The 116,932-nt window shown below is 64.9% G+C and overlaps 12 protein-coding genes across 27 annotated transcripts; 5 read left to right on the top strand and 7 right to left on the bottom strand.

Annotated features, from left to right (window-relative positions):
• Positions 1–1,739: 1,739 nt before the first annotated feature.
• SDF4 (stromal cell derived factor 4) lies at positions 1,740–14,535 on the bottom strand. Its single transcript, XM_081226118.1, has 7 exons — positions 14,410–14,535; positions 10,969–11,321; positions 8,015–8,151; positions 7,425–7,538; positions 3,304–3,462; positions 2,926–3,101; positions 1,740–2,279 (listed from the first exon to the last, which is right to left on the bottom strand). Exons 2-7 carry the CDS (start codon positions 11,271–11,273, stop codon positions 2,103–2,105), a joined length of 1,068 nt encoding a protein of 355 aa, XP_081082244.1. The 5' UTR covers positions 11,274–11,321; positions 14,410–14,535; the 3' UTR covers positions 1,740–2,102.
• A 97-nt stretch (positions 14,536–14,632) lies between these two features.
• On the top strand, positions 14,633–16,926 carry B3GALT6 (beta-1,3-galactosyltransferase 6). Its single transcript, XM_081224914.1, has one exon. The coding sequence runs from the start codon at positions 14,670–14,672 to the stop codon at positions 15,642–15,644; it is 975 nt and encodes a 324-aa protein (XP_081081040.1). The 5' UTR covers positions 14,633–14,669; the 3' UTR covers positions 15,645–16,926.
• A 10,754-nt stretch (positions 16,927–27,680) lies between these two features.
• Positions 27,681–31,997, bottom strand: C1QTNF12 (C1q and TNF related 12). The gene is made up of 8 exons (XM_081224573.1): positions 31,618–31,997; positions 29,573–29,689; positions 29,381–29,492; positions 29,131–29,282; positions 28,632–28,740; positions 28,289–28,379; positions 28,018–28,096; positions 27,681–27,872 (listed from the first exon to the last, which is right to left on the bottom strand). Exons 1-8 carry the CDS (start codon positions 31,783–31,785, stop codon positions 27,774–27,776), a joined length of 927 nt encoding a protein of 308 aa, XP_081080699.1. The 5' UTR covers positions 31,786–31,997; the 3' UTR covers positions 27,681–27,773.
• A 2,784-nt stretch (positions 31,998–34,781) lies between these two features.
• On the bottom strand, positions 34,782–53,719 carry UBE2J2 (ubiquitin conjugating enzyme E2 J2). 2 transcript variants are annotated; one of them, XM_081226117.1, is made up of 8 exons: positions 53,716–53,719; positions 47,034–47,184; positions 43,309–43,439; positions 40,630–40,670; positions 36,647–36,749; positions 36,428–36,566; positions 36,029–36,109; positions 34,782–35,432 (listed from the first exon to the last, which is right to left on the bottom strand). In XM_081226117.1, exons 3-8 carry the CDS (start codon positions 43,437–43,439, stop codon positions 35,148–35,150), a joined length of 780 nt encoding a protein of 259 aa, XP_081082243.1. In that variant the 5' UTR covers positions 47,034–47,184; positions 53,716–53,719; the 3' UTR covers positions 34,782–35,147. The 2 variants fall into 2 exon arrangements, with proteins under 2 accessions (XP_081082243.1, XP_081082242.1); XM_081226116.1 differs by lacking the exon at positions 53,716–53,719 and having other exon boundaries at positions 47,034–47,211.
• Positions 52,497–56,439, top strand: SCNN1D (sodium channel epithelial 1 subunit delta; the record flags this gene model as incomplete). The annotated part of the gene is given in 19 exon segments (XM_081215998.1): positions 52,497–52,875; positions 52,878–52,957; positions 52,960–53,343; positions 53,469–53,643; positions 53,702–53,752; positions 53,755–53,768; positions 53,844–53,865; positions 53,868–54,033; positions 54,209–54,276; positions 54,279–54,349; positions 54,353–54,472; positions 54,474–54,521; positions 54,610–54,708; positions 54,916–55,076; positions 55,118–55,285; positions 55,439–55,733; positions 55,814–56,054; positions 56,057–56,070; positions 56,074–56,439. Coding segments are annotated over 19 exon segments (2,913 nt in total). The 5' UTR covers positions 52,497–52,505.
• A 1,147-nt stretch (positions 56,440–57,586) lies between these two features.
• On the bottom strand, positions 57,587–71,521 carry ACAP3 (ArfGAP with coiled-coil, ankyrin repeat and PH domains 3). The gene is given in 26 exon segments (XM_081256072.1): positions 57,587–58,516; positions 58,605–58,715; positions 58,827–58,936; positions 59,140–59,360; positions 59,444–59,542; positions 60,561–60,665; positions 60,838–61,043; positions 61,122–61,216; positions 61,336–61,405; positions 61,483–61,691; positions 61,926–62,037; positions 62,111–62,211; positions 62,436–62,487; positions 62,573–62,949; positions 62,951–63,148; positions 63,151–63,236; positions 63,239–63,278; positions 63,711–63,785; positions 63,866–63,961; positions 64,100–64,144; positions 64,583–64,766; positions 65,180–65,238; positions 66,417–66,470; positions 66,679–66,798; positions 67,501–67,558; positions 71,393–71,521. Coding segments are annotated over 26 exon segments (3,078 nt in total). The 5' UTR covers positions 71,440–71,521; the 3' UTR covers positions 57,587–58,368.
• Positions 71,522–72,073: 552 nt separating this feature from the next.
• Positions 72,074–75,252, top strand: PUSL1 (pseudouridine synthase like 1; the record flags this gene model as incomplete). Of its 5 annotated transcripts, none has more annotated exons than XM_081226106.1 (8): positions 72,074–72,265; positions 72,528–72,585; positions 72,750–72,884; positions 73,044–73,193; positions 73,282–73,455; positions 74,249–74,303; positions 74,383–74,545; positions 74,912–75,252. In XM_081226106.1, the coding sequence occupies exons 1-8, from the start codon at positions 72,181–72,183 to the stop codon at positions 75,250–75,252; spliced, it is 1,161 nt and encodes a 386-aa protein (XP_081082232.1). In that variant the 5' UTR covers positions 72,074–72,180. The 5 variants fall into 5 exon arrangements, with proteins under 5 accessions (XP_081082232.1, XP_081082231.1, XP_081082234.1 ...); XM_081226105.1 differs by having other exon boundaries at positions 72,697–72,884; XM_081226108.1 differs by having other exon boundaries at positions 72,697–72,884; positions 74,889–75,051.
• Positions 75,157–88,383, bottom strand: INTS11 (integrator complex subunit 11). 2 transcript variants are annotated; one of them, XM_081226104.1, is made up of 18 exons: positions 88,247–88,383; positions 85,338–85,435; positions 84,910–84,983; positions 84,438–84,622; positions 83,435–83,628; positions 78,789–78,887; positions 78,668–78,702; positions 78,257–78,395; positions 77,742–77,806; positions 77,385–77,574; positions 77,139–77,222; positions 76,634–76,723; positions 76,366–76,528; positions 76,145–76,252; positions 75,994–76,055; positions 75,781–75,923; positions 75,565–75,694; positions 75,157–75,483 (listed from the first exon to the last, which is right to left on the bottom strand). In XM_081226104.1, the coding sequence occupies exons 1-18, from the start codon at positions 88,272–88,274 to the stop codon at positions 75,421–75,423; spliced, it is 1,950 nt and encodes a 649-aa protein (XP_081082230.1). In that variant the 5' UTR covers positions 88,275–88,383; the 3' UTR covers positions 75,157–75,420. The 2 variants fall into 2 exon arrangements, with proteins under 2 accessions (XP_081082230.1, XP_081082229.1); XM_081226103.1 differs by lacking the exon at positions 83,435–83,628 and having other exon boundaries at positions 84,394–84,622; positions 88,247–88,382.
• A 104-nt stretch (positions 88,384–88,487) lies between these two features.
• Positions 88,488–92,371, top strand: CPTP (ceramide-1-phosphate transfer protein). 6 transcript variants are annotated; one of them, XM_081226112.1, is made up of 4 exons: positions 88,488–88,541; positions 89,435–89,586; positions 90,530–90,662; positions 90,835–92,371. In XM_081226112.1, exons 3-4 carry the CDS (start codon positions 90,541–90,543, stop codon positions 91,355–91,357), a joined length of 645 nt encoding a protein of 214 aa, XP_081082238.1. In that variant the 5' UTR covers positions 88,488–88,541; positions 89,435–89,586; positions 90,530–90,540; the 3' UTR covers positions 91,358–92,371. The 6 variants fall into 6 exon arrangements, with proteins under 6 accessions (XP_081082238.1, XP_081082239.1, XP_081082240.1 ...); XM_081226113.1 differs by having other exon boundaries at positions 88,488–88,560; XM_081226111.1 differs by having other exon boundaries at positions 88,541–88,579.
• A 1,663-nt stretch (positions 92,372–94,034) lies between these two features.
• Positions 94,035–96,774, top strand: TAS1R3 (taste 1 receptor member 3; the record flags this gene model as incomplete). Its single annotated transcript, XM_081215988.1, is given in 13 exon segments — positions 94,035–94,174; positions 94,176–94,473; positions 94,550–94,620; positions 94,622–94,793; positions 94,795–95,253; positions 95,346–95,484; positions 95,487–95,527; positions 95,624–95,816; positions 95,922–96,298; positions 96,303–96,501; positions 96,504–96,534; positions 96,536–96,731; positions 96,733–96,774. Coding segments are annotated over 13 exon segments (2,358 nt in total).
• An 880-nt stretch (positions 96,775–97,654) lies between these two features.
• DVL1 (dishevelled segment polarity protein 1) lies at positions 97,655–109,569 on the bottom strand. Of its 3 annotated transcripts, none has more exons than XM_081215422.1 (15): positions 109,305–109,569; positions 103,915–103,984; positions 103,666–103,787; positions 103,280–103,383; positions 102,900–103,038; positions 102,584–102,677; positions 102,434–102,503; positions 102,212–102,351; positions 102,054–102,130; positions 101,904–101,971; positions 101,603–101,755; positions 100,840–100,971; positions 100,589–100,756; positions 100,234–100,440; positions 97,655–98,997 (listed from the first exon to the last, which is right to left on the bottom strand). In XM_081215422.1, exons 1-15 carry the CDS (start codon positions 109,472–109,474, stop codon positions 98,609–98,611), a joined length of 2,103 nt encoding a protein of 700 aa, XP_081071548.1. In that variant the 5' UTR covers positions 109,475–109,569; the 3' UTR covers positions 97,655–98,608. The 3 variants fall into 3 exon arrangements, with proteins under 3 accessions (XP_081071548.1, XP_081071549.1, XP_081071550.1); XM_081215423.1 differs by having other exon boundaries at positions 101,678–101,755; positions 109,305–109,568; XM_081215424.1 differs by lacking the exon at positions 101,603–101,755 and having other exon boundaries at positions 109,305–109,568.
• Positions 109,570–112,241: 2,672 nt separating this feature from the next.
• Positions 112,242–116,505, bottom strand: MXRA8 (matrix remodeling associated 8). Of its 3 annotated transcripts, none has more exons than XM_081223776.1 (10): positions 116,387–116,505; positions 115,336–115,359; positions 114,905–115,210; positions 114,712–114,813; positions 114,134–114,604; positions 113,835–113,993; positions 113,583–113,619; positions 113,426–113,502; positions 113,252–113,332; positions 112,242–113,075 (listed from the first exon to the last, which is right to left on the bottom strand). In XM_081223776.1, exons 1-10 carry the CDS (start codon positions 116,433–116,435, stop codon positions 113,005–113,007), a joined length of 1,377 nt encoding a protein of 458 aa, XP_081079902.1. In that variant the 5' UTR covers positions 116,436–116,505; the 3' UTR covers positions 112,242–113,004. The 3 variants fall into 3 exon arrangements, with proteins under 3 accessions (XP_081079902.1, XP_081079903.1, XP_081079904.1); XM_081223777.1 differs by having other exon boundaries at positions 112,242–113,072; XM_081223778.1 differs by having other exon boundaries at positions 112,242–113,030.
• Positions 116,506–116,932: the final 427 nt, after the last annotated feature.

Genomic DNA, 116,932 nt, shown 5'->3' with positions numbered 1-116,932 from the left:
CCTCTGCCCTGGTCCCCCTAAAAACTCTGGAGGCCATGCCAGGCTCTCCCTGCGCCACATCCACCCGAGGTTTGGGGTGTTCCTGCAGCACCACTGGGACAGGAAAGCGAGCTCCCGTGTCCTCAGGGCAGGTGGGGAGGGCCTTCGTGCCGGCCCCCCGTGGGGCACGAGGGAGGAGCACAGGTGCCCACGCACACACATGCACACGTGCACGCACACACGTGTGCACATGCTCCCTCTCATGCAAAGCTCTGATCCTGGTGGCCCAAGGCACGGAGGCCGTAGTGTATCTTTGGTGCTTTTAAATCTGAACCATGAGACAGGATTATCTGCTTAATGGTTAACCTGAAGTTTCAGGCGGCGGGGCGGGGGGGCGGGGGGCTCCCGCAGTGGCTGGAAACCCCCCTCCTCCTGGGGGCACAGGTAGGATGTGGGGCTCCCTGCCCACCTGCGGGAAATTCCGCCAGCCAGCTCCGCCTGTGGGCAGGGGCCACCGCAGGGTCACAGCCCTCAGCCTCCAAAGAGAGGGAGGGTCCATGGGGGAGGGGCAGAGTGCCAGGCAGCCTGCCGTGCACACTTGTGCGTGCGCGGGTTGTGCCCCGTCTCCCACTGACGGTGAGAAAAATTATTTTAAGACAAACCATGGCTGCTGAGGTGAACGTAACTCGGGGTCTGGCGGGCAGCACCCCACGCCTTACGGGGGCCATGGCGGGGGAAGCCGCCCGCCCCCTGCCCAAGGCCCCGACTCCGGGCCGTGCACGGGGCCAGCCGGCACCTCTGTCCCAGCGTCCCACCTGCTGGTGGCCACCCGACCACACGCCAGAGCCACGGGCCCCGCCCTCCCACCTCGCCTTCTGGTCTCAGTTCTGAAAACAGTCTTTCCTCTTGTTTGTCTGGAAACCGGCCCAGATTCTGCGGCGGCCCCTCCCCACACTGCTCGGAAGCAGGTCACGTGGGCAGCTCAGGGCAGCCTCTCTGCCCACCCGACCCAAGCCTCCAACCCCAGCAGGGCCTTCAAAGGCCCGTGTGGACCCCCTGGCCAGGTGAGCCGTCCACTGAGGCACCATGGGCCACGGCTCAGGGCTCTGAGGGGGGCCTGGCAGGGGGCCAGGTTCGTGGGTACGTAGAGTGGAGACCCTCCCTTGTCATTTAACCCTCACTGCCCACACCCCCCCAGCCCGCACCCCAGCCAAGCCAGCGGGCATGGCAACCCCGGCGGAAGGGCCCGGTGTGGTGGTGGGACCGCGGCAGGGGGGACTAGGTTTCGCCCCTCCCACCAGAGGCTCCTGACCCCCCAGGCCGCCCCTCCCCGTCCCCCCACCACGCCCCAGGCCAGGACTCTGGGCGGGTCTTGGGGACTCCCCCAATTCTCTGCCCCCAGCCCCGCACCCTGGGGGCCCAGGGCTCGTCCTCAGAGCCCCACCCCACCCCAAACTCCCATTTCCTCCCAGCCCCTCCCAGGTGGCCTCACCCAAGCCTGGACTCCAGCTCCTGACTTTAAATCTGCAGCCCAGACCCCCAACTCCCGCCCTGCAGGCAGCCCCTCCCTGTCCCCCATCAGGACGCCGTCCCACCTGGCGGCCCCGTGTCATCCTCCCCCGTGTCGCAGGTGACCACCAGCGCTAGCAAGCCCCTGCTCTAACCAAACCGCCCACCACAAAGCTTCAAGTGGAAGCCACCTGGCCACAAACATCCGAAGTATCGTCTACGTGTTTTTTTTCCCACCAAAAAAATGAAGCTGGGAGAAAAAGGCAACTATATTTTAAAGTAAATTAATGTGATTCCTGTCACCAGTATTAGCGTTTCCTCGGAGACTGAACGCCACGGTCTCACGGCCCCTTCCCGACCCCCCAGCCGCCGGCTGCTGGTTTCCAGCAAAGCCTTCATCTTTCAGTTTTCAAGGAAACAGGCAGGAGCTGCGTTATTTCCCACAGTGTGGCGAGCCCGCAGGCCCTGATGTGGTCAGTGCCTTCGGCAGAAGGGCTCCCAGCTCTCAGAAGCAGGATGCGGCGAGTGCGCGGGAATCGAAGCACAGCCAGCCTGCGAGGCGCCGCAGGAGGGACCGGGGCGGGGCTGGGGGACCGGGCGGGCACGGCCGCGGCTCAGAACTCCTCGTGCACGCTGCGGGCGTAGTCCACCAGCTTGCTGCCCGTGAAGAACTCGCTGTACTTGAGCACCTCCTCGGGCTCCAGGCAGTGGTTCTGGTTCTCGTCGGCAATGGCGATCATCTGCTTGGCCTCATTGAGGGCGCTGAACTCGTTCATGGGGTCCATGTAGTCCTGCAAGGGCCCCGGCTCAGCCCCGTCACACCCCATACCGCCCTGGGCCGGAGGCATCTCCTCATGTTCAGCCCGCACCCGGCCATGCGGCCGAGACCCCCTGCCCGGAGGATGCCCCATGCGGGCTGGCACCCCTGCCTCAGTGGGGCTGTGACACCACAACCAGCTACAAGAGGTGAGGCCTTGTTGGAAATACCCCGTGAGCTGGTAGGACAAAAGCTGTGGGGCAGGGAGGTGGGAGTGTTCTAGAATGTTCTGGAAGGTGGGCGCCAGGCCGGAAGTGGCTCAGGGCCAGGCAGCCTTCACCGGCAGGGGTAGCTCCCTGCCCACGGAAGGGCAGGACAGAGAGAAGGCTGGCCCTGGAGCGGGGCACACGCACACGGACCGGCTCGGCCGCCGGGATGGCAGTACTGAGGGGAAGGAGCTCCCGAACCAGGGGTCGCCAGCTATCAGCAGGGATCAGAGAACTCCGGCTAAAATGAAATGACTCATCCAGCAATGGGGAAAAACAAGCCCCACGCAGCACCTACACACATCAGTGAAGACACTCCTGAGGCAGGAGGCGGGTCCAGCGGTGTGCGGCCTTCCCACCCCAGCGTCCGGCCAGGCCGACCCCGCTTCCCAGAGCAGCGGGCCCCACACCCACCTCCAGCTCCGCCGCGGTCACGATCCCGTCGCGGTTGGCATCGATCAGCTCCTCGAACTCTCTCTTCCTGTCTCGCACCCAGCCGTCGTCCACGTCCTGGCCCTGCTGGTTCTCCACGGTGCCCACGGGCAGAGAGATGAACTCGGACAGCGAGAGCTTCTTGTCACCGTCCTGGTCTGCGGGACACGGGGGCAGACGTCAGACTCCAGCGGGCGCGGGACCGCCGAGGCCCCTCAGGAGAAAACTCAACTGACGGGGCTTTGCTGCCAGGTCTGCAGCTTGTGCGGTTTCGGCCTGATCCCAAACAGCGGCCATACAGCCCCCGCGGGCCACCCAGCCCAGGACCGGCCCGTGCTGAGCTCCGCGGCCGGGCCTCACCCAGGTCCCGGATGATCTCCTTGACCATGAACTGCAGCATGCCGCGGCTGTGCTCGGGGTGCAGGAACGACAGGAACTCGCTCTCCGTCAGCAGCAGGTCCGGGGGCGGGTTGTCCGCCTGATACCAGCGGTCTTTCAGGTTCTCCAGGACTTCCTGTGCTGAGAGAGGCACATCCGTGAGGACCCGCGCACACGGGACCCCTGCACGCATCCAGAAAGTTCCGAGACACGCAGCCCGAGTGCAGCGGGGGCCGGCCCGGGATGTGGTGGCACCCGGGGCCAAGGGCCTGGCCCTCGGAGGGGTCCTCAGCCCCGGGGGGCAGATACACAGACGCCCCAAGATGCAGACACAGACCCTCAACCGAAACAGACCCCCCCAGCCCGGACACAGACCCCCTCGGACACAGACCCCCTCAGTCACAGCCCCGGCCCCGCTCGTTCCCGGGAAGCAGGCCACCGGCTCTGTGGGAACAAAGGCTCGACCTGCTTCCCTTCCGTCTCCACCCGTGCACTGTCCACCGGGCAGGGCTCTGAAGGAAAACTCAGTTTCCAGATATGACTCACGCATCCCCTGCGCGATCCCTGCTACCCCTGCCACTGTGGGAAGGCCCGGCGTGGGGCCCCTGGGGCCGGTGGTCGGTGACGAGCTGGGTGTCCAGCCAGGGAGCGGGGAGAAGCCGGCGCAGCACTCCGCACCCTCACCCGGGGCCCAACTCCAGCTTCCGGCTGGGAACAGGGACGCCTGGGCCCGGCCCAGTCGCGACAGGGAGAACCCCACACGCCTGTGGCCTCACACCTCATGCCCTCTGACAGAAGAGCCGTGGCAACTACAGGTTCGCCCACTGCCTACCTGCCCGGCCACGGGGACAGGAGTGGCGGGACGGGCACAGGCTTGCCTTGCCGTGTCTACCCAGAGCCTGCGAACACGACCTGATCTGGAAAAAAGGTCTTGGCAGGTGAAATTAGTAAAGGATCTTGAGACGAGACCACCTGGGATTCAGGTAGGCCCTAAGCCCAGGTGTCCTGTGTAAGAGGAGATGAAATTGGAGAGCAGTGGCCACCAGCAGGGACGCCGGCAGCACCAGAAGCTGGAGGCGGCCTGGAGGGACCCTGTCTGCGGCGCTGGGGATGGCAGCCCCGGGGGGCTCACACGAGCTCAGCCCTCCCCCCATGCTCTCCCCCTCTGGGGCCCTCGAAAGCTGCTTTTCATTTCTGATCCCCCAGAGCTGCTCACCCCCCACCCCAGACTCATGAACACACGGGAGTGAGGTGAGGGCCGGGCGGACAGAGACGCTATGAACTCTAGATCCAGGAAGAGCACGTCCCGACCCCACACCCCCCCAAGGGGAAGGGCGCTGAGGACAGACGAGCAGGCACAGACGGCCGGCAGCCACCCCAAGAGCCAGTGCTCAACCTCCAATGCTGGCAGGAGGAGGGCAGGGCCCGCCCCCAGACACCCCTAAAGGACACGTTCAGGGGGCAGTCTGAACCCAGGACAAACAGTGGAAACACAAAATGGAGACAAAACAAAAATGGCCAACAACCATTTCAGGAAGAAAATAACATCTTATTTACAGGCTTTAAAGAACAGCAGAGGGACTTCCCTGATGGAGCAGTGGTTAAGAATCCACCTGCCAATGCAGGGGACGTGGGTTCGAGCCCTGGTCCGGGGAGAGCCCAAGTGTCGTGGAGCAACTAAGCCCGTGCGCCACAACTACTGAGCCTGTGCTCTAGAGCCCGTGCGTGAGCCACAGCTACTGAGCGCACATGCCACAACTACTGAAGCCGCGCGCCTAGAGCCCGCGCTCTGCAACAAGAGAAGCCACCGCAATGGGAAGCCCGCGCACCACAACGAAGAGTAGCCACCGCTCGTGGCAACTAGAGAAAGCCCATGCGCAGCAATGAAGACCCAACGCAGCCAAAAATAATACATTAAATAAATAAGTAAAATCCAGCAGAACCAAAATCCTGGGTGACACCACACGAACTAGGAAGGAGGCCTCTATACCACCCAGAACAGAATAAAATGGTCTTGACTTAGACGGTCAACGATAGACTGAGAAGAAAAAAGTAAAGCTGTAAGATACAAAACCCCTGCCCACAATGGGCAGCCCCCATGGGCACACCTGGAAAGCTGGGTACCCCATTCACACCTGTCAGGCCACCAGACAGGGTCATGTGACTGCTGAGAAAAGGAAAGTGGGGTCTCTAAATCCCACACTAGCAGAGGGAAAGATGAAAGGAAAAAAAAGAAATATCAGTAGAAACAGAAATGAGCTTAACTCATCTATTACCAAGAAATTCAGACTGGCTCACAATATAAAGTTAACGTCTACGTAGTCCATAAAAAAACAAAATGCTTTGGAAAAACCAAGTCTCAAGGGCGGTTCACAGGTGAATTCTACCAAACATGTGAGGTGGAGGCCATACCAATCTCCACAATCCCTTCCAGAGGAGAGAAACAGAGTGAACGCTTCCTAACTCATCCTGTGACGTCCTAACACTAAAAGCAGGAAGGTCACAAGGAAACTACAGACCAACGTCTCGCGCGAATATAAACGCAAAAACGTTCAACAAGATGCTAACAGATCAAACCCAACGACGTACAAAAACAATTACACGTTACAACCAAGTGGGATTTATCCCACGGAGGCAAGGTTGGTTCAACATCTGAAATTCAACTGATATTTACACCAACAGGCTAATGAAAAGAAATCACGTGGTCGTATCAATAGATGCAAAAAAGCATCTGACAAAATCCAACACCCATTCATGGCGAAAACTCTCAGCACACTAGGAACAGAGGGCACCCGTCACCTTGATAAAGAACATCCACAAAAAACCTACAGCTAAGATCATAATGGTGAGAAAGTGGAAGCTTTTCCACTAAATTCAGGTTTAAAGCACAGATGGCCCTTCTCGCCACTGCTCTTCAACGTCGCACCGGGAAGTCCCAGCTGATGCACTAAGACAAGAAAAGGAATAAAAAAGACACTGATTGCGAAGGAGAAAATAAACCGTTTTTGTTCAACGACGTCACGATCGCCTACGTAGAAAACCCAGAAGAGTTGACAAGAAACTCCTGGAACCACTGAGCAAGCACAGCAAGGCTACAGGATGGAAGGCTGACATACACAAGCCAATCGCTTCCCTGCACAACAGCAGGGAACAAGCGAAACTTGGAATTAAAAACTAAAGAGCAAGTACACACAGAAAGAAGGCACAGATTGCAACCTTGATGGCAGACAAGAGAGTCCAGTGCTAAAAACACCAACCCTGACAGAGAACAGTGGCGCCCACAGCACATCTACAGACATAACAGTAACGAACACCCCTGGACCAAAGAACACAGCGGCAGCGGTCACAAAGCAGAGGCGGGAAGGGCCACAGACACCAACAGGAGGCCACGACACAACCCTGACGGCCAGGGGGACGTGAGACAAACAGGGGAGCGTCACAGGTACAGAGACGTCCCAGTAAAAATCCGGCACACACGTGTCCATCAAGAGAAAACGACACGCTGGATGACAATGGCAGGGACGACTCGCCGAGTAAAGACCGAACAGGAGAACCCAGGAAGCGCACGGCGCTCCGACAAAGCCCCCAACGAGCCGAACTCGACACCCGGCTGCGAACGCACCCCCGGGAGGGACGGGGTGGCACGGAGCTGGAGACAGTAACCAGTGAAGGTCACAAGAACGCTTCAGTGGTGCTTCAGAACTTCGCTAAAAGGCATCAAATTTTGTGCCAGGGAGACGGGTTTTTAAAGGAACATGTGTGAAAAGCTAAGGGGAGAGCCGGCCGGGACTGCGGCCTCCAGGCACCTCAGGCAGGAGCTCCCACCGGCCTCACCGACTCCCGGGGTCGGACCTCGTCTGGCGCGGAGGACCCGTCCCAGCCGAGACCTGCTTCTGGTGCTTCCGCCACCTCCTCCCTGGAGCTCAAGCCCACCTGAGGCCGCCGGCTGCACCTAACCACCCACGGCACCTGGAGGGTCCTGGGGGCTCTGCCTAGCGGCCCCGCAGGAGCACCCAGCCGTGGCCACAGCCGCCTCGCCAATTCCCTCCCGGCACCTGTGCTGTGACGCGCGCCACGCTGGCCACGGGAGGCCGAGCCCTTACTCTCTTCGTCGACGTTCAGGTCCCACTTATTCTTTATCTTATCAGCAACCTCTCTCTCATCGTGGCCTTTGCTCGCCAAAAACTTCACCTTGTACTCGTCCCACGACACACGGCCTGAAAGAGCAAGACAACGCGTTAGGAGGTTTAACAACGAACGCTTTTTCTTTTTTTGGCCGCGCCGTGGGGCACGTGGGATCTTAGTTACCCCGACCAGGGATCAAACCCGAGCCCCTTGCGTTGGAAGTGAGGAGTCTTAACCACTGGACCGCCAGGGGACAACATCGGACATTTTAAAAAAGACGTATCTAGTTACTTTAAGCCATCAATCCAAAATCCCTGTGCTAAGGGCATCTGTAGAGGCAGGAGCAGCAAAACACGGCTCCGAGCTTCACGCCAGAGCCTAGCGCCGGGGTCCCCGCCCGCATGGCAAGCTGGCGTCTGTCTCCCTGGCGGCACCTGCAGGCCCCTCCTGCCTCTCACCTCCTCGTTCCTGGGGCCTCGGCCCCACACACACACCTCCAGGCACCGCCCTCTGCCAGCAGCCTCAGGCCATCAGGGTCAGGGCAGGGTCAGGGCAAGGTTGGCTGTACCGTCACCATCGGGGTCCACGGCGCGGAAGTGCGCCCTGCTCTCCGCGATGGCCTCCTGGAAGTGCTCGGCCGTCTTCTCCATGATCCAGTGCTGCATCTCCTGGGCACTGATCCTTCTGTCGGTGTTCAAATCCACCCTGCGGGCCCACGAGACGTGTCAGGCGAGGCCTCCAGGACCCCGACAGATGGGTGGACGGACGGAAGGCTGGCCAGAGGGGTTCTGCAGGCAGCCACAAAACCACCACGAACAGCAACACGTCCCACCCAACGGTGATGCAGGAGAAGTCGGGGGATGTGGGGGACACAGTAGGGGAATCAGGGAGGATGCTGGGCAGGGTCACTACCCCATCAGTCTCGGGACCACTGGGAGGGGAACAAGTCTCCCCCCTGCTGCAGGACGGGGAGAACCGTCAACCGAGCTCCACAGACCCACACACTTGGGACTCATGAGGAGCCCCTGGTAACGGGACTGGAGCTCAGACACTGCAGCACAGTCGTGTCTACTCGCACAGACACAGCCAGCAAGACAAAGAAACAGCTACAGGTGCAAGTGTGCCGGCAGCTGTACACTCTGCACACACTCACGTGCATATGTGGGTGTGTGCATGGCTAGTGCACACCTGTGGACGTGGGTCAGAACACACGTGTATGCATGGGTTGGCGCACACACACACACACACACACACAGGAGAGGACGACAGGCAATGGCACCCCAGCAACGCCCACACCCGCTGCCGGGCCCTGGTTTCTAAATCCCACTCTCCCATGAAACGCACCAGTGCTGCCCGGAGAACTGGGTGACTCTAGGGCTGAGGCAGGAACACAACAAGAAGAAGTGAAGCTGGACTGGCTGGCAGCGCAAGAAGGGAAGGAAGCGCTCACAACCAGGGGCGGGGTGTGGGAGGGGAAGGCAACGACGAGGTCCTGGCGGCCAAGGCTGGAACGAGGTGAGCAGCCAGACCAACAGCGCGGAGCTGCGTCCCCGCCAAAGTGCAGACAACACCCACGAGTCCAGCCTCCTTATGGGACTCCAGACCACACGGTGGTCTTCCCCTGAGCTTCGCTCCCACCCCCGGGAGGGAGGGCTGCCCCTCTGAGTGGCTGCCAAAGAGACGGGAGGACAGGACAAGGAGCGACACTCCTGGGCAGATACCCCCGAGCCAGGTGACCAGGCCCACAGCCCCCGTGATGTCGTGCGGACGTCAGGTGCCCTGAGGTGATGTGACGAGAGCGCCACCTCACCTCTGGGGTCTTCTTTCCAAAAACCACAACCCCTGTCTAACCAGGAGAAAACCCAGCAGACAAACCCCAAATCAGGGACATGCTACAAAACACCTGAGCAGTCCTCCTCAAAACCGTCAAGGTCACGAAAAACTAGGCTCCCGGATGGGACCCCGGGCAGAAAGAGGACCCTGAGGCAGCGCGTGACCTGCAGCCTGGAGCGCGGGGAACAGTAACGGAACACCGTCGCGTCTGTTTCCACAAGTGTGCCTCGGTCTGCATCTTTCTGTAAACCTAAACCAGTCCAGAATAAAAACCTCACTTAAGAAGTGCTGTGCAACATTACTTCTATTTGTTCTAAACTAGGTCTTGAGGCTACATGTTTGATCTGCCCCGGGCGGGGTGCAGGGGAGGCAACAGCAGCTGCCAGGGGGCCCCACAGGGCCCATGGTGGCACCTCCAGGTGGGACGGCTCTGGGGGGGTTTGACTGAGAAGGTGAACACGGGCTAGACGCTCCCCGATGACAACCCCGCGAGACACGGGACGTAGAAGGAAGACACACGACATGGGCGGATGCAGCCAGCGCAGCTGCAACGGCCCCAGGACGCCCTGCCCCTCAGGGCCCGGTTTTCTGCATTTCCCGGTGAACCCCCCTCCCACCCCCAGAGTGGCTGTGAGGGAGGCCCTATCACCACCCCTCCCCACTCCAGGGGACCCCTCGGCCCGGTGCACGCGGCTGCCCTCCTGATCCCTGGAAGAAGCCACGTGCCCTGTGGCCCCGCTCACAGCTTCCTTCCTGGCTTCACGAGACAGTGAGGTCTGGGCGCCGGACGAGGTTTCGGTGACTTCAGTCGCTGACAACGATCAGTGCCTCAAACTGAAGAGGGAGCATCCAGGGGGCCAGGCCGCCGGCTAGGCGCATCGGGGGACCACTGCCCCCGCCCCTGGTCCCCCACTTCACAGACGGGGATGCTGCCTGAGCTGGTTCCCCGACCGCGCGACCCCTGTATGCACGCACAGTCCCCCATGAGAGTCAGTCTCCCTTCTGGAACCAAGAGCCACCCACCGTGGGTCCTGGCACGTGACCCTGGCAGCCACCGTATCGCCAGTACCGAGCCTGGGACCTGCCAGGCCAGCGCTGAGGCAGCGCCCTGGACCACCCCACGGCCTGCGGGCGCCTAACCCACAGCGCGTGCAGAGAGCGGACCCATCCACCTGGTGCCCCAGGCCAAACCCCTCAACCTCCCCACCACCTGCCCCGTGCGCCCTGTCCCCCCATCACCTCAACCTGTCGTGGCTCGAGGCCAGCAAAACAGTACAGCCCCGTCTGCACACGCTCACTGGAGCGCTGATGGCGGTGTGGAGCCAATGGCTGACCGTGCCCAGCAGCAGCTCCACAAGCGTGAGGCCAGTTGGCTCCGCGCCCACGGGCTCTGCCTCTAACTGGCACTGCGGCCAGTCCCACGGGCAACAGGGTGCTGGCGCCTGCGCCCCACGCAGCCCTCCCCACGCCCTCTGAGCCCCCGCCGGACACAGGGCGCAGCTCAGGGCTGCACGCCCCGCGGCTCAAACGCTACCAGCTTCCCAGGAGCATGTGTCACAGCACCCCCTCCACAGCACGTCACCGAGGGGGGCCTCGTCACCTCTGCGCCGCGCAAAGCCAGGACTGGACCAAGAGGGAGGCCGAGGCCAGCCCCACCCCCGCCCCCGCGCAGGCCCCGGCGGCACCTACTTGGAGAAGATGACCATCAGCTTCCTCCGGCTCCGCCGGGGCTCCGCATCCTCCTCAAAGCCGTCCGTGTCCTTGCCCAGGAAGACCTCCTGGTGGAAATCCTTGTTGAGGTGCCCGTCCATCTCCAGCTTCACCCCGTTCAGGTGGTCCGGAGGCAGGATCTCGTTTTCCTCCTTGTTACCCGCTCTCTCCCGAGCGGACGAGTGGTTGGCGGGCCGGGCGGACGCGTCCATCAGAAGGACAGCCCCCAGGAGCCAGAGGCAGCGAGGGGCCAGGCCGCAGAGGGGAGCCTGCCTGGAGGTCATGGCTGCCGGGGTCTGCGCTGCAGGATGGCCTGCGAGTGTGGCCAGGAGCTGGGGAAGGGGGGTGGCAGGTGAGGAGGCGGTGACCACAGCCCGCCTACCACCCAGGGCAACGCAGGAGGCCCTGCAGCCGGCACAGCTGCCTGCGGCCAGCAGCCTGAGGCGGCCAGGTCCCAGCCAGCACTTAACGGTCCACGAAGAGGCTCCAGAGCCATCGGCTGACGGAGCCCCAGCGCACACTTCGCTAAAGAGACGTTGACTTTGTAACACGAAATAGAAGTCCTTGGTTTCCAGGACCGACGCCGGGCACCCTGTTTTCTCCTGTTTCCACTCCCCCGTCCAAGCACGATGAGGTGGGCCTGCCTCGAGGTACGCCCGCACCGCTAAGCCCGCCCCCCACCGCAGCTGCCCCCAGCACGGCTGTCCTTGGAGGCTGGCCCGAGAGTCACCGTAACTCACTCTCCAGGTGCCAGCTCAGCACTCACGAGCTCCGGGACCTTGACGAAGGCACCTGCCCGCCTCAGCTTCAGCCTCCCCACCCCAAGGCTTTGTGAGGGCCTGGTGCCAGCAAAGCCCAAACCCACCAGGCAGGGCACCACCCCTCCCACTCCCCACCTCCACGACCCTTGTGCATACACATGTACACACGTAAACACAGCGTGTCCACGCACATACACACACAGGCGCACATACACAAGTGCACTCATGCACATATACACGAATGCACACACACACACAGGCACGCATCCACACGTACACACATATACACACATACGCCCACGTGTGCTCACACGCACACAGACACAGGCGTCCTTGCTCACGTTCACACACAAACACCGAGAAGGCCAGAGCGCCCAGGAAGTCTGTCACCCTGGCCGTGCCCGGGCTTGGCGGTAAAGGAACAAGGCCACCCTCTGTCCACGTCAGGGACCCCAGGGCCACAGGCGCTCACACCCAGCACTCGGCCACCTGGTCTCTCCCACATCTGCTCCCCCAACCCCGGGCCGCCTGCCTTCCTCCCCCCCCCACGGCTCCTCCTCCAGGTCCCCGCCCCACTTCCCCACCGCGCTCCTCAGGACCTTCTTGCCCCTTAACGTGTTCCTCTTGGAGCTTGTCCACCCAGCAAACACCTGCCGGCCCTCCCAGGTGCCGCGGAGGCCCCCCCTCCAGCAGGCCTGACAGGGAGCAGCAGAGGGAAGCCCCCCAAGCCAGGGTGGTGTCCAAGGTGAGGCACGAGGGGTTCGAACCACGGTGCCCTCCATCAGGCCAAGCAGGCACCTGTGCTGGCTAGCACCGCAGCCCAAGGCCAGGGCCACAGGTTCTCCCCGGCTGGCAGACGCCACCACTTGCTTCTCTGGTGCCTCTTCTCTACCCTGCATGCTCCTGACTAACACCTCCCCTGGCAGGGGGACACCTCAGTCAGTCTGACAAGGACAGAGTAAAGGGACACAGCAGGTGACTAAACAGTTAATCCCACTAAGGGATCATAAATAAAGGAAAACGTATGGGAGACCCCTGCAGGTTAACGATCACTCTAGAAAGCAGGTTTGCTTAACCACAAAACCAAGCAGGCTTGCTTAGCAACAAACCAGGCAACATAAGCACAAGTCATGCCCCAGGACAATAAACTGGTGGAATGAGACCCTCATCCTGACCAGTAAGGTCAGTAAGTTAACGGTTCCTAAGACACGCTCCTCTGGGCAAGCTAAAAACAAAAATATAAGGAAAAGGTGATGCTGTACTGAAACCTGAGATGATTTACCATATTTTAGTGTGTGTTACCGCCTTTTTGCTCATTTCCACTGCGCCATGACAGTCCCAGTTTGACCATGCAGGGACAAGAAAACCCCCCCGCCCGACAAGGAGGAGGAACTGGTGATGGAAGGGTGACATCTACTCAAGAATGAGGAAGAAGGTGGCCTTCTCCCCTGCCCACTTTCCTTTGGCTATAAAAATGGAGCTTAGTTCTCAGGGCAGAGCTCCCCGCCTGCCCGCTTGCATCTCTCACAAGCGTCCTACAGCAAGAAACTCTTTCCTTGCCTGTCACTCTGCTGCTCCGTGAATCCTTCTGCACCCAGACAGAAGACCCTTCGCTCTACTATCACCCGAGACGCGTTCCGTCGGTTTCGGGTCCTCTGGGCCCAGGTGCTCTCTGGACCCCTGGACGAGATCCTGCTCTCCCAGCTCAGCTGGCTCATTCGTTGGAGGGGCAACTCTCACGGAAGGGCGGCCTTCGTCCCTCTTTCCGTGTCTGTGAGGGCCTGCACCCTCCCCACACCAATGAGAACCCACCAGCTGTGCTCTCTGCGTGGTCACCGTCCCCTGAACCACGTTTACTGGAACTCCCACTTGTCCCTCTCTGAGGGCACCGCCCCAGCACCCATCACACTGTCCACACAGCAGGCCTTTCTTCTCTGCCACGATGCGTATATTCCCCAAGCCCACGAGCAAACCAAGACAACTTCCTCTTGGCCTTAACGCCACTCTGCTGACTGGTGGCCATAAACACCGAACAGACTGGACTTTTCTTCTGGGAAGACAGTCAATCCCACATTCTGCTTATCTTGATGGGCAGTACAGGGAATGTTATTTACATGGTGTTTCGCACAAAGAATAACCCCCAAATAACCGTGTAGGCATCAGAAGGTCGGGCACTTCCTCCCCTCCATTCACGACGTTTCTGTACCGTGGTGAGCACAGGAGTCAGCCGCTCACTTCCCGCCCCAGGGGAAGAGATTTCAGAGCAGGGTCTGCCCCGCTGACTGGGGGACCCATCCCGGACTCCTGGACAGCCCTGGTGCCCGCTCTGGTGAAACTAGTAAGAACACTGTCTTTAAAACGCAAACGCTTTTTCTAAAAGCTCCGTCCTCGGCTTCAGGAGTCGCACACGGCGTTGGCAACGACTGCCCCGGGCCGAGCCGGGTGTCCCGGGCCTCACCCGGACTTCGGACCCTCCCCACTCCCCGAACAGCGGGGCCGCGGCCGCCGACCCGGCTCCACCGACCCCCGACCCCGGCATCCGAGGGGCCCGGCCGGCAGCAGATGCCGGCCGCCCGAGGCCCCGTCGGCCTGCGGCGCGCCCCCTTCCCGCCGCCCCAGGGCCGGGAAGGGGCTGTCACGTCCTGGGACCCTCACTCACCGGCCTCCCTCGCCGCACCCAGGATCCGCCGAGCGCGACCCGAGCGCCCGCGACGCCTCCCACGGGCCACCGCTTAGGCCGCGGCCATCATTCTTCCGGGAAGAGGCGGGTCCCAGAGCGGTGCGACCTCCCCGCACCGATGCCGGCGCCGCCATCTTTCCCCCGGGCGGAAGCGGCCTCACCACCCTCCCGGGCGGCCAATGAGGAGCGTACGCGGGTCCACGTAGCCCGACGGCGCGGTCCGCGGCGCTCCCCGCGCCATGAAGCTGCTGCGGCGCGCGTGGCGGCACCGAACGGCGCTGGGCCTGAGCGCCTTGGCTCTGGGCGGCGCCGCGCTGCTCTACCTGGTGCGCTGCAAGGCGCCCGTCGACCCCGCCGCGCCCGCGGCCTTCGGCCCCGCGCGCGCCGCCGCTTTTCTGGCCGTACTGGTGGCCAGCGCGCCGCGGGCGGCCGAGCGGCGCAGCGTGGTCCGCAGCACATGGCTGGCGGCGCGGCGCGGCGGCCCCGGGGACGTGTGGGCGCGCTTCGCCGTGGGCACCGGCGGGTTGGGCGCCGACGAGCGGCGCGCCCTGGAGCGCGAACAGGCACGGCACGGCGACCTGCTGCTGCTGCCCGCGCTGCGTGACGCGTACGAGAACCTCACGGCCAAGGTGTTGGCCATGCTGGCCTGGCTGGACGAGCACGTGGCCTTCGAGTTCGTGCTCAAGGCAGACGACGACTCGTTCGCGCGCCTGGACGCGCTGCTGGCCGAGCTGCGCGCCCGCGACCCCGCGCGCCGCCGCCGCCTCTACTGGGGCTTCTTCTCGGGCCGCGGCCGCGTCCGGCCCGGGGGCCGCTGGCGCGAGGCCGCCTGGCAGCTCTGCGACTACTACCTGCCCTACGCGCTGGGCGGCGGCTACGTGCTCTCGGCCGACCTCGTGCGCTACCTGCGCCTCAGCCGCGAGTACCTGCGTGCCTGGCACAGCGAGGACGTGTCGTTGGGCGCCTGGCTGGCGCCGGTGGACGTGCAGCGCGAGCACGACCCGCGCTTCGACACCGAGTACAAGTCCCGCGGCTGCAACAACCAGTACCTGGTGACGCACAAGCAGAGCCTGGAGGACATGCTAGAGAAGCACCGGACGCTGGCACGCGAGGGCCGCCTGTGCAAGAGGGAGGTGCAGCTGCGCCTGTCCTACGTCTACGACTGGTCGGCGCCACCCTCGCAGTGCTGCCAGCGGAAGGAGGGCATCCCCTGACCGCCCCAAGCAGGGCCGGGACGCCCGGTTCCCGACACTGCGCAGCCGTTCTGCTGCTCGTGGTGGTGCGTGGAGGCCGGACCGAGTCACTGGGGGCCGCCCACCGGCCTTCCACTGGTGAAGATGACAGCTTCTGGCTGGTCGTTAGCATGAGGCCGGCCCTCGAGAAGACCCAATTTACCTGGTGACCACGGGCCAGATGCCAGGCAGCAGTGGACAACTCCTAAGCCCCGGCTCCGCTAAGCGCCCATACGTGACAGCGTACCGGAGAGCATCTTGTTCTGCGTCTGGGGCCAGCATCCTGTCAGACAGAAATGTCCTGTCCCTGGATTTCAGCATTTTGCCTGGACGTGGGCGAGTCAGCAGGCAGCCCCGCGGGGCCTGACCACTCACTGTCCTCTCCCAGGCCGGCGCCGAGGAGCCAGAGGATGGAGCTGACAGGACTTGCAGGACATGACCCCAAAGAAAAATGCCCCACCCCTCAGGGCTGGGGACAATGTCGTGTCCTGCCTCCACTGTACTGACCATCCACCTGCATCTGCTGAGGGCTGTGACCACTGTTAACTGGGCCCTGGCACTTGGAGACTCGCCATGTGATGCAACCCAACAGCTTTTATAGAAGTTACTGTTGCTTTATGCGGTTAGGCCACCTCTTGCGTCTCCTGCTGGTAACCCTTGTCACATGTACGCCTAGGATTTAACTTCGTTTTATGTGAGTCAGCTTTCATGGTATTTTGGTCTGTATGTTTGTCTGGAGTGAATTCGTGGTATGTGTAATTCAGAACTTGCCTGCTATTTATTTATAAATTTTGTGAATTTGCGAAGATAAGCGTTTGAGTTGAGAGTGAAGAGGTCTCATATACTTTGGTATTTAAGAGAGGACTTTTCTACGAGAACTTGGAATTTGTGGGTTAATCAGTTTTTCCAACTTGAGTTGTGGACCCATTGCTGCTTAAGAGTTGAGACATGGAAGAGCTCATCCACCTCCCTTCTGTTCACATGGAAGGCGATCCCACTGTCTCTCTCTAAAAACACTGTTCTTTAAGGCTTCCTCTCGGCCGCCCAGGGCAAGTGTTTCTGGAAGCATTGACGAGGTTTCCCCAAGTCTGTCTTGAGACAGCCTTGCTGTGGCATGTCCCCTTGGGGACAGCAGGAGTTCGTGGCACCCTCGCACATCCCCAGAAGGTTGGGGCTTCCTCTTTTCCCCGTTAAATGTGAAAAGTGAGCACTGTGGTCATTGCAGAAGTCAAATAAAGTGGCTCCCGGGAAATGGGGAGCCCTTCTCAGGCTGGGGGTGTGAGAATTCTGCGTTTTCTGTCTGGGTCCGGGCTGTGCTGCCACCTGCCTGCAGCCCAGGCTCTGGGGCACTAGGAACAGGAGGGCACAAGTCTCTGACTCACCTGTTAACTGCCATTCCCGAGCCCTCTCAGGCTGTGGATTTTAGGAGCGGTATCTTGGCCCAGTTGGCTTACACATCAGACGGCTCTTTCTTGTGGCTTCTAGAGGCTGGGGGCCTGCGATCGGGGAGCCGGTGTGGTCAGGTTCTGTCAAGGCCCTCGTTCTGGTGTGCGGGGGGCCACCTTCCTGCCGTGCTGTGGTGGGGGAGCCAGGGCGAGCGCTCTGCTGTCCCTTCTTAGCAGGGCACTAATCCCCTCATGGGCCCCCTCACCCTGATCCAGACGCCACTGCGTCAGGGCATTGGGGCCTCCGTCTGATTTGGGGGGCACAGTCAGTCCATAGTGACAGGTTTGGTTATTTTTGTCTAAAGGTAGAAGACTATCAAGAACTCTCAGGGGCCTCCCTGGTGGTGCAGTGGTTTAGAATCCGCCTGCCAATGCAGAGGACATGGGTTCGAGCCCCGGTCCGGGAAGATCCCACATGCCGCAGAGCAGCTAAGCCCGTGCGCCACAACTACTGAGCCTGCGCTCTAGAGCCCGCAAGCCACAACTACTGAGACTGCGTGCCACAACTACTGAAGCCCGCGTGCCTAGAGCCCGTGCTCTGCAGCAAGAGAAGCCACCGCAATGAGAAGCCCGCGCACCACAGCAAAGAGTAGCCCACGCTCGCTGCAACTAGGAAAAAGCCCGCGCACAGCAACGAAGACCCAAGGTGGCCAAAAATACATACATACATACATACATACATACATAAAAACTCTGGGTCTCAGGCCAGAAAGAAGGGGGCGGTCTTGTGGTTGGTGGCCTGACCACAATTCTCCTGCCTTGAGAATGCAGGGGCTGGACAGCAGAGGCCCCAACCTCTGACCCGGCTCTGATTATGAGGTGTGGGCCTTGCGCCAGGACTGACTGCATGGCTGAAGGTTTGTGGACACCAGGTTGAGCAGGATGGGGTCCTGCCCTCCACTGGGTGAGTGCTGAGGGATGCTGACCACGGCAGGACCCAGTTCCTGCTGACCGTCTGGGATGATGGTCCTGGGATGTCTTGTCTGAACCCCGGCATTATCGGAGGAATTGGTGGGCACACATGTCCGTTTCTCAGAACAGGATAAGGTGCCTCGAGTGATGGGAAGACGTGCAGAGGCTCACATGGCCAGGGCAGAGCCGCTGGATCCTCAGATCCCTGCCGGGCACCGACGTCCAAGACCCCCTGGTAAAAAGTCTAAAATTCCAGGCACCTGTCTTGGGGGTGGGGCACTTGTGAGCTTTAGCGTTTAGTTGAACCATGTGAAAGTGCCAATATGCAACCAGTTTTGACCTACGAAAGTGGAAATTTCATACCGTTCAAACTAAAACGTTAAATTTCAGAACATCTCACACACCCTGGGCTGACGGTGCCTGTCCACTCTGTGGTTGATGAGATGTCAGACAGCGTGTTGGAGCTGAAGGCCAGGATCCCTTCCTAGAGGGACCCACAGCCACCCCATCTGTGGTCCTGGAGCCCGTGCACGGGCCACATGGGCGTCACGAAGCCCAGCCTGCCACCGGCCTGGAGGAGTCTGCCCTCCTCCAGCCTCTGCCTCTCTGCTCCTGCCCTGTCTGCTTCGGCAGGTTCTTCTGGCCGGGGGGGGCCAAGCCTTCACCCTCCCTGCCCGCTGGCACCATCCCCTGCATGTGGACCGGCCACGGCGCCCCCTCCCAGGCAGCCCTCCTGGTCTGCACCTCCCACCCGCTGAGGCACTTGCCATGAAGTCCACGCCGTCTGGGCATGGGTGCCCTGTGGACCCGGGGCCGAGCCCAGGCCGTCCCGGGTTCAGGAGGCAACAGGTCCTTAGGAGATGGGAAGTCGGACCACCAAACTGGGTTTTCTGGGGGAATTTAGGCTACAGGACACCTCAAGTGGTGAACAGCCCATGGGGACCCAAAACTCAAAGTTTAATTTAAAAATTCGATACGATATCACTAATTAATAAAATAGAGAAACGTGGGACCCAAGAACCTAGAGGACACAGTGCCTGCCAGGATGCCCAGGCATGGGGGGTGGTCTGTGGCACTGCACTGCTGGGGTTGCCGCACGGCCACAGGTGGGCCCTCTCCAGACCCCCCAAATCCTGGGTCCACCTGGTGTGGCTGAGTTAGCAGGACCAGTGACGCAGTGGAGGCCAGGGGTTCACCCAGGACACACGGCTGCCGGAAGAGACCCTAGGACGGAAAGGGGCCCTCGGCTCCCCTCAAGTGAGCCTAGAGGTGCACCTGCCCTCAGTGCTGGGGCTTCCCGGCCTCCGGACCCCACAGTGCAGGCTGGTGTGCAATTTGGAGCTAGGAAGAGCCAGCGGCCCAGCTGTCCCCTTGTCCCGACGCGCTCAGCCAGCCCCTGACATCCCAGGGGGTGGCGGCGTCTTCCCTTCCCTGCCCACCCCCCAGTGTCGCTGTATATACCAGGTTTAGCCAGTAAGTTCTGGCCTTGGGAATGTCCCCCAGCCTCATGTGCACATGATAAAAATAGAAACATTCAGGGCTTCCCTGGTGGCGCAGTGGTTGAGAGTCTGCCTGCCGATGCAGGGGACACGGGTTCGTGCCCCGATCTGGGAAGATCCCACATGCTGCAGGGCGGCTGGGCCCGTGAGCCATGGCCGCTGAGCCTGCGCGTCTGGAGCCTGTGCTCCGCAACGGGAGAGGCCACGGCAGTGAGAGGCCCGCGTACCAAAAAAAAAAACATTCAGATTCAAAGACCTCTGGTGTTTGAAGAGCCATAACCCTGGGTGGGGGTCTGTGCCCAAAGCCCCTTGCTGAGTCTGGGAGGGAGACATGGGGACGGGGCGATGCAGGAGCCCCTAAGATGCTGGCTCCACTTCACCACCTCCAAACCAGCCACTGAGCAGTGGGGCTGCTGGGGGCCCACAGGGAACCCAGGAAATGCCCAGCCTGGCAGTTGGGGCAGGAGGAGCCAGCAACAGGGCTTCCCGGGTGGGGCCCAGCGGTTCGGACTCCGCACTGCCACTGCAGGGGCACGGGTTCCAACCCCGGTCAGGGAACTAAGACCCCACAAAACGTGTGGCACAGCCAAAAAGTAAACTAAATAGATGATAGAGAGAGAGAGATAGAAGCCAGCAGGGCACCGGGGGACCTGCAGCCGCTGCCCCGGAGCCTGAGCCATCACGTCGTGGGCTGTGCTTGGCCCTGCTGCCTGTCCCCCCGTCACCTCCCCACACTCAGGCTACTCTCCTGGGCTCCTGGCTGCAGTCTCCTCTGCCCTCCAAGCCAGGCTCACTCCTGCCCTGAGCCTCCGCCAGCCCTTGCTCACTCCAACATCCCTTCCTCGTCCTCGGGGAGGCCCGTCCAGATCACCCACCGACCGCTCCCCCGGCCTCGCACCTTCCCCGGCCTCCACCTGTGTACCTGGCTGTGTCGGGGTCTGTGCTGCCCCAGGGGTGAGACTGACCCGGGAAACAGGAGCCCCTTGCCTGCCGCCTGCTGGGCCCAACTGCTTGGAAGACGCCTCCCGGGAGGCAGACCTGGCGCTGCTGGGTGCCCGGAAGCCACGGCTCATGCCCAGCCAGCCCCGGCTCCTCTGGATGGGCCTGGGCGGCTGCCCAGGCCTCCCTGGTGGCAGCCTCAGGATACGAAGTGCTGCTGCGTGTGGGTCCTGCTAGGACGTGTCCCCATCCCCTCAGACCTTCTCCATCCACCCACCTGCCTGGGTGGGGCCCGTATTTAGCTGTGGTCAAGGTTCTCAGGGGCCGGCTACGGGCTGTGCTGTGTCCCCCAGAAGACGTGTCAGGTCCCAGGCCCCAGGACCTCAAGTGTGGCCTGATTGGGTAGTAGGGTCTTTGCAGGTGTAACTAAGATGAGGACAGCAGGTGCAGCCCTACTGTAGTATGACTGTGTCCTCGTAGGAAGAGGAAGCAGAGACCCAGGGAGGGGGAGGCCCTGTGCCGACCGGCAGAGTCCGGAGCGACGCAGCTGCCAGCCCAGAAGTGCCCCGGTGGCCAGCCCCAGCAGAGGCCCAGAGGAGGCCAGCAGGGGTTCCACCCAGAGTCGCAGAGTCTGCTGAGCCCTGGATTTCAGCTGCGGGCTCCAGACTGTGGGAGACCCCATTTCCCTGTGGACAAGCACAGCTCCGACACATCCTGCCCGGTCCTCCCAACTCTGGGCGCTGGGCGGGGCGCTGCCGGGGCATTCCAGAGCCCTCAGCCACTGGCTGAGCCCAGCCTCCGCCACCTCCCAGGGCTCAGCACAGACCCTGCCATCTGGGGGCAGGCCCTAGGTGGCTGTGCCAGGATCCCCGCAGCCTGTGCCTCATCTGCCTGGCCCCACGTTCCCTCCATCCATCGGGCCCCCCGAGCCCCTGTGGACTGGGTCGCAGCCCCGTATCCGCAGGGTCTCACGGGGGCGGCCAGCCCTCTTCTCGGGCCCCCTGCCCCAGGCACCCTGTCCACATCATGAGACCACTGACCCTTGCCATCCAGGGCCCCACGGAGCCCACAGCAGCTGCTGCAGACAGGCCTAAAGCAGGCCAGCTGCCCGGCCCCCAGCGGGGCCCCCCTCCAGAGCAACTTCAGAGAACCCCAAGGTCAAGGTCACATCCAGTCGTTCCTTGGTGCTTGCGCTCTGGTTCCTGGGGCTTGAGGAAGGGCGTGGGCTGTTTTTCCTTCTTATGAACACGCTCTGGGCTGAGCCGACATCTCTCTCCCACCATGAGTCCAGGGAGGCGGTGAAAGGCTGCCCCGCCCACCTGTCCAGGCCCCCAGGCCTGGGTCTCCCCTGCGGTCACCGTCCCCACAGCCATGGAAGCTGGAAGAAGACCTCTCACCTGTCACCTGGCCTCTGCGGGCGCCCCCCAGGCCCCCCACCTCGGTTCCGCCCCCCACCCCCTCCTCCAACCCCGCCCCACCTGTGGATGGTGTTACCGGCTCCCCAGCCCTCCCCAGCAACCCCCTTCGGACCTCACGGCCTCACACAGAGGCAGCACTGCCCACCACGGCCACACTGCGGCCAGGCGACCCCTCCGACGGCGCTGACCGCTTCAGGGATCTCCCAGAGTAAACAGCAACCGGCCGCCCCACGCGTCCCCAGGGTCCATCCTCGGCTGGGGGTCCCGGGAACCCACCCCACCCTTCCTCCCCAAGGACCCTGAGCCTCCCTTGCCGTGGGGCCCTGGATGGGTGATGAGAGGAGAGCAGGAGGGGAGGGGAAGACAGCCAGCCTCAGTCCTCTGCTCGGGCCACAGTGACCAGCAAGACACTCAGTGTGACCTTGACATCCCGCAGACCGTGGCTGCAGCACCGGCTCGGCCCAGGGCCCGGCTCTGGTGGGAGTCCCAGGGGAGGCCGGTGGCCAACAGCCGAGTCTCCACTGATACCCCTCCCGGCTCCTGGAGCCCCAGAACAGGACGCGAGGAAAGAGTCACATCAGGAAAGGTGAGCAGTTCCTGTGTCGGGGCCAGACCCCACTCTGGATGTCAGCCTCAGTCGGCCAGGTCAGAAGACCGGGCAGAGGTACAGCCCCCGGCCCAAGCCCCAGCAGGCACCCCCGGTCCAGCCAACGCCACCCGACTGATGAGGTGTGCCCAGGAGACGGAAGTGGGGGCCTGGGGGGAACCCAGGAGGTGGTAGGGTCACGGGTCTCTACAGAGGGGTCTCCACTGGACCCTAGAGATGGCAGCTACCCGAGAGCACACCCCCCCGCCCTGGGAAGGGGGCCCTGGTGCCAGGTGGGCAGCTGGACCCTGGACCTTAGGAGGCCTGGGCAGTGGGGACAGGGGTGTTAGCAGGGGGCCGTCTCTGACCTGGCCACTCGGCAGGACATCAGGGACCCTCCCACCACACGATGCCCTGGGCTCACAGCTGGTGCCCCATTGCCGCTGGCCCCGGGTCATGCCTGCTGGCCGGCCAGCAGTGTCCACCGGGCAGGGCTCAGCTGGCCACGGTGCTGGGTGACGCTCAGGGCTGGGGAGGAGCCAGGAGCCAGGGTGGCCGTGGGGACCGGACAGCGGTTGACTCTGTCCTCTAAACGCCGAACCTCCACGGCCCTGCCGGCGGGACAGGCGCCCAGGGAGGGCCCTCGTCCAGCTCCCATTTCCCACTAACCCAGGGCCTGACCCGGCCCGGTGACCCGAGAAGGAAAACCCCCAGCCCCGGCCCCTCCCTCCAGTGGCGTCTGAGGGTCTCGGCGGCCCAGCCCCCAAGGGGGCCCGTCACCCCCGGCTACAGCCGCCCGCCCCGTCCCGCGCAGAGTGCCGGGCGGATGGCCAGAGCCAGGCTCGAGCCCGGCCAGCAGTGCCGGGTCACCGTGTTCGGCCCTCTGACTGTGTTCCCAGACGGACCCCAGCCTGCGCCTCCGGCCCCAGAGGCGAGAGTGGGCAGCCTCCACAGTGAAGGCCAGGCCGATCCCGCTGCAGGGCCTGGCGCTGGCGGCAGGGCAGCAGCAGGGGCTGCTTCTGGAGACACTTCGCTTCAGAGGCGGAGCTCTGCCCGTGACGCCCCTTCCTGTTCAGTCCCGTTCTCACACGCCCGGGTCCCACCAGCCGCCCGGAGGGGCTGCGGGCACAGGTGGCCATCTCTCCTGGCCTGGCCACTGCCCCACTGCCCCAGGTGTGCGTGTGATGCCAGCTGTTGCAACACCAATGTCATCGCACCAGAGGAGCCCATGAGTCACTGCCCAACAGCAGGGCTGCACCCAAATCCTCCCGAACAAAGGCCCTTGGTCCCCACGCCCCGGCCCCCGCCAGGCCTGCCCGCGTGCACCACAAGACACGCCGGCAGATGCACCGAGGGGCAGGCGCGCTGATGGCGGCATGCACAGGCCCAGGTGTGGGAGTTGCCAATACCCAGGCGGGCTCCCCAGCCTGTGTCCACCCAGCTCCAGGGCTGGGCCGGGGGAGGCCCCAGGCTGCTGGAGGCGTCAGCTCCTGGGTGAGCTCAGGCACCCTGGGCCGGAGACCCAGCACCTCGATGACCTGGGTCAGGGCCCCGAGGTCATGCAGGGCTTGGAGTGGCCTGAACACGGAGCCCAGAGGGCACGCTGGCCGAGCCCAGTCAGCGAGCGAGGGCCCCCCGGGTGCAGCCAGGTCCCAGGTCAGAGCGCTGAGTGCAGGCTGGAGGCCTCGGATGAGATAAGGCTCCCTGCTGCCCGCAAGGAGCTTCTGCCCCAGGACAGGGGCCGGGAGCCCCTCTCCCCTCCCCCATCACCCAGAGTCCCTGGCCGTCCCAGTGAGTCCAGCTCCAGTCCCTGGGCAGTGGCCCTTCCCCACCCGGCGTCCATGGCTGTGCGGCCACCAGCCCGACTGTCCAGCACGACAGCCTCCCCAGCTGGACCAATGCCAGCGGGTCTCCCCAGTGCCAAGGACCCTGACCGTGGCTGTTCCTGAGCTCAGGGACTGGTCAGCCAGGGTCTCCAGCCACCGAGGCCTGGACACCTGCTCTGTATTTGCTCCCGAGGGTCCTGGTGATTCAGCTCTGCCAAGAAAGCCCAGGCAGGCCGCAGGGTGGAGAGAGAGGACACACAGAGACCCCCACACGTGTCACCCAGACACCAGGGACCACGGGCAGCTCCACTTGGACCACAGGTCAGGGCGGAGCTCCCAGAGTCACCACTGCAGCCACCACTGGGACACGCGGGGTCAGCACGGCGGGCCCAGGTACATGCAGACCCAGGGAGAGGTGCACAGCCACACAGAGGACACGTCCACCCAGGTCCCAACGGGCCCCCTGCACTCCCCACACCCACACACCCTCAGGCCGTTTTGGGTCCTGGTCCAGGTCACAGGAGTCAGAGGGTCTGGGCTGGCTAAGGACAGGGGCCCCGGTGGGGAGAGGCAGCCCAAGGGGCCCTTGGAGCAGATCCCTGTGCCCAGCCCAGGCCCAACCTGAGAGGACGGAGTCACACCCAAAGCTGGGCACTGGCCACAGACAGCCACAAAAGGCTGCAGAGGGCCGGCGTGTCCTGGCCGCACCCTGAGGGCCTCACCCTCCCCGGAGCCCCAGCCCAGGCCAGGTGGGCAGCCTGTCCTGCTGGCCTCACCCCTCCCCTGTCCCATCCGCAGCCCGCAGAGGGGACCAGGGGCCATCCCTGCCCCTGCCAGCTCCTGCGGGGCGGAGTGGGGGGAAAGGGGGGGCCGGCAGCTGCTCCCGGACCTGAGAGAACTTCGAACTGCCCTGAGCCAGAGACCCACATTCTCGTCTGCACTGAAACTGGACAGCAGGCCGAGGGTGCTGACCTGGCTCTGGCCCAACTTGGACACACCTGCTCCCAGCACCCCAGGGCTGCCTCAGCCTCAGGGCCGGGAGGGGCAGTCAGCAGCAGCCCGGCTATGGCCGGGGACCAGGGCTTGGGAAGCCAGGGCTGGAGTGCTCCCCGGAGGAAGCGTCCTCCCTCCCGGGAGCCCCCAGCACAGCAAGTCCCCAGGCCCGGCCGCAGGCAGAAGGGTCAGCCAGAGGTTCTGGGAAGTGAGCCTAGAAGGGCCAACGGGGTCAGCCCAGCACCTGCCGCTGCTTCAGAGCAGGGCTCGGGGTCAGGGCTCAAGCTGAGGTCTCCCAGCGCTGTGCTGGCCACCCCAAAGCCCAGCTCCAAACCCAGAGTCCAGGACGGGGAAAAGAGCCCCATCCCCAGGCCCCCAACCCGGAACCCCCGGTGAGCCTGAGGGGCAAGAGCTGCTACAACCCACCCCAGGAGCCCCTGCTCAGACTGGGTGGGTGTGACTGTAAGGGCCCAGGGCCCAGGGAGCTTAGCAAACACCCCAGTTTGGGTCTGGCTCCAGGAGATGACGGGGCTGAGAGAAAATGATGCTGCTGGGTCCAGGGCGGGGCCTTTGGGGGCTTCACCCTGCACTGGCCGCTTGTCCGCATTGGCAGCACAGCCTGCGTCTTTGAGGGCCACCCCAGCTCGTGCCCCTGGACCTGCCTATAGCAGCCGCTGCCGCCCACCCCAGCCCCCCATGTCTTTGCTCCTGCTCTCCCAGCGCCAGGGCCCAGCTGGACCCGGCACATTCCAAGGGAATTAGAGCTAAGTGGTTAATGACCTCCCATTAGGGGCGGAAACCTGGAGGAAGAAGAGCCAGACGGGCAGCGCGGAGTCGGGCGCCGGGCGTGGGCCCTCCGGCCCTGGCCACCTGCCCGCAGAAGCCCTGGGCGGCCGGCCTGTCCGTCCTCTCCGTCTCTCTTCTCCTCATCTCCTGTCTCCCGTCTGTCGCCCCAGCAGGGCCTGGCCCCGACCTCTGTCATCACAGTCCCTGGCAGGTCTGGGTGAGGAGGCGAGACCTGCCCCCTCCCGGGCCGGGCAGGGTAGGGGGACCGGCCGGTGTTGAAGGACAGTCAGGAGAGCCCCGGGGGCAGGGGGGGGGTCTGGTCCCACCAGTCACCACCTCAGTGAGCCCTGTACATGGGTGGGAACACAGACTGGTGCCTGCGGCCAAGCTGGGCTCCATACAGCAGAGTCCCAGGAAGCCTGGGCTCCACGGCCCCCACAGGACCTCGGTGCCGGGGTGGGGGGGGGCGGCCCGCAGCCGCCCCCGACCTCTCAACAGAGACCCCAGCGCGCCACTCACACCTCCCCCTTGCAGGCGGCGGGAACATCCCTCTCAGACCAGGCTGGTGGCGCCATGAAGCCGAGAACCGCCCCCAGACCCGGGGCCCCTGATGCCACCCAGGGGGACCGGGGAGAGAGGTGGGGATGGGTCAGCGGCCAAGCCCGCCGCTGCATGGACTGGTGCCCTCCCGGCACCAGAGCTTTCCTGCCTCATTACCCAGCGGGCTGCAGGGAGGGTCTGGGGGAGCGGCTGGTAACCCGCCCCACTCCCCCCGCCAACCCGAGCCCCTGCCCTTCCCTGCTCAGCCTGGGAGACGGGTCTCCGGGCCTCCCTGCGGCGGAGCTGATCCCCCACCCACAAGCCCCAGTCATGGGCAGAGGGGCCAGGTGCGGCCGCCCACCCAGGACCCAGGTGCCAACCAGTGATGGTATCTCGGCAGCTCTGCAGAGACCCGGACGTCCACGACCAATTTACATTCTTCCGTCTGAGCTTGAGTGGTGCAGGCAGGGGCCGAATCCACAGGACCCACAGGCAGGGCCTCAGCCGCCTGTCCAGGCCTCTCTGACCCTGTCGCCGGGGGGGCAGCCGCCAAGGAGAAGGTGGAGAGAAGTGAGGTCCCTGGGGGAATGAGGGACGCTGAGGATGCCCGGGCCGTGGGGACACCGTCCGCATCTGGAGGGCGTGAGGCTGGCAGCCAGCACACCTGTCTGCTCCCCAGCAGCCCCGCGGGGGCCCCGCCTCGCCCTCTGCTCCCCGGCACGCACTGTGCCACTCAGCCTCGAGGTCTCCCAGGCCCTGTGAGTGTCCACAGGCTGCTGCCCTCTGAGGCTGGACCGGCGCTGGGTAGGCGGAGGGGCGGTCCCAGGCCATGGGCAGGGCCAAGCGGTGGCCTGAACAGACACCTGTCCTCGTCCTCAAGGTAAACGTGGCCCCCGGCAGGCACAGGGGCCGTGAGGGACGCACCCCGGCTGCCAGGGTGCTTGGCCGGAAGCTCCACCTCCAGGGCCAAGCCCGTGCCGCACCCATGGGTGTCCTGAGGCCACTCCACGGCTGCTTCTGCCCCCGCCCTCCCCCACCCCGGCCCCTACAACGCCGCAGCGACCAGGCAACAGGAAGGGCTGGGGGCTCTTTATTGCTATGACCCCAGGTTTACAGGAGGGCAGCGGGATGAGGGTTGCGGCAGCTCCCCCGCGGCCTGTTGGTCCCTCACGTGCCCAGGAGCAGGCCGGAGAAGCTGGAGCTGCTCTGGACGGTGAGGGCCGCGCTGGAGCCATTGTCCACGAAGACGGAGGTGTACTGTCCCGCCTGCAGACACCCACAGTGGATGTTACCACCCATGGGGCCCGGCTGCCGGCCAGGCGACACCCAGCCCATGCAGTGCCCGGGCTGAAGCTTGGAGGCCCAGGACTGCCCCCCGCCCCCACACTGCCCCACTGGCCCCCGGCCTCACCTGCAGCTGCAGCAGCCCCTGCACATGCACCGTGAAGACCCTGCCGCCGCTCTCCAGGCCGGAGATGGCCTCCAGGGACCTGGACGCAGGGCCGCAGGGGTGAGGGCACAGTGGCCGTGGGTGGGCCCCCCCAGCCGGCACCCGGAGACTCGCGTGCTCCCACCCCGGTGTTCACCGCGGTCCTCTGTGTTCAGGGCAGCCCCCCTCCGTGGGCAAGATGGTCCACGTGCCCCTCAGGGCGCCCCCACGACCCCCAGGAGGGCCCACTCACGTGTGGCGATGGCAAAGGGACTCGATGCAGACCAGCAAACGCACTGTGTCCCGGGCCCGCAGCCGGGCCCTGCCCTGCAGCTCCCTGGGGTCTGCGGAGACAGGCCAGGTCTGCAGCGCCTTCAGGGAGGACGGGGCAGGGGGGGCAGGGGCTGGGGAGCTCCGGGGCACACACTGCGGGCGGGGGAGGGTGGGCGCGAGGACCCGTCCAGCCCCCAGGGGAGTCAGGGTGCGAGCAGGAGGTGCCTCTGCAATAGGACCCGGGCCTGGGGCCTGTAACGTCGGGGGCCACCCGGAAGGCCAGCCCCCACCCCCCACACGCACCCTGGCCTGGCCCCGCTCACCCACGTGCAGGCTGGCGAAGAATTGGAAGATGGCGGTCACCGGGGCCGTGAACCGACCGGAGGCCAGGCTCAGGCCAGACCCCCGCAGGAAGGCGCCCTGGGCAGCGGGCTGAAGGGACAGCAGGGGGATGCGGGCTAGAGTCCGGACCCTCCCCTCCCACACCCAGCCTGGGGGAGGCGCCTGAGACCAACAGCCCCCAACCCAAAGAGGCCCCGGGTGGGCAGGACAGAGGGCTGACCCGTGCGTCTGCACCCACCCAGGCCTCTGGGCACAGATCGGGGCCCCAAGGACCTCCAGAGGGCAGGGTGTGCCTGCCCCTGGCCACCTCAGACCCCACCGTGAGCCTTGGCGGGGTGTGCGTGGGCCGAGGGTCGCCCGACGGTAGCTGTGGGCCTGCTTGCTTGTGGGGCCCACCCAGCCCGCTGTCCCCCAGCTGGCCCTGCTGGGGCCGGAGCACCTGCAGTGGGAGCCCCCGGGCTGCCCCCCACGCCCACTCACGGCCTGGAAGCCCTGCAGCTCCACCAGCGTCCTCTTGTCCACCAGCACCGGGCCCTTCAGCCGACAGTGGAAGGCCTCAGACACCAGCCACCTCTCCGTGCCCTCGGGCAGCTGGGGGCCCAGCAGCGCCAAGGACCGACGCTCGGTAGCCTCTGTGGGGACAGGGTGGAGGGGCGGCTCGGCTCAGCTTGGTGTACCCCCAGGGTGACCTCCTGAGCCTCGGGAGAGGGGTGGGCGGAGGGGGACCTACCCTTCAGCATCCCCTGAAACTCCCGAAGCGCAGCCTCATGGGTGACTTCCGCACCAGGGGGTCCTGGGGGTCCTGGGGGTCCGGGAGGCCCCGGGGGGCCAGAGAGGCCTCGCTGGGGGGAAGCAGGAGAAAATGAGGATCGTGGTGGGACCCACAGCCATCCCCATCCTGGGCTTAGACCCCGGGGCTCACCAACTTCTTGTCCTGGCCTCGGCACCGTTTCTTTGAGGCCCCGTCATCGGGGCGCCGGACAAAGTTCAGCCATGTCACGTGGGCATCTGTGAACTCAGGCCCTGAGGCCTCAGGCAGCTGAAGGGTCAGAGGACAGGGCTAGAGTGCTGACCACCAGGCCCCGCTGGGCCCTGCCCCGCTGCCCCCGGGGGAGAACAGGGAACTGTGGGACCCTGGGCAGACAAGAGGAAGATGGCAACGGGGCACCGCAGGCCACCCCGGGACTCAGGCCAGCGCCCAACGTCCAGGAGCCTCGGGTCTGCGGCTGTGTTGCAGCAACCGTTTCCAAGCAGACAGGCACACCCGTGTGCACACAGGGCCGGGCCCCACGTGTCCTGACAGGGGCCCAGCCCCAGCTGAGGCAGGCAGTGGTGGGCAGGAGTGAGTTCTCCAGAGCTGTGTCAGGCTGGGGGCAGTGGGCAAGGTCCCACTCTGTGCTGGGCATAGGGTGTGCCAGCTGGCAGCCCAGGATCGGACCCTGCAAGCCCCCCTCCTACGCCCAGTTTCTGCAGCAGGGCAGCGGGAGAGGCAGGGGCACGCCCAGCCCCAAGGTCAGAGAAGAAGACAGCGTGCCAGGGGAGGGGCGTGTGCCGGGGGATCGGTCCCTCTCTGCGTCTGGGTCTGTGTGCCAGCCTCACACAGAGGTCCCTGAAGTGGCCAGGAGCGCAACAGACTCTGGTCTGGCAGGAGAGATCCACTGCCACGAGGCCAGTGGAGCCCTGCTACTCCCGGAGAGCCGTCCAGGCAGGCAAGAAGAGGGGTCCTGGCCAAGGCCCGGTCCAGCGGTCAGCCCCCAGCGCCAAACACGACGAAGGCCCAGGCTCCCAGGGCAGGCCTTTACCCTGGGGAGCTGGGAGGGGCCCGCCAGGAAAGGGAGAGGAGCCAGGTACTTCCGAACGTTCCGGGTCCTCACTTCTGCTGTCCGCCTGTTCCTCTGGCCGCCTCAGACCCGAGCCATGTTGGAGGACCCGGTGGGGGGCAGGTGGGGGAGGAGCCCAGCCCCAGCAGGAAGAGTAGGGCTCCTGACGCCTGGGGAGGGCCGTCTTGTCGCAGGGGTGGCATGGCCAGGGGCACCCCCCTATCTGCCCCCAGACTGCCCTGCCCTGGCTCTGGAGGGGCAGGCCGGGCAGGGTGGGCCAGGCAGGGCAGGAACTGTCCCCAAGGACCCCCCCCCAGGAGCCTGGCTCAAGAGCTTGCGTGCCTGCCCCAGAACCTGCTGGCAGCCCACTCCCCTGGCAGCAGGGCCCAAGGAGGACTCACTCTCCTCAGCCTACCCAGCTGGAAAACGGCGCCTCCGGCTCCAGTGGGGCCGCGTGGGCCGAGAGCAGCCGGGATGGCCGCCACAGAGACGCCCTCGGGAGGCGGGAGGCGGGAGGCCAGGATCAAAGGCTCGAGGGCTGGCAGGGGGCCTGGCCCAGCAACTGCCGCTTCACTCCAGCGGCCACCAGGCCTGCGCTGCTGGGGTCAGCTCTAAGATCCCCTCGGGGAGCCCCAGCCCAAGAGGGTGGAACCCTAGGGCTGAGGCAGGTACAAGAAGCTCCTCTCAGAGGGCCGGGGGCAGGCTGGGCCGGGGGCCTCCCAGGCCTGGAGCACATCCCATGCCAGAGGCCGTAGGGGGTGCTGGCTGCCCAGCAGCGGGTCAGGCAGGGGCTAGCCTTGGCCTCACGGGCGGTGGGAGTTGGGGCACCCAGGTTGCAGCAGGGGCTCTGAACTGGCTGCCCGAAGCACCTCCCCAGTTCGCAGTCACACCGAATGGCAGCAGGTTGCTCAGGGCGTGATGGTCCCTGGGGCTTCAAAGGGTTCAACATAGCCCACTGGGAAGCCCCTCCACGCCCCCACCCCTCCCCAGGCCCAGAGAGGGTCCTCGAGGCCGGCCCCATCCACACTGCCGTGGCTCCTGCCCAAAGCCCCACCCCACCCAGACGGGGAGGGGAGGCCTGGAGAGTCCAGCGGGCAGAGCCTGCAGGTGGGAGGATGGCGCCCACGTGCGCCCAGACCCTGCATACCTTGGGGAAGCCCAGTAGCCCCTCGCTGCTGGACGTGGTGGCGTTGGGGGCTGCGGGGTGCTGGCCGGGCTTCCGTGGCCTCTTGGGCTCCCGCCGGGCCCTCACGCCCCCAAGGAGCATGAGCTGCGGCCAGAGGAGGGCCGCGGCGGCCGCCCAGACCCAGCGCATGTTGGCTGCCGGGTCCGGAGCCGGCGGCGGCTCAGTGATGTGAGTCCAGGCGCCCGAAGGCACTCAGGGCCCAGGCACGGGAGCACAGCCCTGAGGGCTGCCCGGCCACCACTGGTGCATGTCTGTGCAGGATGAGCCGGGCCAGCGAGGGAAGCGGGAGGATGCACCCCTGTCCCCGCAGGTTCCCTCGTGAGCAGTGCCCTTGCCGCCCGCGCTGCTGCCAAATAAACCCCTCCTCCCCAGAGCTGGCGGGCTCCAAGGGGGAGGGCTCACGGGCGGCCCGGGGCGTGGATGGGGGCGGAACCCACACTGCTACTGCCCGAGGGGCGAGGCTGCGCCTCCATCCCAGCCCCTTCAGGGTGGGGCCCCGAAGCCGCGGGCGGGATGCACTCCAACACAGCCCCTCAGCCGCTTCCTACGACCCCTCTCCTCACCACCTCTCCCGGATCCTGATCCCTCTGGCCCCGCTGCAGGGCCCCCACCCTAGGGTCCTGGTGCTGCCGCAGGCACTGGCCCCGCTCCCGGGAAGGGCAGTGTCTGGAAGCAGGACGGCCGACCCACCGGGCTCCCAGCCTGTCCCAGCCTTGGTGACCTGGGCTGAGCGGGGCCAGCAGGGGAGACGGGTTGACCTGGGAGGGAAGGTGTGGCCCACGGCTGCCCCCGAGCCCTTCTGCTCCCTTCTCTTCCTGGGGCACAGGGCCCACCCTTACTGAGGGGCTGCCCTCACCCAGCCGGGCCCCTTGGGCTCTCCAGTCCCCAAGCCTGTCCCCCCAGTAGCTGTGCGCAGCCAGATGAGCCAGCCGAGGAGAGCAAGTGACAGTGGGCGGGTCCCCAGGGGGAGCTGGGGCCCTTCCTCACCTCTGGGCTGCAGGCAGCAAGACGGCTATAGCCAGGTGGCACCCACAGGCTCCAGTGGGGGCCCGGGTGGAGGCTCGATGCCTAAGGCAGGACCCCCCAGGGCCAGCCACCCCTCGGCTGGTGCAGCCCGGGACTACGGGCCGTCAGAGCTGTGGCTGGCCCTCAAGGACCCGCTGCCTGCAGCCCAGCCTTGAGGAAGGTGGCACGGCTCACTACCCTGGAGGGCAGCACAGCAGACCCTCCAGACGCAACCCCCTCCACCAGCAGATGTCCAGCAGGAACAACGGGGAAGGAGACCCCGGCCCCAGGCCACGTCCACAGTCGGCAGCTACAGGCAGAGCCGCCCCAGACACAAGCTGGGGGGGACGACGTGACTCCTGAACTCACTGTGGGGGGTCGAGTGTCCGGCTGCTGAGCCCAGGTCTCGAGGAGGTCATGCTACAGAAGCCCCCACTGCGCCATCCCCGCTGGGACCCTCCACGTGACCTGCGGCCAACAGCCGGCCAAGGGGCTACCAGACAGACCCCTCCTCTTCCAGGCTGGGCACCTGTGTCCTGCTGGCCTGGGCCATGTGGACACGGCAGCCGCACCAGGCTCCGGCACCAGCCCGTGGGTCCCAGCTCCCCCAGTGAGGCTGGACCAAAGGGAGCCTGCTCGAGGCATCCACGCCTCCCAGCCACAGCCACCGAGTGCCCGCGGGGAGGCTCAGGCCAGCTGCCCGCGACCCGACCATGGACACACTGCCTCCGCAGGGGAGGACGGGACCTCGGAGCCCCGGCACAGCCCTCAGCAGGCCGCCTGCCCGCCGCCGGTGGGGAGCCGCACCAGCCTCTCAGACCGAGACCTCCGAGCTGCGTCTGCCAGGTGACACCCCAAACCTGGGCCTGGGAGAACCTTCTGAGGGAGAGACACAGGCCCGACAGGACAAGGTCATCTTTTATTTGGGGGTCACATCAGACAGCAAGCCGCACGGGCGCCCGGGGAGGCTCCATGCAGCACAGATCTGCTCCCACCGCTGACTGAAGCTTTTAAAAGTTGAGATTTCACACAGAAAAGAAAAAACACGTGTCAAGTAACTTCTATTTCCCAAACGTTACACCTCCGAAGCAGCTCAGGAAACGCGGCGCGTCCGGAAGGGGCACCAACCTCCACAGGCGCACCCTCGGGCCGGCAGTGGGCGGAGGGAGGCCTGGCAAAGCCGCACCCGTCGGGGTCCGGGCCCAGCAGCACCGCACCACCCCGCCACTGGGATCCACCGTGGGTCACAGGACACCCAGCTGCCCACAGGCTACCCAGTGCTGGGCGGAGAGGGACTTGTGGTATGCAGACCCCAAGAACACAAAATTTAGGAACAAAGACAAAATGAAAGACTCTTTTTCACAAGAGCGGGTTGAATACACACAAGCGGTAAATCAAAGAGCAATTTTAAATAAATTGATCAAAAAACAAAGAACGTCAAAGGTGCACCAACGCCGGGCTGCACGCAGCTTCCCTGCCGGCCTCTGGAGTGAGGTCACAGGGTGTCGCGCGGTGGCGCCCTGACACGGCGCCTTCCAAACACCGTGCAGGGACGTCATTAGCAGAGACGAGAACAGGGAGACGTCGGCGATCCAGGAGGCGCGGGCCCCGGGTCTAAGACGGCGCCCACCGGCACTGCCCCTGAACCCGGGTGTCCTTCCCGGGCGGCCAGCCTCTAAGAACCGGCCACGGATCCGCTGTGAAAGGGAATGTGTGAGCCTGTCTCCAGGGCAAACAAAGAGCTGGACCACGTGTGCGGGACGCCCCACGTGTGCAGAGCCCGTCTGGCAGGTGGGACCCAGGGGCCCGCTGGGGTGTCTCCTCCATCCATTAGCACAGCCAGCGGGAGCCCGCAGGAAGCCATGGGGGTGAGAGAAAGCCAGCAGCGCGACCGCACAGGACGCACAGCTCAGCCCCGGTGACAGCCTATGGTCAGAAAGGAAGCAGATTCTCAACTTCAGCAAAACAGAGCACACGTGCTTTTTCCCAGGAGGAGCCTGCTTCATTCTAAGTGAACACAAAGGCCAAAGCCCAGTCCCCTGACCCACCCATGGCCGCCCTGCCGGGCCCCCGGCACTGCCTGCCGAGTCAGAGCTCCACATAAGAACGCACGCAGAGTGTTGGATAGGCATCGAGTTTTATATTTTTAAGTGACCAAATCTAATAAAATGAAAAACAGGTTACTAAAATAGGTCCAAAAGACAATACAGGAGATAAGCTATAAAACCAAAGCGTGAGGCCCTCTCGTGGACATGGAGCCTCACAGCCCCCGACGGACGCCAGGGCAGAACGGGGGCTGGGAGTCTCGCGTCTCCAAATCCAACTACACACTTTGGTTTTTGTTTTCCTCTTGAAGGTTTTTAAAAAGCTAACCCCAGGAGTCAGGCAGGCCCGCCCCGTGCTCGGCGGCACGTCCAGCCAGCCCACATCGAGCTCGGGCCCAGCGTCCCTCGTTTCTGACCACCTCTGCTGGTCGCGGCGGCGGCTCACTCCTGCGCTATGCTTCTCAGCACGTACTTGACCGTGTAGGCGAAGGCTGCAAACCCAACTATAACAAACAAGTTCGCCAGGGCACCGCCCAGGAGTCCGTGGTGCCGGTTGGCCTGCTGGAGCCCCGCGAGGTGCGGCCCAGCCCCTGGCGCGTGCCCGTTGAGGAGCGGAAGCCCGTTCTGGCCGTGGTGCGTCTCCCCGTCTGGAACCACGTCTGGTAAGGGGAGAGCCTGGGGTCTGCTACTGAGTTCGTCTTGTGCTCTCTGTTTTTGCTTAATTTCCTAAGACAAAAACAGCAAGAAACAAGAGTTGGTTGAAACAAGCCAGCTCCTTCAGGGCTAGGGAGGGGACTGCGGGCTACCACAGAGACGCTGCGGGGTCGGCAGGCAATGGCTGCAAGTTTCGCCCTGACAACTACCCTCGGAGGCAGTGCCGCTGCTAATCCTGTTTAACAGATGTGGAGGCCACATGACCCGCCAAAACCGCCAAGCCTACGCCTCATGAGCTAGGACTGAGCCAGGTCCGAGCTACTCTGAACCACCAGGGCCCCGACTTCCGTGTGGCTCAGCCTCCCGTTCATGGCCAGGTTCTCTGCTCCGGCACCAAGACCAGCAAGCATCCCCGCCCCTCACCCCAGGCCCGCCCAGGACCTCGACAGGCCCAGCGGCCTTCCCCTGACCTCTCCCCGTCTCCAACCCACCATCCAACCCCCAGGTCCCGGAGGAGAGGGTCAGGTCTTTGCGCCTAAACACACCCCCCCACTCCCGGTCTGCAGCACAGGGACACACAGGAGCACACGTTCCCTGTGGAAAGTATTGAATCAAAGTGTCCCTGACACGGGGAAAGCAAAACTAACGGCCAACTTTCACTTTCTTACCTCCACAACTTCAGGAAACAATTCACAAAACACTTTGTCTTTTAAATTAAACACTAAACTTTGTGCAGCCAGTTGTCTTTTCTAGGGGAAAAAAAAAGAGAAATATCAGCCCGAAGGCTAATTTCAATTCTTTCACATTCTAAAAACAGACCAACTGACAGTCGAGGGCCGCTGTCTTCACGGTGTGGAAAGGACCCCACAAGCACGCTCCTCATGACAAGCTGTCGTGAGGTCTCCTAAGGCTGTTTACCTTCCTGCGTCATCCACTGATGATGCTAGACCTGACCCCTACTTAAAACGGGAGAGAAATGAAAGCCCGATAACAAGGAGTCGCTGTCCTGATGGGGTGCAGCAGCTGTGGAGACCAACCGCACTGCCCTCCTCCCGCCCCCAGCTCACTGTGAAGTCCGAAGTCTCAATGCTGCCCAGGGTGGGGCCCTTCTCCACCATGAAGCTCAGGAGCCCCGTCAGGATGGTGGAGACGGACCAGGCCGGGTTCCACGTGTCTGGGTGGAAATCCGTGATGGAGAGACACAGCCTGAAGAAAGGGACCCAGTCAACGGGGTGCACACTCCTCAGGACCCCAGTCCCACTTCAGAAGCACCCCGGACGCCTTACCTTGTGTTGCACTTAAATCTTCCATTGGGAGTTATCATATAAATACTAGGAGGTTTAAAAGGAAATTCTCTGGGAAAAATTAGTTTTCCATGATAATAGCCACCTGTATGAGAACAGAGAAGGAGCCTTTGTTGAGTCATTGTTCAGAGTGCGACAGGCCCTCACTGCCCTCAGGGGCCCGGCCCGGCCGCCCCCGCCCAGCTAGGTCTCCCCACCCCCTACCCACCAGCCGACCATCCCTGGAACACACACATCTCACTGGGGCTCACAACCACCAACCTGGGGGGGCCCTTACCCCCACTGCCGACTACACGTCCCTCCCCCACCCTCGCATGCCCCCCTCCCCGAGAGCAGAGTATCGGGACAGAACCTGCACAGGCTCCTCACTGGCCCCACGTCCACCCCCGAGAGCGAGAGCGGCAGCTCTTCCGGTCCCCTCACTCCTGCACCACCTGCCTCTCCTCCACCAGACCACACCCAGCAGCAGGCGAACACGTCACTTCCCCCCCTTAAAAACAAGTAAACAACAAAGCTCTGACACCCCCCCCCAGATGCTCCCTCTCCTTTATGTAAAATTCCTGACCTTGAAGTCACCAGACATCCCCGCTGGGCCACGTGACCCCATCTTAGGCCTCACGACCGTTCCTCAAGGCCCCACCCGAGCCCGGCTCCTTCTGGCGTCCTCCCGCACTCCGGACCCGCATACTGACTGTCCCAGCAACACTGCCCCAGATGGGTCCAAGATGGAATTCCTGCTTCTTCCCTCAAGCAGCAGCTCCATCCTCTTAGCTATTCCAACTAAACTCTGGGGGCCCCTGCTCCCGTATCACACCTACTCCATCAGCAAATCCCAGCAGCCCCCAAAGCTTGGAGTGACCTCACCGGGCCCCCTGCTTCCATCCCTGCCCACCCAGCTCCATCCAGGTCCCACCATCCTGTCCCCACTGGAGGCCTCACCCCCTTGCTCTCAGGGTGGCACCTGGGAGCCTGTTGGAAATGCAGAGCCTTGGGCCCACCCACACCGGCGGGGCAGAACGTGCGTTTCACAGGATTCCCAGAGACGTGTGCGTGTCTGTGCGTGTGTGCACGTACAGCGAGGCCTGGGCTCGCTGCCCTGTCCTCCCACTGGAGCTCCCAGCTGTCCCCCCAGCCCCGCAGGTCTCCGCTCCGGCGCCCCGCCCCCCGCCGCCTGTAGCGGCCGCAGCATTGCAGCCGCCTGGCGCATCCTCGCTTCCACTCTCCCTGTCGGAGGTGGAGGGGTGACTGGGGCCAGTGTCACCTGCGAGGACAGCTCGGCACACAGACAAGCCCACCAGCAAGGGACTAACTCTAGAAGCGATGCTGGAGCACACCTGCACCCACAAGGACTGGGAAAAGCCAAAATGGAAAAAGCGCAGGAGATGGGAACAGGCACTCGGCCCAGAGAAGACCATGGTGGCGCGGTCGTGACGGGAAGCAGTGGGCTCACACCACAGGGACACTGTCCGTCTCGCTCAGTCGGGGGCGGGGGGTGGGAGGTGGCGACCCCACCTGGCTGATCCAGAGGGGACCCATTGGCACCACCCGCCAGTCCCCGGAGGGAAGGGCTCCAGAAGCGGCCGAGCACAGCGAGGGGCTCAGGCAGAGCCGTGAGCAGGGTCCACGGTGGCGAGGCCTGCAGTGCTCCTCCCACCCAGGCATACTCCCAACCTCAGAGGGTCCGTCCCGGGCCGGGAGGTGCATCCGAGGGCGTGAAAGGCCCCTGGGCCTCTCCTCCGGCTTCATTCCAAGTGTCCGTGGGCACTGAGCCCCGGGACAGACAGACAAAACTGAGAGCACCGGGCCCGGGAGGAGAACCGCGCCTGGAACCCGAGGCACCTCCGCCCCGCCCCGCTTTCACAGAAGCTGTGCAGGGCGATCCCTGGGCCCTGCTCCACCCCGGGACCCGCCCGGGCCACACCATCCAGTCCACACAACCATACCGCGAGTCTCAGAACCAGGCACGGTGACTCCCCCGGTTTTATGATTTTAAAAAACTATTTTAGCTATTCTAGGTCCTTCGCCTTTCCATAAGTTTTAGAACCAGTTTTTGAATAAGCCTGTGCTCACCTACAAAAACCTCTGTTAGGGTTTTAATGGGATGCTGTAAAACCTCTAGACACAGATCAACACTCATGTACCACTGGGAAGCCCACCTGAACTGTGAAACTAGTGTCACAGTTTCGGCACCGGCAGAGCCCAGAGCAAGGACCAGGTCAGCGGGCAACTGACACGGAGCCAGACAGACGTGGACATGGGAGGGAAGGGTCAGAACATCCATAAGTCAGAGGAGCAAATGAGGAGGGAGCCAGAGTCCACACATCAGAGCCCACACAGGCCCAGACCCTGAGGCCTGAGAGCCATCCACCAGATGCGGCAATTCTGAGGGTCCCTCCGAGACCCTGATGGGAACAGAGTCAGCAGAGGATGGCACTGCAGACAGCACAGCCCTGAGCTGAGGAGGGGACAGGCATCAGGAGAGGGCACAACAGCAGGTGCTGAGGGGAAAATGGGAGGAGGGCAGCGTGTGTGGGGGGGTGCAGTGGAGGAGGGGGGGAGCAGAAAAAGCTTTGGTCTCCGAAGGAAAGCTTTACAAGGAGGATGAGGATTTTCCCAGCCCGAAGACCGGGAACAGCAGGGACACACAGGAGAACAGATGAGGCAAATGAAAGCAAGAGTGACAGAGTCGGGTCTGGAAGAGGAGAGCCTTTCATCCAGGTCAGAGGGGCTGGGTGGACGGGGGTCTCCTGCAGTCCCAGCCACCACACCGCTCGCTCGGGGCTGCCCTCTCCTCTCCCTGCCCAGGTGTCAGCCTCACTTATGCCACCAACAGTTCTGGCTGGTCCCAGGGGCAGTGTGTGTGTGGGGGGGCTCTCATCACACAATTAGTAAGCAAGTGTTCACTACTGTATGTTAAACACTAAAACCACAAAGAATAAGAAAACCAGGCAGAATCCTACTTGCAAGAGAACACTGCTCGTTCCCGGGATCTATCCAAGTTCGCTAAAAACGTATTGTATGTTTCATTAAGTGTTTTAACATGAGCTGTGCAAGCTGTTCTGCAGCCTGTCTTCCGCCCTTTCTCCTGGAACTGCACACAAGGCCATCGCCAAGCCCGTTACCCTGTGGTCATGACACGCCCACCCTATAGATAAGCTTCTGCACACTGTTTCCCTAGGGCAGGTCATCCCCCAACAGGGATTCCTGGGCCACAAGAGTCCCACGAGGCTAGTGACTTGTCTGCCCAACTACCCACAACACTCCTGGGCGTCCAGAGCACCCACACTGCCTCCCCAGCAGCACGGGTCCTCTAGTGGAATCGAATGCACAAGCCCACAGTAGGAAGACACAAGTGTGCTGCTCCGGCCACCCGAAATCAGGACCCAGGGACTAGAGTGCCCACTTGGCCACGGCTCTGCCCCAGGCTCCACCACCCAGAGGCTGGCGCCAGGCTCCCCTCGGGCCCCTGGAGGCTCACTGATGGACAGCTCCGAGATCTGTCTGCAAACACCAGAGGATGCTGGGTAGCATCACCTGACCACGGCAGGCCCTGCGGCCCCCTACACCTCAGGGTCCTACCCGCACAGGGGGCCGCCCCTCAGCTCTGAGGACTCAGCACAGAGTGAGCACCCAGGGTATGACCTTTCTTTCCTTCAACAATACACGTCGGTCTTACTTTTCCCCCATCTGTTCTCTCAGCTCTGATCGCACTGACGTCAGAGGCTGGGTAAATTCGATACTCACAGCAGCCCCTGAAGACGGAGGCGCGTGGGCAAAAGCCAACTGAGCAAAAACCCCTGTATGACCTGCAGGAAACCAGAAGGGGCTCTGCATGCGTGCGGTCTACCTCACACACATCCAAACCAGGAACGGTGGTATTTACAAAGAGAAGGTGTTTCTCAGGCGAGGGCGGTTCTGAACACACACGCCGCCACCTGTTACTCTAACTCAGGGCAAAGACTTACCTTCATAGGGAGTCATCTCAGGGCCGCGGACCACATAGCGCCTGAGGAGGGAAGAGAATGAGTTGGCTTCGGGGACGGCAAATCCTCCAAAACCCGAGTCACTCCAAGGCCGGGGTTTTCAGTGCCCACCCGAAACCAGACGTTCACAGACGCTCAGCAGGTGAGCTGAAGGATGAACCCGACCAGCTCCCCAGCTCCCAGCTCTGCAGTTTCTCCAGCTGCTGGCATGTTAGCCGCTCTGTAACGGGATCAGAGAGGCTGCGTCTCCCAAGTTTTCCACGGAGTACTTTTGTATCCACAACACAATATGCAAAAAACTAATCCTCTCTAACCGTTAACGTCAACTGACTATTTAAAAATTAACTTCACAATTTATTCTTGAGACGTACCTGAAATCTGGTATTTTTCAGCATGCCCAAATATCACACAGTAGCTAACCCGGGAACAGCTGGAGACACGCAGAGGCTGGGTCCCCGGCCCTGACGTCCTGGAAGAACCAGACTCGACCTCAGAGCAGCTGCCCTCCAGCAGGAGGGACAGGGACAGCCCGTGATTGTCACCAAAGTCCTCACACAGGGAGCCTCAGACCAGGAGCACCAGCCCCCATGGACTCTGCTCTCCATGCAAATAAACGAGGCTTCATCTCTACATCAAGAAGCATTTGAGGGCTTCCCTGGTGGCGCAGTGGTTGAGAGTCTGCCTGCCGATGCAGGGGACACAGGTTCGTGCCCCGGTCCGGGAAGATCCCACGTGCCGCAGAGCGGCTGGGCCCGTGAGCCATGGCCGCTGAGCCTGCGCATCCGGAGCCTGTGCTCCGCCACAGGAGAGGCCACAGCAGTGAAAGGCCCGCGTACCGCAAAAAAAAAAAAAAAAAAAAAAAAAAAGCATTTGCGCTTATGACTTTTTTTTTTTTTTGGCTGCACCTCTCGGCTACTGGGATCTTAGTTCCCCGATGAAGGACTGAACCCGGGCCCTCGGCAGTGAGAGTGCAGAGCCCTAACCACTGGACCGCCAGGGAAGTCCCTGAGCTAATGAATCTTCAAAGAAGACAGAAAAGCACAAAGAAGGAAGTAGACCTAACCAAAAATACCACACCAGACACACCGAGCACAGCTCAGTAGCCGCCCCTTCAGGCACTGCTTCCCACCAGGACACTGCGACAACCCCTACCCCCTGCTGCCTGCTGACAGCGGACTCAAAAAATGCTGTCGTCCTCTGTCAGCAGACCAGGAACACACCAAGGAACGTGGCCTTCATTTGTAACTGCTCCCAATTCCTGTGCCCAATCTGAGGACACCGGGAAGGGCCGGTGAGCAGGGCTCTGAGCGCGCCCAGCAGCCCTGGGCAGCAGAGCAAGGAAGGCTTGGAGGACAGGCCTCTTCCAAAAAACCGCGCTCTTCTCCCAGCTGAAGCGACAAGACACCCGCAGCTGAGCAGAAGAGCCCACGCAGCAGGCCTGACCCTGCTGTCCTCAGCCAGCGTCCGGGAGCTGGATTCCAAGGGGTTCTCATCACCCCAATGCATCTCAACTATGTGTGCAAAAAACATGGTTAATGCTGCAAGGGAAGCCTGCTGTCCTGCTGGGAGTCTGGAATACTGGCGGGCACCAGGCAGAGGTGCCCGTGACCCACCCCACTGAAATCCCTGATGCTCGGTCCCGAAAGGGCTTCCCTGGTGGATGCACCTCACATGGCTTGTCACAGCTGGCCGCAGGGGAGGGGAAGCTTGTGTCTGGTCTCCAATGGACTCTGCCCTGCGCCTCTTCCTTTGCAGCAGGTCCTCCTAACGAATGATGGAGCGTAGGACCCGACTCGACTCACGTGCAGGAGGGGCCCACACGATGAGGATGTTCCCCTAGACTGCCATGGAACCCATCTGTCCACCTGCCAACTATGTCCTGGGGGCCACGCTTGGTTTTTGCCGTCTGGGGGCAGGGAGAGCTCTGCTGCGACACTGATGCCTCCCCCACATGCCAAGGCCAGCCTCCGCCTGAGACCCTCCACCCCACCTGCCAGCGCTGGCCCTTCTCTGCAAGCCACGGGAGGAACGTAGACCCAGAATCCTCGAACACCTGTCCAACTTGGAAAATACTTTTTAACTCAGATCTCTTTTCTCTGGATTTAAAAAAAAAATTGAAGTATTTGTTAAGAACAAAACATAACAAGGAGAAAACGCTCCTTAATATCTCAGCCCTACACTTTGTGTCTCACAAATCACCAGCAAACCCGGTAGGAGCAGCTCTTCTACGACACGGCGACAGTCACCATGAAACGCACATTCACAAGACACAGAGGTGGAGCATCAGGACCTGTCCCCCCGTCACCAACCCGCCCAAGTAAGACAGGGCGCCTCACAGCACCAAGAAGCAAAGAGCAGGGAAGGAGAGTCTAAACGCGTAGCTTCTCCAGCAGCCGTGAGACCTGCAGCCCCAAAGCCTCCCCCAGGAGGGACCTTCTCTCTGGCCCCAGCGGGCAGGGGTCAAGGACAGCCCACCACACCCCCAGCCGCTGCCCATCGTAAAGACAACCGGACAGCGCCCACAGGCCTCACAGTCCACTCACACCTGCCAAGGGTACAGGAGCCCCTTCCCTGCGCCGAGATGGCCCATCCGGCCCACACAGCCCAGCCAGAGAAGCCACGTGACAGGTGGTGTGGGCGAAGGAGAACGCAGAGCCTTACCACTCGAGGATGTTGGAAGGGAGGGGCTCGGCACAGATGTAAGGCACGGGGTCTTTCTTAATCCGGAGATAGTCCTGCTTCAGGCGCTGGGTCGCTGTTGTGGGTGCTCTCTTAGCGCTGTTGCTGCTCATCTGTGGAAGACAAAGGTCCATGCTGACGAGGACAGAGATGTCCCCTACCGCCCCCCCTACAGGCGGCCTCCGCCACCCAGAGTCGAGGCCCATGGGCCGCGTTGACTTGCCTGAGCCCTCAGACACCCGCGGGCCTTGCGGAGTCCCCTTTCCTGTCTGCCCGCTAGGAGCTTCGCTGACACGACGTCGTCAGACAGAAACGTTAGGAAAAACCCTGCAGCCACGCTCCTGTTTTCAAAGAACCTCCACGGGGAGAAAGAGCTCTAACTGCAAGGGTCGCGGGAAGAGGCCCTGACCGCCTGCCCCGTGAGCATCTCCCCAGCGCCGTGCTGCGCGGGGCCACTCCCCCGCCACGGCCCACTGAAGCCCGTTGTTAACCATTCTCCAGCACACCTACCCCTGGTCATAGGTGGGTGGGAGGAACCGAGAAGCAGAGGAAGAGCCTCTTTCTGGGGCTGGAGGAGAGATGGGGACCCCAGAGAGACTCAGGAGGCGGCAGCCGGCCAGGCAGAGATAAGGAAGTGTGTGTGTCCAGGACACAGCACTGGGTCACCGCGGCAGAAGGCCAACCAGGGATGCGAGGCCAGGCCATCAAGCGGTGGCCACAAAGATTTTAGGCCTAAACCTTAAGGCACATCAGATCTTCTGTTAGAAAGGTCACTCTGGTGGCCCAGCAGAGGATGGATGGGACAGACAGGATGGCGCAGGACAGCACTGAAGGCTGGGGACGGGGAGGGAGGGAGCGGGCATCATTCAAGGCAACAGACCTGGCCTGCTCAGGGGACCCTGGGACACCCCAGCTCTGCCCCAGGGGACGCAGAAGACAGGGCTCCCCACGCTCACGGGCACCAGCAGGGCTCCAGCTCGATCCACTTAACGTACTAGAACTTCTCACAATGTAAGGTGCAAAAGCAAAAAAGTTCTACTGCTAAAAATAAAGCATGAAAGCCACTGGTGTAAAACACGGTGGAGACAAAGAACACACCAGGGTGTGCAGCTCAGGATGGAAAGGAGTGTCCAGGCTAGAGAAGAGGCCAACTGGACGGGGGGGGGGCAGTGAGGGAGGAGTCACTTTGCCCGAGCTCCCAACCTGTCCCGCCGCAGCACCAGATCTCCACCTGGAGCCACTCCCCGCACCGGGGCGGCCCCGCCTCACCTCAGCCCGGGACCTCTGCACGCTCCTTCCCTCCCGTCAGTCAGTCTCTGCCCACGTCGCCGCACCAGAGGCCATGGACTCCTGCCCAGTGGGATCCTCCTCAGAGTACCCTCCCCACAGACGACGACCAGGGCTCGCTGTCTCACTTTGCACCCCCGGGGGGCCCCTAAACCTCGGATCCCCATTCGCCCCCACTCTCCCCAGAGCCACCACACACCCCTGATGCAGGGCCCGCTGCTCTGCCCGTCAGAGACCTCGAGACTTCCGCCCAGCCTCCCGGCTCGCAGTCTCCCTCCATTTCAGTCCATCGTGTTCGCTGAAGTCGGATGACCCTGCTCGGCGCCCAGTTCCGATCGCAACCCTTCGGGAGGCACCCAGAACTAAGCAAGTAAACGTCAACACCTCGGCCACCTGCCAAGTGCTCTCAGGAGCAGCCCCAGACCGCCCTCTAGTGCCCGACTCCCAGGACCCCTGACACGGCCTGAGCCGACCCCGTCCTCATCCCAACCACACGGCCACTTCCCGCTCCAGCCTCTACTGGCAGACAACTCGCCGAGGCCCTGGTCAAGTGCCTCCACGCCACCCAGCTCCGCTCCGCACAGGTGACCGCCAGGCCCCAGCAGACGCCACTGGCTGGTGTGCCCCGCAGGTGGCTAGACCAGCCTGGGGGGAGCGCTCCCTCCGCAGCACCACCCCAAAGGCCGGAGAAGCCAAGGGGACCAGGGCGACGTGTAGTGACAAACACAGCGACAGTCCAAAAGCAGGGCCACCACCCAGGACTCGCTTCCTTTAACTGCTCGCCGTAAAGTTAACTCTGCCGACGCAAACCGGCTCACTGGGTAATTCAGATGCAGCCGTGCGGGCCTCAGTCAAGCGGCCAGCTGGGTGTTTCACAGAGGGTAGCGCACGGCCACAGAAGATAAATAAAACAGATCCTGCCCGGCTGGGCACAGATGAACTGTTCTCTCGCTTTTGCTTTCAAAGCCGACGTACAATCCAGCTACCGGGTCCCCCAAAGGACAGGGCTCCCTCTGCGCAGCACCCTCAGGCCCCTCCGGGTGCCTTCCGGTGCGCCGGCCTCTCCCGATCTGCCCGTGCGCACAGACCAGGTGCCTCCACAGGCCATGAAGCGCTCCTCAAGGGCCCTTCAGGCCACGTCCCCACGGAGAGAGCACGTAAGGTGTGTCACACTGAAGGAAACAGGGCGCAGACGTTCAAAAACAGAACAGAACAAGAAACAGGGCCCGCGCACAAAACTGCAGGGCAGAGAAGCTGAAAGCGGGCAGCCTGAGCCGACGTCTCGGGCACAAGTCCCTCAGGGACCGCGGGGACAGACGTGCCGCCCGCCCCTTTCTCCCGCTCGGTGGCCGAGTGCTCCGGTGACTGTGCGGCACGAGACCTTGGCCTGACCCGCCAGAGGGCACGTGACACACCCGTGCCCGGGACTCGCACGGAAGTCTCTCCCTTCCCCAGCAGGATTGCTTCACAGGCTGGACGGAGGCCCGGGGCTGATGGGGGCCGCCCCGCCGCCACTCCCGCACCTGCGCGGCCAAAGTGTACGGATGACTGAGCGCCAGTTCTAGGTGCCGAGATCCAACGGTGCCTGCAGACACGCGGGACCTTTCTATCAAGCGAGACCCTTAAGTTCCTTTCCGCAAAAACGAGCCTACACCGAGGGCCCCTCACCTCCAAAGAACAGAGCCCCGACCACCGCCCTCACTAGCTCCGCTCGCCGCCCCCTCCACCGGCTGGGGCCTGACCTCTCTAAGTGTTTCAAGCCTGGGCCCGCGTGCGGTCGGGAATGGATGGGAACTAAACATAGACCAACTAAGTGGTGCTAACTGGAAAAGGGGCGAGACGTTTACACCTGGCCAGACAGGAGAGCGGGCGCGCACAGGCGAGGAGCCGGCCCAGGGCCCACTCCGGCCGCCCGGCGTGGAGCTTCCCACTCTGACCGCCCGGATTTTCTCTCAGTTACCACCCCAAGGGCGTCAACCAAGCACGCTCACTGCTGGGGGTGGTAAGGGGAGGTCTGCGGTCCTAACTGCTCGGGGATGAAGCGGCGGAGGACTGGACGGCAGTCACCCCATCCCAACACGGATTCCCAGGACAGTTTACGAACCAAGCTCTACGCCGGCCCGTCCTGACGGCGGCCGCAAGTGTGCCACTAACGGGAGGCCTTTCCATGGGACGCCAACCGTGTAACCACCCGAATCCCCAAGCTGGCCGGAGGGACGAGCCGGCCCGGAGCCCCGGGCGCCCCGCCGTAACCGAAATCGAGCTCCGCGCACGGAAGCTCTAGGCCGGGCCCCGCGAGCGCGGACGGGGCGGCGATGGGCCGTGCGGAGGCCCCGCGCCCCACGCCCGCCGCTCGGGCCGGCTCCGGCGGGGCGGACGCGCGGCCGAGGCCCCGGCACAGGGCCGCGGCGCGTGCTCACCTCTCCCCGTCGCCGCGCGTGGGCCGCCGCCGCGCTCAGGCTCGCCGTGCTCGAGGCCAGAGCAGGGAGCGAGAGAGTGGGGCCCGCGCCGCAGAGCTGCACCGCGCCGGGACCGAGCCCACCCCAACCGCCGCCGCTGCTGCCGCTGCCGCTGCCGCCGCCTCCGCCTCTGCTTCCAAGATGGCCGCTCGAGGGGGGCGGGGCTATCCCCGCTTCCGGTTCCGGGGCGCGATTAGCCGGGGGTGGGGGGCGACCGCTCTAGGCGGCCGGGCGGATGTTCCTTGCGTCTCGCTGCCTCCACCCGCCCCAGGAAGCGGAAACAGTCGGCGCATGGGCAGTGGCTTGCAGCCTCGAGGGACGGGGCCGGAGCCCTTCTGCATGTCTGGTCGGCCAGCGGCGGCCCTCAGGTTGATGCTTCGGCCGCAACGCTGTCCGGCTGGCGGCCCCGGGGAGAGTCAGTGGCCGCAGCGGACCGGGGCCCCCCACCGAGCACGTTCCCCTCCTCACGACCCCCGGCCTTCCGCGGGAAGACTCTGTTAGAGGGTGACCCCCGCGGTGCCGGCGTGAGCCCCGCCCGACTTCTCTGGGACGCCGACCCTCCCACCGGCCCCCTTTCAAAGGATCGGCCCAGTGCGGACTGGGGGGCCCAGTTCTTGTGCCCATTTAACAGGAGAGCGCGGGAGGCACTCTGCGTCCCCGGGCCTCAGTGACCGGACCACCCGGGGCCCTGAGAATCGAGTCCTGGGTGGCCTTGAGTGGCCGCGGTATCGAGTGGGACCCGGAGCCCTGCCAGAACCTGTGCCAGGCGGGGTCCGCCGTGGGAAGCCTGCCCAGCCCCTGCCCATGGAGGGAGCTGTCCTCACAAAAAGTGTTGCACTGTTTCCCGACCGAATTTTCCACCCAGCCCATGAATAGGGTTATTATGCACCGTGGACGCCGCACTGAGGCTGGCTTTCCGCTCCCACGGTCCCCTCCCTGGCGGCCAGGGAAGGCCCCGGGGAGCAGAGGGTGCTGCCACTGGGACAGCATCGAGACAGCCCTGACCACGGGGCCTGGAGGTGTCGTGGGCACCTCACATCTGCCTTGGGGAACGCTGCGGGGCACGTGAGGATGGCACGCAGGTGGGGTTCTGGAAAAGGGAGGGCTGGGCAGCTGGGCAGGCCGACATACCTTCCTGGTGAGTGGGGCTGGGGGTGCCCACACAGGCTGTGCCAGTGCCGGCTCGGCTGTGAGGCTGGCGGTGGTCATCAGCCAGGACCCATCCAGAGGGCCCGTCGCTGGGCAGAGCACAGGGCTCCGTGCAGCAGAGCTGCGGTTCAAACCCCGAGTTCTCACCCCTGACCACGACCCTGACTGCCTTTCGGAATAGACCACCGGTCAACGGGGTAACTGACCACGTGGCGAGTGACGGTGGACTCCAAGCACTGGCGGGTTTAGCCATGGCCACTGGCAGAGGGCGGGCGGGGGGCCGCGCTCACCCCCGAGTCTGACCCACCCAGGGCACCTCCGGCAGGATCTGAGCGGCCACTGCAGGGCTGGCCCCAGGCCCGGGGCAGAAGCAGGAGGAGTGCCTGTCGTCCCTCAGCCCAGCACCAGGCATGTCGGCCCGTGGGAAGACAGCCTGCTACGTCTCTGGCCCCCAGTGTCCCCCGGCGCTGGCCCGCCCTCCTCCTGGGGAGGCTGGCAGTCCCCAGGCCCCACCTCCTGCTGCCGCGCTCAGGAAGTAGCTCAGCCTGCCGTTCACTCCCCTGCCTTCCCCCCCCCCAACCCGGGCTCCACCATCCCCACACAGGGTGGGCCCAGCTGTTTTTAGCTCACGGAGAGTTCTACAAGGGAGGCCACCCTGAGGCGCCAGAGTGTTTCAAGCGCAGGTGTGGGGCAGACCCACGGCCAGACCCTGAGCCCCACACGGGCAGCGTCACACACTCTGCCCACCGCAGCTGGCCGGAGACCCCTCTGTGGTGGCAGGAGCCCCTGCCTGCCACTGCGGTCAATGCCTGGGGGATGGAGAGTTTCTGCAGTTGCACCGAGGAGGCCCCTTACCCTCTGGCGGGCACGGACTCCAGATAGTCCAGCTCCAGGGCGGGGAGGATGCCCCCACCTGCCCACCCCCCCAGGAATCCCGCACACACGCGCAGAGCCCATGGGCTCAGACTTCACGTCTGTTGCACTGGAATTCCCCCAGGGACAACTCTGAGCTGTCCCTGAGGGTGGGGATGCCCACAGGCGTGAAAGGAGCCCAGGCACCCGCAGTCTGCAGGGCAACCCCGGCCTGCAAGGGGACGCCTTGGCGCCTCTAGGCCCAGCCTCGGTGAAGGCCACCACTTGAAGGCCCACTGGGGCCGTGCTCAGCAGGCTAGGGCCAGCCGTCCTTCTGGGGAGAGGGTGGGGGCCGGGGGCCCTCCGCCGGTCCCTTCTCTAATCCTTTCCACATACATCCATCAAGGAGGGGCCACGTGGGCCCATGTTGTGCTGGGAGCTGGGGAAGCCCTGTCCTGCCCCAGCCACTGCCTCCTGCTCCTCCGGGGACCAGAGGGCCCTGGTGAGGCAGGCGAGGGGACGGGCCCAGAAGGGAGGCGCGGGCTGCTGGCCTCGCTGCCACTGGACGCAGTCTCTGTGTCTCTGCCCTCCCAAAGGCAGGCTCTGGGGTGGCCTCCTCAGGAGGAGGAAGGAGGGGCTCTGACACTGGCCCAGTGACATCAGTTGGTCTCACCTCTGAGCCTCGAGGAAACTCAGTCCCACTTTGTACTTGAGGAAACGGGCTCAGAGAGGTTGAGTAACTTGGGCAACGTCATACAGCCGATGAGTGACAAAGCTGCGATTCGCACCCACGCCCACATGAGTCCAGGGCCAGCTCCTCCAAGCGTGGCTTCCCTCTCCCAGAGGTCCCCTGTGGCCATCTGCCTCCTTCCAAAGCCACGAGGCTGGTGACCACACGCCTCCTCAGAGCCAAGGCCCCACCAGAAGGGCCTGGTGGAGGTGGGGGCTTCCTCCCTCATCTCAGCCCGGGTCCTCAGCACCGATTTGGGGTGGGGTGTCGGGAACCCAGAGCCTGTGTCGCGAGGGGCAGAGGGCCTGAGCCGGCCCCTCAAGCCTGGGACCAGGTCACTTGGGATGACGAGGCCTCTGGGTCATCCTAGAGCCATGTTGGATCCCCCAGCGTGTCATCCTGGGGCTGTGCTGCCTTCAGCACACTGGCTGACCTCATGCAACCACACTGAGGCCGAGGGTTTCAGCATCCGAGATGGTGTGTCCCTAGGGTGTGGCGCCATCTTCTTGGGTGGTGCGTGGTCTTAGTATCTCCTGGGAGGCTGAGCTGTGGGCGCCATCTCCCACCTGGGCCCCAGCTCCTTCCCACAGTCCACGCCTGTCCCAGGGCAGCCAGCCCTGGCAGACCCCTGTGTGCTGGGAATGGAGGCCCCTGCCCAGCGACCCTTGGCCACAAACACCTGTGGTCAGAGGCCTTGCAGGTGGAGGTGAGCAGGCATCCTTGCAGGCCAGGCTGGAGGAGAGTGGACAGGGGAGGGGCATGCAGGGTCTGCTGCAGCGGGGTCCCTCCTCGCCCTCCAGAAGCCTCAGGCCCCTTACCCCAGCCAGGACCAGGGTCCCAGGCTTGGCTCCAGGAACCGGGGCAGGAAAGCTTCCCCCGGGGAAAGACGCCGGTGCCTGCAGCCAAAGGCTTCCCCTTCCAGGACCAGAGCAGGTGTGACTGCCCCCAGCCGGGTCCCTCCCCACCGCCACGCCCCACGCCCAGCCTGTTATAAATAGGAGGCCGCCTGGCCAGCGTCGGGCCACGGCCTGCTTTGTCACCCGCTAGAACCGCCACCAGCACCGCCACTGTCGCCACTGTCGCAGCCACCCAGCACGGGAGGTTGGAGACACCCACACAGGGAGGCTCCAGCCTGGAGGTCCCAGGGGCGCCTGAGGTGGCCCATGGCCGGGGCAGTTGGGGCAGGCCATCTCTCGGGGTCTCCCCTGCCTGAAGTGGAGGGGCCACGTCCCACATGAGAGGGCAGGGGCTCCTGTCCACACCTTCATCACGCCACCCCCACTGACAGAGGGCTTGCTGTGTGTGAGAGGAGTGTGTGTCCGTGCACGTGTGTGTGCGAATGTGCCGCATGAAGGGGCCATGCACCCCCGTTCCTGCCGCGGCTGAGGCGTCGGGGACCTGCGGTGCCCACACTCGCCCCAGCGCATCCGCCCTAGTGTCGGGACCCCGCCCCCCGTCTCAGGAAGCCCTGGAGGTGCCTGAGTCTCCAGAGCCACCCTCCTCCTGCCCCGCCAGCTCCAGCTGGGGTGGGAGGCAGCCCGTACGGAGTCCGAAAGAACCTTCTGGAGCCCCTTTTGCCTTGCCAGTATCATAGGGCTGAGGGGCCTGCCTTCCCTGTGAGGGCTCAGTGGGATCACGGGACACACGTGTGGGCAGCGCTCTGTCCCGTGTGGGACCCGCCATCAGCACGCTGTGCTGGCATGTGCCCCTGGCCAGGCCACCTCCACAAACTCGAGGCCTGGCCCCACGCATCTGGCTGGCGCTAGGGTGTCCAGCCCCGCACGTGCCAGCTGAATTCACCAGGCCCTTCCTCTGGCTCACCCCCTCTCCAAGCGCCAGCCCAGGCCCCATTGGCTGGAGGGGCCAGAACCCAGGGGGCTGCACCCCAAATGTGAGAGGCCTAATGATTGAGACCAAGATGGGGACATTGTGGGAAGTCCACAGTAGGCCCGGGCAGTGACTCAGTGCGTGTCCCGGACCGGCAGGCCTGACCTGGTCAGGGCTCCACGGCCCTGCGCACTGGGGGACCTGGGTCCCGGGACACTGGAGCCTCCAGGTGGGAATGGGGGCCAGGCAGGCTTCGGGTCCACCTCCTTGCAGCCCTCAGATCCCCACCACGTCTGGCCCATCAGCCTGCTGCCTACTTTTCCGGAAGCCCGAGGCCCACGAACGGACCATCCCTGGGGACTCAGCTCGGTGGACGACGCCCCACCCCAGGCCAGCAGCACCCACCGGTCTACAGGCCTGACCCTTGGCCCAGATGTGGTCAGACCTGCCTGGCTCCATCGGCACCAGTCAAAGTGGCCATGCTGGCCGCTGAGGGTTGGTGGAGGCCGTTGAGGCCCAGAGTCCCGTCAATCCCCAGCGCTGGGCTCTAGGCCCACCCTGAGCAGGTCACCTGGCTGCCCCTCACCAGAGGCCCCTGCCCCACTTGGCAGATGGCAGCAGAGACCCACCCAGCCTCGAGCCTGCCTGCAAACAAGGCCAGGCGTGGCCTGAACACCATGTCCCCTGCTGTCCCTGCCCCACCGCCCAGGCTCGGCTCTGGCCATGATAAGACACACCCGCGGAAGCCGCCTGGTGCCCTGCCGGTCATCGCAGGGGAGGGCCGCAGTGTCGGTCCCAAGTATGGACAAGCTTCTGATGGGGCTTCTCCTGAGCATCAGCAGGCCGGGCTGGGCCACTGGTGGCTGAGGGACGCGATGGTCCCGGGAGTTCCCAAGGACAGAGAATGGAAGTCGATGGCATGGCCCCAAGTGGGGTCACCTGGGTGGGGTCAGACCAGACGGTGGGCTGGGACCCCACTGAAGCTCGCTTCTGGGATTCAGGCTGGAGCCATGGCCCAAGCAGCCGGTGGGGGGCCGGGGACCCAGACGTGCCCCCAGCTGCCACCATCGCCACCACCGCCCCCGCCCGAGGAGGAGCGTGGGGAAAGGCTGGTGGAGCTGCACGCTTCGTTCAGGGAGCTGGTCGCCACCTTCTGCACCGATGCCACCATCCACGGCCCCATCCGCCTTGTCTGCTCCAGCCAGAACCGCCTCAAGCCCGCGTCCTGGGGGCTGCTGCTCGCCGGGCCCTGGGCGGGCTCCGCTGGCAGTTCGGACTCCTCCTCGAGCAGGACTGGTGCTACCCGGTCATGACGACGGTGGGTGTCTGTACACTTGGAGAGGAGCGCAGCGCAAGCTCTTCCCGTCGGTCACCCTGTGCGATGTGAACCCACACTGGTGGGGTCTGCGGACAGCTTGGGGGCCCCTCCCCAGGTGCGGTCACAGCGGGAGCCCCCATCGCGGACGACTTGCCTTCCCCAGCCCTGTGCCCCGGGAGCAGGCTAAAGGGCGAGAAGAGCCAGCGGAATCTTGGCGTGACCACTGCCACCCTGGAGGGACACTGAGGCGCTGGGCAGCCCGGGGAGGGGGCGGGGGACTTTCCAGAAGGGCAGGGCCCCCAGAGAAGGGAGCAGGGCAACCCTCCAGGTGGCGAGGCAGCCAGAGCAAAGACAGGGAGGGGCTGAGAACGAGCCAGAGGGTGGCGGGGTCCACGGTGGGCGGGCAGGCAGGCCGGGGGTCTGACTTCCCTCTGCAGCCCCGGCTCCGGATTCAGAAGCCCCTCCTAGGCTTCTGAGGACGGCGGGGGATGGGGGCCACTCTGCTCTCCACGACACCCAGGCCAGTGCCGTGGGGACCAGCGTGGCTCTCCCTGCAGTGCGCGTGGCTGCCGTGGGGACTCGGGGCCTGGCTCTGACTCCGCTGCCCCCCACCCTGGCCCTGCCCCCAGGCCGCCCCCCGCCCGCCGCCCCCTGCGGGCGCTGGACGATTGCCCAGGAGAACATCTACTCTCCCTGTGTGGCTTCAACGTCAGCGAGGGCGTGGACGCCCCGGGGGCCGAGGCCGCCTTCCAGCTGGACCGCGGGACCCGCCTCCGAGGCTGAGCCCCCTGGGGGGCCAGAACAGAGTGGCTGCAAACTGGTGAGGGTCCCAGCCCTGGGAGGTCTACATGGGACGGGGCAGGTCGGGGCCCCACGCTGACCCTGAGCCACCCAGCGTAACAGCGCCGGTGGCGACTGCATCAGCAGGCCTCCTCCTCCGGCGCGGTGGCCGCCCGGGAGTGGTACCGCTTGCGCTGCGTGAACGTTCTGGCCCTGCTGCCTGCTGCCCACGAGGACGGCCACCACAGCCGCGGTAGACACTTCGTCTTCTCCTGCCGCTACGACGGCCAGGACCACCAGGCCCGGTGAGTGCAGGCGGGTGGCTGTTCGCCCCGCCACGCCCCATGCAGTGGTCTGCCGGCCCCACAGCTCCCTCCAGAGATAAGGCAGCTGTGGTGCCCTCCCTGCAACCCCGGGGCTGCACGCAACAGGGGGACGGGTCGGGGGCACGTGCGGGTCTGAGCGTGGCCCCTGGTCCAGACACTTCCAGACCTCCCGCCACCCCAGCTACGGCAGCTGCTGCACCTTCAACGGTGTCTGGGCCACGCAGCACCCGGCATCACCCACGCTGAGTGCCAGCCCAGGCCGGGTGTGGGCGGGGTGTCCAGGCCGGCCTGGCCTTAGCCCCTGCCTCCCCCAGGGATCAGCCTGGCCCTCAGGGCGAAGCAGCAGGATCATCTCCTTCTGCTGCCCACAGAGGCCGGCATCAAAGTCCTGATCCACACGCCCTTCCTGGAGCACCGGGGGCTTCAGCATCCGGCCAGGGACTGAGACCACCGTCGGCATCCGAGAGGTGGGCCGCCCAGCCTCAAGGCTCCCGGCCTCCGTGCCCAAACCTGGGGCCTCGGGGGCTCCAGGGCAGGGCGGCAGAACTGAACCGCACCGAGGTGCACCGGCTTGGGAGCCCCTGTGGGCACTGCACAGACAGCACGGGGGGCGTGGACGTGCAGCTACTATACAACGCCTCCTGCACCAGACAGGTGAGGCGGGGCGTGGGGGGCATGAAGGTGGGGGGGAGGGGCCCAGGGAGGGGGTTGGAGAGTTGGGGGGTGCTAAGGCAAGGAGGGGGAGCTGGAGGGGCGGACAGGCCAGTGGGAGGGAGGTGGGCGGGCGGCAGGCATGCAGGCCCGGGAGAGGGGCGGCGGTCGGTCCTGGACCCACAGCTCCAGTCCCCGCTGTTCCCCCAGGCCTGCCTGGTGTCCTGCTTCCAGCCACTGATGGTGGAGACCCGCTCCTGCGGCTGCTTCTTCTACCCTCTGCCTGCGGGGGCCGAGTACTGCAGCTCTGTGCGGCACCCCGCCTGGGTAGCCCCCCACCCCGCCGGCCTGCATGGGCTGTGGGGGACAGAGTCCTAGGCTGCCCCGTCAAGGGCAAACCTCCCCACCGCCCCTGGGTCATTCTTGGCAGGTTCATGACCCCCTCCCCAGGTCACTGCTTCCACCGCCTCTGCAAGGACCTGGAGACCCACCGGCTTCCCTGCGCCTCCCGCTGCCCCCGGCCTTGCAGGGGAGTGGGGAGTGCCGGGGTGGGGTCCACCCGGAGGCACCTCGCAGGGATGTGACGGGGTCTGTCTCTCCCGGGGAGTCTTCGTGTAAGCTCTCCGCTGGGACCCCCAGCTGGCCTTCCTCCAAGTCAACTGTGAGTCCCAGAAGCGGGGTGAGGGGCGGGCTCACAGTGGGGCCTCGTGGGCAGAGAGCCCTCCCCGGACTGACGTGTGTCCCCGAGGCCCTGCCCTCACACTGCCCCGCAGCGCCCAGGGAGGAGCCGCGGCCACAGTGAGCCTTGTGTGTGCAGGGCAGGCCAGGCCCCCCGGAGCCCGAGCCCCGGGTGGGTGCAGCCCCCTCCTGCTGAGGTCACGTCCTGGCCGCTCCCCCTGCCATCCTCGCCCTCCAGCGCCCCCAGGGAGGGCCCCACCAGCAGGTCCAGGGCCCCGCCCCTCTCGCCTGCGCCCCGCCCCAGGAGCATCCTGGCCGAGGTGACATGGACGAGGACACCCGTCTACTGGGCGAGCCACCGGGCCTAGCAGCGGGGGTGGGGCAGGGCTGGCGCCCAGGGCGCGCTGCTCACCGCCCGCAACACCCACAGGTGCCGCAGCTGCTTTCAGCCACGGGCAGCCCCTGGAGCCTGTGGTTCGGCTCTTGCGTCCTCTCATTCGTGGAGGTGCTGGAGCTGCTGCTGGACGCCGCGGCCCTCGCCCTGCTGCTCTGCTGCCGCCAGCTCCGCGGGGCTCGGGGCCAGCCCAGGGCAGCCACGGGGGTGCCTGCTCCAAGCCAGAGGGCGGCTGGTGGCCGGGTAGCTGCAGGCATGATGTCGAACGCCCAGGGGCCCAGCTCCACCTCCCATGATGTTGCAGGGGCTCCGGCAGGGGTCTTGGCTGGAGGTCAGCCCGGTGTGGGCCCGGGAGACTCCTGACACCTGAACCAGCCTGCGAGTGGCCTGACTCTGGGAGCTGTGGCAGCAGTGGGCTCTCCCGGCTGCCCAGGGCCGGGCAGTCCCGCCCCACAGGGCCCTCCCAGCCAGCCGAGCCAAACCCAGGGCCCAAGAAGCAGCGGCACCGGAGCCCGAGGGCGGGCAGGCACCAGGCGCTAGCACATGGGGCCTTCCTTAGCGCAGCTGCCTGCCTGGCGGTGACCTCACAGGTCTCAGGGAGGCCTGGGGCAGGGAGCAGGGGAGTGCCCCCACCACTCGGGATCCTAGCGTTCAGGGCGTGACGGAGCATCAGCCCGTGTGCAGGAGTGTGCGCGCGTGCGTGAGGTGGGGGGGCGCCCCAAGGGAGTGTGTCTGTCTGGTGTCAGTGCCATACGTCTGCGTGTTTCCAAGCATCAACACGTCTGTCTACGCCTCCGTGTAGGTGTGTGCAGGCATCGGGCAGAGCCTCCCTTGCTCAGGGCCAGTGGGAGGCAGGGCAGGGCCAGGCCCGGGCGCTCAGTGACCTGGGCCCGCTTTGCAGTACAATGGATGATTCTACCTGGTGGCTGGAGTGTGTCCTGCCGCGCCCACCCCCCACCCCCTGAGCGAGCTGAAAACCTCAGACCACACCTCCACATCCTCAGTCACGGACACGGCGGGAGCTGGGGAACGGGAGGACATGGGGCCAGAGCTTGCCCAGGGGACAAGGCCAGGTCCAGAGCATCCTCGCCAGTTGGTGTCCTTCCAGAGAAGGGCAGAGGGGCCAGGGAATGGGGTGTCAGGAGTTGGTTTTAATCAAAGCAGCCCTGGCTTCCATCAGGGCTCTGGCTTACTACGTGCTTTGGGGGCACGACTGGTGCTGTCCCACACAGGGCCTCCCCTCGGGGAAAGCAGGGGGCACAGAGGACCCCCCTCCCCAGCCGGGAGAGAGCGGAGTGAGGTGGGCGAGGCGATGCGGCAGGTGCAAGCGGCCGTTTATTAACTGTGATCTGGAGCGGAGGCGGGTCCCGCCAGCCAGCCGAGGCCACAGCAAAGGCCCTGATGCAGGCAGTGGGGCGGGAGGCGGGGGCAGAGCTCAAGCAGGGAGAGAGGAAGGCTCTCTAGGGGCCGCAGCCAGCAGGAGAGGGAGCTGGGAGCCCAGTCCGCACCCACCTTGCTGCCCATGGGGCCTCCCTGGGCAGTCTTTGCATAGTGAGCAACCAACTGGCCTAGGCCTGGCCGAGGGCCCGAGTGGGGGAGAGGCCCAGCCGGTGCCCCAGGGCTCTGGGAAGGGGAATGCAGAAGGCATCAGAGGGCCCTGGGGAGTGAGCCGAGGCCCCATGGGCCGAGCCGGAGGTGTGGGCGGGGAAAGGCTGGCGAGGGGGCAGGGCTGAGCTGCAGCCGCCTCCCCTAGCAGCAGGCAGAGCTGGGGGTCAAAGCGGTCCTTGAGTCCAGAGGAAAGACACGAGACAAAGTGAGAACGAGGTCGTTGTAGAAAACCCCTCAGTCCGTGACAAAGGATGTCGCATGTAGGGGTGGGAAGAGCCACACCCCTGCCACCCGCTGTGGGAAAGGGGGGGGATGGGTGGGGCTGCGGGGCACGAGGGCCTGCGTGGCCAGCCACACGGCCTCGGGACATCCGCACCCAGCCAGGGCTGAGGCCCCAGGCCAGAGCCCCCCAAGCACCCAAGAAGCCCAGCCCGGGTGCTGGGGTCACTAAGTGAGGTACGCGGGTTGATCCCCTGGATGGGCGGCCCCTTCTGCCCTCGCCACGTGCTGGTGGCCAGCCACCAGCCCCGGGGCCTAGTGGAGGGGTTCCGGGGGTGTGGGAGGGCCCCTAGTAGCAGGTCAGTGTTCTTGGGCAGTAAAGTGGGGGCACAAGGTGACACAGGCCCTGAGGGCAGAGTGGGGCACCAAGCGGCGTGGGCCCCAGGGATAGAGGGGCACGAGGTGACACGGGCCTGGGGGAGCAGAGAGGGGCACGAGGCGACGTGGGGCCTTGAGAGTGGTTTGTGACACGAGCAACCCAGGCCCCCTAGGGAGGGGTCACCCGAAGACACAGGGTCCCTGGGTGAGGTGATGCAGCACCTCCCGGGGGAGACATGGAGCTTCAGGAGACTCAGTGCCGGGGTCCTGCTCCGGGCCGTGGGGGTCAGGGCAGCTCCGAGGTGGGTGGAGCAGGCAGTGAGGCTCCAGGAGCTCCGGGGCTCTCAGGAAATGGGCCGGTGGGGTCCCGCCAAGGCTCGGCCACCCTAGCTCTCATCCAGGTGGAGGCTGATGAACTCCTGGATGCACCTGCGGTACTGGAGCTCGGTGGGGCTGCTGCCAGCCAGGGGGCCCGGCTGGCCGGGGGCCGCCTCAGCCTCACGCATCTCCTCGGCCATGCGCGCCAGACGGAGACTGGAGGAGGGAGGGCCTCGTGAGGCGCTTCCACCCGCCGCCCACTTCCCGCCGCGCCCCCCCCCCGCCGCCCCCGTGCTGTGCTCACAGCGTGACGATGTCTGCATTGGCCTCCTGAACTGCTATGCTCAGTGGGTCCTGCTGCGTGTGGTCCAAGGCATGCTGGTCCGCCCCCCGCTTCAAGAACAGGCAGACCTGGCTGAGGGCGGAGGGGCAGGTCGGGGCGGGCCCTGGCAGGTGACCCGGGCCCAAGGGGGGCGAGGGGGGGTGGGGGGAGAGGGGGCAAGGGGCCGGCCCTCCCACGACTTACCCGGTGCGGCCCAGGAGCGTGGCATGGTGCAGGGGCGCCCGGCCTCGGCTGTCTCTTTGGTTCACGTCCGCTCCGTTTTGCAGGAGGAATTCACAGATGATCAAGGAACCCTGGGGGGTGGGTGGGGGGTGGGCTCAGACCAAGCGGAGCCACAGAAATGGCCCTTTGCAGGGCCCCTGCCCCCCACCCCCATACGCCCCAACCCCACCCCGACGCCACCCTGGGCGCCCCAGCAGGACCAAGCCCGGTCCTCAGCGGAGGGCAAGGGACCCGCCTGCGCGCCGTGGAGGGGTGCGACCCCGCACCCACTTACCCCCAGCACGGCCTGCACCAGCGGTGTCTTGCCCTCGTCCTCCGCGTCAGCCCAGTTGACCTCGGCTCCTTGCGCCAGAGCCGCAGCCAGTGCGGGGAGGTCTCGAGCGCGCGCCGCGCGGTGCGCCAGTAGCCCGGGGTGCAGCTCGCGCACGTCCGCCAGGCCCCAGGCCTCCGCCTCTCCATCTGCCTCGCCACTGGACTCCTCCGACTCGGCACCCTCTGTGAGGAGGGGGAGGTCAGGGCCGCTGACCCGGCCCGCGGTGGGGGACAGGTGGCCCGGGACTGGGGAGCTGCGCACCCACCCTCCTCAGTGACGCGGTCCACCACGGAGCCCACGCCGAAGGCCAGGACATCCGAGCTGCCGTCGGAGCTGCCCCCTAAGCCGCTGTCACTGCTCAGACCTGCAGGGTCCGCAAGCAGAGGAGGTCCTGAGCGCTTCTGCCTCCTCCGACAGCCCTGGGGGAAGGCTGGCACCCCACCCACCCTCCGGGGGATGCTGGGGGGTGAGGCAGAGGGGAGCCCTGCCCAGGATGGGAGGAAAGGGGAGAGAATCAAGTAACAGCTTGAGGGAGCCAGGATCGCCAGTCCCCCAGGAGCACAGCCACAGGTGGAAGTCCGCCCTCTCAGGTCAGCCCTAGCTGTGGCCAGTGCAGGCGGGGCGGTCACCGCCCAGAGGTGGGGTCTTTGCCAAGCCCCAGACACAGCCCCAGGCCACAGCGAGCGAACTTGGCCCTGCTCACCCGAGGGCAGGCCTCACAGATGAGACCAGGCTGAGGGATGGTGAGACGGCGCCCTCTGCTGCCCGAGGGGACCTCCATCACCCCAGCAGCCCGACCAGTTCTTGGCCCCAACCTACGCCTTCTGCCCACGTGCCCCAGGCCAGTGGGTGCCGACAGACGGTTAACGGGGAGAGCGCTGACTTGTAGCATTTGCCCCCCGACCTCCAGAAGGGGTTGGGGAGGATGCACACAGCGGTCTCTCGGGATCTGGTCCGGCCCCCAGCAGGCACGTGCACACGTGCATGGGCACACGCCCACGCATATACACACACACGTATGCCCGTGCACTCACAGGCATTCACCTGTGTGCACAGTCGCGCCCTTACACACACATTCCTGTGTGCACACAGCACACGCGCCCACGTCACTCCTGAGGGTCATGGCCCCAGCCTCCAAGCCAGCGGCCAAATTACCCCCGGCCCCTCGAGACACTATCCCAGCCTCAGCCCTGCTTGACCTCCAAACTCTCCCAATCCCCAGACCAGTCCCTCCTGCGAGGAAAGCCCGTCCCTCCGGTCCCTGAGCGAGTGGCCGCGGCTGTCCCGCACTCATCCGCCCTCCGGGCGAGCGGGCCTGGCCCCTGCCCTGCTGCTCCTGCTGAGCAGGGGTGTGTGGGGGGGGTGGGCAGCAGGGGACTTACTGCGTGGACCGGCTGCAGCAGCCCCCGCGTCAAAGTAGGAGAAGAGGGAGTCCAGCTCATCCGGGCAGAAGAGGGAGTCCCTGCGGAACCTGGGCTCTGTGGAGCCTGCAGGGCGGGAACCAGGCCGCGGTGGGCGGTGGGCAGAGCTTGGGGTGCCCGTGAGCCCTGCCCACCCCTCCTGCCACCCCCCCACCCCGGCCTCCCTGGGATCCAGGGTCTGGAGGCTCACGTCCTGCCCAGGCCTGTGAGCTGGGGCGCCCCTGCCAGCCCCTCCCACCTGAGCACAGAGCAGCCACAGAGGGCGGGACGGGCTCCATCCGGATTTTGCTGCGGCGGGTGGTGTGCGCACGGGGGGAGCTGTGGTGGCGCTGGCACTTCTGCGCCCGCCAGCGCCGTGGGGCCTCCCGGGCCGGTGCCGAGGGCGGCCTCCGCACGAACTTCTTTTCCACGTATTTGTCCTTGATCCAGGCCTCCTTGTCCTGCCTGGACCAGGACCAGACGTGAGGCTGCACTCGTGGGCCGGGGGTCCCCTGGCCCCGCCCAGGCTGCCCCCCACCTCACCTGGGGCTGCCGGCCGTGGGCTTCCTGCTGCCCGGCCCCTCACACTGGGCCTCGTAGATCTGGTTCACGGTGCTGTTTCCCAGCTCACACATCAGCTGGCAGGAGAGGGTGGTGTGGGCATCAGCCCAGCTCACCGAACGCCCCCCCAAGCTTGCAGACCTGGCTCCCGCCCCCCGCCCCCAGCCGCCAAGCGGCCTGTGATGGCCCCCCACACCTTCAGCAGCTCCGGCTCCCACGAGTCCAGGGTCAGGGACCGCACCTTGGAACAGTGGACGCCCAGGCTCCTGGATGGTGAGGCAGGGGGAGGGGAGTCAGGGCACGCCGCGGCCCCCACGCCCCACCTGCCACCCGAGGGTCCCACCTGTGGATGCCCGAGCACTCGATGCAGAGCAGCACGCCCAGGTTGATGCTGGCCCAGCGCGGGTCCGGCCGCCCGCAGTCGCCGCACTGGCCGTTCCCGGCCACGTGCTGCACGCGCCGCAGCGCGCTCTCGCCCTTGACGCTGCGTTCCCGGGAGTCTGTGGCAGAGTCGATGCTGCTGGTGGACGGGGACGCCGTGCGGTCCAGCCTCTGGAGACAGGGTGAGGGGTCGCTCAGCCCTATGGGAGCTCCAGCCCCAGTCTGCCCAGCGGAGCCCCTCCTCCTCCCCAGACGCAGGTGCCGGCACAGGCCGAGGTCCCTGAGGCCCGAGCCTGCGCCCGCACGTGTGCACACACTCATGTGCGCGTACACACAATGCACACGCGTGCTTGCGTGTGGCCTGCGGGAGCTGTGCACGCGTGTGCAGGGCGCTGGAGGGCCCACCTCGCTGTAGCAGCTGTCGGGGCTCTCCCGGTAGGCGGATGCGATGCTGGCTTGCACAGCCTGAACCCACGCCTGCCGTAGCTTCTCCGAGTCGGCCTGCAGCATGCAGCTCCTGTGGGGAGGGGGCCGTCAGGCCGGGCGGGCAGGGGCTCCCTCCGCACCCGCCCTGGGCTGGGCCTCCTCACTTGGTGGGCGACACGACCTCAAAGCAGAACCTCCGCTCAATGTCCTCGCAGGGCTTCACAGAGCAGAGCCGGAGGTCGTCCACCACCACGGTCAGCACGTCCTGCGGGCGGCACCGCCGTGGCCCGTGCACTCAGCACCCAGCCCTGCCCCGCACCGACCGCCCATCCACTGCTCCACTCAAGAGACACGGACCGGCTGAGACTTGAGTGGCCTCTGTCCCTGGCCACTCGGGCCTTGGGGCCCATCAGCGTCCTCAGCCCTGTGAGGCCCCCCACCAATTGCCCACCCCAAGGCCCTGGGCGTTGCTGCCTGGGCCCAGCGCACCTTGAGCTTCTTCTGGTAGACCAGCTGGCTGTTCTGGATGGAGAACCAGCGCCTGGGCAGGGGGATGGGCCAGGAGGGGTCAGGCCAGGCCGGCCCCACGTCTGCCCTGCACCCCCTGAGGAAGGGCCCTCCCTTACCGGTTCCACGTCTTGAAGGCGTTGCTGGCCCTCTTGAAGAGGTAGCCCTCCATCACCACACCACTGGGAGCGTCCACGTCAAACTCCACCTTGGGCTCATCGTAGGAGAAGTCCTGGGGGTGGTCGGAGCCCGGCCCCCAGTGAGCACCCACCCGCGGCTGCGGGGACACTGCCGCCCTCTCGGGCTGCCCCAGAGGCAAGGTGGAGGGGGGGTCTTCACAGCCGCTTCCTGACCTGAAACCCCGTGGGGGCAGATGCCTCCCGTCACAGCTGGGGGCCCGGAGAGCTCCAGCCCCCACCCCCCAGCCTGGCAGAGCAGCAGGCTCTGGGATCAGGAAGGAAGCTGTCCCCCATTCATGTCGCCAGCTGGGCTGCTCTGACCAGCCTGACAGAGCTCCATTCACGCGGGCTGGGGAGACACTGAGCGTTGTCCTGGGTGCCCGGCAGTGGGAGAGGAGGCCCAGCCACCTGCTCCCCTGGCTGAGTGGGGGCGGGAAGGGACAGCTGCAGCTGCCCCCGTAGGGGACGCAGGGGACGCGGTCCCAGCTCAGCCACCTCCGCTGGAGCGGGCCGCGCGCGCTGGGAGCTGCGCCGGGGCCGTGGAGGTGTCCTTGGTGCTGAAACGCCGCGGGGCGGGAAGGGCAGAGGCCCTGCCCACCGGGGCCCCCTCCCCCCAGGGTGGGCGCCCACTCACCTGCAGCAGCGTCTGAGGGCGAGAGCAGGAGAGGCGGGAGGAGGGAGAGAACCAGTGAGTGCAGCCCTGCCCCCGCCCTGCCGGCTGGGGACTCCCGCCGCCCCGCAGCCCGTCTCTGCCCCGGGCCGCGCCAGGCCAGCTGTGGCCGGCCAGACGAGGCCGCAGTAGGATCCCCGTCCCAGCTGCAGCCCCAGCGTCTGTGGGCTGAGGGGGCTGGCGCTGGTGTCTAAGTGACCGTTCCACTGTGCTGAGACCCTGAGGGTGGGGACCCCCGCCTCTGACTGCAGTTCAAAGACAGATCAGAGTCAGCCTGAGAGTGGGTGGGCCTGGGGAGGGACGGGGCGCGTGTCTGTGCGCTGGGCCCCCCAGGTCCTCGCGTGGAGCGGGGTGGGGGGCGGTAGACCCGGGGCCCCTCGGGGCGCGGCCAGGGCTGCAGGGCCTCACCCGCTGCTGGATGGCCGCGTGCTTGCGCTCCATCTCCCGCTTTTCCACTGCCGAGTCGATCACCAGCTGGTCCAGCTGTGGGGAAGGGCACAGAGAGGGACGTGGACCCCCTCCCCTGACCAGCTGGCCCCGGGGCCCCCTCCCCAAAGGCTCACCTCAGCCGCCAGCTTCTTCATGTAGGGGTCCAGCTGGTGCAGCAGGCTGTAGCCCTGCTGGAAGAAGCTGTACTGGGCGTGCATGAAGGACAGCATCTGGGGGGTGGGGGGCATGCAGGTGAGGCCCCGCCCCAGTGGCAGTGGCTGGGGCCCCAGCTTTTGCACCCACACCCAGCACGCCTGCGGCACGTGCCTATACTTGAGGGCAACCCCTCCCCCTCATCCAGCACTCACAGAATCCAAAATCTCAAACTTCTTCTTGGCCTGGAGAACGTTGATCTGCCAGGGGAGGAGTGAACAGGTGAAGGGGAGTCAGGGCCAAGGTTGGGCCACGACCTGGACCTCGCCACACTGTCCACTCAGGGTGCTGTGGTCCCCCGAGACCTCCAGCTCATCTTCGGCTCCCCTGAACTGGTGCCCATCCATGCTCTCATGGTCGCAGTTCAGGACACTGGGCCCCTCCCATAGGCAACGCCACAGATTCTCTCCCTTTTGCTCCAAGTCCCTCCAAGCCCTGCCTCAGCAAGGCCTTCGAGGCCTCCGCCCCCTGCAGCCCACAGCCCTGGCTTGTCCCTGGCCTATCCCCACCTCAGGCCTGTGCATGGGCATCCGCCCCCCATGTCCGTTCCCAAGCATCTCAAGTTTTCTCAAGCCACAGGGGCCCCTCCAGACACCAGCCCCCTGTCTGCAGGGACACAGGAACGCCCAGGGGCTGACCTGGAGCACATAGTCCAGCGCCAGGTGGCGGAAGCACTTCCGGGCGAGGACCAGGGCACCCGCGGCCTCCTCCGCCTCGTGGGGCCGGTGCCTCGGGGCCTGGGCGTTCCTTGCCAGGGACAGCTCCATGTCCTCCCGGACCCTGTCGAACTGCTTCTTAGTCTCCTTGAACTTGCGCACGTCTCTGGAGGCCGGTGGGCGTCACGTCAGGGGGTCCGAAGGGGGTGTACACAGGGTCTCCCAGCTCTAGGAAATGCCCTCCCTGCTCCCAGCCCCTCTGTGCTCCAGAGCCTCCTGCCCCGCTCCCGCCCCCGCCAGCCACCGGTCCCTGCGTCTTCCTCCTCAGGCCCCTCCCCCTTCACAACCTCACTCCCAGGATTGGTCCAGCCTGGGGGGACCCCCAGCCTCAGCCCGGACTCCAGACTCTCCACTCGGGGGGTCCCCAGCTGTACACACAGCACTGAGCCGAGACCCTGCCAAGGCCCCCGGACCCCCCCCAGATCAAGCGTAGCTGCGTCTGCTCCCCCTTCCAGCGTGGGTGTCACCCTGACACCTCCCGGGGCCGGGAGAGGCCAGGCCTCCCTTGGGGCCACTCACTCTTTGACGAAGTTGTGGAGCTGTTGCCGCACAGACCTCTGGGCCTGGTCAAACAGGATCTGGGGGCAAAGGAGGGTGCAGGTGTCAGGCGTCTGTCCCCACATGACCCCAGAGGCCAGGCCCCTGTCCCCTCAGGTGAGAACCAGGGAAAGGCCCGTCCGGCCCCACCCTCACAGAGCCAGCCTCACAGGGTCACAGCCCCCAGGCCTGGGTTGGCGGCCAGAGGCGACAGCTGTGACCACCTGCCCGTCCCCCCAACCTGGCTCTCAGCCGGACTAGAAGCCATCGCTGTCCCAGATGGACCCCCTCCTATGGTCCACCCCACATCAGCCCGGACAGGGCAGGCGCACACAGAGTCCCGAGGGACACCCATCGCCCAGGCCTTGGGAGGCCACCTGGGGGATGCCCAGCCCTGCAGTAAGAGGGATGGAGATGCAGCCGGAGCTCCCAAATCTGGCCTGGGGGCAGGGTGGGGCCTCCCTGCAGCACTGGCTGCACCCAGAATCAGACCCCTCAACGCAGAGAGAGCGCTGGGGCCTAACCAGGAACAGACAGACAGACACATGGGGGCAGGACAACAAGCCATCCGCCGCTGGTTTATTTCTGAACTTCCCCTACAGGGGATGGGCCCCTTGTTTAGTCTGGGGCTCTGGTTTCCAGGCCACGGTCTGACCACCCACGTGTGCCTCGGTCTGTTCTGTGTGTCCACAGTGGGGGCCCTGAGGGGCTCAAGGTCACGCAGACCCAGTCCGGGTAGCAGCGGGGTTGGGAGTCATACGATAGCTGTGGGGTCAGCCTGGGAGATACTTCTGTCGCCTGGCCCATGACCCCTGCCGGGTGGCCCTGGATGACCCTCTAAGGCCTTGCCCACCCCAAGCCCCCACTGCCCTCAGCCCCGGGCAGGGTCGAGGTGCCTCCCAGCTGGCTGTCCGACCCTCACCTGGGACACAGCAGTGTCTCAGTGATGTGCCCCCCACCCCCAGCCAGACTGCAGGAGCAGAAACGTGGCCTCCCCCACCGCCCGCCCCTGCCAGCTCAGCTCTAGCGCATGGAGCCAGCCCAGAGCCTTCCAGGCTGGGCGGGGCCTGCAGGGAGCCCGCAGGGGTGGGGGCGGGGGCTGCCTGGGATCGGGGTGGATGGGACAACCGATCATGAAGTCAGGTGGGTGGGCCCTGCCCTCTCCTCCCCTCCGCCCCCCCATCGCCCCCCACTCCCCCGCCCCCCAGCCAGGGCTCACCATGTGGTAGGTGACCATCTCCTGCAGGCTGTCTCCGAACCTCTGCAGACATTCCTGGGGGCAGGGTGGGTGGGTGGGGGAAGACCCTTGCTCAGATGGGACGGCTGTGCCCCCAGTGTCCGGCACCTCCCACCCACAGGCCGCAGAGCGGCCCCCGCAGCCCAGCGCAGATGCCCACCTGCTCCCAAGGCCAGGGCACCCTGAGGGGCTGCCTGCCCTTGCCCACCCCTGACTAGAGGTCAGAGGTCAGCTGCCCCCTCACCGAGATGACGGTGTCGCCCTGGCACTGCTGGGACAGGTCACGGACGCCACTCACGAAGAGCCTGTTGGTGGTGACGTAGGCCTTGCCAGCCTCGATCACGCCGCTGCACAGCTTCACCAGCTGCGGACAGGACGACGGATGGGGCAACACTCACACCACCAAGAGGCCAGGCCACACGGGCAGGGACCCGGACAGGGCAGCCGGAATTCAGCTCAGGGTCCGTCAGTGCCCAGGACACAGCTGCCCCCGAGCAGCCCCGGGGGGGAAGGGAAGGCCACTGCCCGCCCGCCTGCCCACCCTCCTGAGCCCACCTGGAGCTGGGGGACAGCTTGGCGTGCCCCAGGTCTCAGTTCCAGGGTGGGAGGTGGGAGCGGGGGAGGGAAGCCGGGAGCAGGGAACCCAGGGCCGGGGGAGCGTGGGGCCCTGGCAAAGGGTCAGCAGGGCCAGCCGGCGAGGGGCTCAGGGGCGCCGCCCCTCCTTCCTCCCTCTGGCTTTGAAGCCGGTGCCCTCCTCCCGCTCCTGCCTGTGCCCTTGGCCCCTAACTCAGGCACCTGGAGGCAGAGCCCCCTGGCAGCTGCCCCCGCGCCCTGCCAAGGCCCCCCACCCTGCTTGGCTTGGCGGGAGGAGACCCGGCAGACACAGGTGTGTGTGGGGGATGTACACCCCGGTATGGGTGTGACAGGCTGGTGATGGACAGGCCCACGTGCTGTGCACACGCACACTCGCGCTCACACTGGTGGCCGTGGGTGAGCTGGGCCAGGGCCGCGCGGGGGGCAGGGAGAGTAGCCCCGGGCCCTCCGTGTGCCCCCAGGTCCCCCTCACCTTGTCCAGTTTGGCCTCGATCTCAACCACGTCCGTTTCCACCTCGTCGATAGTTGCCCTGCGACAGGGACAGGGTGGCTGGAGCCCCGCTCGCAGCGAGCCTCCCCCACCGACTCGGCTCGGCCTCGTCTCCCGGGCACCTCCCCAAAGGGGTCAGCAGTGGGAAGGGGCTACTCTGCCGATGGCCACTGGCTCTCCTGCAGGCCCACCTGCCTCCACGCGCCCCTCAAACAGACCAGGAGGTGGAGGCTGGCGGTGAGGGGGGATGGAAGAGGGAGGTGGGGAGGGGGCAGGACTGGGACCGTGACTCCAGAGCCGCAGAGCCACCAGGGCCCACTGCCACCCCAGGCAGATAGAGCCCAGTTGGCTGTGACGCCCCCATCTGGGGTCTGTGGACGGGGTGGGGGGGTGCGGGAAGGGGGTGGTCAGACAGGTCCCTAGCACAGAGGGAGGGGCCGGGGCCCCGTGGAGGTGCACATGCAGGGCTTTGCTGGTCACCCGCCCTGGCCCAGGCCCTGCACCTCTCCAGGGCTCAGGGTTGACTGTGAACCCCATCTGGACCCCCTCACCCCTCAGCTTCTGCTGCAGCCCACCCTGGCCTGGGGCTGGCAGGCCCCAGGGCAGACCTGTCTCAGCAGCTCTGTGGCCCCCTGAGACGCCTGCAGAGGCGTGCCCCTACCTCCTGCCTACTCCCCAAGCTCAGAATACCAAGTAGGCCCTGTCTGCCTGGCAGGAGCAGTGGGCCAGACCCTGGAGGAGCCCACTCCCACGGGGGCGGCCTGCCAATGGGGCTGCCTTGGGGAGGGAAGAGTTAATGTCTGACATCACCAGAGAAGCCAGTGGACAGAGAATCCCGGAAGGCAAGGCGAGAGGCAGATGGATCAGGCACGTGACACCCCCCAACACTCCGGGAACAGGAAATAGGGAAATAGGGCCAGGATCCTGCCCTCCCCACCCCACTCAGCTGGCGAGCTGGGCCCATCTGGCCTTCTGGGGACCAGGGACAACAGGGAAGGAGCTCCGGCCAGAGGCAGGGCCAGGGCCAGGGCAGGGCCAGGCAGAGAGAAGGCTGTCCAGGTCTAGCGGCCCCTCGCTGGCCCCTCGCTGCCCCCGCAGCTGGCAGAGGAGGGGCATGTTCCAGGGTTTCCCAGGCCTGGGGGGAGGGACTTAGTCCCTCACGCGGGGTGCAGCTCGGGATGCCCTCAATTAGGATGTATGGGGTGAGTGCCAGGCTGCCCCGTCAGGGACCTTGGACCGTCGTCCCACCACCCTCCTCCTCTCTGAGCAGCCCCTATCCCTTCCCCACGGGCTGAGGGGCATCTGAGTTCCAGAGAAGGAAGGGGTCAAAGGGGACGTCTGCTTGGACCCGTGGTAGCCCACGGCCCGCAGGTGTCCCCCCCTGAGACTGCAGGACCCTGACGGCTGCTGTAGCCTCCCCCTCCCCCTCACCTGCCGAGGGTCCCAGAGAAGGGAAGGACCACCCACCCAGAAGACGGGGACGCGGCTCCTGGAGGCCCAGCCACCCCAACTGTCCTGGCCAGCTGCGTGGAGAGCTGTCACCCTTGGGCCGGGATGGGGGGTTGGTCCCTAGAGAGCTGGTGAGGGTGGGATGCACCAGAGGCTGACAAGTGTGCTCATGGGGACAAGGTGGGCGCTCAGCAGAGAGTCCGTCCCGGGGGCCCCACGCCCCTCAGGTCTCTCCTCCCCACCCCCATGGACCAAGGCCTCCTCTCCTGCTCTCCCTCCAGGATTTCCTCAACAGCTTGGACGCTGGGGAAGAGGGTGAGGCCAGCTCCCCCACCAGAGCCATGACTCAGCGCCTGAAGCCCCACCCAGGGGAGGGGGCACCAAGAACAAGGGGTGGGCAGCACCCCGCCGGTCTGAGAGAGTCTGGACCCCTCCAGCCACGTGCATCCGGGGCTGTGGGGCTCCCCCAGGCCAAGAGCGCGTAGGCAGGGTCCCCCTTCCCAGGGCTGGGGCTCCGCATCGCTGATCACACTCTCCTGTCTGGCCCCGCCCTAACCCCCTGCCCCCAGGCTGGCCTCCAGGAAGTCCAGGTTACATGCTCAGCGGCGCTGACAAGGGGACCCCAGAAAAGCCTCAAAAGCCATCACATCTCAGCCCAACCAAAACCCACCCAGTGCAGCTTCTGTGGCCCAAGGTCGGGGGATCTCCTTGGACCTCAGCCCGGGCTTGGCTGGGCACGAGATCTCAAAGGAAACCTGGCAAAGCCCAGGCGCTGCTGCACCCACTGCCACACCGTGGGTGCCACCGGCGAGCAGGCTGGTGTGGGAGGGAAGGCCTGGAGGTGAATGGGGTGCCAGTGGCCCTGATCCAACTGGACAAGCTGGGCCTGGGCCCCACCGCGACGGGGAGGAGGAGCACGAGGCTCCGCAGCCGGGGGCCAGGGTGATGCTGCGGTGCTTCGGCCAGGACCAGGTCCCCAGCTGAGGCCCTGGCTACACCTCCGCCCGCCGCCTGGGCCGTGCTGGGGGCCCAGGATCACGGGTGCCGAGTCGCTTAAACCCCCTCCCTCAAGCAGTCAGGAACAGAAAATGGGAGAACACAGAGGGTGGCCCGCAGCACTCTGCCCAGGACCTGGGGCCACTCTCTGGTCCGACCCCTACCCCTCATCCAGCCTTCCTTGGCCTTTGTTGCTGACCCCTTGTGTGGCGGTTGGGCAAGGGGCTGGCTCTAGGGAGTCAGGGGTAAGGGCACTGATGCTGAGGCCCACCAGACACCCACACACAGGCCCTCTGGCTAACACACCCCAAAGACCCAGCGCACGCGCGCGCACACACACGCACGGCCAAGTGCGAGTGTGCAGAGGCATGGCAGATATGCACACATGCCATCAAACGTGCATGCACGCAGCAGCGCAACGCACACGCAGACGGGTGTACTTGTGGATACGTGTATAAACATGTACCCCGCGCTGAGATCCACACAGGAACAAACTAACGTATGCTTACTGCCTAAACTCACACTTTTATGATACACACCCACTATGCATCTGTATTCACACCCAGAGGTGACACATGCACACGTGTGTGTGCACCCAGCACTAGTCTGGACGCACGCATCAAGCAGCCAGTCCAGGGGTGCAGCTCACCCACACATTCACGTCCAAGGTCTGGCACCTCAAGGGAGGGTGCAGGGGGGCAGAACTCACACGTGTGCACCCGAACACGAGCACAAGCATGAGCACCTGACACACGGGAGGTGCCCCGTTAAAGCAGATGCGCGCGCACCATGAACGTGTCCACACGGATAAGCCCGCCTGCACTCCCAGGAAGGTCTAAAAGCACAAACCCAGGCCCGGCCACAGCGCAGAACCTCCACCAGTCCCTGGAACCCAGTCTGCTCTGTCAGCCCCCACCGCGCCAGGTGCCTAGGTCACTCCTGCCAAGCAGCCGCCCGAGGCCCTAACCGAGGCTCCAGCTGCCTGCCCCCTTGACTGCTCTGGGCACGAGGACCAAGACAGATTCCATGGGCAGAAGCCCCACGCACCCAGACGACCCTGGCCACAGCCAGGCTGCAGCGCCGGGCTAGGTCTCAGCCCTGTGCAGCTGGCCAGCACGAAGGTGCAGACACAAAGCGGGGCGGACACTCCCACGGAGAGGTGGCCGCGCCGGCGGCCGCCCCGCCCCACGCGCGCACCCTCCGCGCGCGGCGACCAGCACAAGGGGCATCTTTTGTTCCGGGCTCTCGGGCCGGGGCGCTGCGGGCTTTGTACAAGACGTGTCCTCCTGCTCTCGCCTCCGGCCCCGGCGCCGGGCACAAAGGTGGCACCGGCGCCCCCGCCCGCGCCCATCCCCCGGCGGCCCCGGGTGCCCTGAGGGGCGGCGACCCCGCGGATCACAAAGGGCCGCGCCGCGCCCCGGGGGCGCACCTGAAGCGTGGCGAGTCCTTGATGCACTCCTCGAACTCCACCGTCATGGCTGCGGCGGCGCGAGGCGCTCACTGGCAGGAGGACCGCGGCGCCCCGAGCGGCATCCCCAGCCGGCCCGCCCGCCCGCGCCGCGCCGCGCCGCGCCGCGCCGCGCTCGGCGCCCGCCCGCCCCGGAACGAGGCCGCCGCGCCACCGCCCCGCCCCGCCTGTCACCGCTGGGGAACGTCGCCAAAGTCCGCCGCCCGCGCGCGCCGCCCGCTGTCACCGCCGGGGAGCGTCGCCAAAGTCCGCCGCCCGCGCTCGCCGCCCGCTGTCACCGCCGGGGAGCGTCGCCAAACGCCCCGACGTCCCGCCCCCTTCGTCCGGGCAGGCGGTCGGAAGTGTGGGTGGGCCCAGCAACAGCAGCTGGAGCCGTCGGGCCCCGTGCGTTCCAGCGATCCTGCCGTTAGGCAACCCGGGGGATTGGCAACAAGCGCTCGGCCGGACTGCGGCGGGAGGGTGGGGGGGGCGAGTGAGTGGCCGGGGGTACGTGCGAGTCTGCGTGGGGCTGTCCCCCCTGGGTCGGCACTTTGCACCCGCTCCCTAAGTCTGGCCCCGCCTCCGCCCCCGCCCTGGGCGGCCAACCGAGGCTGCCTGGGAGGGGCGGAAGCCCAGGCGCAGGCGCGGGAGCGGCCGGGGGGCGTGACCAGGCTGGGTTCGCGGGGGCGCGCGGGCGCAGCCCCACGTGCCGTCCCAGTCCGCCTGGCGCTCGGCGGGGTCCGGTCCTGCCTGGCCGTCCGTCTGCCCCGATGCCGGGTCCGGCCTGGCCATGGGCGCGGGCTCAGTGCGGGCGCGCTACCTCGTGTATTTCCAGTACTTGGGCACGGACTTTAAGTACGTGCTCTAGGCCTCCCACCCGTGCCCGCCACCCCCTCGTGTAGCTCGGCGCCGCGGGGAGCACCCGAGCTCCAGCCGGAGAGCAGCCGACGGCCGGCGCCCTTGGGGTTGGAGGGAGCTAAGTTTAGGGCCCGCACCTCCGGCCTCGGGCCCCGGCCTCCCGGAGATGGAACGGCCGCCTTTGGCCGCAGAAGATGGGACGGGCGGGGTCCGGGGCGGGGCGGCCTCGCGCGCTAACCTCCGCCCGCCCTGCCCACAGCGGGGTCGCGGCAGTCAGGGGCGCCCAGCACGCCATCGGAGTCCAGAACTACCTGGAGGTGAGTTCCGCCGGCCCGCGCCAGGGAGGGGTGAGGGAGGAGGGCGACCCGGGGGAGGGGCAGATGGGAGCCCCGGCTGCGGCCGCTGTGCGCCCCCCCAACCCCCCTCAGGAGGCCGCAGAGCGGCTGAACTCGGTGGTGCCGGTAAAGTTCACCATCTCCAGCCGCACGGATGCTGGGGTCCATGCCCTGAGCAACGCGGCGCACCTGGACGTCCAGCGCCGCTCAGGCCGGCCCCCGTTCTCCCCTGAAGTCCTGACGCAAGCCCTCAACACCCACCTGAGGCACCCGGCCATCCGGTGAGCACCTCTCTGCTCTCCCGGAACTCGTCCGTTACGGCAGAGGCGGGAGGTGAAGAAGGACTCTGTATCTGGACAGAACTCCTTGGGGGTGATGGCAGAGATGCCAGGGTGTCACATGGACAGGGCAGGGGGTCATTCCCGGCCTCGTTCCCACAGGGTACTGCAGGCCTTCCGTGTGCCCAGCCACTTCCATGCCCGCCACGCAGCCACGTCCAGGACCTACCTGTACCGTCTGGCTACCGGCTGCCCCAGGCCTGACCAGCTGCCCGTGTTTGAACGAAACCGGTGCTGGGCGCTTCGGGCTGAGTGAGTGGGTGTGAAAGTGACCCTGAGGGGCTTGCCAGGCTCGCCTGGCAGGCCATTCGCTCCTGACCACTCACCTGGCTCCCTGCAGCTGCTTGGACGTGGCTGCCATGCGGGAGGCCGCCCAGCACCTCCTGGGGACACATGATTTCAGGGCCTTCCAGTCAGCTGGCAGCCCGGCCACCAGCCCGGTGCGCACCCTGCGCCGAGCCTCCGTGTCCCCCGACCCTGCCAGCAGCCCCTTTGTCCTCCCCGAGGAGAGCAGGTGAGACGGGCAGCCTACACTCTGGTCTGGAGGCTGCAAAGGCTGGATTTAGCTCCAGCACCTTCCCTGGTGCTGCACTGGGGGCTCCCTGGGCACCCACCCAGCCTTGGGGGAGAAGGAGGTGCCGGTCAGCCGAGTGGCGTGGCCCCAACACCCGTGAGCCTGCAGCTGTGCCCTCCCCTGGGCTAGGGTCCTGCCAGGCTAGGAGGCAGAGGGTAGAGAAGGCTGCCTCACCCGCCGGGAGCTCACTGCCTCGTGGATAGATCCCGGTGGTCAGTGAAAAGACTCCACTGGGGGAGAAGCACCAGGCCAGTGGTTCGTTCGGGCCCAGGCTGGCAGGGGGTTGGTTCCACTGCCCCCAGCACTGTCCCGGGGGCCTCTGGCCAGACCGCAGCTACTGACTTCCACAGCCTTCCCACTTGGGCCCAGCACTGAAGGGAGGAGGGACTTTGCACAGCCAGCTTCCAAGCCTCCGACTCCTGCTGGAGAGCCCAAGCCCCAGGGCCTGAATCCCTGGAAGAGGAGCTGGCCGCTCCACCTCCTTCGCAGCACGCACCCCCCCACCAGCCCACGCCAGGACCTCAGCCTCCTCCTGCAGCCAAGACCCCGGAGGTGCTGCTGTCCCCGCTCACAAGCAGCAGTCCTCTGGCTTTAGTCTCCCTTCCACCAGTTTCATTTACAAGGGGTTGGGGGGGGGAGTAGGTGGCGGCCCCTGGGGTGGGACGCAGGGAGGCCACACTGGAGGGTTGAGGCTGCCCTGAGGCCCAGACCTCATGGGCACCTGTGTCCCCAGGCGGTTGCGGTTCTGGAGCCTGGAATTTGAGAGCCAGTCCTTCCTATACAGACAGGTGGGCTGTGTCCTGGGGCCCTGCCGGGGGTGGGGCCTGGGGCTCGGGCGGCTGCAGCAGTCTTCACCTTGGGTCACAGGTGCGGAGAATGACATCTGTGCTGGTGGCCGTGGGGCTGGGGGCTTTGATGCCTGCTCAGGTGAAGGTGATTCTGGAGAGCCAGGACCCCCTGGGCAGGCACCAGAGCCGTGTGGCTCCCGCCCACGGCTTGTTCCTGAAGGCGGTGCTCTACGAGGGCTTCGGTAAGAGGCGGTGGTGTGGAGAGTTCCCTGCTTGTACCCCCTTGACTGGCGGACCCCTCCCAAGGCTGAGTCCTTGCCGCGGGAGGGGCTCTCCGTGGCAGTGCTGTCCCAGCAGCTGGGACTCCAGCCTGTGGCCAAGAGGAAAGCCAGAGCCCAGCAGCCCAAGCCCCAGCCTGGCCCTGTGGGGAGGGAGGCTGAGAGGGCATTCCAGAAGGCAGCAGAGGGTAGAGAGGGGCTTGAACTCTGGGGCGAAGGCAGGGGGCTCTGCAGTCCTGCTGAAGGCTCTGGCCTGGCTCCTGCAGAGACTGTCACGCCCCCAGGATGACCTGGGGTCTGTTCACAGGTCCTGCCTCTATGTGCCCTCAGAGTCCACAGCACAAAGGTCACAGGTGATCCCTGATACGCAGCAAGGTCAGGGCAGCCATGGCACACTAGGCCCAGCTGCTGGACGCTGCCCAGCTCTGTACACCACCGTGCATCACACAGGGACCACGGCAGGCCCCACGCCTCCCGTCAGCCTGGACCTGCCACAAGTCCCCGCCTGCCAGGGTGGGCTGCCAGAGGTGGGGTGCAGGAGACAGGCGCAAGCACCGGAAAGCGAGACACCCAAACAGCCTGTGGTGGTTTTTACTGGAAATCAACACCCTGGGAAATCAACACCTCGGGAGCCCCACCCCCATCTCCTGGGAGCCCAGGAGCAGAAATAAAAGGTGAAAAGACCCCCAGGTCCGTTTCTTTCTTCAGCCAAAAGCAGCCACTCGGGCAGGTGCGTGGCACTGTGGTCTCTGCACAGATGAGGGTCGTAGCCAGCTGTGGGCTCCACACCCGAGGACACAGGGAAGACGCAGGGTGCACACAGTCCTGGCAGCGGGGCCTCAGCTGGCCTGGGGCAGGCCCTTCTTGAGCAGAGATGTGAGGTAGCTTCCCAGCTCCTCGTCCTGCAGCCACAGGCAAGAGGGCCGTTGGTCCAGGTGAGGCAGCCCAGGTGGTGGGGTGACCCCAGCAGTCCCGCACCTTACCTGGTAGGTCCAGGAAACCAGCAGCACCTTGGTGCCTGGGTCCTCTGAGTGGGCAGCGGCCTGAATGAGGATGGACTCCACAGTCACGGAGCCGTCAGGAAGGTGTTGCACGCAGTGGTCCTTGAGGACGCTGCGGGGAGGCACGGTGAGCCCCTGCCTGGCGCCCCCGCTGGCGCCCCGCCCCCCAGGTCCGGAAGGCGCGGCCGCAGTGTCTACCTCTTCAGGTGGCTGTACACGCGCACGGCTGTCTCCTGCTCTTTGCGCGTGTCGTGCAGGTGCACACGGCAGGTAAAGCGCAGCTGGTGCTCGGCCAGGCCCAGCTCCTTGAGGGCCTGCTCTGAGGACACGAGCCGGAAGTTCTGTGGGGCGAAGGCAGGTCAGGGACAGCAGGGGCGGCCCCCGCCGCCCCCAGTGATGGTTGGCACTCACGCTGTCCTTCATGATCAGGGTGCCATGCAAGAGCCAGGCCTTCTTGGCGTCAGGGAGCAGCCCTGTGGGGCAGGGGCAGCGGTTGGAACCGTCAGTGGGGCCACCTGCCCAGCAGCCGCCCCACCCCCGCTCAACGGGCCCTGCCGCTCACCCTGCGCCATCTCCCGCTTCAGCAGCCCCAGTGAGATGCCCACGGGGATGCTGGGGCTTGTGGGCAGCGTCACCGTCTCGCCGTTGGCCGGCATGTAGCAGCTGACCCCTGGGCCGGGGTGTGGAGAGAGGGCCTTAGTCCAGGCTGGTGGGCCCTGCCTGTACCAACCCTGCCCACATACCCTCCGTATCGCCCAGCCCGCCCTGGCCTGGGCCGCCTACGGAATTCCTGCTCAATCTTCTGCTTCAGAAACTCCATCTTCTTGGCCTCGCCGTGCACCAACAGCACGTTCTCCGGCTCCGCCTGACCCACCAGCTGCATGATGCCCTTGGCGTCCGCGTGGGCGCTGAAGGACATGTACTCCACCTGCATCTTGACCTCCAGCTGCGGCATCATGGCAGGCAAGCCATCAGCACAGGCGGTGGCTCCGAGGGCCGCCCCCCCCCACAAGAGGGTCCACAGAGCTGGTGAGGGAGGGTGAGGACTCACCACCTGCCGCCCCTCCATCTCCAGCTTGCGCTGCCCGCTGAGGATCTTGTGGCCCACGGTGCCCTGCACGCAGTAGCCGGGCATGATGACCTGCAGGAGGGAGGGATGGACGAGCAGCTTCCCTGCACCTCCTGCCTCCTACCTCGGGGCTTCCTCCCCGGACGTTCCCCCACCCGCCCCTCTGCCCACCTGAACCCAAACCCTTGGTGGAGGCCCCTCCCCCTTCCAGGCCCCACTGCAGACCCAGGCAGGCTCAGGGGTCTCAGCACAAGCCCACCCAGGCCTGACCCCCACGATGGCTACTTGGGAAGCCGGGGGCTTTCTTGCCTGGTGCAGACGGGCCAAGACACAGCAAGAGTCTGAGCCTGGGTCAGACACCAGTGCCCAGGGTACCAAGCCACCGCCTCCTCCTGACAGCAGCAATTTCCCCCCAGCCAGGGGAAGCCCCTGCCCCATAACCTCGCCAGCCCTCCAGGGAACCGGCCCTCGGGCCCAGACCCCTCACCATGTTCTTCTCGTTCCCTGCCCACTTCCTGAAGATCTGTAGGGACTGGCCGGCATGCAGCATCCCTGGTGTGGCAAACACGACCTTCGGGGCAGGTGTGGGACAGTCAGGGCATCAGATGCCCCCCTGCCCTGAGCCTTCTGACCGCTGGTCTTCCCAGCACAGAGGCGCCCCGCTCCCCTGCGCGACTTGCTGGCAGGGCCCTGGCCCAGCAGAACCCCACCCCCAGCCGGCACCGGGCCGCACCATGGGACCCGGGCTGTCGGCAAACGCCCGATCGAAGGCCTTGATGTGCTTGAACTCAAACATGTTCCTCTGCACAAAGGTCTTCCGGATCTTCTGGTTGGTCCAGGGGATGAAGAGCTTGTAGTAGTGGTTGGCCTTCTCCGTCAGGCCCGTGGAGAAGTAGATGGGGGCCTTCAGGTCCATGCGCTCCCTGTGGAGGACGGGGCTGGTGGGGAGGCTGCCAGAGCAGGGCTGGCCTGCAGCCCCCATGTGCCCTCAGCCTGGGTTGAGTCCAGTGCCAGGAAGGGCGCTCCCCGCCCTCTCTCACCCCACGGCCAGCAGGGCAGGGCCTCCAGAAACCATCGCGGCCACACCTACCAGAAGGTCTCCAGCAGGATGCAGAGCTCCTGAGCGCGGCCCAGCGCAAACACGGGGATCAGCACCTGCGGGGTGGGGGTGGGAGGCCAGCTCGGGAGGAAGCCCTGGCCACGCCGCCCAGCCATCGAGCCCACGGCTGTGCACAGTGGCGGACAGTTGCTCCTGTGGCCACCTTCTCAGAAGACCAGCCCTACCAGCAGCTCTGATGGCCGGAGGCCCCACGCAGACTGCGGGCAGCCCCCCCATTCTGTCCCAGCACAGCCTGCCCCAACGTGACCATGGTGGACGCTCTAGCCAGCCCTTCACTGGGATCTGAGTCACGAGGAGTACATGAGCCCCCACCAAAGGGTCCTCAGGGGAATCTGTCTTCCCAGTGCTGAGCAAACCTTCCTCTCTCTGTGCCCAGAACACAGCACCCCTCCCCTGACCACATGCCAGGGCAGCCGAAAGACCCGTGTAGCATGGCCAGAGGCACACAGCCAGCCCCGCCTGGGGCACCGCCACCCACCAGCTACCTTCCCGCCACGCTCCACGGTCTCGTGGACCTTCTTCAGGAAGTCCCGCTCCCGGCAGCGCTTAGAGTCTCGGATGGTGGTGGCGTACGTGGATTCTGTGATGAGCAGGTTGGGGCGGCATTTGTCAATCCAGGCGGCTCTAGAACACAGGTGGGTGTGGCCAGAGGTGGACAGTCCACACGGTGGCAAGGCTATACACAGCCATGGCCCTCCTGGACCCTCTAGCAGGCAGCTTGCCGCCTCTGCACAGGCCCAGGCCGTCGAATGACATAGGCAGCACTTGAGGGGACAGGAGAACACCCAGGGACAATGACACGCAGACTGCTCAGGAACCCGGCACACTCCTCAGGGTCCCTGTACCCCTGGGGGGACCCGCCCAACAGGATGAAACAAATGTACGGGCCTACTTACCCCAAATGCCGGTCTGGGGTCATGTTATAATCCCCCTGGCAAAGAATGTGGCCATGAGGAGGGTGCCTCCTTCCTCTGCCCAGTGGCCAGCTCTTCCTGTGCCCCAAGTGCTTCCACTCACCGTGTACACCACAGACTCTGCGCCCACTTTAATCTGGAACATGGCCGCCCCCAGCACGTGGCCCGCATAGTAGGCCTTGATTTCCAGCTCATCGTCCACCTACAGAGAAGAGGGCTGGCCTCGGGTCTGCAGGCTGTGCTGGGCAGAGGGCAGAGGGGCAGGGAGGTGGAGCCTGGGGCAGCGGTGGGCGCAAGTTGATGACATCTTTCTAGCCTTTCATCATCCCTGTTTTCTCATACACGACATCCAGTTCTCAATCAAAAGCAGACACGAGATGAAACAATAGGGACAGAAACAAGAGGAACAACAGTCCAGAGAAGCAGATTCAGAGCTCCTGGAGTTTTCAGACACAGGCTTTAAAAGGATTGTGATAAAATATTCAGAGAGAGAAAGAATTAAGAATGTTGGCAAAACACTAGAAACTATTAAAAGCAGTGGAAATTGTAAAACCAGAAACTATAATAATCCAAGTTAAGGATTCAAAAGAGCCATACTATCCCAGGCAATCTACATATTCAACGTAATCCTTATCAAAATACCAGTGGCATTTTTCACAGAACTGAAACAAATAATTTTAAAATTTGTGTGGAAACACAAAAGACACCAAAGAGCCACAAGAATCCTAACAAAGAACAGAGCTGAAGGAATCACACTCCCTGACTTTATACTACAAAGCTACAGTCATCAAAACTGCATGGTAGGGCTTCCCTGGTGGCGCAGTGGTTGAGAGTCCGCCTGCCAATGCAGGGGACACAGGTTCACGCCCCGGTCTGGGAAGATCCCACATGCCGCGGAGCGGCTAGGCCTGTGAGCCATGGCCGCTGAGCCTGCGCGTCTGGAGCCTGTGCTCTGCAACGGGAGAGGCCACAACAGTGAGAGGCCCACGTACCGCAAAAAACAAACAACAACAACAACAAAAAAACTGCATGGTAAAGAAAATCAGAGCTGGAGCAATCAGGCTCCCTGACTTCAGAGTATACTACAAAGCTACAGGAATCAAAATAGTATGGTACTGGCACAAAAACAGAAATATAGATCAATGGAACAGGACAGAAAGCCCAGGAATAAACCCACGCACCTATGGTCAATTAATCTATGACAAAAGAGGCAAGAACATACAATGGAGAAAAGACAGTCTCTTCAATAGCGCTGGGAAAACTGGACAGCTACATGTAAAAGAATGAAATAAGAACATTCTCTAACACCAGACATGAAAATAAACTCAAAATGGATTAAAGACCTAAATGTAAGACCAAATACTATAAAACTCCTAGAATAAAACATAAGCAGGACACTCTGACATAAATAGCAACAGTATTTTTTTTGGATCCACCTCCTACAGTAATGGAAATAAAAACAAACAAATGGAACCTAATTAAATTAAAACCTTTTGCACAGGGACTTCCCTGGTGGCACAGTGGTTAAGACTCCGCGCTCCCAACGAACCGGGTTCGATCCCTGGTCAGGGAACTAGATCACCCACACGTGCCGCAACTAAGGGTTCACACGCCACAACTAAGGAGCTGGCGAGCTGCAACTAAGGAGCCCGCCAGCCACAACTAAGACCTGGCACAACCAAGTAAATAAGTTAATTAGTTAATTAATTTAAAGAAAAAGGATTCTCTGTTATTAAAAAGAAAAAAGAAAAACTTTTACACAGCAAAGAAAACCACAAACAAAACAAAAAGACAACCTACAGAATAGGAGAAAACATCTGCATATGATGCAACTGAAAGGGTATTAATCTCCAAAATATACAAACAGCTCATGCAGCGCAATATCAAAAAAACAAACAACCCAATCCAAAAATGGAAGGAAGATCTAAACAGACATACAGATGGCCAAGAGGCACATGAAAAGATGCTCAACACCACTAATTAATATAGAAATGCAGGGACTTCCCTGATGGCACAGTGGTTAAGAATCCGAGCTCCCAATGCAGGGGGCCCGGGTTCGATCTCTGATTAGGGAACTAGACCCCACATGCATGCCGCAACTAAGAGTTTGCATGCCACAACTAAGGGGCCCACTGGCCACAACTAAGGAGCACACGTGCTGCAACTAAGGAGCAGGCGAGCCACATCTAAGGAGCCCACCGGCCGTGACTAAGACCAGGTGCAACCAAATAAATAAATAAATAAATAAATAAAATATATATTTTTAAAAACACAGAAATGCAAATCAAAACTACAATGAGGGGGGCTTCCCTGGTAGCTCAGTGGTTAAGAATCTGCCTGCCAATGCAGGGGACACGGGTTCGAGCCCTGGTCCGGGAAGATCCCACATGCCGTGGAGCAACTAAGCCCATGCACCACAACTACTGAGCCTGCGCTGTAGAGCCCACGTGCCACAACTACTGAGCCCACGTGCCACAACTACTGAAGCCCATGCGCCTAGAGCCCATGCTCCGCAACAAGAGAAGCCACGGTAATGAGAGGCCTGCGCACCTCAACGAAAAGTAGTTCCCACTCGCCGCAACTAGAGAAAATCCGCACGCAGCAACGAAAACCCAAAGCAGCCAAAAATAAAATAAATAAATTAATTTAAAAAAATTAAAAATAAAAACAATGAGGTACCACCTCACACGGGTCAAAATGGTCAGCATCAAAAAGTCTACAAATAGGGCTTCCCTGATGGCGCAGTGGTTGAACGTCCGCCTGCCGATGCAGGGGGCAGGGGTTCGTGCCCCGGTCCGGGAAGATCCCATGTGCCGCGGAGCAGCTGGGCCCGTGAGTCATGGCCGCTGAGCCTGCGCGTCCGGAGCCTGTGCTCCGCAACAGGAGAGGCCACAACAGTGAGAGGCCCGCATACCGCAAGCAAAACAAAACAAAACAAAACAAAACAAAAGTCTACAAATAATAAACGCTGGAGAGGATGTGGAGAAAAGGGAACCATCCTACGCTGTTGGTGGGAATGTAAAATGGTGCAGCCACTACGGAGAACAGTATGGAGATTCCTCAAAAAACTAAAAGTAGAGTTGCCATATAATCCTGCAACCCTACTCCTGGGCATATATCCAGAGAAAACCATTATTCGAAAAGATAAATAGACCCCAACGTTCACTGCAGTGCTATTTATGATAGCCAAGATACGGAAGCAACCTAAATGCCCATCAACAAATGAATGGATAAATGGCTAAAGAAGATGTGGTACAAGGACTTCCCTGGTGGTCCAGTGGTTAAGGATCCACCTGCCAATGCAGAGGACACGCATTCGATTCCTGATCCAGGAAGATCCCACATGTTGCGGAGCAACTTAAGCCCATGCGCCACAACTACTGAGCCTGCAAGCCACAGCTACCGAGCCCCCGTGCCTAGAGCCCGTGCTCTGTAACAAGAGAAGTCCCCGCAATGAGAAGCCCACGCACCGCACTGAAGAGTAGCCCCACTCACCACAACTAGGAAAAACCTGCATGGAGCAACAAAGACCCAGCGCAGCCAGGGTGGGGGAGGGAGAAAAAGGGACTTCCCTAGCGGTCCAGTGGTTAAGACTTCACCTTCCAGTGCAGGGGGTGCGGGTTCGATCCGTGGTTGGGGAGCTAAAATCCCACATGCCTCGTGGCTAAAAAACCAAAAACCATAAAAAACAGAAGCAATATTGTAACAAACTCAATAAAGACTTTAAAAATGCTCCACGTTGAAAGAAAAACAATCTTAAAAAAAAAAAAGAAGAAGCTGTGGTACATATATACAATGGAATACTACTCAGCCATTAAAATAATGAAATCTTGCCATCTACAGCAACATGGATGGACTTGGAGGATTTTATGCTAAGTGAAATAAGTCAGACAGAAAGACAAATACTGTATGATATCACTTATATGTGAAATCTAAAAAATACAACAAACTAGTGAATGTAACAAAAAGGAAACAGAGTCACAGACGTAGAGAACAAACTACAAGTGGGGAGAAGGAAGAGAGGAAAGGCAATACAGAGGTGGGGGATTAAGAGGTACAAGCTATTACACACAAAATAAGCTATGAGGATATACTGTACTACAGGGAATATAGCCAATATTTTATAGTAACTGTAAATGGAGCATAACCTCTGAAACCTGTGAATCACTATGTTGTCCGCCTATAACATACAATATTGTAGATCAATTATAGATCAATTAAAAAAAGAATTCAACAGACAAATTTAACAACCACATACACATAACCAAAAAGAGAACTAACGAACTAAAATATCTAGTAGAGGCTATCCAGCATGAAGCACAGAAAGGTAAAAGGACGATGAAGGCTCTGGAGAGGCAAGACCTACATTCGGCCCGGAGAGAGCAATGGGCAGACCCGGAGGCCTCAAACCTGAGCAGACGCAACAGGACGAGAACAGGTGGGGCCAGCATAGCACCCCGCTGAAGTCCACAGGAAAGGACATAATCCCACAAGCAGCCAAAGAAAAGATTCTCTTCCAGACAGCAGATGGGAAGACACATTCAAAATACTGAAAGTAAATGCTGGCCCAGAATTCCGAACCTGAGGGGAAAAGTCTTCAACATTTGCAGACAAATAAAATTTGCACGCATTCATCACCAGCAGACCCGCAGTGGTGCACTTCATCCCAAATACAACGTGAAGCACACAGGCAGTGAGGGGGCGGCGGGAAAGGCAATCGGAGGCGGCGCCCGGCGAATCCGACTTCACCGGCATCGGCGGTGAGGTCCCGGGGGTCCCGCACGCTGAGGGAATTACAATACATGGAAACACGAGCCAGTGAGCCAGGGGAGGAGTAAATGCATTTGAGGTGCTCTGAGGCTCTTGCGTTGTCCAGGAAAGAGGCAAAAGTTCCAAGTACCTTAGAGCTGTGTTGTCACGGGTGTGTTTTGTAATCTCTACCACTACAAAAGTTATAAAACAATATTTAATTACTTACCAAATAAGAAGAGAAATAGAGTTTTTAAAAGTCAATCCAGAAAAAGACAATAAAGGAAATAAAGCATAGAACAGGCAGCACAGGTAAGAAGCAAATGGTACGAGGATACAGCTAAATCCCAAATTATTACCCATACGGTCCAAACCCTCCACCTACCGGACCAGTTATCAGGCTGGATTAAACCCAAACTACTTAAAACCTGATGCAGAAAGAGAGAAAGGACAAAGATGGGAAAGGATGCCCCGGGCAAATGCTAACTGAAGGTGGGGCAGGGGGAACCGTGACCCGGTCGCCAGAAAGGTGGACCCAGAGGTAAGAGCGTTCTTGAGGAGAAATGCACTACTTCATCTTGACAAAACGTTCAACCAGGGTAAGACGACCCCAAATGCTAGACACGTGGTAACAAGCAAAACCCAGACTCTGAGGAGGAAGCAGACAACTCCGCGAGCCGTGGGATAAATTTCTCCACATCTGATGTCACTTTCCTGCCTCCTCGCTGGCCCGCGGACAACTGCCACTGAGCCACAGCCCACACTCCAGTCTGCGTCCCGCCCAGCCTGCCCCCCCCCGCCCCGGCCCCGTCATGCTCAGGTGGAACAGGAGCCCTTTCCCGCCTCTTCAGTGCGCTCAGGAAGAGCCGGGGAGCAGCAGAGGCCCTGCCAAGTGCTGCATCCGCCTCCAGGCAGCTCCCCGCCGGCAACAAAGCGGGGTGGGGGTGGGGGGGCCTGACCTGCACCGTCTGGTGGAGGTGGACGGCCACCACCTTCTTCATACAGTCCTTGATCATCTGGGACGTGAAGAAGTTGGCCTCCCCCTTCTTGTCCACGGCGATCTTGCGGTAGTCCTCCAGCAGGATGGGGCAGATAGCCTGGGTGGGCTGGGTCATGTAGATGGGCCCGTCGTAGCCTACCATCTCGCTGAAGTAGGGGAGTGCCCCGCAGTGGTCCAGGTGGAAGTGGCTGGGGAAGCAACACGGGTCAGCCTGGAGGGCGCTCCGCACCTCCCCGTGGGGGGCAGCCGTCCCTCGTTGCTCGCTCAGCCGTGCGTGCATCAGACACCACCCTGAGAGCCGCAGAGGAAGGGCGAGCAGAGGCGACTCAGCGCCTGAGCGTCTAGTGATGCCACCAACAAGCAGTTGCTCCGGGGTCAGCCTCACGCTCCGGGAAGGAACAAGGAGGGGCTCAGGGGGACATGTGTCAGGAGTCGCCACTTGCGTGGGCGGGCGGGTCCTGGGGAAGGCGCCCACCTGATGATCACGCAGTCCAGGAAGTCAGTGAGCCGGCCGCTGCGGGTGATGTAAGAAAAGTCGGGGAAGCGCCTCTGTGGGAGGAGGGGAAGCGTCAGGGTGCCACCAGGGCTCAGGAGACAGGGGGGCAGCTGGGGCTGCGGGCACGGCCCCCGGGGGTCAGGGTGCAGCTGAGCCTGACCCCCACATCCCCACCCCGCAGGCCCACCGAGACCGCCAACTGCTCAGAGCCTCGGAGCGTGCAGGGAGGGGGTCAGCTGCCCAGCTGGTACCTGAGCCGGGAGCCCCGATCTGGTGCAGACCGGCCCCGCGCAGGTGCCCCACCTCGCCCCCTTTGTGGGTCAGAGCCCGAGACGCCGAGGCCCGGGTCCACTGTTGGTGATGCCAAGGAGCAGGCTGGGTGGCGGCCGCCCGCCCGAGGGACTCACATCGTCGCTGAAGCCCATGTGCATCCCGCAGTCCAGCATGACGTTCTTGCCCGCGATGGAGACCAGGATGCAGCTCCGGCCCACGTCCTGGCCAGCCCCTGAGTGGGAGGACAGGTGAGAGGTGCTACCACGCTCCTCTCCCCACAACTGCCCCTGCGAGGATGGCCCCAGCCCCAAGGCCAAGGCCCAGCCGCCTGCTCCAGACCCCTAAAGGACCCTCTGGGCCCCTGGCCCTGCAGAACCCTCTGTGGCTGCTGTGTGGACGAAGTGTGAGGTGAGAAGCATTGCCACCTCTGCACATGGGCAAGGGAAACGCACAGGGAGGGGACAAGGCACCAAGGCCACCTTGGACCCTTCCCCATGGTGCCTCCAGCCTCGGACCCTGCCACTCACCTCTCGAAGCAGTGGCCCACAGGCTTGAGGCCAGGAGCTGAGTACGAGGTGCTAGACTGTGGTCCCAGCACTCAAGAGAGGCAAGCCAGGGCTCCTTGGGGCCTCACCACCCCTCCCAAAACCTTAGCTGGGGCCACATCTGAGCTGTGACCACCAGGCACCTCCTGGTGGTGCCACTGCAGAGGGTCACTGCATGGCTTTAGCCCAGCCACAGGGAAACATGGCCCTAGCTGTCCAGCAATGACCAACTAGAGTGGCCGCAGTACAGACGCCCCACCACTGGGCCCCCTCAGGTACCCCCAGCCCAGACCATAACCCGAATCCCGTCCACAGTCCTGACCTCCAAGCCCTGCCCAGATGCTCCAGGCCCAGCGGGGCCTGTCCCGGCCACCTCACAGCCACCTGTCACCTCATCTAGGGTCTGGGGGCCCGGAAGGAGAGGGGCACAGCCTCACAAGGCCCGATGACAGCAAATGATCTAGTTTTCACCTTGGATCCTACGAGCCTCTCTCTGCAAGGAACCTTCTGAACCCGCTGTTAGCACCACACACACCAGGGTGACCAGGCCACCGCCCAAAGTGGGCCGCGGCTGGTCCTCAAGAAGCTTCAGTCACCTGTGACAACGGCAGGTGAGAGCAGCCGCGAGCTTCACCTGTGTGCCTCAGGCAGCCCAGCCACAGACAGTGGCCTCGAGGTCTCTCACAGGCCTGCTCCCCCCACCAGGACGTGACTCCCTGAGGGCAGGGTCTCAGCCTGCTTCCTGTTGCACCTCCAGCCCCAGGCCATGCCCCGCTCACAGGCACTGCAGATATGTGTGGGAGGGAGAAGGGCCGCCCCTCTTCACAGACAAGGACGTGAAGTCCCAGAAGTCACTGGATCCACCCACGGCACATGACTCCTAAGCAGGGGGCCAGGGACAGTTTTCCGGACTCCGGAGCTCAGCTGAGGCACTGGCCGCCTGCTACCAACAGGAACACCCACGACAATCCCACGGAGCGAAGACAGTGACCCGAGCCGGGCAGAAGTGGGGACAGAGCCTGGGACACACAGGAGGGTGGGAAGAAAACAAGGAGATGCGTGGCCGCAGGGGGGTTAGGTTCGGGGGGGGGGTGTGGGGTGTGTGTGTGTGTGTGTGTGTGTGTCCCCGAGAACACAGACATTCGGGGAGATCAGCACCTCAGGGAAAAGCAAGGCAGGGAAGGACACACAAACTTCCAGTCCTCCCTGAGAAGATGAACTCCGAGCAGGGTGGAGAGGAACAGCTGGGATGAGAGGGGCAGCTGTGCAAAGGCCCTGTGGTGGGAGACACCAAGGGGGTCATGAGGCAGAAACTGGCAAAGGCAGATGGTGAAGCAGAAGTACTTCTGCTCTCATGGTGCTGTGGCTGAGTGACCTTGGGGGCACACCCAGGTGCAGATTTGGGGTAAAAGAAGCAGTAAGAAGACAGGATCATTCAAGAATGAGCGGTGACAGAGCAGCTAAGCCCGTGCGCCACAACTACTGAGCCTGCGCTCTAGAGCCCGAGAGCCACAACTACTGAGTCCGTGTGCCACAACTACTGAAGACCGCGTGCCTAGAGCCCGTGCCCCGCAACAAGAGAAGCCACCACAACGAAAAGCCCGCACACTGCAACCAAGAGTAGACCTCGCTCACCACAACTAGAGAAAGCCCGCACCTATCAATGAAGACCCAACGCAGCCAAATAAATAATAAATAAATAAATAAACCTTAAAAAAAAAAAAAAAAAAAGGATGAGCGGTGAGAAAGGGGCCACCTGAGAAACGGTCAGGCTGGAAGGAGGATCCTGCAGAAGCCCCTGGAGAAGAACGAGGCGCGGGGAGAGCGTGGGGCTGAAGCAGCCAGAGGGGACCCAGAGCCAACAGCTAGGAGAGGCCGTGGGGGTGACGACACCTTTGGTGGGGTAGGATGTGCGCTGTGACCCAGCAGGCCAGGGTCAGGAGTGTTCACTGCAGCTATCAACAGCTCAGTGTCCACGCTGGGGGCTGGGTGGGCTATTTTGAGGAGAGCTCACCACAAAAGAAAGGATGTGGAGCTGCGGGGGACATCCCTAGGAGAAGATGCTTCCAACACACGGCCAGGGCAGGGGGCAGGTTCCCGAAAAGCCCCTGGCACGTGTGCACGGAGACCCCAGCTGTTTCTGATTCTGAGTGATCTTTCCTCCTTCGCACTGTTCTGTACTGTTTGAGCCTTTAAACTGTGCACTTACATCTTTTGCAAAAAGCAAAATTTCGGGGGGGGGGGTTAACGCTGCGGCGGCTGACTTGGGGTGGACCGCAGACGGGTAAACGGAGGCTGCAGGAAAGCGGGACGCGAGACAGATGGAGGAGGTGGAAGGGCAGGAAGTGGCGAGGATGCAGAAGCAGAAGAAAGGCGCCCTAAGCACCGGTGCCGGGCAGGGGGCCGCGCGGCGAGGACGACACGTTTCAGGGTCCCCGGCCCTCCGAGCCTCCCACCGGCCTTCTTCGGGCGCTCCTCCCGCGCCGCGCCGCACTCACCCAGGGGCGTGACCCTGATCTCGGGCATCCTGTCGGGCGCGCTCAGCGAGCCGGCGGGACCACCACTGCCTCACCAAACCCGAGGTCCTGCTTCCCAGAGGCCGCCATGCGCGTCCGACTCGCGGCGACGCACCGCGCAAGCGCAACCCCAAAGGCGCCAGCTTCCGGCGGGCCCGCGCATCTGACCTTCTGATTGGGCGGCCGGCAGCCAATCCCGGGCGGCGGGTCGGTGGCCGGGGGCGGGGCCTCGTCCTCCACGGCGGCTGCGCGACGCAGGTGAGAGGCGGCGGTGCAGGTGAGAGGCGGCGGTGCAGGTGAGAGGCGGCGGTGCAGGTGAGCCGGACGCGGTGGGGTCGAGCTGGCGCGGAGGAAACCCACCCCCACTGAACTGGGCGTGGGAGGGGGCGGCCGAGGACCCGGATCCCGCCCTGGCCCGGACCCCGGGCCCCTGACCCATCCCTGGGCCTCAGCTGGAGCAGGACCCACCCGAGCCCCGGGTCTTAGCGCGGAGCCACCCGGAGCTCCCTTAGCAGGCGAGACTGGGGCTGGGGTGCCGGAGGGTTGCCCCCTTTTCCCTGGGGTCCTTCAGCTTGCTGTCAGCCACAGGGCTCCGGTGCTCAGGCCGGCCTCAGGACGAGCCCTGACCTTGGGACCGTGGACTGCCCCTGGGGGAGCCTTGGCGGTGCCCTGCATCACCTCCCCAGAGCTGGCAGGCTGCCCGCCCCCGGCCGCGCCGCCCGTGCCCTTCCTGTTGTTTCCAAGCTCTGAAAGGCTGCTGGTACCTCCTGTTGGCTGCTGGCTCAGGTTCTGGGCAGGAAGGCCAGGCCCACAGGATGTCTGGTGACCAGGAAGGTAGCCCTGAGGGCCTCAGAGGCCGTCTGCTCGGTGGACAGAAGACTGAGGGCCTGAGAGAGGGGAGGGGTGTTCTGGAAACCTCCCGAGTGTTATCTTTCTGAGGCCAGGCCCGGCTGTCCCCCACACCTGAAGACAGGGTGAGCTCACCTCTGGGCACTCCACCCAGTGCCAGGCATGCGGCCAAGCCGTGCGGCCTGCAGGGCCTCAGCAGCACCTACTGGGCCCCATCAGATGCTCCCAGCAGCCTGGGTGGTGGGCAGGGAAGGGTGTGCGGGCCCATTTTCCCCAAAGATGTAGGACAGGATCTTAGAACAGTGCATGATTTGCCCGCAGAGTGGAAGGCAGACCCTGCCCAGGCACACAAGTATGCTCTCCTGGCTGAGCTTTCACCACACCTCGGGCGACCGGGCTCCCACAGTGCTCCCAGCACCAAGAGCACAGGAACCCCCATGCCCAAAGGGATGAGAGCTTGTCCTGGACATGAGGTGAGACACAGCTGAGTCCCCAGGGCCTGTCAGAGCCACACCGCAGTGCAGGCCCCAGGCACCCAGGGAGGCAGGGGCTGAGGTGCCCAGCGGCACCCACTAATGCTTGGGCACTTGGATGTTTGTGGAGTGACTATATGAATGCCAGCAGAATCCAGAGCAGGCCTCTGGCCTGGGGCACTTCTGGACTCCCTGGGGCTGGGGGAGGGCCTGTGGCTGTCTTCAGAGTGTGAGAAAGCCTGTGGTCCAGCTGCCCCTCTGTGTGGGACGGGTACAGTTACAGTAGGAGTGAGAAGACTGGTGTCTGTCCATCTGTCGGCAAACGCTGACCCCGCAGCCTCTACTCTGTGTGTTGCGATGCAGCTTCAAGCAAGGAAGGGCGTGGCCCTCCGGCCTCAGCCCACAGTCTGTCTCTCCACGGTGCTTATCCTTTTACCTACTGTGTGGACTTCCTGTCTTTGTAGCGGGGCCGGGCTGTCGGTCTCACTCACATTGCACCGGAGTGGGTGCCTGGCTCTGGGTTGGGACTCAGCAAATACTTCTTCAATTAGTAGGAACAGACATACACTCAGTAGAGACAGACTATAAACAAGCAAGAAAACCTGAGCAGAGATGCCTCCCACAAGTGAGACGTGGCAGTGATTTGACAAGCCTGAGTGTCAGGGGGGCCGTGCTAAGAGCTGTGGGCCGTGTGCCCGGCAAAGGGCCTGGCCGGGCCAGGCCCATGTGTCTGCGAGTGTGTGACCCGAGCAGAGCAAGGTGGGCTCCTGGGGAGGAGGGGCTGGCCTGGGGGTGGGGGTTATCATGGGCTTTCACTGGGGAGCAGCAGTATCCCAGCTGTTTCTTTCCAACTGCCCCTGCCCTCCCTCCCCGAAATAACGACACAAGGAGGGAGCCTACTCACCAGGAGACAACCCACAGCCTGACTCCCTGTGTGTTTCAGCTCCTGTTGAAATGGATGACTTGGAGTCAGAGTTTAATCTGAAAGTTGTCCTGGTCAGTTTCAAGCAGTGTCTCAATGAGAAGGAAGAGGTGCTGCTGGACCACTACCTCGCCAGCTGGAGGGGGCTGGTCAGGTGCGTGCGAGGGCCTTTCCTGGCCACGCGTCCCACTTGCGCCACCTGCATCCCGCCAGCACTTGTAGGCACCTGCCGGCCCGGTGCTGGTCTGCTGTCCTCACTCGCGGCCCAGAAGGCGGGGGGTGCTTTCCCCCGCACCCCCAGCTGAGCGCCTGCCTCCCTCGCGCAGGTTCCTGAACAGCCTGGGCACCATCTTCTCGTTCATCTCCAAGGATGTGGTGGCGAAGCTGCAGATCATGGAGCAGCTGTGCGGTGGCCCCCAGCAGGAGCACTATAGCACCCTGCAGGCCATGGTGGCCTACGAGGTGGGCAGCCAGCTGGTGGACCTGGAGCGGCGCTCCCGCCACCCCGACTCGGGCTGCCGGACGGTGCTTCGGCTGCACCGTGCCCTGCACTGGCTGCGGCTCTTCCTGGAGGGCGTCCGCACCAGCCCTGAGGACGCGCGCACCGCTGCGCTCTGCACTGACTCTTACAATGCCTCGCTGGCCGCCTACCACCCTTGGATCATCCGCCGCGCTGTCACCGTGGCCTTCTGTGCACTGCCCACACGCAAGGTCTTCCTGGAGACCATGAACGTGGGGTCCCCCGAGCAGGCCGTGGAGATGCTGGGCGAGGCCCTGCCCTTCATTGAACGCGTCTACGACATCTCCCAGAGGCTCTACGCCGAGCATGCCCTGCTGGACCTACCCTAGGGGCTGGCAGGCCCAGGTGGGGTGGGCTTCCCCTAATCCAGAGCTGGGGGCAGCCGGGACCCATCAGTCCCACCGTGGAACTTTCTGGGTCCCCCTGTGAGCTGAGCTTGTCGGGAGCCATTCAGAGCCTCCAGCCACTGCAGACAGGCTTCACGGAGAAGGCAGACGCTGGCCGTCTGCTCCACGCCTGACCTCTCCTTTGCCTGGGCATCTCATCTTTACCCTCAGCTAAGTTACACCCATGTCCACTCAGGCCTCTCCCGGGTGAAGTGCAGAAAGCAGGCAGTGGGGGGCAGGATCAGTGTTCGTGGAAAAGCTGCCACTGCCTGGGGGTCAAGTCTGTGAGCTTCGGGGAGTCATGGGGCCCAGGACGCAGTGTCTACCCAGCTGGGCTGCCTTGGGCCCCTCTGTAACGGCTGGCTGTCCCCAGGACAGGGAGAGAGTCCTGGACAGGGGTCAGCACTGTAGGCTTTCTCCCCGCCCCTCGCCTCTTCAGCCAGGGGCCCACGTGTCCTCCGCGGTGAGAGCAGGACCTGAAGCCCCGAGGGAAGGCCTGCCCTGCGGCCACCACCCTGCACACACGTCAGCGGCCGCCTACAGCCTAGAGTCTGCACAGCACAGCCCGAGAGCCCCCAGGATCCCACTCCTCTGGGCCAGTGCTGGCCTCTCCCTCCCCAGCATCCAGCGAGATGCTGTGCTCCCTCTTCCCTGCCCTTTACTGCTCCATCCCCGTGGAGCTCAGGAGACCCAGGATGACATAGCACAAGGTGGGGGCCTCGACCGCTTTGCCTCAGTGACAGGCTGGCAGGTGGCCACACCCAGCCCGGCCATCACCCAGTGCTTGGGGGCCTGGCCCCACCCACTGCCTCTTCACGGTGAGGCCAGGACCTCAGGTGCCAAGGGGACATTATTCATCATGCAGCAAATGTACATAAGTGCAAGCTTTCAGGCACCCTTAGAAGCTGTAATACGGGTGATGGCTTTTCCAAAATAAATAAACTGCACGTAGCAGAACGACTGCTCTCCAGGACGGGGGTGTTGGGTGTGCCAGGTACCTGCTGCCAGGCAGTCAGGGCCGTGTCAACCACAGGGACGTGAGGTATGCCCCGGCCAGTGCTGGGGTCCTGCCCGTCTCTGTGCATGCTTTAGCCCTGCCAAGCCCCATCTGTTGCCAAGGTCCACATTATCCCCACTTTACAGGTGAGAAAACTGAGTCACAGAATCACCTAAGTGGCTGAGTTGGAAACACAGGTCTGAGGCCAGCCACACAGTGTAGAGAGAAGGAAATTTGCTTTGACTGCAGCCAGTGGAGGGGGTATGCTCACGCCATGGCAGTGGCCTGGACAGAAAGCGGATGCCTGTCCGGGAGGGTCCTCTCAGACGCTGCCCAAAGGCCAGAACTGAAGAGCAGTGCCCAACACAAGCCACCTCCAAGTCCCCACACTCAGCAGGGACCAGAGCCTGGTGTGCCTGCAAAGGCCAGTGACTCTGGGGGAACAGCCTGGGGTTCCCCCGGGCCAGAGAGTGAGGGCTGCATGCGTGTGCACATGTGCATGCAATGGTGCAGGGGCAGGCCCTGCACGTGCATGTAGCGTGTGTGCTGTGCCACGTGTGCGCGCCCCACAGGGCAGTGGGGACAAGCAAGGACTAGATCCCTAGACCACGTCCCATAAATGTCGGCCGGGCCCCACCGTACCCCAGGGCCATCGCTAGCCTCCCCCAGCTCCTCTGGGTGCCTGTGGCCTGGTTCAGTGAGGCCCCCAGCCCCAGACTGGGGGCGACGGGTCCTCAGGCACCCAGAGGCTAAGCGGGAGCTGCTGGCCTGGCCCCCAGGCCCCCGGCACACCCTGGGGCTGACCTGGCTGCAGCAGCCCGTTTGGTTATGGCATTTCCTCCCTCGCTTGCCTGCCGCTCCTCAGGCCCAGCTGTGAGCCCGGCCCGCACAGGCAGGGCCCAGGCTGGTGTGCGCATGGCCGGCCACGGGACCCCGCAGCTTCTAGGCCTTAGACCCTCAAGGTGCACTGTCCCCAGGCAGGCCAAGAGCCCACGGCCTCCCCCTCGGGACCCTCCCCACCCAGGCCGCAGGGTGAAAGCCGGGCCAGCCGGCCATCCACTGTCCTCCTGGCTGGCCTGCAGGGCTGTGGGACACCCCCCGCCTCAGGCTGCCCCTGGGCCTGCTGAGGGAGCCACCCCTGCAGTCCCCCGCCCCAACTGCCGACAGTGCCTCCCCAGGGCTAGAGGGAGTGTTTCTGTGCCCACAGCTCTTAGCACGACCCCCCTGACACTCCCTGGGGCATTGGCACCTCCAAGCCTGTCTCACAGGCAGCCGGAGAATCCAGGCCCCTCTGGCAGACGGGTCCGGGGTGACCCCTCTCCAGGAATAGGTGGGTGCCAGGGCCTTGGGCACAGGCAGGTAGCAAGGTCACAGTCAGCGGCTGCCCAAAGCCTGCCTGCCTGGGTCGCTGTCAGCCAGAGAGCCTAGTGGCGGCATCAGGGTAAGAGCCCAACATGAGCACACCCGTGGGGCCCAGGAGATGGAGGACGTCTCCAGGGCCCTGAGCCGGCAGGTGAGGACAGGCAAGCGCTTTGCTAAACAAATTCTCCGCCCCGACTCCCCATATCTGGGGCCCTGGTCAGTCTGCCCACTTGCTGTCCCTGCTGGAAGCTGCTACCTGCCATGCCAGGCCTGGCTCTCCTGGGCCTTGCGGCTGTCCTGGGCGTCAGGGCAGGGGCCCCGCTGTGCCTGTCCCGGCAGCTCAGCCAGCCAGGGGACTACGTGCTGGGGGGCTCTTCCTCCCTGGGCTCAGCTGAGGATGCTCTTGTCCCCTGGGCTGCTCTGGGCACTGGCCACGATGATGGCCGTGGAGAAGATCAACAGCGGGTCCACCCTGATCCCCAGGCTGCGCCTCGGCCACAACCTCTTCGACACGTGCTGGGAGCCCGTGGTCGCCGTGAAGCCCAGCTTGGTGTTCATGGCTAAGGCCAGCAGCCGCAGCATCGCTGCCTACTGCGATTATACGCAGTACCAGCCCCACGTGCTGGCCGTCATTGGGCCCCACTCGTCCGAGGTCGCCCTGGTCACCGGCAAGTTCTTCAGCTTCTTCCTCGTGCCGCACGTGCGCCCCCCAGCCCGTGGCCCCCCTCCTGCCCGCCTCGGGAGCCCCCGAGTCAGGAGCTGCCTTGGGCCCGCAGGTCAGCTACGGCGCCAGCACGGACCGGCTGAGCAGCCGCGAGACGTTCCCATCCTTCTCTCGCACGGTGCCCAGCGGCCGTGGTGGAGCTGCTACAGGAGCTGCACTGGAACTGGGTGGCCGCCGTGGGCAGCGACGACGCGTACAGCCGGCAGGGCCTGTGCCTCTTCTCTGGCCTGGCCGACGCCAAGGGCACTTGCATCGCGCGCGAGGGCTGGGTGAAGCAGGGCAGCGTGCAGGTGGTGAGGGGTTCTCCTCCCCGGCGCTGCCCGCACCCTCTTCAGCTACAGCATCCACTACAGGCTCTCGCCCAAGATGTGGGTGGCCAGCGAGGCCTGGCTGCCCTCAAATCTGGTCATGACGCTGCCCGGCATGGACCGGGTGGGCACCGCGCTCGGCAGCCCGCATCAGGGCGCCCAGATGCCCGAGTGCCTGTCCTATGTGCGGACATGCCTGGCCCTGGCCGCCGACCCCGCCTACTGTGTCTCGCTGGACACGGAGCGGCCAGGCCTGGAGGAGCACGTGGTGGGGCCGCGCTGCCCCCAGTGTGACTGCATCACCCTGGAGAACGTGACCGAAGGGCTGCTGCACCGCCAGACCTTCGCGGCCTTCGCAGCCATGTACGGCGTGGCCCAGGCGCTCCACGACACGCTGCTCTGCGACACCTCGGGCTGCCCTGGGCGGGAGCCCGTGCGGCCCTGGCAGGTGAGGGCACGGGAACTGTGCCACCAGCGCCCCGAGGGAGGAGGGATGGGAGGACAGGTCTGGGCCGGGGGTCTCCCCGCGCCCCCCGCCAGCTCCTGGAGAACACACACAACCTGAGCCTGCGGTTCGACAGCAACGGGAACGTGGACGTGGATCATGGCCTGAAGCCATGGGCACGGCGGGACCGGACGCCCACACTGCGCACCGTGGGCACCTTCAACGGCAGCCTGCAGCGCTGGCACCCCAGGTGAGCTGGCACATGCGGGGAAAGCAGGTGAGCGCCGGCCCCGCCAGAGGGAGCGGGGCGGCTCCCAGGGCTCGGGCAGCTGCAGCCAACCGTGCGGAGCCTGAGCCCCGGGCTCCGGGCCAGGAGCCCGGGCCCCAGTGCTCACGGCCGTGCAAGGAGGGCCAGGTGCGCCGCGTGAAGGGCTTCCACTCCTGCTGTTACAACAGCACCGACTGCAAGGCTGGCAGCTACCAGCGCCACCCAGGTGAGCCCTCCGGGGGGCCTTCCCACGCTGTCGCACGAGCGAGGGTGGGTCCCCGCAGGGTCGGGGGCACAGGCCTGGCTCTGAGGCCAGAGGCCGTGGCAGGGGTGAGGCTGGGGGAAGCCGATGGCCCCCAGCACCCCCTCTCCTCCCCCCGCCCTCTGTGGCAAGTGTGACCAGGACCACGGGTCCCCGGACTGCAGCACCGGTGCCTCTCCCGCCAGCCCAAGTTCCTGGGGCTGCTTCTGCTCTGGGCCCGGCTCTGGGCCTGGTGCTGGCAGCCTTGGGACTCTTCATCTGGCGCCAGCACAGCCCATGGTTCGGGCCTCGGTGGGGCCACAGGCCTGCTCTGCCTGGGCCTCGTCTGCCTTGGCGTCCTCCTGTTTCCCGGCCAGCCCAGCCCTGCCAGCTGCCTGGCCCAGCCGCCACTGCCCCACCACCCGCTCACCGGCTGCCGGAGAACACCCTTCCTGCAGGTGGCTGAGATCTTCGTGGGGTCAGAGCTGCCGCCGAGCTGGGCAGACCGGCTCTGCAGCCGCCTGTGGGGCGTTGGCTGGTACATTCCCGCCAGAGGTGGCGACAGGCTGGCAAGTGCCGCCCACGGAGGGGCTGGTGCACTGCCACGTGCGCTCCTGGGTCAGCTTCGGCCTGGTGCACGCCACCAACGCCACGCTGGCTTTTCTCTGCTTCCTGGGCACCTTCCCGGTAAAGAGCCGGCCTGGGGGCTGCCACGGCGCCCGCGGCCTGACCTCTGCCACGCTGGCTACTTCATCACCTGGGTCTCCTTCGTCCCCCTTTGCCGACGTGCACGTGGTCTCCCAGCCCGCTGTGCGGATGGGCGCCATCCTCTTCTGTGTGCTGGGCATCCTGGGCACCTTCCACCTGCCTAAGTGCTACCTGCTGCTCTGGCGGCCAGACCTCAACACTCCTGAGTTCTTCCTGGGAGGGGGTCCTGGCGATGCCAGAGGGCGAGGCGGCAGTGGGGGGCGGGGAGGAGACTCAGGGAAAAAACAAGCAACCCCTGACCCGGTGACCCCACCCCAGTGAACTCATACCTAGTCAAGGTGCCCCCAGACCAAGTCCCTATGCAGCAACCTGCAGACTGTGCCCCAACTCCGCTGCGACTCCCCAGCCCTACATTCTGCTGACCTTGACCCCACAGTGACCTCCAGAGTGCATAAGGGGCCTCAGCTCCGTGGGATCTCAACCCCTGGGGCCCCAGAGTCAGGCTCTGTCCCTGCCCCAGCCAAGTCCTGGCCTGCACAGGTGACCCAGCGCCACTGTTCCAGACAGAGGCCCATGGAGGCTTCCTTGGGGTCCCCCGTAGCCCAGGCGGAGTGCTCAGGAAAGCTCCCAGCCAAACCATGTGAAGGCAAAGCTGGGTACCACTTGCCTGGCTGGGCCCAGCCTGGGGCCCCCACCCAGCATCCTGTCCAAGCATCGCAGGAGTGGGAGGTTGGTGGGTGGGGTGGGGCTTTCTTGACCCCTCTGCAGGGGTGTGTGCCTGCCTGTGGGCCCCAGGGCAGGGCAGAGACCCGCTCAGGAAGGAGGGGGCACGCAGCTTCCTTCTCTCTCCCTGGCCAGTGAGCCAGCAGAACGTGGTCAGCCCCCTCCAGCACCGCGGACAGAGCCCGGCCAGGGTGGGGGTCAGCACCAAGGCCAGCACCAGCCGCAAGGACGACCCACCCACCATCCACCCCCCCCCCCCCCCCCCCGAGCCAGGAGCCAGCACCGCGGACGGAAGACCGCCCACCAGGACTGCTGCGGCCGGGCCTTATCGTTGGGCTGGCACCCAGAGGACAGCACCTAGCCAGTCCTCGGTCAGCTCTCGGCCGGACCCTGGGGAAGCTGACCCGGCCCCTGCACCCCAATCTCCTAAAGTGGGAAACAAAAGACACAGATCACACGCCGGTCCCATAAAATTAAATGCTTTTTAGTGTTTAAAATAGCATTTACACAGAAGCAGCTCTATTAACTACCTGGATGACGCTCCAGCTCCGCACAGTATCTACAGTGCAGACGTGTGCAGGCCAGCGACGCTGGACGGAGGGAGCAGCGTGCGTGCGTGCGTGCGTGCGTGGGCGGCCACCCCAGGACCGCGGGGAGGGGGTCTCTGCCCCAGACCCCGCCCCGGCAGCAGCTGTGTGCATCTGTGGCCCTCGCCCTCAGGGTCACCTTCCCTCTCCTGCCATGTCCCCCTCGCCGTCCTCCCGCACCCCTTCAGACACCGTGTGTCCCTGCGGGGCGGGGGTGAACACATGAAACTGCTCCAGTGGCTGGGAGTCGGGGACAGCTGACTTGGCCGCCACCCCGTGGAGCACACAGGCCAGGCAATAAATAAATAAATTAGATCCCTACCCTGGGCAGCCACAGAGAGGCCTCGGGGCTCGGACCCTACCCCCGAGAGGGCCCCCCACCTCGGCCTGGGCAGGATGGGGGGTGGGGCCTGTGAACCGGGTGAAGAGGGGGCCCAGGCCTAGCGGCCACCTCTCAGCTCGACCTGAGGCCCTGTGCACAGCACTGTGGGCGAGTGCGGGTCCCTGAGGCACACGCCAAGGGGGGCAGGTCAGACCTGCCTGAGCACAGGGAGATGGAGGCCCCCCACCAGGGTCTGCACAGACACAGCTGCTCTGGCCAGGAGTGGACGGGCTGCCATCCAGGTTACGGTGGCCTGGGCTGCCCTCAGCCCCTCCCCTCTAGCCCGCTGCCACTCTGGCCAGGCCCAGACCCCATGGCACGAAGCACAGGCTGGTCTGGCCCAGGAAGGCCACGAAGGCCACACAAGCTCCAGGTGCAGCACCCTCCTGCAGGGGCAGCGGGACCACTGGCTGGAAGCAGTGGCCAGGCCGGAAGCACTCTCTCCTTGGTCACATGATATCGACAAAGAACTCACAGGGGTTCCCCATGGCCTTCTGGAAGGACTGGCGGCTGCCTGTCAGCTCTGGGGGGACAGCGGCCAGCTCCCGGACAGGCGGCCCCCCAGGCGGCCCGCCCACCACCGAGTACGCCTTTGTCAGGGGGTGCAGCGGGGGGAGCCCTGGAGCGGTGGCCGAGACCTGGCTGCGCGGGCTGCTGCCTTGGCTGAGCTGGCTAGCAGGACGCTCCCGCCAGCCGCCGCCGCCCACCCCGCTTGGCCCTGTGTGGTCCGACTCGCTGCCACTGCCCCCAGCTCCAGCCGACCGGCTCTCCTTCTCGCGCCCCAGGGCCCGACGGCTGCTCCCGCCGGCGCTCCGGGTGGACCCACTGCTTTTGCTTCCTAGGGTCAAGAAGGGGGGAGAGGAACGGGACGGTCAGTGCCAGGCCTTGCCTCTTCCAAGACAGCCGGCCATCGCGAGGACAACCAGGGGCAGAGCCTGGTGGCCCTGAGCCGGGGTGCAGCTGGAGGGGGGGAGCCATGCAGACACGAGGGCTGGGCCGGCCCCGCCCAGGGAAGCAGGAGCAGCTGCAGCAGGCGGGGGGGGGGGGTGGCGCGCGGGGGGAGCAGTGGCAGACAGGCAGGGACACTGGGGCCAGCTCGACGCCCCCACTCCTCACCCCAGTGCCTGAACCGAGGGCCCGGTCTTGCAGCTGAGAAACTGAGGCCCAGAGAAGGCCGTGTGTGCTCGGCGCACCTGCAGGCCATCTTGGGCTCCCCACCCAAGACCCGCCTTTCATCTGACCCCGGAGCCCTGGCTGGCCACTCGGCTCAGCCCTCCTGGGCTCAGGAAGTGTCGGGAACCTGAAGACGCCCACTGGCTGGGGACGTGCCGGGAGGGACGCCGGGCAGGACCCTGGCTTACCGGCCCCGAGGGTCCGTTCCGCTAGTCCTTCAGTCTAAGGCTTGCCCAGCACAAAGCAAGGGATAGATGAGTTACACAGCAGGCCCGGCTGGGCACCCACACCCTGCTACCAGGGCATGACCCCACCGGCTGGGCCTGTCCGGGGTCCACAGGTGCCCAACACGGCTTCCCCTTGGATACCGCTACCCTCAGATCCACTCTCCTGTCTCCCCGTCCCTTTCTGGGTCCCCGGACGCTGGGGGCATGGGGCCATGGGCCTCACTGAGTCCACTCAGCCTCGGGACACTTCCAACAGGTCCCCTCCTCAGGGGCACCCCGAGCTTCCCGCTCAGCTGCCCCACACATCCCCGCATCGGCTGGGCCGTCTCTGAAACTGTCAACCTCCGGCTGCAGGTGGAAGGCGGAAGTCTCTGTCCTCCACTGTGTCCTGGGGTCCCCGGGCCACTCCCCCACCCGGGCCACCACACCCCGACATCCCCATCCTTCCCACACCACCTCTGGCCTCTGCCACGGCGGAAGCACCGGCCCCCACACGCAACCCCCGGAGCCTCCGGGTTCTTCTCCCTGGCCCCCTTCGACCACTCGCCCCTTCTGGAAGGAGCCAGACAGGGCCCAAGCACAGAGCGGATGGGAGCGCACAGGGTGGGGGAACCGGCACACAGGGCAGAGCTAGGTGGTGGGGAAGGTGTGGCGGCCGGGCGGGAGGCCCTCACCTTCACTCTGCTGACTGCCAGCACTGCCGCTGCCGTAGCCGAAGCCGGGGTCCTGGTACGCGGGCGGGAAGCAGGGCGGGGGCCCTGGGTACTGGTAGGGGTAGCCCTGCCCCAGGGGCCAGGGGGCGGCCGGGTGGGGCAGTGGGGCCAGCGTGTCCTGATCCGAGGCCCCGCTGGAGCCGCTGTTGAGGTTCAGGGCCGCGAAATCTGCAGATGGGGAGGCGGGGGTGAGGAGGGGTGAGGGGGGTGAGGGGGGTGAGGGGGGGTTGGGGGGTGAGGGGGGTGAGGGGGGTTGGGGGGTGAGGGGGCGAGGGGGCGGGCCCTCTGGGGACCCCGCCCCGCAGCTCCTGCTCACCGCTGCACAGGTCCCCGAAGACGTAGTAACACTGCTCGGAGAAGGTGGCCTTGTTCACCGTGTGCCTCAGGAAGCCGCGCTTCAGCATGCCGCCGGCGTACCTGCGCGCCTCCCGCCTCTCGCGGAAGCCCTCCAGGTGCGTGTACAGCCAGTCCACCACGTCTGCCCCTGGAGTGGCAGGCGGCCGTCAGGCAGGGCCCCGGGCCGCCCCATCCCCGCCCCGCCCCCGCTGCTGGCCGTGGGACCCTCACCGATGACGGCGTTGGCGATGGTGATCTTGAGCCACATGCGGTCGCGGATCTCCAGGCCTGAGTCCGGCAGCTGCATGACCCGGACGACAGCGCCCATGTCACTCTTCACCGTCAGCGGCACCTCCTCCAGCTCTGCAAGGCACGGCCTCCTCCTCAGCCCCAGTGGCTGACAGACGGGGCGGGGGTCAGAATGGACCCCAGGCCCCACCTGCCGCACCCCCTCAGAAACCAGGCTCTCTTGGCCCAGCGACTGGGGGAGCCAGCCCCACTGCTTGACAGCCCCGCAGGGTCAGGGAGCCGGCACACGGGGGTGGGCGGGGCTGGACCTTCGTCTCCTACCCTGCAGGCGCTTCATCAGAATCTGGGGTCCAACCAGGACGAGGCCCCCCGGCCCTGCAGACCGGAGCCCCACGGGTGGAGATCGGGCCTCTTCAACCCCCTCCCCCGCGAGCTCGGGGCTATTAGTCGTGTTAGTGGCAGGAAAGCAGAGTGAGGGCCCCCACGCAGACAGCCGCCCCGCCCCGCCCCGCAGGCAGACCCCTGGGCTGGCCGGGCCCCTCCAGGCATCTTCCACCTCCACCACGTGAACAGAGGCTGGGAGGAGGGCGGAGCCCAGTCCGTGCGGCATCTGACCACGCGGGCCTGGCAGCAGAGCAAACGCTCAAGCCTGGCGTGGGCCTCGGGTGCGACCGTGTCGGGTGGGCGCCGCGGCCAGGCCCTCGCCTGGGGCCTCAGTTCCCCGGTCTCGTGAGCCGCCACTTACGCGGAGCGCCGGGCACCGAGCTGGTTAGTGAGGAGGAGCTGGTGCGCGTGACGGCGCTGGAGCAGCGGCTCGTACCGTAGCGCGGTAGGGCTCCGGTCAGCGCCGCCGTGTGCGACAGCCAGGCGGCCGGGTCGATGGGCCGCACGGGGTCAGCTGGGCGGCCACCGCGCGGCAACAGACGGACGGACGACGGACGGCGGGAGAGAGAGCACAGCACAGGGGCGCAGAGGGGAGAGAGGACCTTCAGGCTGCGCTGGGCACCCCCCCCGCCCCGCCCCGCCGGCCCCGTGGGGTCACTCACCCCTCGGGATGGTGAAGTAGCTCCGGGGCGTCGGGTCCCAGCACTTGGCCACAGTGAGGCTGATGGGCCTGCGGGGAGGGCGGGTCACACGGCGAGGCACCGGGGGCCCCCCCACCCCTCGGCCCCGCCCCGCCCGCCCCTGCGCCTCACCCCGTCTGGGACACGATCTCTCGCAGGACCCGCACCGCGTCGTCATTGCTCATGTTCTCAAAGTTGACGTCGTTCACCTGGGGGCGCGGGGTCAGCGCGGTGGGTGCGGGTGCGGGGGCCGGCCCCCCGGCCCCCCGGTGGCTCCCCCGGCCCCGCACCTGCAGCAGCATGTCACCCGGCTCGATGCGGCCGTCGGCGGCCACGGCGCCGCCCTTCATGATGGAGCCGATGTAGATGCCGCCGTCGCCCCGGTCGTTGCTCTGGCCCACGATGCTGATGCCCAGGAAGTGGTGCCTCTCTGCAGAGAGGTGGGGTGAGCAGGTGCCCCCCGCCCGAGGACCCCGTGTCCGGCCCGGGGACCTGCCCCGCCGAGGCCTCACCCATGTTGAGCGTGACGGTGATGATATTCAGGGACATGGTGGAGTCCGTGATGCTGCTGAAGGAGGAGGCCTGCGGGGCGGCGCCAGGTGAGGGGCTGCGGGCGGGACCGCGGCTGGGACCCACCTGCCCGCTCGGGCCTCCACACCTACCCGGTCTGTCTGCCGCAGGCGCTGCTTCCGCCGCCGGCGCTTGTGCTTCCGGAGGAGCCGGGAGGACGTGCTCCGCTCCGTGGAGCTGCTCAGCCTGGCGGGGTCGTGGGGGTCGGCGCAGAGTCAGGGCCTGGCCACCCCCTCCCCCACGCAGCTGAGGAAACGGAGGCCAGGGGGGCGGGGGCGGGGCCAGACCTGGGGAAAGCCGCCCCCGCAAGACAGCGAGCCACCAGCAGGGCCCCCTGCCCACACGCACATGCACACGGACACACGCGCGTGCGCACACGCCCCGCCTCGCACCGCCGCCCTCGCCCACCGGCTGGTGTTGTCGTCCTCCTCCGAGTCGATGAAGCTGCTGGACTCAAGCTCACTGCTCAGCACGGTGGACGCGCTATCGGGGGGCAGCCCCAGGTCCCGCCGCCGGTCCCCCCTCGGGTGCCCGTTGGTCCGGGCGGCTGTGGGGACAGCAGGGAGGGGGGCTGGCCGTGGGGTCCCCTGGAGGTCACGGGCGGCCCTGCAGCCTCGAGCACCTGTTGACCTGGGAGCTGGCAGGGTGACCGCTGGGTTGCTGGGGGGGCCACTAGGGTCCTGGGACCTCTGCCAAGGGACCCCCGCTGGACAGGGCAGTACCTGGGGGTCACAGGGGCTTGGGGTGCCCATGGGGTCCCGGGGAGGTCAAGGGCGTGGCCTCGTTACCGTCCTCGCGGTTCCGGCGTCGGGCTCGTTCCCGCCGGTGGCTGAGCAGGGACTCCGTGCCGGTCTCGTTGTCCATCCCATCTCGGCTGCCGGCCACATTCGGGCTGTGCCGACGAGGGGGGCTGGGCTGGGGCGGCCGGGCCACTCACGCCTCGAACGCCCTCTCGGCTCCTCTGCTGCCCTCGTCTGGTGGGACCCCGACTCCAGCAGGGGCCCCCATCCACCCGCCGGCCCACTCCAGGCCTCTCCGCCCGCCCCTCCTCCGCTGACCAGCGCCTACTGACCGTGGGTTCCTGCTCAGCTGCCCCTCCCCACCCCTAAGAGGCCTGGCAGGACGCAGGCCCCTCAGATCCACTGGGCTCAGCGCCACCCCTCAGAGTCCTTACTGGAAGGAGGGGGGCCGGGAGTCCCCGATGCCGCCTGTCCGCTCGAGAGGCGGGGGCAGGTCTGCGTGGCCGTCAGTGCCCTGAGACCCTGCATCCGAGTGTGTGCCCTCAGCCAGGACCAGCTGCGGAGGAGAGCAGGGCTCAGGGACCGGCTTCCAGGCGACCCTTGGCAGGGCACCGGGGCACAGGTGACCAGCCTCCTCCACTCCCACCAGCCCAGGGCCCTCTGCCAGCATCCCGTGGACTCACCCAGGAGACCACGCGGCCATTGAAGCAGGGCAGCCTAGCGTTATCGTCGGAGATCTCCTCCTTCACAACCCTGCGGGCACATGCAGCCATGAGGCCACGGCAGTGGGGCCTGCTCCCAGCACTGGGCTCTGGAGGAGGGCCCCCAGCTCGTCTGGGGTGCGGGCCACACGGGACATCCAGCCACACGCCCAGATGTCAGCCTGTGAGGATGCCCCCACCTGGCACTTCCCTTCCCAGGAACCTTTACCATCCTTCCAAGGGCCCCTTCCAGGGCCCAGGTCTCCAAGGGGGCCCAGACACTCCCGGCACCAAGAGTCACGGCCCTAAAATGCGAGTATCTGCCTTGCTCTGTGCCTCTGTGCCCCCCTGGCCTGTGGATGGTGAGGGCAGAGCCCACCCCGCCAGCCTAGAACAGGGCCTGGTTCACAGCAGGCCTCAGCACAGATGCGGACGCAGTCAGACCCCACAGATACGGGCAGGTCGAGAGGGCACAACACACAGACCAACACGCACACACTCCAAGGGCAGGCGACCGCCCTCCTGGCCCATCGGCCCAGCCAGGGAGACAGAAACAGACCCCCACTCACAGCACCAGCCCAACTCGAGACCTGGAAGGGCAGCCAAGCTCAGGGCCAGCTGGGCCCACAGAGGAGCCTCAGGCCCTGGAGGGCAGCGAGCCCCACCAGCCATACCCACTGCCCAGCGGCTAGCCCTGGCCTATCCCTAATGCTGCCCCCGGTCAGGTGGGCTTGGCGTGGGGTGGGAGAGGCAGGTCGCCAAGGGCCAGGGCAATGCTAACTGGGAAGGAGGCCAGTGACCCTGGGGTCAGAAACTGGTTGGGGAGGTCCAGGTGTCAGGTTCAAAAGGGTGAGAGGGCAGCAGGGGAAGGGCCACGGGGCAGGGCGGGCAGCGCTGTGGCCCAGACACATCCCACGCTGCTGCGGCCTCCCGGAGGGCCGGAGAGCAGGGCAGGCAGGGCGGGGCCTGCAGCAGGAGGTGCCCCGAGGCCCCGCCCCCTGGAGGCCAGCCCTGCCCAGCGTGGCAGGTTCCTTCACCTGGGCTTGGGCCCAGTGCAGAAACAGGAGCCGGGAGACCAGGTGGGAAGCGGCCTTGTGGCCCGCTGGGCCCAGACACCGCGACTCAGCTAGGCCTCGGCAGCAACAGGTGGCACACGACACTCCCACCCAGAGAGCAAGGCTCCAGTCCACCCTACCCACCAGGAGAGGGCCCAAGACCTCAGGGCAGAGTGGACGGAGGAGACGGGCCAGCCTGGGAGGGAGGGGGCACCCCGCCAGGGTCCTTCGGTGACCCCCCCCTTCTGTGCCTGTGTGGCATCCCAGGGCCAGCCACACAGGCACAGATGAGGTGGAGAGAACAAGGGACAGAAAGAGTCATTTCTCAGGACCCCCTCCCCCCAGTGAGGAGCTGACACTGTGTCTGCGGCGCCCACTCACGTATCACAGTCCGGCAGAGCTGAGCTCTGGGGAGGCCGAGACCCAGCCCAAGATTTAGTCAAGGAGGCCACACAGAAGGTTGTCACCCCAGGAAGACCTGCGGTGGCCTGGGGACACTTGGGGTTCTGCCGGCTGCAGCAAGCCCTCCCGGGGGCCCAGCAGGCCCTGAGCACCGTCTCTGAGTGACTGCCGCAACAGAGACACGGGAGGGACCTGGTTCCCACTTCACAGCCCAGGTGGCCCGGCCGGCGGCCTCCCCCCCGCCCCCGCCCCCTCACTCACACCACGGGGCCTGCTTGGCTCCCCCAGAGGCGGACACCCCAGGCAGGGGGTCCCAGAGTGCCCACACGGCCAGGGCCTCCAGGTGACCCGCTGCCCGGGGCTGCCTGAGGCCCCCATGTAGCCCACCCACACACGAACGCCCCTCCCAGGGCCCAGAGGCCCTGCTTCCCTGGCCCTCTCCAGCCAGCGAAACACACACCTTGCAGCCTGCACTACGGAGCATCCTGCCCTCCACCGGGCTTTGGGGTGCTGAGGGGCAGCTAGGCTGGGACAGCAGGGAGGGAGGGGCAGGTGCCCCAGCCCCCAGAACAAAGGGCACAGGGGCACAACGCTGCCGACCCCCAGCGATGGCCAGGGATAGGGACACGGTCGGGAGTGGGGTTGGGGGAGACCTCGGCCAAGCCTGGGGAAATGCCCCACACACAACCCCAGGGCTCCCTCCTGAGCCGGGCCTCCCGGGTCTGAGAGGAGACCTCAGGAGCGGTGGTCAGTGAAGACACTGAACCTCGTGGTGGCCACCCAGGGGCACCCCCGTTGGCATCTTGCCCACAACCTCAGAATTCCTGGCAAAATCCCAGTTACCCTAGAACTTGGGCTGCCCAGCCCCGCCCGCTGCCCCTGCAGACTCGCCCCGCCGAGGAATCCGCTCAGAGCGGGGCCCTTGGAGCTGAGCCAGGGGCCCAGGGGGACCCTTGGGCTCCCAGAGGCCCAGTGGGATGGCCCCAACTGTGTCCCCAGAGGCACAGGGTTCCCCCATGGGTCGGGGTCCTCAGAGCCTTCCTCGGTCCCCTCACTGCCTCCTGCCCAGGCTCAGGCTCTGCAGGCCTCAGGGTGAGCGGATCCCAGTCCTCCAAGCCCTGCCACAAGCTCCGGAGGGTGACCCATCTAGACTCTCCCAACACCACTGGGGGCACTGACCCCAGATGGCGGGCAGAGTGGGAGCTCGGACAGCCTGTGCCAGGCCAAGTGCAGATCCCCACTGCACCCCCCAGGGCCCACAGACAGATGGCCCCACAGACCGGAGCTCCTGGCGCAGAGATGCAGGGGCCAGGGCCACTGCCAAGTCCAGCCAGGCCTGGAATCGGCAAGGCAGCCCTGGCAGCAGAAACCTGTGAGCCAGACACCCTCACCCTCTGCCGCTCAGCCCAAAGGCTGGGCCCACACGTCTCCCTGCACTGCCACTCACCAAACCCAACTCCTGGCACCTCCAGGCCAACCCAGCACAAGCCCAGAGACCCTCCCCAGCTCCGCTGGGACACAAAACCTGTGACCTGCATGGGAAAAGTGGGAGGTGGGCACAGGACTCGCCACCCACTTGGCCAAAGATGCCCGTGGGGAGTGGGACCCGGCCCAGAGCACGTGGCGGTGGCCACACCTTAGACTTAATAAGGGAAGGGGTTCCCTTCCTGGCCAGCCGTGGCCAGGAACAGAGGCCCCAGGAACTCAGGGCCCAGCCCACAGTGCGCTGAGGGGTTGGGGCAGGAAGCCCAGGCTCACCAGGTGCCCTCACAGTCCCCAATCTGAGGCCGCCCCTCTTATGAGGGGTGCTGCCCCAGCCCAGCCAGGACCTGCCCCCACTTTCCCCAATCTCCAGCTACATCCACTAGGTATCTAGGGTGAGCTTCCAGCTCTCGTTTATACTAAAGTGTGAGTGACTATCCAGCCCCTCCCAGAGGAAATTCATTACACTGAGTAAATGATTCTACAGAATAAATAAAACTTGGAGCTCTGTAGGTAGACCTCAGGGGAGGGTAGGAAGGAGGCAGATCCTCTCCAAGGGTCCCTGAGGCCAACAGGCCACAAACCAGAGGTCTGGGAAGTGGGGAATAAGGTGAGCCTCCCCTGTTCTGTCTGTCCATGTGCCTTCCAGAGTCACCCCAATCCCTCCCCGTCCCAGCCCAGTCTACTAGCCCGGTCTTGTCCTCTCCCCCCGCATCCCAGTCATGCTGAGACATCCTGAAGGACTCCTACTTGTGCTTCAAGACCCAGATCTGCCTGCCCAGTGACCTCCTAGGCCAGGGCACCCATGGGTCCTGCAAATCCTCCAGCAGGCCCAGCCTCTGCTGGGAGTGCACCTTGATGGGGGCAGGGGTCTCTGCAGCTCAGCAGCTACCAGACGGAGGACCAGGGTCAGGGCCCTCAGGATGCACCCCAGATCATGGTCCAAGGGCAGCAACCTAGGGGGCTGGGCACACACTGTGCCACACATTGCTTGCTGGCTTTGGCTTGTGACAGAGCGTGTGTGACTTCAGTAATTTTCGTTGAAATGATAAACTAAGTTAAAAAGAAAAGCACCCTTTCACATACCCAGTGCTCACAGCCAAAGCACAGCAGACCCAGAGCAGTGAGACTGTAGGAGATCACCCAGCGAGGGCTGGCTCCCCAAATCAATGCCCTACCCTGGGGAGCCCAGCCTGGGGGTGGCTTCTAACATGAGCCCGGCAGGGCTGGGGGCTGCCAAGACCACATGCCCCTTCTCTGCCTCTCCCTGGTGTTGGGGAGGCATGAGAGAGCCCAGCTGGCCACATGTCCCTCAGGCCTTCCTGAGAGCCACAAAGTGGCCTCAGCTTGATCTGACCTGGGCCTGCCCAGGGCCCACGCAAACCACAGAATCCAGGAAATGGCCTCAGTGTCAAAGTCCTGAGACGCAGCCACAGACAAGGACACGGGCTGCCTGAGGGCACCCAGGCGCACCTGCTCGGCGCACCAGGCCTCTGGGTGCCCCCCCCAGCCCCCGCCCCAGCACCGCTGAGCAGGGGACTCAGGTTACCCGTGGCTGTGCCGGGTCAGGCCTCAAGCGGACAGCCAGCCTCCAGCTCACCGCTCACCGTTCCAGAGGCCCAGCCCAGCACAAGCGGGAAGTCCCCACGGCCAGGACAGCCACCACTAAGGGCAGACATGGGGACGCTGACACAGAAGCTGCCCCGAGTCAGCAGTTGGCCTGGGCCGCTCCCAGGAACACAAGTGCCATGTGGCTCAGCAGGGACAGAAGCCCCTGTGGCCGGCAACCCCAGGGCGGGGGTGGGTGGAATAAAGCCCCACGTTGCCCAGTGACCCTTGACCTCTGCTCTGTCCCGAGGGCCCTGGAGAAGGGGGTGAGGAGGAGGCTATCCTGAGCCTCCAGAAACGTCTGCAGACCCCAGCAGACAGATCTGTGCCCCTGTCCCAGATCACCTCATTTCCCCCATGCTAACTAGGGAACCCACTGGGTGGCCGGCACCCTGTCCCCACCCCCACACTCGGACACTCCTCTGACCCCAAGCCCCATGAATCGCAAGCTCTCCGGCCAGACCTAAGCATCTGTCCTCCACAGAAGGCGGGCAGAGGACCCTGAGCCTGACACGTGCCAAGGTGGTATTTTCGAGGTCGACCTGGACTACAGGCCTCCACCGCAAATCACACTCAGGACAGGGCCCAGGGCAGGTGGAGAAGCCAGGACCCTCGCCTGCCCTAAGTCCAGAGCTCTCAGGCTCCTGGGCAGGCAGTCAGGGGCCCAGGCGTCCCCTGCTCAGGGCACAGACAGGTGGGACACACCGCACCGGGGCTCGCAGGCACGGGGAGGCACCGCCCGGGTCACAGCCCCAGCATCTGCCCTGCCTGGCGCAGACAGGTGCCCACACGCGCGCCCGCGCACAGGCCCTGTGGCCCACTGACCCGAAGTCCTGGTCCATAGACTTGAAAAAGAATTTGTAGGCGTGCACGGGCCGGTTGCTGAGCACGTTCTTGAAGTCGGCCAGCGTGACGCGCTCGGGCGCCACGGGCAGCTTGACCAGGTACGGCGTCTCCTCCTCGTCCATGTGATAGATGATCTTGGTCTCCGCCATGGCGCGGCGCTCAGGCCCAGCCCGGGCCTTGGACGCGGGCGCCTCCCCGCCGCCGGCCCGCGCCCCGCCCGCGCGCCGCTCCCGGCCCAGCCGCGACCAGGCCCCCGCGCCCCCGCCCGGCCGCTCCGGCCCCGCCCGCCCTGCCGGCCTCAGCCCCGGCCCCGGCCCCGCGCACACCCCGGCTGCTGCCCCGCCGCCCGCGGCCACCCATGCGCCCCTGGCCCGGGACGCAGGCAGGGAGGGCGCGAGGCCCGCCGCGTCCGTGCGCCCCGCCGCCGCCCCCTCGGGCCGCGCGTTAAAGGGACCGCGGGCCCTGCTGCGCGCGGCCGCGGGGGGCGCCAGAGAGCAGCGGGCCTGACGTCACCGGGCTGCCCGAGGCGCGGGGGCGGGGCTGCGCACGCGCGAGCGCGGCGAGGGCGGGGCCTCCCTGCCTGCGTCCAGGCCCGGAGCCCGTGGCGCGCGCGTCCTGGTGCCGCGGCGTGCACAGGTCGACAGCCCTCGGCGCCCGGTCCTCGGCCCTTGGGCGGCCGGGGCGCGCCCCGCGGGGAGGAGGTGGGTGGGGGCCCTCAGGAAGCTCTGCACCCGGCCTGGAGCCCTCGGAGGGGTTCCGCGCGGCCAGGCTCCGGTCCTCCTCCTCTTCAGGGTCCGGAGGCGCCGTGGTCACATCGGCGGGCTGCGGGGGCACCGCGGGAAGCTGAGAATTGTGTCCGGGCAGGAGCTAAGGACACTCGGTCACATTGCGCCCCCGCGCCAGCTCCGAGCTGGCGCGCCCTCTGCCGGGTCGCACGGGGGCTCCAAGAAACACGGGCCAAGTGAATGCCGGTGCCCCCGTGGACGAGGGAATGAAAGTGTGAGCACGTGTATGTAATGCTCAGGCGACAGCGGGGTCAGCGCGGGCAGCTGTGGGCACGCAGGGGCACGGTACTGATGACAGCAGGTGTAGGGATTCTTTTCCCGGACGCTCTCTATCGAACCTGCTTGGGGTCCTCCTGCCTGGGGTCAAGGGAGACGCGGAGCAGCGCCCCTCTGGCTGTGAAGGGTCCATCCCAATGGGGATAGCGGCTCTCCCTCCCCCACCCAAGGAGGGAAACTTGAGGCCACGAGAAGGCTCCTGACCTCCACTCCCCTGGGCTCTGTGAGGTGGGCACCCGCCTCAGCCAAGCCTGGGCCTTCTCCCCTCGGCGCTCAGTTTCCCCAGGCAGGACTGCCTTAGGGGAAGGGTCCACCATGGCTCTCTTCTGGGTGTTCAGGGTTAGGGAGGAAGACCCTGAGAGCTCACCAGGGGACCAGATCCCCCAGGCCAGGCACAAATGGCTGCCGGTCACACAGATGCAGGGGCTCTGCTGCCTCGGCTGCACTCCTGCCCCCGAACCTCTCTCCCCACGACCACCTGACCCTCAGCCCAAGGCACAGGACAGAGGCTGGTAGCCAGAGGCCAATCCCGGGACTGATGCTGATGTGGTCGGGCTGGGGCCCTGCAAGGGGCCTGAGTCTGTGGCCAGAACCTGAGCCCTGACAGGAAGGGCCTTGTCCAGTGGCACGTGGCCACTGTGGGACCGGGGGTCACTGGGCTGGGGGGAGTCACAGCTCCGTGCCCCACCCTCCCTCCCTGCCTCTGCCACTGTGGGGTCCTTGTGGGGGTGTGATGAGAAAGCAGCTATTCTGAGTTATTGCCCAGGTATTTTACTGTATGACAGTCCTGCTCACATCCAGAACCTGGACATTTAGATGAGGACCCAAGCTCAGGATTCCCACCCCAAGTTCCTGCCTTGCTTTTCCTGGGCAACTTTAAAAATAACCACTCAGAGCTGAGCCCGTGAAAGTCAGTGACTGCTGCTGCACCCACCTTGCAAGTTCCAGGTGCTTGCTACCCTGCTGTCCATCTCCTGCTCACTGGTGACCTGGATGGAGGACAGCCCTTCCCCTGGCTCCCCGAGCACACACACACCCCCCCAGCGCGCGCACACACACACACACACCAGGATCTGTAAGGAACACATTTCATGACTCTGTTTCTTTGTGTGAGGGCTTGAAACTGGGCCTTCATCAAAACGACCCCGGGGTTTTCACCTCCCCCAGGTCAGAGCTCGGATGCAGAGGGAGCCCCCTGTGGACCACCACCCGCCCCCGCCGCCAACCCGTGTGGGTGGCTTGTGCTTCCCCATTTGGCAGGTCATGATCTCAGCCCATTGCTCTGGGTTTTCCAACTTAGGGTGACAGTCGCCCCTCCTGCCCCCTGCTGTCCCTGAGGGCCTTGGAGGATGGGGTCAGGGTTGGAGAAACAGGCTTCTTCCTACCGCAGCTCCCTTCCCTCCCCCTCCTGTCCTGCTGGCACCCCTCTGAGGGCTCTCCCGCTACCTGCTTCCTCCCCCTTTTTCCTCACTCACTGAGCCCATCCTGGCATCTGCTTCTCTTCTCAGAGGACTGAACTCATCCAGTCTGCCCTCTGTCCTCACGTCCAATAAGCCCTCAGAAGAGGATGTGAAACTGCTTCACGACCAGGAGTAACTGCACACAATCGGCTCCGACGTTGCCCTTCTCAGGACACCCAGACCCAGACTTTCCACCCAAAGGAATGGGTGATGACAGTAGGACTTCAGATGACGGAGAACACTTGGGGCTCCCCCAGGGCCAGACTCTGCCCCCCGGGGAGATGGAGGGGCATAGCTGGGGCCAAGTCTAAAACCAGATGTGGTCTTTATTGAGATGATAGCGACCCCAGGATGAGCAGATGCGGGGCCGCTGCCACTCCCGACACCATCTCCACCCCTCCTGTCCTCAGCCAAAACAGTCGAATGAGGCCTCACCCCTGGACTCCAGCCCAAGGAGGGGCCGAGGCAAGGGAGTCGGGGTCAGAAGTCACATGGAGCCTAGTGACTGTCAAGGCAGCTTGCTGGAAACAGGGCTGAAGCAGGGTGGAAAGCAGAGAGGGGGCCCCAGGAGGCCGGATGCAGCGCAGAGGGACGCTAGCCCCGGGCCTGGAGTGCGCGGTCCTCGGGTTACCATACAGAGCCCAAGACAGCCTGGCAGCGTAACTCGGGATGCCGTTGAGGGGAGATGGCAGGCGGCTCCCCCGAGGACGGGGCAAGGAAGGGGTGGGAGTGCCAGGCCTGAGGCTGACCCCAGCTCCAAGAATCCCCACCGAGCCTCCTCACGCCCCTCTCCCTGCAGAGGTGGGGCTCCCAGCCCCCCGTGGGCAGAGTTCAGGAGAGCCTGAGAGACTGGTGAACGTCAGCGGGGTCTTGGCCGCACGAGGAGGCAAGGGCACCAGCCGAGGGCTGCCGAAGGGGCCCGGCTGCAGTGCCAGCAGAGTCCTAAGGAGCCCACGATCGCATATGAGGATCAGGTGGCCCCCAAGAGGGGTCTGGAGGCAGCCTCACCCTGCACCAGTCCAGGCCAAGTTCCAGGACAGCGGGACCAGCCGCTGGAAGGGGGGCCAGGCGAACTGCATGGGGGTCAGGAAGAGTCTTCCGAGGTGGACAGACAAGAGCTGGCAGAGCTGCTGGCCCAGCCAGGAGCCCGGGGTCGCCTTATTTGCAGTACTCCTTCCTGAACTCTGGAAGCCAAGGGGACAGGCGGGTGTCTGCCCTCTGCCCCTCTGCTGCGGGGGAAACAGGGCAGACTACCATCAGGACTGCCCAGGGACTTCTGGAGCACTGAGGTGGCAGGGGACTCCTGCCCGCAGGGCTGGCTGGTGTCTTGGGGCTCTGAGTGGGCGGCAAGGGGTACAGCCCAGCTCTGAGATGGGCAGGGGTCTCCCCCTACACCTCAGCTCACCTTTGTCCAAGTCGATGCTCTTGGCGGGCAGGGGGCTGTGGGACAGCTCAACCCTCTCCTTCAGGAGATTGTTTTTGTAGCCTGGTGCAGGGAGAGAGCAGGGCGACGTCTCAGAGACGCGCCTCCCTCACCCCAGGCCTGGGAGCCACAGTCTGTCCCTTTGGTCTCCCTCACCTAGTCGGATGTCCTCCCTCCTGTAAAGAGCCTGGTCCCCGGCAGCCCCAGCAAACTCCACCATGTTCACGTCCTTCCTGGAAGCGGGAGGGTGGTGGGAGGTTAGAGCGGTGGGCAGGTCTGCCTGGTCCCCGGGAGAGCCGGAAGGGGCACTCACCCCTTGGACTTGGACTTCTTGTCGGAGTATTCGTAGCCTGGGGAGGGAGAGTCGTGTTGGGGGCAGCCTCCCCCTTCCCCAGCCCCCCCCCCAGCCCAAAGGAACCCTCGCAGCCCAGGCAACGAGGCTCATGGGGCCCTCTGCTCGGGCCACTGCGCCCCAAGTCCCGCCTCCGGCCGGGAAAGGCTTCCCAGTGCTGGCCTCAGCCCCGGCGTCGCGAGCACCCCCCCCGCCCCCCCCCACCCCGCTCACCTCCGCGGCGGCGCTGTCGGGTGGCCAGGATGACGGTGATGAACAGCAGAATGAAAAGCAGCAGCGTGGCCAGCACGTAGCCCAGCTGCTGGAAGAAGTGGGCGCGGCCCTCGGGGATGATGACGTTGATGACGCTGCGGCCGCGCACCAGCGTGGGGTCTGCGGGGATCGGGCGGGGACCACGTCAGGGAGCGCGCAGCGCGCCAACCCGGGCCAGCCTCAGCCCGCGGGGCCCTCCCCCTGCAACGCTGGAGTCCCTGATTTGGGGCCGGAGGGGGCCGCAGACGTGCCTCCTGAACCTGGGCCGGGCGCGACGCTGTGGCTGGAGCCGTTGCCCGGCGAGTCCCGCGGGGGCGGCCGGGCGGCGGGCTCGGTGACCTTCAGGTGGAAGACGCGGCGCTCGTGCAGGCCGCAGTAGTGGTGGTGCAGGTGGCAGGAATAGGTGCCCTCGTCTGCCGGCTCCAGCGGGTCGATGCGCAGCGAGAAGTCGCCGCGCGCGAAGGCGTCCGCCCCCACCGCCACGCGCTCCCGCAGGAAGGGCGGCCCGTAGGCGCGGCGCTCGCCCGACGCGTACAGGTCGAGCAGGCGGTCCGCGCGGTCGTGCGGCACCCCGGGCGGCTGCCGGTCCCAGTGCACCACCTGCTGCGCCTCCTCCAGGTGCCGGTCGGTCCACACGTGCGCGCGGTTCACGCACGTCAGCAACGCGGGTGCGCCGCGCTCCACCGCCAGCACCTCCTTCTCGCCGTCCCAGTGCGCACCGGCGGCCCGGGCTGGGGGAGCGAGGCCGGTCAAGAACCCCGGGCCGGGAGGGGGCCCGGAGGCAGCGGGGCAGGGGGGGGCAGGGGGGGGAGCGCACAGGCGGGGGGGGCACACTCACGGTCGTCGGTGACCTCGAGGCGCACGGCCAGGCTCTCGTAGAGGTGGCAGTAATGGTGGTGCAGGTTACAGGTGTACAGCCCCTCGTCTGTGTCCTCCACCGCTACGCACGGTGGGGGGGAACCCGGCGATGAGCTCCACGGCCTCGCCCTCGCCCCCGCAGCCCCGCCCCCTCTCGGTCCCTCGGGCCGTACCGCGGATGAGCAGCGAGAAGTTGCCGTCCTGGAAGGCGGAGGGGGTCAGCAGCAGGCGGCCGCTGTCGCGCGGCTCGTACACGCGCTGCTCGCCCGCCGAGTACATGTCCACGAGTCGGCGCGCGGGGCCGCCGGCCGGGCCGCCGCCGAGGTCCCAGTGGACCACGCGCTGGCGGTCGTGCAGCCGGTCTTGCGTCCACACCATGCGCGGGCTCTGACAGCGCAGCACCGCCCGGGCGCCGGCTGCCCAGCTCACTGCAGACTCGGACACCACGGGGCTGCCGGGGGTCGCGCGCCCGGCTGGCCCTGGTGGAGAGGGGACGTGACCGCGGGGGGGTGGAGAGGGGACGTGACCGCGGGGGGGGCGAGACCCAAGGGGACAGGTACAGGATGGGGCTAGCAAGGGCTCCCAGGGGAGGGTGGTCACTAACCTGAGGACAGAAGGACAGAAGAGCCTGGAAGGAGAGGAAGCAAGGGTCATACTGCGGAGGGAGGGGTCACCCACCCGAACCGGCCCCCACTTGGCTCCCTGGGCCCCTTCGATGGTCCTCGCTGAGGTGGGTGCTAGTCACACACTCTTAACGGGCAGGGGTGAATCCAGAGAAGCCAGGAGGGCAGAGGTGGGGGTCTCCTTTCCCCCTACCTCTCCCAGGCCCCCGCTCAATCCTCATGGCCACCTGCCCAGGCTGCGGGAGAGTGGTGGGGCCAGGCCAGCTCTGGATGTGTGCCTGTCACCAAGTGCCACATTCAGGAATGGTGGCCACCCTAGCCATCACTGCAGCAAGGCCACAAGAGCACCAGCGCCTGACACCTCGGGCTGGTTTGTGGGGCTTCTGCACGTGCCTATCCGGCGTGGCACCGGCCCGGGGGCCATGCCGCACAAGCCCTCCAGGGTCCTCAGACGGCTGGCGCCCCACCCAGGAGCCCCCTTGGCCTTCCCGGAGGGCAGAGGTCTGAAGCACGAGAAGGCTGGAAGTGGGGAGTGACCCCACCATCTGCCACCCCACACGCCGAATTCCTGCTCCAGAGATGTGGCCCGGTGCCCAGCCGGATGGAGGAATGTGCCGGGTCAGCAGGCCAGCCCGGCAGGGGTGGGGTGGGGGGGGGTGAGCTCAGGGTCCTGGGAGCAGACCCTGCGAGCCCCACTCAGTCCCCCACCCCCTCCCCTCCTGACAACAGAGAAGCACAGGACTGAGGGGCGTCCCAGAGAAGTGGTGGGCGCCAGGGACCCCAGGAGGAGCCCCCGCCTTGGCCTCCCTCCCTGCCCGGCCCGTCTCCAGCGTCCAGTGAGGGGAAGTTCTGTGGGACCTGATGTGAGGCCTCACCACCTCCACGTCCTGAGGGCCTTCTCGCAGTAAGCAGCTCCCTCTGAGGCCCCCAGACCCATCCCTTCCCAGCTGAGGCACCCCCCCAACCCTGGGCTCGGGCTCAGACCCACCGGTGGCTCCCGACCCCCGCCCCCGCCCCCACACCCGAACTCACTCTGCAGAAGCACAAGTTTCCAGAGCAGGACCCGGGCCCGCAGCTCCATGGCGCCTGCCTGGCCCGCCTGGCCCGCCGGCGCTTTGTCTCACTCAGGCTCTAACTCTCCAGAAAAACAGCCCGGCCCCCCCTCCCCCTCCCCTCCCCCTCCCCAGCACCCGCTGTGACATCACGGAGCAGACCGCCCCCTCCGCTCCTGCCCGGCCCCTTGGCCTCCCCGCCTTCCCCCGGTCCTTGGTCCTTGGCCGGCCTGGTGGGAGGTGTCAGACCTTGGCCACTGTGTTCCCAAGGATGAGGGGAGTCACTCTGGCTTGGGTCCTGGAGAAGCTGGCAGTAGCCCAGCCCAGAAGGGGCAGGGGGGCCTGACGGTATGGCCCCAGATGCCTTGTGGGTGTCTGTGACATACATACGGAGCCCTTCTGGGGCCACTGCAGGTCTGGGGTTCTGGGGGGAGCATCTCCTCACCAGCACCTCTATAAGGGAACACTGGCCAAGGCATCCCCCCACTGCAGGAGAGCAGAAAGGCATCCTGGGCCCGACCCCAAG

The sequence above is a fragment of the Mesoplodon bidens genome, assembly GCF_964165515.1.
Source record: "Mesoplodon bidens genome assembly, chromosome: 2".
Classification (NCBI taxonomy): Eukaryota; Metazoa; Chordata; class Mammalia; order Artiodactyla; family Ziphiidae; genus Mesoplodon; species Mesoplodon bidens.
The sequence above is the reverse complement of the archived record's forward strand: the minus strand, read 5'-3'. Positions and strand labels throughout refer to the sequence as shown.

Coding starts and splice junctions, on each gene's coding strand:
- MXRA8 (XM_081223776.1), bottom strand. CDS start 116,435: ATGGAGCTGCGGGCCCGGGTCCTGCTCTGGAAACTTGTGCTTCTGCAG. Junction 114,605..114,711: donor CCTCGAGGTCACCGACGACC/GTGAGTGTGCCC, acceptor TCGCTCCCCCAG/CCCGGGCCGCCGGTGCGCAC. Junction 113,333..113,425: donor GAGGGAGGACATCCGACTAG/GTGAGGGAGACC, acceptor TCCCTGCACCAG/GCTACAAAAACAATCTCCTG.
- DVL1 (XM_081215422.1), bottom strand. CDS start 109,474: ATGGCGGAGACCAAGATCATCTATCACATGGACGAGGAGGAGACGCCG. Junction 102,131..102,211: donor CGGGTGACATGCTGCTGCAG/GTGCGGGGCCGG, acceptor CCGCGCCCCCAG/GTGAACGACGTCAACTTTGA. Junction 100,441..100,588: donor CTTCGGGGACCTGTGCAGCG/GTGAGCAGGAGC, acceptor CCCCATCTGCAG/ATTTCGCGGCCCTGAACCTC.
- C1QTNF12 (XM_081224573.1), bottom strand. CDS start 31,785: ATGCGCTGGGTCTGGGCGGCCGCCGCGGCCCTCCTCTGGCCGCAGCTC. Junction 29,283..29,380: donor GTTTCAGGGGATGCTGAAGG/GTAGGTCCCCCT, acceptor CTGTCCCCACAG/AGGCTACCGAGCGTCGGTCC. Junction 28,741..29,130: donor AGCTGCAGGGCTTCCAGGCC/GTGAGTGGGCGT, acceptor CTGTCCCTTCAG/CCCGCTGCCCAGGGCGCCTT.
- UBE2J2 (XM_081226117.1), bottom strand. CDS start 43,439: ATGAGCAGCAACAGCGCTAAGAGAGCACCCACAACAGCGACCCAGCGC. Junction 36,750..40,629: donor TGAGATGACTCCCTATGAAG/GTAAGTCTTTGC, acceptor GTTCTCATACAG/GTGGCTATTATCATGGAAAA. Junction 36,567..36,646: donor AGATTTAAGTGCAACACAAG/GTAAGGCGTCCG, acceptor CCCTTTCTTCAG/GCTGTGTCTCTCCATCACGG.
- INTS11 (XM_081226104.1), bottom strand. CDS start 88,274: ATGCCCGAGATCAGGGTCACGCCCCTGG. Junction 78,396..78,667: donor ACCCCAGACCGGCATTTGGG/GTAAGTAGGCCC, acceptor CCTGTGTTCTAG/AGCCGCCTGGATTGACAAAT. Junction 75,484..75,564: donor TGGTTTCCTGGACCTACCAG/GTAAGGTGCGGG, acceptor CTGTGGCTGCAG/GACGAGGAGCTGGGAAGCTA.
- CPTP (XM_081226112.1), top strand. CDS start 90,541: ATGGATGACTTGGAGTCAGAGTTTAATCTGAAAGTTGTCCTGGTCAGT. Junction 90,663..90,834: donor AGCTGGAGGGGGCTGGTCAG/GTGCGTGCGAGG, acceptor TCCCTCGCGCAG/GTTCCTGAACAGCCTGGGCA.
- B3GALT6 (XM_081224914.1), top strand. CDS start 14,670: ATGAAGCTGCTGCGGCGCGCGTGGCGGCACCGAACGGCGCTGGGCCTG.
- SDF4 (XM_081226118.1), bottom strand. CDS start 11,273: ATGACCTCCAGGCAGGCTCCCCTCTGCGGCCTGGCCCCTCGCTGCCTC. Junction 7,539..8,014: donor CGTGGACCCCGATGGTGACG/GTACAGCCAACC, acceptor TTGCTCTTTCAG/GCCGTGTGTCGTGGGACGAG. Junction 2,280..2,925: donor TGACCGCGGCGGAGCTGGAG/GTGGGTGTGGGG, acceptor GGGCCCTTGCAG/GACTACATGGACCCCATGAA.